This window comes from Ammospiza caudacuta, chromosome 10 (assembly GCF_027887145.1).
Source record: "Ammospiza caudacuta isolate bAmmCau1 chromosome 10, bAmmCau1.pri, whole genome shotgun sequence".
NCBI classification, from domain to species: Eukaryota; Metazoa; Chordata; class Aves; order Passeriformes; family Passerellidae; genus Ammospiza; species Ammospiza caudacuta.
The window spans coordinates 11,086,592-11,214,988 of record NC_080602.1 but is presented as its reverse complement, the minus strand read 5'-3'; the positions used below and the strand labels follow the sequence as shown (position 1 = coordinate 11,214,988).

The 128,397-nt window shown below is 55.9% G+C and overlaps 9 protein-coding genes across 10 annotated transcripts in view; 3 read left to right on the top strand and 6 right to left on the bottom strand.

Annotated features, from left to right (window-relative positions):
- Nucleotides 1-33,541: 33,541 nt before the first annotated feature.
- Nucleotides 33,542-54,571, top strand: STRA6 (signaling receptor and transporter of retinol STRA6). Its single transcript, XM_058811121.1, has 18 exons — nt 33,542-33,719; nt 39,075-39,267; nt 40,071-40,149; nt 40,771-40,856; nt 41,571-41,689; nt 42,875-43,062; nt 43,973-44,095; nt 44,854-44,921; nt 45,031-45,107; nt 45,824-45,885; nt 46,476-46,656; nt 48,514-48,589; nt 49,789-49,922; nt 50,918-51,035; nt 51,638-51,739; nt 52,499-52,662; nt 53,348-53,485; nt 54,393-54,571. Exons 2-18 carry the CDS (start codon nt 39,146-39,148, stop codon nt 54,569-54,571), a joined length of 2,016 nt encoding a protein of 671 aa, XP_058667104.1. The 5' UTR covers nt 33,542-33,719; nt 39,075-39,145.
- A 2,085-nt stretch (nt 54,572-56,656) lies between these two features.
- On the bottom strand, nt 56,657-59,837 carry LOC131561756 (immunoglobulin superfamily containing leucine-rich repeat protein-like). The gene is made up of 2 exons (XM_058811136.1): nt 59,747-59,837; nt 56,657-58,845 (listed from the first exon to the last, which is right to left on the bottom strand). Exon 2 carries the CDS (start codon nt 58,834-58,836, stop codon nt 57,595-57,597), a length of 1,242 nt encoding a protein of 413 aa, XP_058667119.1. The 5' UTR covers nt 58,837-58,845; nt 59,747-59,837; the 3' UTR covers nt 56,657-57,594.
- A 4,326-nt stretch (nt 59,838-64,163) lies between these two features.
- ISLR2 (immunoglobulin superfamily containing leucine rich repeat 2) lies at nt 64,164-67,528 on the bottom strand. Its single transcript, XM_058811117.1, has one exon. It carries the CDS (start codon nt 67,526-67,528, stop codon nt 65,432-65,434), a length of 2,097 nt encoding a protein of 698 aa, XP_058667100.1. The 3' UTR covers nt 64,164-65,431.
- A 5,377-nt stretch (nt 67,529-72,905) lies between these two features.
- Nucleotides 72,906-79,949, bottom strand: PML (PML nuclear body scaffold). The gene is made up of 7 exons (XM_058811077.1): nt 79,435-79,949; nt 78,148-78,918; nt 75,568-76,145; nt 74,866-74,903; nt 74,500-74,592; nt 74,074-74,263; nt 72,906-73,513 (listed from the first exon to the last, which is right to left on the bottom strand). Exons 2-7 carry the CDS (start codon nt 78,750-78,752, stop codon nt 73,335-73,337), a joined length of 1,683 nt encoding a protein of 560 aa, XP_058667060.1. The 5' UTR covers nt 78,753-78,918; nt 79,435-79,949; the 3' UTR covers nt 72,906-73,334.
- Nucleotides 79,950-86,750: 6,801 nt separating this feature from the next.
- ZP3 (zona pellucida glycoprotein 3) lies at nt 86,751-94,163 on the top strand. The gene is made up of 9 exons (XM_058811076.1): nt 86,751-87,110; nt 88,980-89,098; nt 90,444-90,547; nt 91,471-91,648; nt 92,748-92,868; nt 92,971-93,062; nt 93,271-93,386; nt 93,628-93,711; nt 93,867-94,163. Exons 1-9 carry the CDS (start codon nt 86,751-86,753, stop codon nt 93,974-93,976), a joined length of 1,284 nt encoding a protein of 427 aa, XP_058667059.1. The 3' UTR covers nt 93,977-94,163.
- A 1,503-nt stretch (nt 94,164-95,666) lies between these two features.
- On the bottom strand, nt 95,667-106,535 carry LOC131561764 (protein-lysine 6-oxidase-like). Its single transcript, XM_058811148.1, has 7 exons — nt 106,181-106,535; nt 102,232-102,340; nt 99,826-99,963; nt 98,509-98,665; nt 97,363-97,458; nt 96,901-97,016; nt 95,667-95,776 (listed from the first exon to the last, which is right to left on the bottom strand). Exons 1-7 carry the CDS (start codon nt 106,530-106,532, stop codon nt 95,770-95,772), a joined length of 975 nt encoding a protein of 324 aa, XP_058667131.1. The 5' UTR covers nt 106,533-106,535; the 3' UTR covers nt 95,667-95,769.
- A 77-nt stretch (nt 106,536-106,612) lies between these two features.
- LOC131561703 (lysyl oxidase homolog 1-like) lies at nt 106,613-107,283 on the bottom strand. The gene is made up of 2 exons (XM_058811075.1): nt 106,786-107,283; nt 106,613-106,618 (listed from the first exon to the last, which is right to left on the bottom strand). The coding sequence occupies exons 1-2, from the start codon at nt 107,281-107,283 to the stop codon at nt 106,613-106,615; spliced, it is 504 nt and encodes a 167-aa protein (XP_058667058.1).
- Nucleotides 107,284-112,107: 4,824 nt separating this feature from the next.
- On the top strand, nt 112,108-119,700 carry INSYN1 (inhibitory synaptic factor 1). 2 transcript variants are annotated; one of them, XM_058811151.1, is made up of 4 exons: nt 112,108-112,245; nt 113,613-113,783; nt 114,508-114,854; nt 119,065-119,700. In XM_058811151.1, the coding sequence occupies exons 3-4, from the start codon at nt 114,636-114,638 to the stop codon at nt 119,698-119,700; spliced, it is 855 nt and encodes a 284-aa protein (XP_058667134.1). In that variant the 5' UTR covers nt 112,108-112,245; nt 113,613-113,783; nt 114,508-114,635. The 2 variants fall into 2 exon arrangements, with proteins under 2 accessions (XP_058667134.1, XP_058667133.1); XM_058811150.1 differs by having other exon boundaries at nt 114,338-114,854.
- A 2,640-nt stretch (nt 119,701-122,340) lies between these two features.
- CD276 (CD276 molecule) overlaps nt 122,341-128,397 on the bottom strand; it is a 12,695-nt gene continuing 6,638 nt past the window's right edge. The window contains exons 4-8 of the mRNA XM_058811149.1: nt 128,022-128,318; nt 126,177-126,317; nt 125,036-125,077; nt 124,187-124,222; nt 122,341-123,552 (exon numbers count right to left, since the gene is read on the bottom strand). Coding sequence (XP_058667132.1) covers nt 123,530-123,552; nt 124,187-124,222; nt 125,036-125,077; nt 126,177-126,317; nt 128,022-128,318 — 539 coding nt within the window. The 3' untranslated portion in view covers nt 122,341-123,529. The remainder of the gene's footprint in view (nt 123,553-124,186; nt 124,223-125,035; nt 125,078-126,176; nt 126,318-128,021; nt 128,319-128,397) is intronic.

The window sequence follows — 128,397 nt, the reverse complement described above, 5'->3', positions numbered from 1 at the left end:
GTCCCCGGGCTGTGATCACCGGGAGGTGTCCCCGAGCTGTCCCCGCGCTGTGGCCGCGCTGTCGCCGCCCCGGGGGTGGCGTGTCCCCATTAGCAGGGTGTCACTCCCGATTACGGCCGGCGCTGGCAGGAGATGGGCGGCAGCGACAGAGTGACAATAATTCCTGCTCCGGGCGGGAGGGGAGGGAACAGGGAATAAACGGGGAAAAAACAGGGGGGAAAACAGGGAAAAGAGGGGGGAAAACAGGGGGGGGAAACAGGGAATAAACAGGGGAAAAAACAGAGGAAAACCTGGGGAAAAAAACAGGGGGAAAACAGGGAATACACAAGGGGAAAAACAGGGGAGAAATGAGGAAAAACAGGGGGAAAGCAGGGGGAGAACAGGGGGGAAAACCAGAGGAAAACCTGGGAAAAACCAGGGGGAAAACAGGGAATAAACAGGGGAAAAAACAGAGGAAAACCTGGGGAAAAAAAAGGGGGGGAAAACAGGGAATACACAAGGGGAAAATAGGGGGGAAAACAGGGGAGAAATGAGGAAAAACAGGGAATAAACAGGGAATAAACAGGGGGAGAACAAGGGGGAAACAGGGGGAAAACAAGGGGGAAAACCAGAGGAAAGCCAGGGGGAAAAGAGGGGGGGAAAACCAGAGGAAAACCTGGGAAAAACCAGGGGAAAACAGGGAATAAACAGGGGAAAACAGGGAGGAAAACAGGGAGGAAAACAGGGGAAGGAACAGAGGAAGAAACAGGGGAAGAAACAGGAAAAAAACGGAGAAAAAACAGGGGGAAAATAGGGAAAAAACAGGGGGAAACCAGGGGAGGAAAGAGGGGGAAAAACAGAAAAAAACAGAGAAAAAACAGGGAAAAAACAGGGAATAAACAAGGAAAACACAGGGGGAAAACCAGGGGGAAAATGGGAGAGAAACACAGGGAAATACAGGGAAAAAACAGTGGAAAAGCCATTGGAGAAAGGGCAGGAGAAGGAGGAAATGCTCATCCCAACAGTGGCTGGGTTGGAAAAGGGAAAACATCCACGGAAAATATTCCTGGAATCCTATTGGTACATTTGGGCTGGAAAATATCCATGGAAAAATATTTCAGGGTTTGTGTTGCCCCTTTGGGTTGGAAAAGGGAAAATATCCATGGAAATGATTCCCTGGGATCTTGTTGGCACATTTGGGCTGAAAAGGGAAAAATATTGGGGCAAAATATTTTTGGGATCCTGTCAGCACATGTGGGCTGGGAAACATCTGTGGGAAATATTGCTGAGATCGTGCTGGCAAATTTGGGCTGGAAAAGGGAAAATATCCATGGAAATGATTCCCTGGGATCGTGCTCCTCCCTGTCGCTCTGGTGGCATTTTGGAGACCTGGATTTTGGATGAAGGAGACACTAAAAACGAAAAAAAACCCTAAAAATTCCCCTAAAATAAAAAAAATAAAGCCACTGGAATGACAGGGAGGAGCTGTGGGTGGGCACCAGAAAGGTTTTGGGGTTCAGGGTGGGGGACCCCCAAAATCCAGGTCCCCAAAACGCTGCTGGAGTGGCAGGGAGAAGATGCGGGGTTGGAGTTTTGGTGTTTGGGGGTTTTGGGGTGCGAGGTGAGGATGGGGTTGAGCTTGATGTCCCCTTCCCCCCAAAATCCAGGTCCCCAAAATGCTGCTGGGTGTGACAAAGAGGAGCTGTGGGTGGGCACCAGGAAGGTTTTGGGGTCCAGAGTGAGGAGACCCCAAATCCAGGTTCCCAAAATGCCCCACTGGGAGTGGTGGGGAGGAGCTGCGGATTTGGGGTTCGGATAGGGCTGAGCTTGGTGTGCTCTACCCCACAAAATCCAGGTCCCCAAACACCACTGGGAGTGGCAGGGAGGAGCTGGGGGTCAGCACCAGGAAGGTTTTGGGGTCCAGAGTGAGGAAACCCCAAATCCAGGTTCCCAAAATGCCCCACTGGGAGTGGTGGGGAGGAGCTGGGGATTTGGGATTCAGAATGGGGCTGAGCTTGATGTCACCCCCACCCAAAATCCAGGTCCCCAAACACTGGTGGGAATGACGAGGAGGAGCTGGGGGTGAGCACAAGGAAGATTTTGGGGTCCAGAATGAGAGACCCCAAAGTCCAGGTTCCCAAAATGTCCCAGTAGCAACAAGGAGGAGCTGAGGGTTGGCGCCAGGAAGGATTTGGGGGTTCTGCGTTCAGATGGGGCTGAGCTTGAAGTTCCCTTTTCCCCAAAATCCAGCTCCCAAAACACCACTGGAGTGACAGGGAGTAGCTGTGGGTTCGGGGTTTTGGGGTTTGGGGGTTTTGAGGGTCTGAGGTGAGGATGGGGCTGAGATTGATGTCCCCTTTTCCCCGGAATTCAGCTCCTAAAACACCACTGGAGTGACAGGGAGTAGCTGTGGGTTTGGGGTTTTGGGGTTCAGGGGTTTTGTGGGTCCGAGGTGAGGAAGAGAAGGAGGAAGAGGAGGAGGAGGAGCAGCACTTCCCCATCCCCAGGGGTCTCTCCCGGGTGCCGCAGCCCCGTTCCCCCCTCTGTGCCCCCCCGGCCGTGCCAGAGCCGTGCCAGACGCTGCCGGCAGCGCTAACTCGATTTCCCGAGCCCTCATTTCCCTCTCCGGCCCGGCTTTGATGGACTCGGCCTAATCGGGTTAGGCCGGGAAGCGGGAGCGTAATGGGATGAGGGCGGCGCGGAGCCAGCGCTGCTGCCCGCGGGGCGGGCCGGGTGGCACAGGGCGGCCTGGCACGGCACGGCACCCACGGAGCTATCCCGGGACAGCCCCGCCGGAGCCAAGGGGCCTGGAGGGCTTGAGCCGGGCCTGGGCCTGGCTTAGCCTCGAGAGAGAGGCGCTCCCGGACTGATCCCGTCATTCCCGGGGTGGTCCCGGAGCGGCTCCCGACCATTCCCGGGAACGGCTCCGGGAACGGCTGGGAATGGTCGGGAATGGCCCCGGGAAGGGCCTCGGGAATGGCTCCAGGAATGGCTGGGAATGGCTGCGGGAAGGGCGCCGGGAGTGGCCTGGAATGATCGGGAGCCGCTCCGGGATCAGCCCCGGGAATGGCTCCGGGAATGACGGAATCGGTCCGGGAGCGACCGGAACCGCTTCGGCGGCTGCTCCAGGAACGACCGGGGATGGCTTCGGGCACGGCCCCGGGAAATGGCCCCGGGAGTGGCTCCGGGAATTGCTCCGGGAATGACCAGGGATGGTTCCGGGACCAGCCCCGGGAATGGCTACGGGAGCAGCCCTGGGAATGACCAGGAGCAGTCCCGGGAATGGCTCCGGGAGCGGCCCCGGGAATGGCCGAGAATGGCTCCGGGAGCGGCCTCAGGAATGGCTCCGGGAGCAGCCCCGGGAATGACTAGGAATGGCTCCGGGAGCGGCCCTGGAAATGGCTCCGGGAGCATCCCCGGGAATGGCCGGGAATGGCTCCGGGAGCAGCCCCGGGAATGGCTCCGGGGATGACCAGAATGGCTCCGGGAGCGGCCTCAGGAATGGCTCCGGGAATGGCTCCGGGAGCCGCTCGGTGCCCGCCTCATTAACCCCATCATCGGTGCCGGTGCCGCCCCCGCCCCGCCGCCCCCCGGGGCCGCTCGGTGCGGATCGCGGCGCTCCGGGCCCCGCCGCAATTACCGGGCCCGCGCAGCTGCGGCCGGCGGGGCCTTAATTCAATTAGCGCTGCCCCGAGCGCTCCCCCGGGAGCGGCACCGAGCGCTCCTAACAAAGACATCCCCGCTCCAGCAGCCAGGCCGTGATTGGCAGCTGTCAATCAAACCGGGCGCGGTGGAAATGGCGGCGCGGAGGGATTGTTCCGTGCGGGGAAATTCCCTGAGAAACGGGGATGGCCGAGGATGGACAGATGGACAGGGGACCTGTGGCTGTCCCTGGCTGGGCTTGGGGGTCCCTTCCAACCCAAACCAGGGCGGGATTCTGGGATCCCCAGAGCAAACCTGTCCTGGGGACAAAATCCCAGTTCTGGGTTTCCCAAACCAAACCTTTCCTGGGAACAAAACCCAATTCTGGGATCCCCGACCCAAACGTTTCTTGGAGACAAAACCCAATTCTGGGATCCCCAAAACCAAACCTGTCCTGGGGACAAAACCCAATTCTGGGATTCCCAAAACCAAACCTGTCCTGGGGACAAAACCCAATTCTGGGATTCCCAAAACCAAACCTGTCCTGGGGACAAAAACCCCAATTCTGGGATCCCCAAACCAAACCTTTCCCCCCTTTATTTGGGGATAAAAAACCCAATTCTGGGATCCCCAAACCAAACCTGTCCTGGGGACAAAATCCCAGTTCTGGGATCTCCAAACCAAACCTTTCCCCCCTTTATTTGGGGATAAAAAACCCAATTCTGGGATTCCCAAACCAAACCTGTCCTGGGGACAAAATCCCAGTTCTGGGATCTGCAAACCAAACCTCACCTGGGGACAAAACCCCAATTCTGACATTCCCAAAACCAAATATTTCTTGGAGACAAAACCCCAATTCTGGCATTCCTCAAACCAAATCCTTCCTCAGCATGCCCCCCCCCACCCCGTTTTGGGGGACAAACCCCCAATTCTGGGACTCTCCAAACCAAACCTTTCCCCCCTGTGATTTGGGGATAAACCCCCGAATTCTGAGATTCCCAACCCAAACCTTTCCCCGGTGCCTCCCCCTCGATTTGGGGATAAAACCCCCAATTTCAGCGCTCCCACCAGGCTGAAGCACGGGCACCAAAGGCGATCGCGGTGTTTTTGGCCGGCCCGGGCTGGCTCGGTGACAGCTCCAGCCTGGCGCGGTGACAATCAGCGACAATCGGCGCCAACCGTGGCTCCGGCGGGGCTTTCAGCGCGGCGATCCCATAAATTAAAGCTGTTTAAGCGCCATCAGCAGCTTTTCCCTGATTTCCCCGCTTTTCCAGGCTCTGGATGTCCCCAAACCCCCGCTCGGGTGACACCGCCAGCTCGGTGAACCCCAAAGGTCGCAGGTGCCAAATTAAGGGAGCCGAGCGAGGTCGGGCCGGGTTAAAGCGAGCCTAAAACGCGGCTGGTGATTAAATCTGGGATGGAAACAAACCCCTCGGGATTTGTCTTTTCCAGGCTCGGCATTCCCGGGATTCACCCCCTGGGATTTACCTCAGCTTTTTTTTTTTCTTTTTTTTTTTTTCTTTTTTTTTTTTTTTTTTTTTTTGGGGGGGGGGGTGAAACGCCGGATTTGGGTTGAAAAAAGAAAAATAAAGGGAAAAGATGAGGCGGGAGAGGGAGGAGGAATTGAGCCGTTTCCCCTGGGAATAAAAACCTGGAAAAAAAAACCTGGGAAAGGTGGAGTTTCCCGACGTTAATTCGCTCGAACAGCAGCGATTTGCTCAAGACTTTGATTTCTTTGTCTCCCGCAGATGTCAAAGGCTTTTGTTCTCCGGAGGGAGAGCGCGGGGGATGAGGGAAAAGGGGGGAAAAGGATGGAAAAGGGAAAAATTTGGGGTCTCGGTGCCTTTTCCAAGGGGTGCTGGAAAAAAAACTGGGATAAGTTTTCTGGGATTTGCTCGTCCTGGTGCGGGGGATCTGGGATTTTCACAAAGCCCACAGGGGTTGTGGGGTTCATAAATTTGGGGTTGTGGGGTTCCTCAAATCCAGGGATGGGCAGGGATTGTGGGGTTCCTCAAATCCAGGGATTTTGGGGTTCCTCAAATCCAGGGATGGGCAGGGATTGTGGGGTTCCTCAGTTCTGGGATTGTGGGGTCCCCAGATCCAGGGATGGGCAGGGATCGTGGGACTCCTTAGTGCTGGAATTGTGGGATCCTCAAATCCAGGGATTGTGGGATCTCCAGATCCAGGGATGGGCAGGGATTGTGGGGTTCCTCAATTCTGGGATTGTGGGATCCTCAAATCCAGGGGTTGTGGGGTTCCTCAAATGCAGGATGGGCAGGGATTGTGGGATCCTGAGATCCAGGAATTGTGGGGTTCCTCAAATCCAGGGATTGTGGGATCTTCAAATCCAGGGATTTTGGGATTCATCAATTCTGGGACTGTGAGATCCCTAGATCCAGAAATTGTAGGGTTCACCAGTTCTGGGATTGTGGGATTCCTCAAACCCAGGGATTGTGGAACTCCTCAATTCTGGGATTGTGGGGTCCCCAGACCCAGCAATTGTGGGATTCTCAAATCCAGGGATTGTGGGATTCCTCGATTGTGGGATCCCTAGATCCAGGGATGGGCAGAGATTGTGGGATTCCTCATTTCAGGGATTGTGGGATTCCTCAATTCAGGGATTGAGGGATTCCTCAATTCTGGGGTAGTGGGATTCCTTGGATCCAGGGATTGTGTGATTCCTCAAATGCAGGGATTGTAGGATCCTCAATTCTGGGATTGTGGGATTCATCAGATCCAAGAATGGACAGGGATGTGGGATTCCCAGATGCCGGGAAAATCCTGACCTTCCTTGGACAATCCTGACCTTCTCTGTAAAATTGTGGTGTTCCTTGGAAAATCGTGACTTTCCTTGGAAAATCCCGATTTCCCTTGGACAATCCCGAGCCCCAGGTAGAGCGTGGGGAGCCGTGGCCCTGCTCAGCAGGAATTGCTTCCCTCATTTCCATCGCTCCGGATAAATTATCCGGATCTGCTTCCCTGGTTTTCGTCTCCGCTCCCAGCTCTTCCATCCCTTACGGGAAGCCGGAGCGGGGAATTGGAGAGGTTGAGGAAGAAGAGAGGGGAAAAAAAAAAAAAAAAAAAAAAAAAAACCCAACTAAAAAAAAACAGCCCCTGGCAGCTCTCAGATCCAAACAATAATCAGGGAAATGAATTCCAAAGGCGTTTTCCCGCATGACCAGGAGCGATAATTTAGCGCCAGCTGGAAGAGCCGGGATTAATCCCTGCGCCGTGAATAATTCATCGCGCGAATCCCCCCTTTTCCCTCCTCATTCCAGAGCCGCTCCATCCCCAAATTCTGCCGGCGGAGGGGATTTGGGGATGTGGAAATGAGATCGATCGGGGCTGGCGGCGCATCCCGCCCTTCCCCGGGCCGTGATTCCCGGGAAAAGCGCGGCTGTCCCCGGGGATGGGGACAGATGGACATTTGTCACCGGGGTTAAGCAGCCTGGCCTTTCCCCTGCTCCCGGCTCCCGCCGCGGTTTCCTGGGAATACCGGCACGTGCGGAAATTCCCGGAAAAGCCACGGATTTGTGGTGCTGCTTTTTGCAGAGCCTCGGGACCAAATTTCCAAGGGATAAAAGAGGGATCCGACCCCGCTGATCGGACTGGGGAGGGGTGGCATCTCCAGAGTCCCAGCTTTGTCCTTGTTCCCGTGGCTCCCAACTGTGGGATTCGGCATTCCCGGGATCGCACCTGGGATGTCTCAGTTGGGGTCTCGGTGCCCATGGGAGGCAGAGGAAGGGTGGGATGGGGTTTTCTATGGAGTTCTCACTTTGGGATTGTCCCGGTGTCAGCCAGAGGGGCAGGGCTGGGGTTGGAGTGGGGATCACAGATTCCTGTGGGATTGCTTGGGAATTCTGCTCCAGGATGGTCATCCAGGCCTGGAGGGGGGTGTGCATCCCAGAAACCCTGATCCATCCATCCATGGATCCATCCATCCATCCATCATCCATCCATCCATGAATCCATCCCTCCATTCATGGATCCATCCATCATCCATCCATGGATCCATCCATCCATCCATGGATCCATCCATCCATCCATCCATCCATCATCTATCCATCTATCCATCCATGGATCCATCCATCCATGGATCCGTCCATCATCCATCCATCCATCCATCCATCCATCCATCCATCCATCCATCCATCCATCCATTTCTCAGAATAAAACAGGGAATTTGGGAATTGTGAGGGAATTTGGGATCTGTAGGGACTCATTGTCCTTCTGCCACCCTCAAACCACTTCCCAAGCTGGAATTCCAGCTCACACAGAACAGCAGGAATCGCGTCCATCCCCAGATCCACCATCCATCATCGGGAATGACATCGGCTTGTCAGGAATGACACCAGCTCATCGGGAATGCCATGGGCCTGTCCCCAGCAGGGCCTCACCTCGGGAGAGCTTTCCAAAGGTCAGCCCTGCCACCGCCATCCCAGTGCCGGGACTTTATCGGCAGCAGCTCCTTCCTGACGCTGCTTCTCTGGGAATGAGATCCCTTTCCACAGCAGCACATTCCCACTTCCCAAGAGGCTGGAAAAGCGTCAGGGCCTCCCTCTGCTCCGGCTTTGGGATGGGCATGGGGTCACAGAGATCCATGGCCGTGCTGTGTCCAGCCTTGGGAATGAGGCTTGGGATGCTCCACGCCCCAGGATGGGCGGCGTGGGCTCAGCACTGGGAATTTGCCAGCGCTTCCCGAGGGATTTTTGGCAGGGACACAGCATGGGTTGGGCACTGGGAATCCTTGGGAAAACTCTCTGGTTGCTCCCGTCCTTTCCCAGCCCTCGGGAAATCCAATTTTAGGGGGAAACCTCCTTGAATCCCCCGGATTCCGCCGGCTTTTCCCGGCCCCATGGAGACGGCCCTGGAGGTGGCCCCGCTCCAGCCGCAGCGGGGGACACAAAGCCACGCTCGGGGACACGCTCGGCGCGGGTTTGACCCCGCTTGTCGCCCGCCCGGCTCCTGTCACCGGCGGCGACATTGCCCGCGTGCCCCGGGGCCTGGCGGAGCGCCGGGCCTGGGGACAGATGGCGGCTCCGCGGGCGATGTCACCGCCCGTGCTCTGATCCGCCAGGACGTTTGGGCACCGCCACCCGCGGCCACCTGGAGCGGCGCAACAAAGGGACCAGGGAGGAGGAGGAGGAGGAGGATGAGGAGGATGAGGAGGAGGAGGAGGAAGGAGGGGGAAGGAGCCGCCTTCATCCCGCCGGGATCCTTGGCACGGGTGGGGCTGGAGGGGGCAATCCCAAAGGTTGAGAATCCTCAAAGGGAGGACCCCACGAATGAATTTACCCCAGAAATAAATGCATCCCGAATTCCCGGATCTTGGCTGGGCTGCGGCTCTCTGCATCCCCGTGGGTTTGCTCCGTGCCCAGCGCGCCCAAATCCATCCTTTTCGGTGGAAAAGTGGCTCTGGGTGCCACGGGAACACCCCAGAGCACCCAGCGCTGCCACAGGTGGATCCCTGCAGAATCCCCAACTCCCGGCCAGGAATTCCAGCTCTCGGCGATGCCAGGGAAGGGTTAAACCGCCGGGATCCCAAAAAAAACCCACCAAAGGCGGGCAGAGGGGGTGTCCTGTGAAGGTGAAGCCAAGCGCGGACCTGATGGGAAGCGACAGGCGAGAGGACGCGCGGGATCCTGGAATCCCATTATCCCGAGCCCAGGGAAAGCCATTAACCTCTGGAAGCGGAGCGGCCGCGCTCCCCCCTCCCCCTCCTGCCCCTCCTCCTCCTCCTCTCGGCCTTTCCCAACATTTCCCCCCTCCCCAGGCAGGAGGAATCCATCCCGCCGGGAACAAAGCGCGGCCTACAGGTGGGGAAACTGAGGCAGGGCGTGTGGGGGAGAGCCCTGAGGGATGCGGAGGAGGAGGAGGAGGAGGAAAAGCAGGAGGAGGAGGAGGAGGAGGCTGGCGGCCAGGCCAGATGGCCGGGATTAATCATTCCTCGGGCTCCCGGCAGTGCCAGGGATGCGGGATCCGCCAATCCCACAGATTCCCGGCGGCTGTGTTTGTGTTCATCCCTCCAAAGCCCCCAGAAAGGTTTAAATTAGGAAAATATCCCCGAGAAACGGCGGGGACTGGGGAGCCGGCAGGGGTTTCCTTCCCGAAACCTCAAATCCCAAATCTGTGCGGGTGCCGACCCAAACCCGGGGGTCCCTCCCGCGCAGGAACAGCCCAGAATTCCTGGAAAACCGCGCTGATTTTGGTGACAATCCAGCGCCTCACGGCCCACCCGGAATCCTGCCGGCCTCTTTTCCACGATATTTTATTTATGGCCTCCCGGGGCCCTGTTGATCCAGGGAATTCTGCCGCGGAGCGCCATCAAAATTCAGCGCACGGAGCAACCTGTGCTCCACCAGCTGGATCCGTGCTCCGGGGCCGGCCCGAGCTCTGACCCCGGCCCCGGCCTGAGCTCTGCCCCCCAGGGATGGAGCTCTGCCGTTCCCGGGGATGGAGCTCTGCCCCCCAGGGATGGAGCTCTGCCGTTCCCGGGGACGGAGCTCTGCCCTAGCCCGAGCTCTGCCGCTCCCGGGGATGGAGCTCTGCCCCCCAGGGATGGAGCTCTGCCGTTCCCGGTGATGGAGCTCTGCCCCCCAGGGATGGAGCTCTGCCGTTCCCGGGGATGGAGCTCTGCCCTAGCCCGAGCTCTGCCGCTCCCGGGGATGGAGCTCTGCCCCCCAGGGATGGAGCTCTGCCGTTCCCGGGGATGGAGCTCTGCCCCCCAGGGATGGAGCTCTGCCGTTCCCGGGGATGGAGCTCTGCCCTAGCCCGAGCTCTGCCCCATCCCCGCCGCCCCTCCCGGGGAAGGATCGGCCCCAGCGGAGCTCCCGCTGCTCCGGCCCTGCCCCGCTCCCTCCTCCGCGGTTTTGGGAACAAAAGCGAGGCCCCGAGCTCCGGTTGCCGCGGCAACGGCGAGTTTGAAGGTGCCGCGGAGGCACTTGAGGAGCGGGGAGGAGAAGGTCGCTGCTCCTTCCCTCCCTCCTCCTCTGCTTCCCTCCCTCCGGCAGCTCCGGGCCGCGGGAGGGGGAAGAGGCGGGAGGAAGGCTCAGACCGCGGGTTCGGGATGGGGGCGATGCTCAGCGCCCCTAAAGTGTTCCCTGCAGGAACACAGCCGGCGGGAGGCGGGTCCGGATCCCTAAATCCCGAGGGATCCCTAAATCCCGTGGGATCGCCTCCTGCTTGTGGGGTCACACCCAGCCCCACAGCGGGGTCACACCCAGTCCCTGTAGGGTGGGGTGTACAGCCCTACAATGGGGTCACATCCAGTCCCTGCAGGGTGGGGTGTACAGCCCTACAATGGGGTCAATCCCAGTCCCATAATGGGGTCACACACAGTCCCACAATGGGGTCACATCCAGTCCCTGCAGGGTGGAGTGTACAGCCCTACAGTGGGGTCACACCCAGCCCCACGATGGGGTCACATCCAACCCCACAGTGGGGTCACACCCAGCCCCACAGTGGGGTCACACCCAGCCCCATAATAGGGTCACACCCAGCCCCTGTAGGGTGGGGTGTACAGCCCTGCAGTGGGGTCACACCCAGCCCCATAATGGGATCACACCCAGCCCCACAAAAGGGTCACACCCAGCCCCATAATGGGATCACACACAGTCGTGTAGGGTCACACCCATCCTCTGTAGGGTGGAGTGTAGAGCCCTACAATGGGGTCACACTCTGTTCCTCAGTGGGGTCACACCTAGCCCCACGATGGGGTCACACCCAGCCCCATAATGGGGTCACACCCAACCCCACAGTGGGGTCACACCCAGCCCCATAATGGGGTCACACCTAGTCCGTGTAGGGTGGGGTGTACAGCCCTGCAATGGGGTCACACCCAGCCCTACAATGGGGTCACACACAATCCTTGTATGGTCACACCCAGCCCCTGTAGGGTGGGGTGTACAGCCCTACAATGGGGTCGCACCCAGCCCCATAATGGGGTCACACCCAGTCCGTGTAGGGTGGGGTGTACAGCCCCACAGTAGGGTCACACACAGCCCCTCAGTGGGGTCACACCCAGCCCCACAGCGGGGTCACACCCAGCCCTACAATGGGGTCACACCCAGCCCTACAATGGGGTCACATCCAGTCCCATAATGGGGTTACACCCGGCCCATGTAGGGTCACACACAATCCTTGTATGGTCACACCCAGTTCCTCTGTAGGGTCACACCCAGCCCTACAATTGGGTCACACCCAGCCCATGTATGGTCACACCCAACCCTACAATTGGGTCACACCCAGCCCATGTATGGTCACACCCAACCCTACAATTGGGTCACACCCAGTCCCACAATGAGGTCACACCCAGCCCTGTTCCCACCAGGTGGATTTAGGGGGATTCCGGTCCCACCAGGTGGATTTGGGGGATCCCTTCCCCACCAGGTGGATTTTATGGGAACAGAGCGACTTTGCCAGGCCTCAGCAGCGCACAGAGCTCTCTGGGACAGAGAAATCCCAAATGGAAGAGCCCAGGAAGCCGCTCCTCCCTGGGGTTAATTAACACCCAGCTGCTTAATAAGCAGGAGGGGGAACAGCCTGTCCTGAAATCCCAAAAGCTCCAAATCCCAAAATCCTGGCCCAGTACAAGGCCAGCCTTGTTCCCAAAGCCTGGGATCAGGGGTCACACGAGGCTCCCTCGGCCCCACTAAAATCTGGGAAAAATCAAATTAAAACTGGAATCGGGATTGGGATCGGGATTGCTCGGAGCTGCACCGGCAGCAAGAATGTCCCCAAGGCCAGCAGGGCTGGGGTGGCAGCAGGAATGTCCCCAGAACCCCTTAGTGGCTTTGTCCCACAGCCTGAAGGGCAGGGAGGGATGGCAGGAGCCAGGATTGGAGCAGGGATTTGGGGCAGGGAATGAGGGATGGATTTGGGATTTGGGGCACAGAATGGGGAATGGATCTGGGATTGGGGCAGGGAATGGGGGATGGATTTGGGACTTGGGACAAGGAACGGGGGGATGGATTTGGGACTTGGGGCAGGGAATGGGATTGTGAAGGGGCAGGGAATGGGGGATGGAACCAGGATTTGGGGCCAGGAGAGGACTGGGAAGTGGCAGGGAATGAGGGATGGATTTGGGTTTTGGGGCACAGAATGGGAGATGAGCCAGGTTTGGGGCAGGGAATGGGGAATGGATTCGGGATTTGGGGCAGGGAATGGGGGATGGATTCGAGATTGTGGCAGGGAATGTGGGATGGATTTGGATTTGGGGCAGGGAATGGATTCAGGATTTGGAGCAGGGAATGGGGGATGGATCTGGGACTAAGGCAGAGAATGGGGGATGGATCCAATTCCAGCATCTCCTTCCCCTCTCCAGCCCCAAACTGGGACAAAACCCCACGCACATCCCAGGGAAGGGAAAACCCCCAAATTCCCATTTAAATTCCCGTTTATCCCCACCGCTCCATCCCAGCACATCCGGCCACCCCAGAGAAGGCAAAACCCCAAAAATTCCCATTAAAACTCCCACTGTTCCCCGCTGCTCCGTGCCCGCCCCGGCTGTCGCGCGTGTCCCCTGGCGCGGTGACATCGCCACCCCCCTGCAATTAGCGCGGGGCCGCGATTGATGTGACAGGCGGGAGTGGGAGCTTTTAATGGAAACGGGGACAAAAAAAAAAAAAAAAATTAAATAAATAAAAAACCCTAAAGAGCTGACGGGAGGGAAAACCGCCCTCTCTCTTTATGCTGCGCTCGGCCTTCCCTTCCCCCAGCCTAGCTAGGCGCGGCTTAACTCCTGCCTGGCCAAAGCCGGGACTGAGGCTCGCGTGCTGCCCCATGGATGTGGAAATTCCCCTTTTAGCCGGGAAAAGGATTTGTCTTGCGGTCCTGCGGCGTCCCGGCGGGGTTTATGGGATGGTGAGGGCGGGAATGGGGTTTCGCACCTGGAGGGAACATCTGGGAACAGCTGGAGCCCCCGTGGATCAAAATCCACCCCAAATGGCCTCATTTTTGTTGGGATCAGGGATCAGGGATCAGGGATCAGGGATCAGGGGAGGGTTTGTTTTGTAAGGAGCCGCTTTTGTAACCAAATCCCGGCCCTAATTCCGTGGGGTTTGTCCCGGTTCCAGGAAAAGCGGCAGGATGTGGCTGTGAGGTTTTTTGGGGGATTGCTGTGGGATGTTGTGGGATCATCGTGTCTCCTGGTCCCCGCTGCCTGGGGACTGCAAAATCCTAAATAATTGCAAGGAATAACACCCTCAGGAAGGGAAAACCTCAAAATTCCCATTTATTCCCTGTATGAGGTGCCAGGGATGGCCAGGAATCCCACATCCCAATCTTGACCATCCCTGTCCCCACCTGCCCCAAATCCCAAACCCCAGATCCCAAATCCCAAATCTCAAATAACCCCAAATCTCAAATTGCAAACCCCAAATCTCAAATCCCAAACAACCCTAAACCCCAAATCCCAAACCCCAAATCTCAAATCCCAGACAACCCCAAATCCCAACCCCAGCTCCTCCCCAGCCCTTCCAGGGTTTTTCTTTGGGGTCAAGGCAGCGATTTCATGGCGGACTTTTGGGAATGGGGCAGCCCCTGCTGCAGGGGAATCGGGATTTGTTCCCGGATTTTCGATCCCCTTGATCCCAAATCCTGTTCCAGGCTCTGGGGGTTAATTAGCCCGGAATTGATGAGGGGACAGGGAAAGGCCCAAGGCTTGGAATGTTAACGAGGGCCTCATTAGGATGGCAGGGTTAATTATGGGGTTCTTGGGGCTCATTAATTAATTATGGGGAGTTTGGGGCTCATTAATTAGGGGGTGTTTGGGGACCCTTTATCTGTGCTGTCCCGGCCATCTGGATCAATTAATGCCTCGTTAATTGGCTCGGCTCATTAAATGGCTCCCCCACAGTTTAATGGGGCCGGTGGGATGTTTTGGGATCTCCGTTGGCTGCTTGGGGTTGTCCTGGGAACCCCAAAACCGCTGGGGGAGCCCCAAGTCCAGTCACCAATGGGGTGGGGACATCCATGGGGACACAGCCCTGGAATGGGAATGCCCTGGATTTAGGGTCCAAGGAATGGGAATGCTCTGGATTTAGGGTACAAGGAATGGGAACGCTCTGAATTTAGGGTCCAAGGAATGGGAACGTTCTGGATTTAAGGTCCAAGGAATGGGATCGTTCTGGATTTAGGGTACAAGGAATGGGAACACTCTGAATTTAGGGTACAAGGAATGTTCTGGATCTAGGGTCCAAGGAATGGGAACGCTCTGGATTTAGGGTCAATGAATCTCTGGATTTAGGGTCCAAGGAATGGGAACACTCTGGATTTAGGGTACAAGGAATGGGAACGCTCTGGATTTAGAGTCTGAGGAATGGGAAATCTCAGGATTTAGGATCCACAGAATGGTAACATTGCGGATTTAGGGTCCAAGCAATGGGAACACTCTGGATTTTGGGTCCTAGAAAAGGGAATGCTCAGGTTTAGGGCCCAAGGAATGGGGATGCTCTGGATTTAGGATTTGAGGAATGGGAAAATTCTGAGTTTTTTCCTGGGATTCTCTGGGATGGATTCTCCATCCCATTCCACTGATGTTCCAGGATGGATTCTCCATCCCATTCCCATGGGATGTTCCAGGATGGATTCTCCATCCCATTCCCAGGGAATATTCCAGGATGGATTCTTCATCCCATTTCTGTTGGGGAGTTCCAGGATGGATTCTCCATCCCATTCCTGTTGGGATGTTCCAGGATGGATTCTCCATCATTATCATTATGGGATGATAAGGAATGCTAAGGGACAATAAGGGACGATAACGAATGATACGGGATTATAAGGGCTGGTAAGATTTTATAATGGGTGATAAGGGATGATAAGAAATTATAAAAGGTTATAAGGCATGATAAAGGAGGTTATAAGGCATGATAAAGGAAGATAAGTAATGATAAGGGGTGATAAAGGATGGTAAAGGATGATAAGGGTTGATAAGGGGTGATAAGGGATTATAAGAGATGATAGCTGATGGTAAGGGATTATAAAACATGATAAGGGCTGATAAAGGGTGATAAGAGATAAAAGATAAGGATTTATCCCATCCTGATCTATTATCCCTGCAGGCAGATCCATTTCCTGGGCCCTTATCACACTTTTCCCAGCGCTCCCGATATTCCAGCCCTGCGCTGCTCCATCCTCATCCCAGCAGGAGGCTGAGGGGGGGACACAGCTCAGGAGGCATCCGGGAGCCCCGAGTTGTGTTTTGTTTTCTATTTTATTTAATATTTTATTTTATTTTCATTTCCTTTCATTTTGTTGTATTCTATTGTATTTTATATTTTATATTTTATATTTTATATTTTATATTTTATATTTTACTTTTTTATTTTTACTTGATTTTAATGCTTTCTATTTTACATTTTATTTTAGTCTATTAGATTTTCTGTTTTCTATTTTCTATTCTATATTTTATTCTATTCTATTCCCCTGCAGGTCAGGGACAGGGGGACACGGCAGCCACAGGGGACAAGGGGACACCACAGTTGGGGACAGGGGGACAGAGCATCCATGGAGACAGGGGGGCATGGCAGGTGGAGTCAGGGGACAGGGGGGACAAAGGGACACCGCAAGTGGGGACAAGGGACACCACATTTGGGGACAGAGGACACTGCAGCCATAGGGACAAAGGGACACTGCAGGTGGGGACGGGGGACACGGCAGCCATGGGGACAAGGGGACATAGCGGCCATGTGGGGACAGGGCAGCCATGGGGGCAGTGGACCCCACAGTTGAGGACAGGGGGACAGGGCAGTCATGGAGGGACACTGCAGGTGGGGATAAGGGGACATCAGAGCCATGGGGGACAGGGAACACAGCAGCCTTGGGGACAGTGGGACATGGCAGTTGGGGACAAGGGAATGGGGCAGCCATGGGGGGCACTGCAGGTGAGGACAAGGGGACACAAGAGCCATGGAGGACAGGGAACACAGCAGCCATGGGGGGACATGGCAGCCATGGGGACAGGGGACATGGCAGCCATGGGGACAGGGCAGGTGGGGACAGGAGACAGGGCAGCCATGGGGACGGGGGACAGGGCAGGTGGGGACAGAGGCACAGGGCAGCCATGGGGGACACGGCAGCCATGGGGGCAGTGAGACATGGCAGTTGGGGACAGGGGACAGGGCAGCCATGGGGGACAAAGCAGCCACAGGGGCAGTGGACCCCACAGTTGAGGACAGGGGGACAGGGCAGTCATGGGGGGACACTGCAGGTGGGGATAAGGGGACACCAGAGCCATGGGGGACAGGGAGCACAGCAGCCATGGGGGGAAATGGCAGCCATGGGGACAGGGGACTCTATAGCTGGGGACAGGGGACAGGGCAGCCATGGGGAAAAGAGGACAGTGCAGATGGGGACAAGAGGACCCCACAGCTGGGGACGGGGGGACAGGGCAGCCATGGGGACAGGGGACAGGGCAGGTGGGGACAAGAGGATGCCACTGTTGGGGACAGGGGGACAGGGCAGCCATGGGGGGACACAGCAGCCGTGGGGACAGGGGACAGGGTAGCCACGGGGGGACAGGGAGACATTGCAGTGGGGGACAGCGCAGCCAGGGGGACATTGTAGTTGGGGACAGGGGCCAGGGCAGCCCCGCCCCCTCCCGGAGCAGCTGCGGTGCCGCGGCCTTGAGGAGCTTTGTGGGCGCTGAAAGGAGCGGGGAGGGCCCCGAGCCTCTAATTGCGCTAATTACCTTAATTGGGGCCTCGGTCCCGCTCCAAGGTCATCCCTGAGTCCTTGGCAGAGGGGGAGGGAGGGGCTCCAAAACCCCTGGAAACGGGAATGGGGTGGTTGGGAATGGGGGATTTGGAATGTCCTGGAACCCCCTGAAAATGGGAATGGGGGATTTTGGGAATGTCCAGGAATCCCCAGAAATGAGAGTAGGAGATTTGGGGATGTCCTGGAACCCCTGGAAATGGAAATGGGGAATTTGAGAATGTCCTGGAACCCCCTGGCGGTGGGAATGGGGGATTTGGGAATGTCCTGGAACCCCTCAAGGCCCTGGAGGTGGGAATGGGGGATCTGTGGGACACAGGTGTCCCTGGAAGCAGAAATGGGGGATTTGGGAACATCCAGGAACCCCTGGGGGCAAGAATGGGGGATGTTTCGGATATCCAGGAACCTCTGGGGGCAGGAATAGGGGATGTTTGGGATATCCAGGGTGAGAACCAGGGCCAAGACGCTTCCAGGACCCTGGAGCATCCCAAAAAGAAGATCCCAATCCCTGTCCTGTCCTCTCAGGGATCTACCACCACTTTTCCAGGCCCCCTTTCCCTCCTCAAATCTCTGGAATTCCCTGCGACTCTGGGATCGCATCCTTTTGGGATGGGAATGTTTTGGGGGGATCTGCAGCTGCCACTTCCATAAAATCCCGTTTTTCCCTGGAGCGCGCTCCCGGAGTGCCCGGCTCCCTTGCTATGGTGACAGACAGGCCCCTCTCCTGTCCTCATCCCGAAAAAACACCCAGTTGCCATGGCAACCCGGTGATGGAGTGGCAACGATCCCATGGCTTGGGATATGGGTGGATATGGAATGGCTGGAGAGACCTGGCAGGGTCAGGGCAGGGAACAGGAATGGTGCCAGTGCTGGAGCACGGCCCGGGAATGAGGGGACACTGAGGGCAGGGAGTGTGGCCAAAATCCAGCGGCTGGAACTTCTCTGGGCATCCCACATCCATCCATCCATCCATGGATCCATCCATGGGTCCATCCATGGATCCATCCATCCATCCATCCATCCATCCATCCATCCATCCATCATCCATCCATCCATCATCCATCCATCCATCCATCATCCATCCATCCATCATCCATCCATCCATCCATCCATCCATCCATCCATCCATCCATCATCCATCCATCCATCCATCCATCCATCCATCCATCCATCCATCCATCCACGACATTCCCACTTTTCCCAGCCCTGTGTCCCTGTCCCTGCCATGTCTGGAGCTGTTCCAGAATCTTCCCTGGCACAGTGTGGGGAAAGAAGCACAGGGGACTCTTTTTCCCTGGAAAAAGGAAAATCCTGGCTGGGGAAATGTCCTGGAAAATGCGATCCTGAGGGCAGCTGTGGACCCTGGAGCTGCTTTCCTAACTTTGCCATGATAAAGGAGCTGGATTTCCTATTTTTCCATGGAAAAGGAGCTGCTCTTCCCAATTGTCCATTAAAAAGGAGCTGCTTCTCCCACTTTTCCATGGAAAAGAAGGCTCTGACCTGGCTTTTCCAGGGAAAAGGAGCCCCCAAGAGCTGCTTCCTCTCCATTTTTCCATGGAAAAGGAGCTGGTTTGCTCTGTTTTTCCATGCAAAGGGAGTAGCTCTTCTCATTTTTGCATGGAAAAGGAGCTGCTTTCCCCATTTTTCCATGGAAAAGGAGCTGCTCTCCCAATTTTTCAATGGAAAAGGAGCTGCTCTCCCCATTTTTCAATGGAAAAGGAGCTACTTTTCCCATTTTTCCATGGAAAAGAAGGCCCTGACCTCGCTTTTCCATGGAAAAGGAGTTGTTTTCTCCCCATTTTTCCACAGAAAAGGAGCTGCTTTTCCCTTTTTTCCACAGAAAAGGAGCTGGATTTCCCATTTTCCATGGAAAAGGAGCTGTTTTGCCCCGGTTTTCCATGGAAAAGGAGCAGCTTTTGCCATTTTCCATGGAAAGCAGCCCCAGGCCGGAGCTGGGACCGGAGATCGAAGCCCTCACCATTAATTGCCTCCCCCGGCTCCTGCATAATGCACGAGCTGCTCCTCTGCACCCCTGCCTCATTTTATTTTATTTTATTTTATTTTATTTTATTTTATTTTATTTTATTTTATTTTATTTTATTTTATTTTATTTTATTTTATTTTGTTTTCGCACTTTTATTGAATTTACCAACTTCCCTTTTATTGAATTTATCAACTCCTTTTATTTTATTTATAAGCCTCTCTTTTATTTTATTTATCAAATCCCCTTCTATTTATCAAGCCCTTTTTATTTATCAACCCTTTTTTATCTTATTTATCAACTCTCTTTTATTTATCAAGCCTATTTTATTTTATTTTATTGACCCTTTTATTTAATTTACCATCCTCTTTTATTGAATTTATCAACCCTTTTTATTTAATTTATCAGCCTCTTTTATTTAATTTATCAGCCCCTTTAATTTAATTTATCAACTCATTTTATTTAATTTATCAAGCACTTTTATTGATTTATCAACTCCACTTTTCTTTAATTTATCAACCCTTTTATTGAATTCATCAACTCCTTTTATTTATCAGCCCCTCTTTTATTTTATTTATCAAATCCCCTTCCATTTATCAATCCCTCTTTTATTTAAAAACCCTTTTTAATCTTATTTATCAAGTTCTTTTTTATTTATCAAGCCCTTTTTTAACTACCCCATTTTATTTTATTTTATTTTATTTTATTTTATTTTATTTTATTTTATTTTATTTTATTTTATTTTATTTTATTTTATTTTATTTTATTTTATTTTTTTATTTTATTTTATTTCCAACCCCTTTCATCTCAGCCCCGTGGATCCTCGAGCTCCATTTTGCATTTCCAACATTTGGAATTCTGGAATTCCTCCCTCCCTGTCCCTCGTGTCCCCTGGTTGGTGGTGACAGCTGGCAGGGAGGGGACAAGTTGGGGACAATGTCTTCAACACATTGTCACATCCCAAATTTGTCCCCTGTTTGATGGTGAGGGCCTGGAGGGAGGGGACAAATCAGGAATGGTGTCCCCAACATTTCCCCTTGTCCCAAATTTGTCCCCTGGTTGGTGGTGACAGCCTGGAGGGAGGGGACAAATTTGGGACAATGCCTCAGGGACACCTGCATGGCCCCCAAGAGGTTCCCAAGAGTGTCCCCAAGAGGGTCCCCAAGAGCATGACCAAGCCAGAGAAAATGTCCCCAGCATGTCCCCATGTCCCAAACTTGTCCCCTGTTTGATGGTGAGGGCCTGGAGGGAAGAGACAGATCAGGAACGGTGTCCCCAACAGATTGTCACATCCCAAACTTGTCCCCTGGTTTACAGTGAGCGCCTGGGGAGAGGGGACAGAATGGGGACAACGTCTCAGGGACACCTGCATGGCCCCCAAGAGGTTCCCAAGAGTGTGGCTTGGGGACCAGGCCAGGGACAGTGTCCCCAACGTGTCCCCATGTCCCAAACTTGTCCCCTGTTTGATGGTGAGGGCCTGGAGGGAAGGGACAAATCGAGGACAGTGTCCCCAACATTTCCTCTCATCACAAACCTGTCCCCTGGTTAATGGTGACAGCTGGCAGGGAGGGGACAGAGCAGGTACAATGTCTCAGGGACACCTGCATGGTCCCCAAGAGTGTGGCTTGGGGACCAGGCCAGGGACAGTGTCCCCAATGCGTCCTGGTCACCGTGGCCTCTCCCTGAGCCCTGTGACACTGATGGATGTGACAATGTCACCGCGGTGCCACCCTCTCTGGGAGGACAGGACAGCATCCCAGTCCAGCCCAGCACGCCACGCAGTGTCCCTCTGAGCTGCCACCACCCCTGGGCCACCTCCTGTCCCCTCCCACCCATCTGTGGGGACAGGGACTGGGGTCAGAGCCCTTCAGGGGGATCTGTGACTGCCACCACCCCTGGGCCACCTTGTGTCCCTTCTCTGCCACCCTCAGGGTGGGATCAGAGCCTGCTGGGGGATCTGTGACTGCCACCACCCCCTGGGCCACCTCCTGTCCCCTCCCTGCCACCCTCGGGGACAAGGATTGGGGTCAGAGCCCTTCAGGGGAATCTGGCCACTGCCACCACCCCTGGGCCACCTCCTGTCCCCTCCCTGCCACCCTCAGGGTGGGATCAGAGCCTGTTGGGGGATCTGTGACTGCCACCACCCCCTTGGCCACCTCGTGTCCCCTCCCTGCCACCCTCGGGGACAGGGACTGGGCCCGGAGCCACCGGCATTAATTAATGAACTCGTTAATTGCCGGCAGCTGCCGCCCCCCCCCGCTCCGCTCACGGCCCGGCGGGTGCGAGACAGCGCGTCTGGCACGGCAGCGACACCCGGCACGGCACGGCACGGCACGGGTTAAAAACCGGGATTCGGCATGGAAAACCCGGGACTGGGGGCTTGAAAACCTGGGATTCCTGGATAAAAACCGGGACTGGGGACAAAAAACTGGGATTCGGGGAGGAAAAGCTGGAATTCCTGGATGCAAAGCTGGGGTTCAGGGATGAAAAACTGGAATTGGGGGAATAACAAAATGGGATTCAAGGATAAAAAAAAAACGGGACTGGGGGATAAAAACTGGGATTCAGGGATGAAAAGCTGGATTTCAGGGATATAACCCTGAAAATCCCAGATGAAATATTGGAATTTGGGGGTAAAAAGCTGGAAATTAGGGTATAAAAACCTGGGATTCGGGGATGTAAAGCAGGGATTGGAGAATAAAAAACTGGGACTGGGGGGTTGAAAAGCTGGAATTTGGGGGGATAAAAAATTGGAATCTGGGGATAAAAGCTGGAATTCCCAGAAAAAAAGCTGGAATTCAGGGATGAAAAACCATGATTGGGGCCTTGAAAGTCTTTGATTCGAAGATGAGAAACCGGGATTGGGGGATACAAAACTGGGATTCGGGGATGAAAAGCTGGAATTCCTGGATACAAAGCTGGGATTCAGGGATAAAAAACTGGAATTCAGGGATATAACCCTGGAATTCCCAGATGAAAGGTTGGAATCCTGTGATAAAAAACTGCAATTGAGGGATAAAATCTGGGATTCAGGGATAAAGAGCAGGGATTGGGGGATAAAAAAACTGGGACTGGGGGGTTGAAAAGCTGGAATTCAGGATTAAAAAGCTGGAGTTTGGGAGGATAAAAGGTTTGAATCTGGGGATAAAAGCTGGGAGTGGGGGAATAAAAAACTGGAATTCAGGGATGAAAAACCAGGATTGGGGCCTTTCAAAACTCGGATTTGAGGATGAAAAACCGGGATTGGGGGATAAAGAACTGGGATTCAGGGACATAACCCTGGAATTCCCAGATAAAAGGTTGGAATTTGATGATAAAAAAACCTGGGATTGGGGGGTTGAAAAGCCAGAATTCAGGGATAAAAAGCCAGAATTCCTGGATCAAAAACTGGAATTTGAGGGGATAAAGAGCTGGAATTCAGGGATAAAAGCTGGAATTCCCGGGTAAAAAGCTGGGATGGGGGGTTAAAATCTGGAGTTCAGGCATAAAAAATTGGGATTAATGGATTAAAAGCTGATATTTGGGGATAAAAAGCTGGAATTGGGGGGTTAAAAAGCTGAAATTCAGGGATGTAATTTGGAACTGGGGGATAAAACCCTGGAATTCCCGGATAAAAAGCTAGAATTCAGGGATAAATAACCGGGATTCATGGATAAAATCAGGAATTCCTGGACAGAGCCGGGATCGGCGCTCTGTGCGTGCGGCCCCAGCGCCGGCGCAGCCCCGCGGGCTCCTCAGATCCCCGCCCGCCAATCCCGCCCGACAGCGCCGGGCGGCGGCCCCGGCACGACCCCGCTGTCACCCGCTGTCACTCTGTGTCACTCTGTGTCACTCTGTGCCACTCTGTGCCACCCGGTGCCACCCCCGGCACCGCAGGGGGGGCTTTGTCCTGAACCCGCGCCCGTGGCACTCCCGTGTCGCTCTCGTGTCACTCCCAGGGGTGGCTTCGTCCTGAACCCCAGGTCTGTGTCATTCCCATGTCCCTCTTGTGTCACTCTCATGTCCCTCCCATGTCATTCCCATGTCCCTTCTGTGTCACTTTGGTGTCCCTCCCAGGCGTGGCTCTGTCCTGAATCCCAGATCTGTGTCCCTCCCATATCATTCCCACGTCCCTCCCATGTCCCTCCCATGTCATTTCCATGTCCCTTCCGTGTCATTCCCCTGTCCCTCTTTTGTAACTCCCGTGTCCCTCCTGTATCCCTTTGATGTCACTCCCTGGGGTGGCTTTGTCCTGAACCCCAGGTCTGTGTCACTCCCGTGTCCCTCCCATGTCATTCCCAAGTCCCTCGTGTCACTTACGTTTTCCTTCTGAGTCACTTTGGTGTCACTCCCAGGGGTGGCTCCATCCTGAACCCCAGGTCGATGTCCCTCCCGTGTCCCTCCCGTGTCCCTCCCGTGTTCCTCTTGTGTCACTCCCATATCCCTCCTGAGTCATTTCTATGTCCCTCTTGTGTCACTCCCATGTCCCTTCAGTGTCACTTTGGTGTCACTCCCAAGGGTGGCTCCGTCCTGAACCCCAGATCTGTGTCACTCCCTGCACTCCTGCGTCCCTTCCATGTCATTCCCATGTCCCTCCCGTGTCCTCCCGGCACTCAGGGATGGCTCTGTCCTACCCCCCCCCCCCCTCCCATGTCACTCCTATGTCACTCTCATGTCCCTTCCATGTCCCTCCTTGCACTGCAGGGGTGGCTTTGTCTTGAACCTGTCCCGTGTCACTCCCATGTCCCCATGGTGTCACTCTCGTGTCCCTCTGGTGTCCCTCTGGTGTCCTCCGGCACGCAGGGGTGGCTGTTCCCTTCCGTGACCTGCCAGCCTTTGGAATGACGAGCCCGAAGCTCCGGAGCCCCCGGGGATGGAAGTCTGGGAATCTGCCCGGCAACAGCCGGAGAAAGGCGGGAATCAGCGCTTTTCCGGGGATTCTTTCCCGGGGTTTTCCTCGCTGGGGACAGGCGCTGAGACAGGAGGTGACACGGAGGGAGACAAAGCTTCCCCGAGCGGGATGATCCCAATCCATCCTGAGGGATTCCAGCAAAGGGAGCCGGAATTCCGGGCGGGAATCAGACCGGGGCTGCTCTGCCTGGATCCCCGGGTCACTGCATGCTCCGATCCCAAAAATTCTGCAAGGATTTCGGTGGGAAGGGAATCCACAGCTGATCCCATTACATGGCCACCTCCCAGATATCCCAGACTGCTCTAATCTCATATCCATGGGCACTTCCCAAATATCCCAGATGGCTCCAATCCCATTCCATGGACACTTCCCAAATATCCCAGACTGCTCTGATCCCATTCCATGATCCTTCCCAAATATCCCAGACGGCTCCAATCCCATTCCATGAATGCTTCCCAAATGTCCCAGACTGCTCCAATCCCATATCCATTAATGCTTCCCAAATGTCCCAGACTGCTCCAATCCCATATCCATTAATGCTTCCCAAATATCCCAAACTACTCCAATCCCATTCCATGGGCACTTCCCAAATATCCCAAACTACTCCAATCCCATTCCATGGGCACTTCCCAAATATCCCAAACTGCTCCAATCCCATTCCATGGATGCTTCCCACTATCTTATTCATGCTCTCATCCCAAAAATCCTGGAAGGATTTCGGTGGGAAGGGAAACTGGAGCTGATCCCATTCCATGGGCACGTCCCAAATATCCCAAACTGCTCTAATCTCATATCCATGGGCACTTCCTAAATATCCCAGATGGCTCTGATCCCATTCCATGGACACTTCCCAAATATCTCAGATGGCTCCAATCCCATTCCATGGGCACTTCCCAAATATCCCAAACTACTCCAATCCCATTCCATGGGCATTTCCCACTATCTCGTTCATGCTCTCATCCCAAAATTCCTGGAAGGATTTCAGTGGGAAGGGAAACTGGAGCTGATCCCATTCCATGGGCACTTCCCAAATATCCCAGACTGCTCCAATCCCATATCCATGGGCACTCCCCAAATACCCCAGACTGCTCCAGGCCCCAGACAAGCTCAGCTCGGTTGAGCCAAGCTTAACCAAACTCTCCCTATGAATTCCAGCTGGGAATTCCATTGTTCCAACACCTCGGAACATTCCCAGCTCCAGACTCAACGTTGGGACATTTGGTTGTGGATTTTTCCTGATTTTCTTTCACGTTCCTGGTTTTCCAGCTCTCACCCTCACCCCTGCCGTGGTTGTTTCCATCTTCCCAAAAAAACCTGAGCCGCTTTTCTCATTGGGGAAACAAAGCATCCCAAAAACCTCCACCCCTAAAAAAACCCCAAATCCAACAGGACCCCCAGAATTCCCTCTTGGAATTTGTTTCCCTGCTTTGTTTTCCCAATGAGAGGAAAACTCCTCCCAAACCAGGAATTCGCCGCTCGATCCTGGTTTGGGGTCGGAGGGAAAAGACATCCCCGGTGTCCCCGAGGCGGCGGCTCCAAAATCCGGGATTGTTTGGAGCATCCCTGGATCCCGGAGAGCATTCCCAGAGCCTTCATCCCCGGCCGCCCTGAGCACCTCATTAACGAGGGTCATTAATTATTCACGGCGCGCGTTGATTAGCGGCGCCTGCAGCCGGAATAATTTGTTTTTCCATCAACACTTCCCGGTCCCCAGCGGAGCCGCGGGAAGGAATCGCTGCCGGCTGGGAGTGGCCGCGGCTGGATCGGGAATGGCAGCCCGGAATTGCTGGGATATGCGGGAATGGCAGCCTGAAGTTGCTGGGATATCCGGGAATGGCAGCTTGGAATTGCTGGGATATCTGGGGACAGCTCTGAGATATTTGGGAATGGCAGTCCGGAATTGCTGGGACATCCAGGAATGGCAGCTCCACATCCTTGGGATATCCGGGAATGGCAGCCTGGAATTTCTTGAATATCTGGGAATGACTTTGGGATATCCAGGAATGGCATCCCGGAATTGCTGGAATATCCAGGAATGGCAGCTTGGAATTGGTGGGATATCTGGGAATGGCTCTAGGATATCCAGGAATGGCAGCCCCACATCCCTGGGGTATCCAGGAATGGCTCTAGGATATCTGGGAATGACAGTCTGGAATTCCTGAGACATCTGGGAATGGCAGCCCAAAATTCCTTGGATGTCCAGGAATGGCAGCCCCACATATCTGGGATATCCAAGAATGGCAGTCCGGAATTGCTGGGATATCTGAGAATGGCAGCCTGAAATTCTCGGGATATCTGGGAATGGAAAGCTGGAGTTCCTGGGATATCTGGGAATGGCTCTGGGATATCCGGGAATAGCAGCCCAAAATTCCTTGGTTATACAGGTATGGCAGCTCCACATCCCTGGGATATCTGGGAATGGCAGCCTGAAACTCTTGGGATATCTGGGAATGGTAGCCCCACATCTCTGGGATATAAGGGAATAGTTGTGGGATATCCAGGAATGGCAGCCCAAAATTCTTTGGATATCCAGGAATGGCAGCCCCACATCCCTGGGATATCTGGAAATGGCCACCTGGAATTCCTGGGATATCTGGGAATGGCAGCCTCACATCTCTGGGATATGAGGGAATAGTCCTGGGATGTCCAGGAATGGCTGTGAGATATTTGGAATTGGCTCCTCCAGTCCCTGCCCACTCCTGGCTGCGTTTTCCCTGCTGCTTTTTGGGTTCTCCCGGAATTTTTGGGATCAGCGTTCCCCTCATGGCTCCAATTCCAGCTGGGATGTTCCAGGAGGAGCTGCCGGTCCCTGAACCACCCCAGGACCCTTTGGCGGGGACCCACAGACCACAGATAAAGCCGGGAGTGATCCAGGATAAATCCAGGAGCAATCTGGGATAAATCTGGGAACTATCAGGGATAAATCCAGGAGTGATTCTGCATAAATCTGGGAATGATCCAGGAGCAATTAAGGATAAATCCTGCAGCAATTTGGGATAAACCCAAGAGTGATCCAGGATAAATCCAGGACTGATTCTGGATAAATCTGGGAATGATCCAGGGTAAGTCCAGGAACAATCCAGGATAAATCTGGGAGAGATTCCAGATAAATTCAGGAGCAATCCTGGATAAATTCAGGAGTGATTTGGGATAAATCCTGCTGCAATTTGGGATAAACCCTGGAGTGATTTGAGGTAAATCCAGGAGCAATCTGGGATAAATTCTGGAGCAATCTCTAGGATAACTCCAGGAGTGATTTGGGATAAATCCGGGAGTGATCCAGGAGCAGCCGCTGCTCCGTGCCCTCCCTGCTGCCGGTGATTTACGAGCGGCTGTTGGGAACGTGGCAGCTTTATCCCACTCCCGAGACTCCATAAATTCCGGAGGAAGATGGAGAGGCTGGGAAAGCTTTTCCTGCCTGATGGCTCCCCAGGCTCCGTTCATGGCGCTAAACGCCCGGGGCGGAATAACGGGAATAACGGATTAAACAGGCGGCACGGGGACATGGATGGGAGGGGGAAGGGCTGGAGCATCCCAGGGTTGGGCTGGGATATCCTGGAATATGGCCAGGGCATCCCAAATTATGGTCAGGATATCCAGGGATTTGTCCAGGATATCCTGGAATATGGCCAGGGCATCCCCAGTTACGGTCAGGATGTCCTGGGATTGGGCCAGATCCCCTGGAATATGGACAGGGTATCCCAAAGAATTGTAAGGATATCCCAGAGCCTGGGATGCTGAATTCTAATGGATCCTTGGGACATCCCAGCAAATCCTGTGACAGCCCCATCCCTATGGATCAGCTCCATCCCATCCCTATGGATCTGTTGCCATCCCTATGGATCTTCTCCATCCCATCCCTATGGACCTTCCCCATCCCAACCCAATGGATCTCTTCCCATTCCTATGGATCTGTTCCCATCCCATCCTTATGGATCAGCTCCATCCCATCCCTATGGATCTTCTCCATCCCATCCCTATGGATCTGTTCAATTCCATCCCTATGGATCTGTTCCCATCCCAATGGATCTGCTCCATCCCATCCCTATGGATCTTCTCCATTCCGTCCCTATGGATCTGCCCCATCCCATCCCATCCCATCCCATCCCATCCCATCCCATCCCATCCCACTGGATCTGCCCCATTCCCAATTCCATCTCCATTCCCCATCTCCATTAATTGGATCAGATCCTGGAATTCCCATTTTCAACCCCGTTAATTCCAGGAACAGACCCAGCCTGGCTCCAGGGGTGGAAAACTGGGAACAGCATCCAGATGGAAAAAACGCTGCTCCTGGATCTGGCTGGATCCTGGGAAAAAGGAAAAATCCAACCGGATCCATCCCTTTTCCATGGATGCTTTTCCCATTGTCTCCGAGGTTTCCCATCTCAGATTCCTCAGAGCTGCCAGGTGTGGGATGGGAGGAGGACACTGGAATGTTCTGGATCTGCTGGAAAATCCCGAAATTCCTTGGAAAACACCCTCATCACAGCCAGGACTGGCCCAACAACACAAACATCCAAGGATGGGAATTCTGGATTTTTCCTGGGATCCAGCTGGGACTTTTCCTTGGATCTAGCCAGGATTTTTCCTTGATTTTTACTTGGATCCAGCCAGGATTTTTCTTTGATCCAGTCTGGATTTTTCCTTGGATCCAGCCAGGATTTTTCCTTGGATCCAGGCTGAGCTGGATAAATTCCATTTATTTTCCTCATCCTTATGATTTTTAGGGAATTTCCCCCCGGAGCAGAGCTCGTTAACAATCCCAACATTTTTCCAGCAGTTCCCTCCTCCTTCTATCCCATCCCAACTCCCAGAATTTCCCTGGAGATCCATCAGGAATGGCCTCAGGATTCCAAATCTCCAAATTCATTTTCCTTCCCAATTCCGAGGTAGATTCCCAATCCACCTGTTCCGTAATGGAATTCGCTGCCGTTCCCACCCGGAATTCTCTTCCCAGAATTCTCCCTTTCCCTCCCCCTCCTGTCCCACTTTTCCTTTGCTCCCGTGATACTTCCAGGGCTGCAATGCCGGAAAATTGTGGGAATTAAGTCTGGGAATTTGAGCTTTTCTAGGCAAGCCAATGGAAAACCTGGAGATTTTCCAGCTTTTCCATCCAAGGATGTTTTCTCCCCTCATTTTTAGGGGAAAAAATGTGGATTCCTGCTTTGTGCCATTCCATTCCCATCTTGCTCCTGGGAAATTGTTTTCCTCTTTTTCCCTAGGATTTTTGTCCCAGGAAGGTCCCATTTTCCAAACCCCTGGAATCTCCAGGAGTGGGAATTTTACAATGGAAAATCCAGAGGGGCAAACCCTGACATGAACGGGGCCAGGAGCAGCTTTGATCCCATTTTCCAACCCCTGGAAGCTCCATAAATCCCAAATCCACAACTTTCCCCTCTCCTTTTCCCTTTGTTTCCCCCCTCTTTTCCCCCACCATTTTCCCTCTTTTATCCCTCCTTTTTCTCAAGTTTTCCCCACTTTTTTCCCACCATTTTCTTCTTTTTTCTCCCTCTTTTTTCCTCCTTTCCCCTACTTTTCCCCCAATTTTTCCTTCTTTTTTCCTTTTTTTTCCTCTTCCTTGTCCTTTCTCTTTCCCCCCCCCCAATTTCCCCCTCCTTTTCTCCACCTTTATCCATCTTTTTATTCCCTCTTTTTTCCTTCTTTTTCGCCCTCTTTTTCCCTGGTTTTTCTTCCCACTTTTTTCCCTCACCATTTCCCCTCCATTTTCTGCTCCATTTTCCCATTATCTTCCTTTTATTCCCCTTTTTTTCCTTCCTTTTCCCTACTTTTCCCCCTCCTCTTCCTCCACCTTTCCCCCTCTTCATTCCCTCTATTTCCCCCTCATTTTCCCCTCCATTTCCCCTTTTTATTCCCTTTGTTTCCCCTCCTTCTTTTCCCTGCCTTTCCCCTGCCTTTCCCCCTCTTTTTCCTTCCCTGCCACTGGGAATGATCCATGGGATAATCCCAGATCTGTGGCAGCAGCTGCTCCCTGCCTGGGAATTCATCATTCAAAGGCTCGAATTCCTGGGAATTTGTTATCCAAAGGCTCGAATTCCTGGGAATTCATCATCCAAATGCTCTGGAGAAATGAGAGGAAATCGTTATCCCAGTGCTGAGGCCTTTCCCATCCATCAGCCAGAGCGGAATTCCCACCGGGAACGCAGAACCGATGGATGTGGCACCGGAATTCAGAATTCCTGGGATTCAGAGGCTCCAGGACCTTGGAGCTGCCAGAATTCCTGAGGCTGCAATTGAGAATTCCCAAATTCTGGATCCCCCAAGCCCTGCCTGGATTTGGGGAGAGATTCCCAAATTCTGGATCAGCCAGATCCTGGGAATTCAGGGAGAGATTCCTAAATTCTGGATCCTCCAAATTGTGGGAATTCAGGGAGAGATTCCCAAATTCTGGATCAGCCATGTCTGGATTCAGGATCCATCCCATCCTGGGAATTCTGGAGTTTCTCAGCAATGCAAGGCCTCCTCCAGGACCCTTTCCCATATTTTCTGGGATGAAGTTCCCACATTTTTTGGGATGAAAGGCGAGCCAGGCCGCAGGTGGCTCCTGTCCCAGACAGCTCCACATTCCATGAAAATCCCACATTCCAGGCCTGAAACAACAGGATTATCCTGGGGAAAAAGGCTTGGGATCAAATAGCACTGGAGGCCCCGGGGAGGGGAAGTTTTGGGATTTTTTTTGGGGATTCCCAGACACCTGCAAGGAGCCAGAATTCCAACCCCAAAAACCCGGCACCAAAATGCTGGCCCCAAAATTCCAACCCCAAAATTCCTGACCTCAAAATCCCAGCCCCAAAATCCCTGGGCTGAAATTCCCAAATAAATCCCACACCTCCCTGGAAGCCTCTTGGGATGTCCTGGTTCTTTAGGATGAGGAGGAGGTGGGAATTGGGATGAGGTGGGAATTGGGATAAAGCAGAATTTGGGATGAGGATCCCATGGAAATCAGGATAAAGTTGAGGTGGAATTCAGGATGAGGATCCCATGGAAATTGGGATGAGGATTCCATGGAATTGGGATGAGGATGAGGCAAAAATTGGGATGAAGATTCCATGGAAATTTGGATGAGGAAGAATTTGGGATGAAAATGCCACAGAAATTGGGACAAGATGGGAATCAGGATGAGGATTCCATGGAATTTGTGATGAGGAGGGAATTGGGATGAGTTGGAAGTTGTGATAAAACAGAATTTGGGATGAGGATCCTGCAGAAATCAGGATGAGTACTCTATGGAATTTGGGATGACACAGAAATCAGGATGAGGTGGGAATCAGGATAAGGTGGAATTTGGGATGAGGATCCCATGGAAATTGGGATGAGGAAAGAATTGGGATGAGGATGAGGCAAAAATTGGGATGAGGATTCCACAGAAGTTGGGATGAGTTGGGAATCAGGATGAGGATTCCATGGAATTTGGGATAAGGATCCCACAGAAATAGAGATGAGTACTCCATGGAAATTGGGATGAGGATGAAGTGGGAATTAGGATGAAGATTCCATGGAAATCAGGATGAGGATTCCATGGATATCAGGATGAAGGTCCCATGGAGTCCCACAGAACTGGGATGAGGATTCAATGGAATTCAGGATGAGAATCCCATGGAATTGGGATGAGGGTGAGGTGGATGATGCTGGAATTCCCTGGATCCTTGTCCAGCGCTCTGGGATAAACTGGAAAAACAGGAATTCCCCATTGCTGGAAATTCTCAAGGGAATTCCCTGGAATTCTCATCCCTGGAAGTGTCCCTGGATAATCCAGGATGCTTTCCCAACTTTTCCCATTCCTGCTTTTCCAGGCCCACCCTCAACGTCCTGACAGCCCCAAAGCCAAGACCCTTTCCCAGGAAAAAAAACCCCGAATTCCTGGAATTCCAACATTTCCAGGATATCTGGAAGTGTTTGGTGATCCCAGCAGGAATCAGGATGGATTTCCCCAGGAATATTTTTATTTGGGATAAAGGAAAACCCCTGAGGACTCAGAATTCTGCCCATTTCCCAGGATTCTCCTTCCGGATCCTCCAGCAGCGTTTTCCCTTTAAAAACAACCCTGGGAAAAGTGGGAAAAGCAAAACAAATCCCAAAGATCCCTCGGGGTCATGAGGCTCGGGCTAAAAATTCAACGGGATTTTCCACCCAGATGAATTTTGCCGGGATTTGGGGTCACGTGGGGATTTGTCCGCATTCCCGAGGTTTTTCCCCAAGCTCTGGGATTTGTGGGGTGGAGGATGGGCTTGGGGCTGCTCCCACCCTCTTGGCATCCCAAAATCTTTTCTGTCCCTTTCCCACATTCTCTGTGGGATCCCTGGGGGTGATCCCAGGGTTTGGTGTTCCCAAAATCGCAAGAAATCCCAAGAAAATGGTGAGATTTGGGATTCGGGGTTTCGGGAAAAGAGCAGGCTTGGCTTTGTGCATCCCGATCCTTGTGGGATCATCCCAATCATTGTAGGATCATCCCGATCCCTTCAGGATCATCCCAACCCTTGTGGGATCCTCCCAATCCTTGCATGCCTCCCTCCATCCCAGGGATGTTTTTCCCCAAATTCCCTTCCCTGATATGCCAGGAGAGGCGAAATCCCCCCAAAAATGCGTAGGGTTTGATGAATTTGGGGAAAGAATCCCAGAATTCCCAAGAAACCCCAATAAAACCTTGGGATTTTGGGATTTAGGGGAAAGCATCGGGCTCAGCTCCCCCTGCCCTTCCCCCTCCATCCCAGGGAGGTTTTCCCCAAAATTCCCAACAAATCCCAATAAAACCTTGGGATCTGGGGAAAGAATCAAGCTCAGTTTTGATTCCCTGTGGGATCATCCCGATTCCAATACAAATTCTTGTGCTCCCCCCTCCATCCCAGGGGGGTTTGGCCCCAAATTCCAGAAAAAACCCCAAGAAATTTGTGGGATTTAGGGGAAAGGATCAAGACCAGCTTCCCCTGGATTTGATCCCGGTAGGAACGAGGGATGTTCCCATCCCAATCCCTGTGGGATCATCCCAATCCCTGTTCTCCCCCCGCCCATCCTAAGGGGGTTTAGCCTCAAATTCCCGAAAAACCCCAAGAAATTTCTGGGATTTAGGGGCAAGGATCGCGCTCCGTTCCCGCCGCTCCTCATCCCAAAGTTTCCCATCCCATTCCCGACATTCACCGTCCATCCCAGCAACTCCCAAACCCCGGGAAAAGCTCGGAGCCGCCTCCTCCCCCCCGAGCTCAGCCCCAAGCCCCGCTGGGCCGGGTTTAAATCCCCAAAGCCCCGCGCGTGGCCCCCGGCCAAGGCTCCATGGAGGGGATAAAGATCCCAAAGTTTTCCCTAAATCCCAAAGTTCCCGCAGTTCCCGCAGCCTCCGGAGCGTCCCGAGCTGCATGGCCGGGCCGGGCCGGCCTTTAGACCGAGCTTAGCAAAGCCCGGCTCGGCTCGGCTCGGCTCGGCTCGGCTCGGCTCGGCTCGGCTCGCCGGGGGAGTCGCGGCCGCGGCCGGAAGGAGGGGAAAGAAGGAAAGAAGGAAAAGGTAAACCGGGATTTGGGGGGTTTTCCCTCTTTTCCCCTCCCCCTTTTTGTGGTTTTTGGGTTGTTTCGTCTCCCGGCTCCCAGGGTGGGAATTTTGGGATCAAATCCTGTCCGGGAGGTGCGGGAGTTGCCAATAATCCCCAAAAAATTCCCAAATTCCGACCCCCCAGCAGATATTTAACCCCCAGGGGACCCAAATCCAGCCCTGGGGATGCGGGAATTCCCAAAAATCCCCAAATCCCAAATTCCTCCCCCCCCCCGCAGGGATTTAACCTCCAGCGGACCCAAATCCTGCCCTGGGGGTGCAGGAATTCCCAAAAATCCCAAATTCTGCCCTGGGGGTGCGGGACTTGCCAAAAATCCCCCCAAAATCCCAAATTCTGCCCCCCCAGAAACGCTTTCATCCCGGTTTTCTCTTCCCTGGGGGCTGCAGAATCCCAGGATCAGAAAAATCCCAAAAATTCCAAATTCCAGACCCCCAGCAGGGATTTCACCCCTAGCGACCCAAATCCTGCCCTGGGGGTGCGGGAATTCCCAAAAAATCCCAAATTCCGCCCCCTAGCAGGGGTTGAACCCCCGGTTTCCCTTTTCCCGGAGGCTGCAGAATCCCAGGATCAGAGAAATCCCCAAAAAATCCAAGAAAAATCCCAAATTTCCGCCCCCCAGCAGCGCTTTCATCCCGGTTTTCTCTTCCCTGGGGGTTCTGGCACTCCAGGATCAGAGAAATCCCAAAAAAATCCCAAATTCCACCCCCTAGAAGGGATTTCATCCCCCGGGCTTTCCTTTCCCTGGGGGCTGCAGAATCCCAGGATCAGGATTTGGGATTCTGGGAATGGGGGAACTGCAGGGATTTGGGGGGAATTTTGGTATGGGGTCAAGGAGAATCAGGAATGGGGCTGGGAATGGGATCAGGAATGGGGTTGGGAAAAGCTGGAGCAGCTCCCGGGGCTCTGGGAATGGAGGAACTGGAGGAATTTTGGGGGAATTTTGGGATGAGATTGGGGGAAAATGGGAGGATGGGACTGGGAATGGGGTCAGGAATGGGGTTGGGAATGGGGTCGGGAAAAGCCGGAGCAGCTCCCAGGATTTTGGGAATGGGGCAACTGTAGGGATCTTGGTGTGAGTTTTGGGGTGGGATCAAGGAGAACGGGAGTAGGATTGGGAATGGGGATGGGAATGGGATCAGAAATGGGATTGGGAATGCAAATGGGGTTGGGAGTAGGGTGGGGAATGGGTCGGGAAGAGCTGGAGCAGCTCCCAGGATTTTGGGAATGGGGGAACTATGGGGATTTGGGGGGAATTTTGGGGTGGGATCAAGGAGAACAGGAATGGGGTTGGGAGTGGGGTTGGGAATGAGGTTAGGAAAAGCTGGAGCAGCTCCCAGGATTTTGGGAATGGGGGAACTTGTGGGGATTTTGGGGTGGGATTTGGAATGAGGTCAGATATAGGATTGGGAATAGGGTTGGAAATGGGGTTGGGAATAGGATTGGGGATGGGGTTGGGAATGGGGTTAGGAAAAGCTGGAGCAGCTCCAAGGATTCTGGGAATGGGGAACCAGAAGAATTTTGGGGGAATTTTGGGGTGGGATCAAGGACAACAGGAATGGGGTTGAGAATGGGAATGGAACTGGGAATGGGGTCAGGAATGGGGTTGGGAAGAGCTGGAGCAGTTCCCAGCTCTCCTGGGATTTTGGGAATGGGGCAGCCACGGGGATTTTGGGGTGGGCTCAGGGATGGGGTTGGGAAAAAGCTCCACAATCCCTTGGGACGGTCCCGGAATCTCTTGGGAGTCTCTGGGATGTTTGTGGGGTTTGGAGAGCTCTGGGGCTGCTTTTCCAGAGGCTTTTCCCAAAAAAACCCTGGGAGAGGCTTTGGGGGTTCAGGAGCTCTGTCCCTTTGTTCCCATCGTGTTTTTGGGATCGTTTTGGGGTTGGATCGCTGAGTTTGGGGTCTCCTGGGGGGTGCTGGGGTGGGATCTGATCCTAAATCCACTTTTGGGATTTGCAGGGATTGGGAATGGGAATTAAGGGCAATCCTGATGATACCAACACCTGGCCCAAGAATTCCCTGGAAAACCCTGGAATGAAATTTGGATCATTTTGATTAAAAACTGGATTGGGATCAGGGAATTCCCTCATGGATCTTTTCCATTCCTGGTTTTATTCTGGGAATTCCCTCCTGAATCCTTCTCCTCTTCCCAGTTTTATTCCAGGAGTTGGGAATTCCCTCCTGGATCCTCTTTCCCTTCCCAGTTTAATTCTGGATCCCCTTTTCCCTTCCTGGTTTAATTCCAGGAATTGGGAATTCCCTCCTGGATCCCCTTTCCCCTTCCCAGTTTTATTCCAGGAATCCAGGAATTCCCTCAAGGATCCATTTTCCATTCCCACTTTTATTATGGGATTTCCCTCCTGGATCCCATTCCCGGTTTTACTTTGGGATCTGGGAATTCCCTCCTGGATCATTGTCCCATTCCCAGTTTTATTCCAGAATCTGGGAATTCCTTCCAGGACCCCTCTCCCATTCCCAGTTGTATTCCGGATCCCCTTTTCCCCTTCTGGTTTAATTCCAGGATCTGGGAATTCCCTCCTGGATCCTTTTTCCCTTCCTGGTTTTATTCTGGGAATTTCCTCCAGGATCCCACTCCCGGTTTTATTTTGGGATCTGGGAATTCCCTCCTGGATCCTTTTCCCCTTCCTGGTTTCATTCTGGGAATTCTCTCCTGAACCCCTCTCCCATTCCCGGTTTTATTCTGGATCCCCTTTTCCCACTCCCACTTCCATTCTGGGATCTGGGAATTCCCTCCTGGATCCTTTTCCCCTTCCCGGTTTCATTCTGGGCATTCCCTCCCGGATCCCATTCCCGGTTTTCTCCCGGATCCCGAAGTTCCCGGGAGCAGGGGGTGGGGGATGGGCGGGAGTTTCATGGAGGGCTCCAAGGTCGCGGGAGGAGCGGCAGGATCGGATTCCAAGGAAAACGGGACTGGATTCCAAGGAAAACGCGAAAGCTGGGAAGGGCTCAGCCGGGAATGCGGATCCCGCTGGGATCTTGGCCTTCCCGCCTCTTTTTTTGGGATTTTGGGAGTCAAGAAAGAGCTGAGGGACCCAATTCTATGGGGGGACAATTCCTGCGGTGCTCCAGAGGCGGAAAATCAGGGAAATTTTGGAATGAGCCCTTCCATAAAATCGGGAACGAGGCCTTCACTAAAAATCAGGAATGAGCCTTTCCCTGTGTGGGAAAATTGGGAATGAGCTGTTCCCTATGTCCTGGGAGGCTGAAAAAATCGGGAACTCTCAAACCCCATTCCCAAATCCCAAATCCTAAAGCCCATTCCCCAAATCCCAAACTCCATTCCCAAACCCCAAATCCCAAACCCCATTCCCAAAATCTCAAACTCCATTCCCAAATCCCATTTCCAAACCCCATTCCCAAATCCCTAATCCCTAATCCCAAACCCAAATCCCAATTCCCAAACCCATTCCCAAATCCCAAACCCCATTCCCAATTCCCTAACCCTAACCCAGCTCCCAAACCTGGGATGGGATTTGGGATGGGATCTGGGATCACTGCAATCCCAAACTGGGATTTGGGATTTGTGGGATCCCAAATTGGGATTTGGGATGGGTTTGAGGATGGGCCTTGGGGTGGGGTTTGGGGTTTGGGATATGGGATTTGGGAACGGAGTTTGGGATTTTGGGAATGTAGTTTGGGAATGGAGTTTGGGATTGCTGGGATCCCAAACCGGGATTTGGGATTTGGGATGACCTTTGGAGGGGCAGGTTCTGATTCCCAGTAGATTTTTGGGAAGGGAGGCACAAATCCCAAATTTTCCATCCCCATCCTGAGGGAATTGCAGGGCTGGAGCAGAGCCAGCTCCAGCTGTCCCCTCACAGCCCTGGGGACGTCCCCAAGCCATGTCCCCAAATCCCGAGGTGACCCTGGCGCTGCTCCCGCTGTCCCCTCACTGCCTTGGGGACATCAGGGACATCCTGGAGCTTCTCCCGGGGTGTCCCCAAGCCCTGGGGTGTCGTTGCCACTCTCCCTTGGGGACACTGGGGACACCCCTGACCTATCCCTGGGTTGTGTCGGGGTGTCCTCAGGGTTGTCCCTGGGGCTGCTCCTGCGGTCCCTTGGGGACATCGGGGCCATCCCGGAGCTGCTCCCGCGGTGTCCCCAAGTTCTAGAATGGCCCCAATGTCCCCAGAGTCCCTGGGGCTGCTCCCTCTGTCCCTTAGGGACACTGGGGACGTTCCCGAACCGTGTCCCCAAATCCTGGACATTCTCCTGCTGTCCCTTGGGGACACTGGGGAGTGACATGCCCGAGATGCTCCCGGGATGTCCCCAAGTTCTGGAATGTCCCCAATGTCCCCAGTGTCCCTGGGGCTGCTCCCGCTGTCCCTTGGGGACATCGGGGCCATCCAAATCTGCTCCCGGGGTGTCCCCAAGCCCTGGGATGTCCCCAAGCCCTCAGGTGACATTTGGGGACATTTTTGGGGTTGTCCCGGCACCAAACTGATCCGGAATTCCCGGGATGGCGCTGGGGACAGTCCCCGGGCTCGCGATGTCGCCGCTGGTGGCACTTTGGGGACAGCGTCGCGGCCCCTCCCCCCTGCGACCTCCGCGCCGCTTTCCCAGCTCCGAGAATTCCCAAAAAACCCAAACAAAGGCGGGATCGGCTCCGGAGCCTCGGGAGCGGCCCCGCCCCGGCTGCGGGATCTGCTGAGAATTGGGATCAGAGCCGCTTTTCCCGGCTTTTTTCCCACTTTTTCCAGAATTTTCCCCATCTCTTCCCCACTTTTTCAGCCCTCATCCCACTTTTCCAGGCGTTTTCCCCACTTTTCACAGCACTCTTCCTCTTGTCCCAGCGTTTTTCCCACTTCTCCGCTCCCTATCTCACTTTTTCCCACTTTTCCTGGCGTTTTTCCCACTTCTCTCATAATTTTCCAGGAGTTTTCCCCTCTTTTCACCACATTTTCCCCTCTTTCCCCAGCATTTTTCCCCTTTTTTGCAGGGTCTTTCCCACTTTTCCAGCCCCCTCTTTTCCCAGCATTTTTCCCCTCTCTTCCTGGCTTTCCCCCCACTTTTCCTGGTGTTTCCCCCATTTTTCCAGTCTCCTCCCACTTTTCCAGTGCTCATCCTGCTTTTCCAGCCCCCATTCTTCTTTTCCTGTCACTTTTTCCACTTTCCTGGCATTTTCCCACTTTCCTGGTGTTTTCCCACTTTCCCATATTTTTCCCAGTTTCCCTGAGTTTTTCTCAGCTTTTTTCCCCACTTTCCCGGGTTTTTTCCCACTTTCCTGGGCTTTTTCCCATATTCCCTTTATTTTTCCCACTTTCCTGTTATTTTTCCCACTTTCCCAGGGTTTTTCCCACTTTCCCGGGATTTTTCCTGCTTTTCCAGCCGTGAGGACCCCGGTGGGGGAGGGGCGGCCATGGCCCCCAATGGCTCTGTGGGATTTCGGGACTCCCCCTTGGAGCCGGGAATTTTCCTGGATGAGGATTTGGGATCCGACTGGTACATCTACGAATCCACAGAGTCTGCGCCCCATGATGAGTGAGTGGCCCCAAAATGTCCTCAAAATGTCCCTAAGTGTCCCCAAAAGTGTCCCAAATAATGTCCCCAAAATGTCCTCAAAAGGTCTCCAAAATGTCCCCCAAAATGTCCCCAAAAGTGGCCCCAAAAAATTCCCCAAAATTCCCCCAAATGCCCCTAAAATGGCCCCAAAATATCTCCCAAAATGTCCTGAAAACTGTCCTTAAAATGTCCCCCCAAAGTCCCCAAAACATCCCCAAAATTGGCCCCAAAAATGTGCCCAAAATGGCCCCAAAATGGCCCTAAAAGTGACCCCAAAACGTTCCCAAAATTGGCCCCAAAATGTTCCCAGAATATCCCTAAAATATCCCAAAAGTATTCCCAAAATATCCCCAAAAATGCCTCAAAAATGTTTCCAAAATGTCCCCAAAAGGCCTCCAAAATTGGTCCCAAAATATTCCCAAAAATGTCCCCAAAAGGTCCCCAAAATTGTCCCCAAAGTTGTCCCCAGAATATACCCAATGTGTCCCCAAAAAGTCTCCAAAATTGGCCCCAAAATGTCCCTAAAATATCCCCAAAATGTCCCCAAAAATGTCCCCGAGTGTCCCCTTCTCATGGAGCAAATCCCTGAGTTTTGGACCCTCTAAAAATTCTGGAATTTTTGGTCATTCCCAGATTTATTCCTGGATTTTTGGCCCTGGAATTTTCGGGGCCAGCCCTGTCATTCCCAGATTTATTCCCATCAAAATCTGGGATTTTTCCCGTTTTCCCCAGCCCTTTTAGGATTAAACCCACCCAAATCCGGGATTTTTACCTTTTTCCAGCCTTTTTCCTGATGCCATCCCGGAATGCCACCCCACAATCTCCCCCCAGCTGTACCACACCGTCATGGCTCCCCTTTCCGTGAGTATCCGCCCCAAAATCCCCATTCCCACCCTAAAATTCCCGGAAAAACCCCAATCCCACATCCCCACGTTCCATTCCCATTCATTTTGGATGGATTTTCCCACCAAAACCATCCCAGAATTCCTGGATTTGTGGGATTTCGCTTCCCTGTGGGACGAGAACTCCAAAATTCCTCCCAAATCATTCCTGGAACCCTTTTCCATGGATTTATGGGGTCTCCATGGGTTTCCATCATTCCCACCATTCCCAGATCTCTTTCCCATGGATTTGTGGGATTTCCATGGGGTTCCCACCACTCCAGGACCCTTTTCCATGGATTTATGGGGCTTCCATGGGATTCCCATAATTCCCAGAACCCTTTTCCATGGATTTATGGGGTCTCCATGAGGATCCCATCATTCCCACCATTCTCACCATTCCCAGGACTTTTTCCATGGATTTATGGGGTCTCCATGGGGTTCCCATCATTCCCAGGTCTCCTTTCCATAGATTTATGGGGTTTCTATGTGGTTTCCATCACTCCCATCATTGCCAGGACCTTTTCCATGGATTTATGGGGTCTCCATGGGGTTCCCAGCACTCCAGGACCCTTTTCCATGGATTTCCATCCCGTTCCAGCTGGCTGTGCTCCTGGCCTTGTCCTTCCTGGTCAAGCGCCGCCGGCTCCACCTGAGCTGCTGGAACGGCGTCCCGGGATTGCTCAGGTATGGAATTCCAAAAATCCTGCTGTTCCCTCCCTGCAAAGGGCTTGGAATTCCCAAAACCCCTTCCATGGAAATGACTCAGAATTCCAGAATCCCATCCCTGCAAAGGGCTCAGAATTCCCAAAATCCCTTCCTATAGAGGACTTGGAATTACCAAAATTCCATCCTGAAAAGGACTTGGAATTCCCAAACCCTGCTGATCCTTCCTTAGAAAGGGCTCAGAATTCCCAAAATGCCCTCCATGGAAAGGGCTCAGAATTCCCAAATCCAGTTGATCCCTTCCCTAGAGAAGACCCACAATTCCAAAAGTCCCTCCCTGGGAAGGAGCAGGAATTCCCAAAATCCCTCCCTGGGAAGGAGTGGAAATTCCCAAAATCCCTCCCTGGAACAGGGCAGGAATTCCCAAAATCCTGTTCCTGCAAAGGGCTCAGAATTCCCAAAATCCCCTCCCTGGGAATTCTCAAAATCCCTCCCTGGCAAGGAGCGGGAATTCCCAAAGTCTCTTCCTGGGAAGGAGTGAAATTCCTGCAGTCCCTCCCTGAAAAGGGCTCAGAATTCAAAAATCCCCACCCTGGAAAGAACTCGGAAATCTGAAAATCCCATCCTTGGAGAGGACCCGGAATTCCCAAAATCCCCTCCCTGGGAACGAGTGGGAATTCCCGAAATCCCCTCCCTGGAAGGAGCGGAATTCCCGACCGGTGCCGATTCCTGCAGCCCCGGGAATCTGCTGGAGCAGGACGGGCAGCGCGCCGTGGCCGCGGCGGTGCTGGCGCTGCTCTGCTCCGAGCTCTGCCGGCTGCTGCTGGACCCCGACCCGCTGCCACTGCTGCCACCGATGGCGGGGACACCCGCGGGGACACCCACGGGGACAACAACGGGGACACCAACGGCGTCGCCCGCCGCCCGCGGTGAGACACGGAGAGCCCACATCCCAGCCTGGGGAGGGCTCGGAGTCCCCAAATCCCCACCTGGGAAGGGTTTGGAATACCCAACCCCATCTCTGGGAAGGGCTCGGAATGCCCAAAATCCCCACCTGAGGAGGACTTGGAGTTTCCAAATCCCCATCTGGGAAGGGCTCAGAATTCCCAAATCCCCACCCCACAAAGGGCTCGGAGTTCCCAAAATCTCCACTCTGGGAAGGGCTCGGACTTTCCAAATCCCATTCTGGGAAGGGCTCAGAATTCCAAAATGGCACCCCTGGAACACCCCAAATCCCTCCATGGAAAGGGCTCAGAGTTCCCAAATCCCCATCCCTGGGAAGGGCTGGCTGGGCTGGTGGCAGTGACCCCTTGTCCCCAGGGTGGTGGCATTGACCCCAGGGTGGTGCCACTGACCTTGTGTCCCTGGGGCAGTGGCACTGACCCCAGGGTAGTGGCAGTGTCCCAGGGTGGTGGCAGTGACCTCTGGAGTAGTGGCAGTGACCCCAGGGTGGTGGCAGTGACTTGGTATCCCTGGGAGGGTGGCCGTGTCCCCAGGGTAGTGGCAGTGTCCTTGGGGTGTTGGCAGTGACCCCAGGGTGGTGGCATTGACCCCAGGGTGGTGGCAGTGTCCCTGGGGTGATGGCAGTGTCCCCAGGTCGGTGGCCGTGTCCCCAGGGTGGTGGCAGTGATTCAATGTCCCCAGGGTGGTGGCAGTGTCCCCTGGGGGGGTGACATTGACCCCAGGGTGGTGGCAATGACCTCTGGGGTTGTGGGAGTGTCCCTGGGGTGGTGGCAGTGACCTCTGGGGTGGTGGCAGTGTCCCCAGAGTGGTAGCAATGATGCAGTATCTGTGGGGGGGTATCCATGTCCCTGGGGTGGTGGCAGTGACCCTGTGTCCCTGGGGTGGTGGCAGTGTCCCCTGGGAGGGTGGCAGTGTCCCCAGAGCGGTAGCAGTGATGCAGTATCTGTGGGGGGGTATCCATGTCCCTGGGGTGGTGGCAGTGACTTGGTATCCCTGGGGCGGTGGCATTGACCCCAGGGCAGTGACAATGTCCCAGGGTGGTGTGTCCCTTCCTGGTTCCATCGGTGTCACCCCTGACCCGCGGTGTCACCGTGCAGAGTTCTGGAAGGTTCTGGCCCTGCTCTATTTCCCGGCGCTGTACCTGCCCCTGCTGGCCTGCGCCGGCCCCCGGCACCGCCTGGGCTACGCCGCGGGGACCCTGCTGGCCTGGGGACACTGCGGGGCGCAGGTCTGGCACCGCGCGCAGTGTCCCCTGGCACCCAAGGTGGGTGGCACCGAGGTGTCGTGGCTTCCTGGGGTGGCTCTGAGGGGTCTTGGCTCCCTTGTCACCTCCTTGAGTGACCCTGACGTGGCACAGCTTGGTGGGGTGGCCCTGAAGTGCCATGACTTCCTTGTCACCTCCTGGGGTGGCCCCGAGGGGTTGTGGCTCCCTTGTCACCTCCTTGAGTGTCCCTGAGGTGGCACAGCTTGCTGTGGTGGCACTGGGGGGTTGTGGCTCCCTTGTCACCACCCTGAGTGGCCCCAAGGCCGGGAAAAGGACAGAGAGGTGGCCCAGGGCAGAGGTGACTCCCTGGAATGTCCCTGAGGTGCTGTGGCTCTCTGGCCAGCCCCAAGTGTGTCCCTGCAGTGTCCCCTGGCTGGGCTGCTGGCAGTGACCCAGCGTCTGTGTCCCCAGGGTGGTGGCAGTGGTGTAGTGTCCCTGGGGGTGGTGGCAGTATCCCCGGGGTAGCGTCCCCAGGGTGATGGCAGTGATGTGGTGTCCCTAGGGGTAGTGGCAGTGTCCTCAGGGCAGTGGTAGTGTCCCCAGGGTGGTGGCAGTGATGTGGTGTCCCTGGGAGTAGTGGCAGTGTCCCCGGGGGTGGTGGCAGTGTCCCCGGGGGTAGTGGCAGCGTCCTCAGGGCAGTGGTAGTGTCCCCAGGGTGGTGGCAGTGATGTGGTGTCCCTGGGAGTAGTGGCAGTGTCCCCAGGGTGGTGGCAGTGTTCCTGGGGTGGTGGCAGTGACACTGTGTCCCTAGGGACAGTGGCAGTGACCCCGTGTCCGCAGGGGTGGTGGCAGCGACCCCAGGGGATGGTGGCAGTGACCCAGTGTCCCCAAGGGTGGTGGCAGTGGCCCTGGGTGGTGGCAGTGACCCCAGGTCCCCAGGGCGGTGGCAGTGACCCCGTGTCCCACACAGATCCACCAGCTGTACTCGCTGCTGTCCCACGTCCCCGCGCTGCTGTCCCTGTCCCTGCTCAGCCTCTGGTACCCGGCACAGCTCCTGCGCAGCCTCCGGAACGGGGACAGCCCCGAGCCACGGGTACGGACACGGGAACTTGGGATCGGGATCAAGACTGGGATTGGGATCGGGATTGGGATCGGGATCGGGATTGGGATCGGGATCGAGATTGGGATCAGGACCAGAACTGGGACCAGGACCAGGATTAGGATTGGGATTAGGACCAGAACTGGGACCAGGATCAGGATTGGGATCAGGATCAGGATTGAGAGCCTGATTGGGATTGGGGTCGGGATCAGGATCACGATTGGTATTGAACCTGATTGGAATTGGATCGGGACTGGGATCAGGACTGGGATCTCCATGTATTGCCCTCCCAGCTCTGCTGCTGGGGGTTGTCCGTTGCTCTCCTGGGATTGGTTTTGGGATTGAAATTGGGATTGGGATCTCCACATGTTCCCTCGCCCTGCTGGGGGTTCTCCATTACTGTCCCAGCACCGGCAGCGGGGTTGGGAAATTCCTCCAGGATAAATCCCTTACACAAGAGGCTCCTGCCATCAATGGCTCCGTTCAGGCCAGCTCTGGGCTCTCCTCATTTTCCCAGATAATCCTCGGAGCTTTGTTGGGAAGAGAGGAGGGAAAAGCAAGAAAGGCCTGAGGTGACACCTCATGGGGGAATGAGGCATCCCACAGGGGTTTGGGAACAAAATCCCACTTTATTCCCACTTTTATGTACCAACATCACACATTCCGTATGCTGGCCCGGGCTCAGGAATTCCTGTCGGGATACGCCCGGGCCAGGGCAGCTCTGCCACCCCAAATCCATCCGTTATCCCCAGATTTCCGGGAAAAGTTATTACAGGAAGTACCTCAAGGCCCTGCTGTCCAAGCGGGACCGGAAAGGGAGGTAAGGATGGGAATTCCCATTCCTGGCAAATCCCATTCCCGGCAAATCCCATTGCCAGCAATTCCCATTCCCCAACGTGGGGAATGTCACCCTCTCCCACCTCCCGCAGCTCCGTCAAGATTGATGAGAGCCTCGGCTCCCGGATCCGCTCCTACCTGCTCTCCTACATCTACATTCCTGAGGAAGGTGAGCACCTGGAAAATTCCATGGAATCTAGGAACGGTTGGGGTTGGGATTTATGGATCAGCCAGACCATTCCCAAAATCCTGGGTTGCTCAAAGCTCTGTCCAACCTGGCCTGGCTTGGAGCCTGAATCCAGCTGTTCTTGGGGTAGGGATCCAGAAATCCATGGAAAAGGGGTTCTGGGAGTGATGGGAATCCCAAGAAGGCCCCATAAATCCATGGAATTACGGGAAACCCAGGGAGGCCCCATAAATCCATGGAAAAGAGACCTGGAATGATGGGAACCCCATGTAGGCCCCACCTCCATGGAAAAGGGTTCCTGGGAAAGATGGGTTCTTCATGGTGGCGCCCTAAATCCTTGGTAGTGATGGGATTCTCATGGAGAACCCATAAATCCATGGAAAAGTGATCCTGGGTGTGATGGGAACCCCCATAAATCCATGGAAAAGGAATCCTCATGGAAGCCCCATAAATCCACGGAAGGGAATTGTCCTGCATGGAGGAGGTGAAATCCTGGGAATGCAGAGCCATTCCCATCCATGAAGGGGGCAGGGAATATCCCAAGTTTCCATGGAAAAGCAGGATGGACCCATCTGTCCATTCCCGACTCTCCAGCCCAGCAGGAATTCCCTGTAGAAATCCCATTCCAAAGGGTGTTCCCTTTGCTGGGGGCACCCTGATCCTGCTCCACCACCCCAAATTCCCAATTTTTCCTCCAGGATTCCGAATCCCGCTGAAGCTGGTGGTATCTGTCACTGTGGCTGTTATCGCCGTCTACCAGGTGACATTCCCAGAGGATCCTGGGGGATCCCACCCAGGAATGGCATTTAAATTCCTTCTGTAATTCCACACTCATGTAAATCCCAAAATCCTGTAGGATCCCAGCTGTAAATCCCAAAATCCCATGTGATTTGAGCTGTAAATCCTGCGGGATCCCAGCTGTAAATCCTGAAATCCTGTGGGATCTGAGCATTAAATCCCAAAATCCCACAGGATGCGAGCTGTAAATCCCAAAATCCCACATGATTTGAGCCAAATATCCCACAGGATCCAAGCCGTAAATTCCAAAATCCTTTGGGATCCAAGCCTTAAATTCCATGGGATCTGAGCCATAAATCCTGAAATCCTGTGAGATCCGAGCCTTAAATCCCAAAATCCCATGGGAATCGACCTGTAAATCCCACGGAATCCGAGCCATAAATACCAAAACCCTGTGGGATCTGAGCCTTAGATCCCGTGGGAGCTGAGCCATAAATCCTGAAATCCCACGGGATCCGAGTCATAAATCCTGAAATTTAATGGGATCTGAGCCATAAATCCTGAAATCCCGCGGGATCCGGGCCGGAGCTGAGGTGTCCCCATGTTCCGCAGGTGGCCGTGCTGCTGCTGGTGGCCGTGGTGCCCGCGCTGCGCATTATCCGGGCGGGAATGACCAAGGACGTGGTGGTGCTGCTGGTGCAGTTCGGGCTCGTGCCCTCACAGGGCGCGGCCGTGCCCGGGGACCTGGAGCAGGAGCTGCGCACGGCACGGCACTTCCTGTGGGCGCTGGAAGGTGGGGCCGCATCCCAAACCCAATCCTGATCCCGATCACCATCCCAATCATGATCACAATCACAATCCAGATCCCAATCCCAATCACGATCCTCATCACGATCCCAATCATGATCCCAGTCCCAATCCAGATCACGATCCCAATCCCGATCACAACCCTGATCCTGGTCTCGGTCCCAGTCCAGATCCTGATCCCGATCCCAGTCCCAATCCGGATCCCAATTCGGATCCCGATCCCAATCCCGATCACAATCCCAATCCTAGTCCCAATTGAGATCCTGATTCCAATCCTGATCACGATCACGATCCCAGTCCCAATCCAGATCATGATCCCAATCCAGATCCCAATCCAAATTCCAATCCCAATCCTGATCTCAGTCTCAATCCTCATCCGGATCCTAATACCAATCCCGATCACAATCACAATCCCAATCCAGATCATGATCCCAATCCGAATCCCAATCCCAATCCTGATCTCAGTCCCAATCCAGATCCTTATCCCAATCCACATCCCAATCCCAATCCAGATCCAGATCCCGATCCCAATCCAGTCCTGATCCCGATCCCAGTCCCAATCCAGATCCTAATCCCAATCCCAGCCGGGTCAATGCTCCAGAGGGGATTCCAGAGGGATTTCCTGAGGATTCCTTCCCTGGAGGATGGGATGGGGTGGATTCCAGGGGGTGAATTCCAGAGGGATTTAGGAGAATTCCTCACCTGGAGGATGAGATTGAGTGGATTCCAGAGGGATTTCCAGAAGATTCCTTGCCTGGAGAATGGGACTGGGAGGATTCCAGGGGCATTTCCAGAGGATTCCTGGCCCAGAGAATGGGATGGGGCAGATTCCAGAAGGATTTCCAGAAGATTCCCTGCCCAGAGGATGGGACAGGGAGGAGTCCAGAGGGATTGCGGAGGATTCCCTGACTGGAGGATGGGATGGGGCAAATTCCAGGGGATTTTGGGAGGATTCCTCACCTGTAGGATGAGATGAGGTGGATTCCAGGGGGATTTTGGGAGGATGGGATGTGGAGGATTCCAGGGGGATGCAGGGAAGATTCCTGGCCCAGGGGATGGGATGGGGCCAAATCCAGGGGGATTTTGGGAATGGATGACAGAGATTGGGAGGATTTCAGCGGGATTTCGGGAGCAGCTGGCAGGGATGAGGCTGTGCCAGGCTGGCACGTGCCAAGGCGGGAAGAGACTCCGGGAAAAGCCGTTGGGAAGAGCCAGAGGGAAGAGCTGGCGGCAGATGCTCCAGGCTTGGAAATGTGCTGGAAGCGAACAGATGGGCCTGGATCCCTGGAGAGTGGAAATCCTTGGATGGGGGATGAGGGAAGAGCAGGGAAGAAGGAAGAAAAAGGATCAGGGAATTCCAGGGATCAGGGAATAGGGATGAAGGGATAGCAGGGCTGAGGGAATTTCAAGGATGAGAGAATTCCCAGGATAAAGGAATTTCAGGGATCAGGGAATTCCAGGGATAAAGAAAGAGCAGGGATACCCTGCTCCTTCCCTGAGATCCCACCAGCTCCAGGGAGGATTTCTGGGGCTTTTCCTGGATCCCCAAACCTCTCTCATCCCATTTTTTCCCTCTCCCCTGTTTCCCGCAGATCCTCTTTCCCAAGACCCCCATCCCAGCTCACTCCAGGGATTTTTCTGGATTTCCCTTCCCCTTTTCCCTCACTCTGTCCTGTCCATCCCCCCTTGGGAGCTGACAGTGGGAGTGACAAAAGGGGAAAGTGAGGCACAATGCAAATCCCAATGTTTCTGTCCCCATCCCCAAGGCGCAATTCCCAGCAAAATCCTGCTCCCAGAATTATTCCCGATCCCAAATCCGGGATTTTTTCCCATTTTTCCGCAGTGTGCTACATCTGCTCGCTGGTGCTGTGCTGCCTGCTCACCTGCGCCATGCTGCTCCGGAGCCTGGGCATGCACAGGTGGGGCCGGCCCCGCTCCCGGCATTCCCAGGATTCCCATTCCCAATATTCCCATTCCCCATTTCCCTGTTCTTGGTATTCCATTCCCAGCATTTCTATTCCCGATATCCCCAGTCCCATTCCTGATACCCCCAGCCCCATACCCAATATTCCTTTCCCCGATGTTCCCATCCCCATTCCTGATGTCCCATCCCCATTCCCAAAGTCCCTGGCCCCATTCTCAATATTCCCAGCATCATTCCCAATGTTCCCCTTCCTGATATCCCCATCCCCATTCCTGATATTCCCAGGCCCATTCCCAATGTTCCTGTCCCCTTTCCCAATGTTCCCATTCCCAATGTTCCCATTCCTGATTCCCAATGTTCCAATCCCCATTCCCAATGTTCCCAGCCCCATTCCCAATGTCCCCATCCCCATTCCCCATGTCCCCATTTCCCCATTCCCTATGTTCCCAGGCCTGTTCCCGATGTCCCTGTCTCCATTCCTGATGTCTCCATCCTGATTCACGATGTCCCCATTCCAATTCCCAATATTCCCATCCCAATGTCCCCATCTCCATTCCCAATGACTCTGGCTGCATTCTCAATGTTTCCATCTCCATTCCTAATATTCCCAGCCCCATTCCCGGAGTCCCTGCCCCCATTCCTGATGTTCCTATTTCCAATATCCCCATCATAATTCCCAATGTTCCCAGCCCCATTCTCAATGTCCCTGTCCCCTTTCCCAATGTTCCCTTTCCTGATACCCCCATCCCCATTCCCAATGTCCCTGGCCCCATTCCCAGTGTTTCCAACCCCATTCCCAATGTTCCTATTCCCCATATCCCCATTCCCAATGTCCCTGCCCCCATTCCCGATGTTCCTATTTCCAAGATCTCCATCATAGTTCCCAATGTTCTCAGCCCTATTCTCGATGTCCCTGTCCCCATTCTCAGTGTTCCCAACCCCATTCCCAATGTTCCTATTCCCAATATCCCCATCCCAATGTCCCTGCCCCCATTCCCAATGTCCCCACCCCTATTCCCAATGTTCCCATTCCTGATGTCCCTGTCCCCATTCCTGATACCGCCATCCTCATTCCCAATGTCCCTGGCCTCATTCCCAGTGTTCCCAACCCCATTCCCGCTGTCCCTGGCCCCAGTCCCGATGTCCCTGGCCCCATTCCCGGGCTGGGATCAATCGGGATCATTTTCCCTCCAGATCCAACCTGCGGGCGCTGTACCAGGGCGCTGTGCTGGACGTGTTTTCCAAGGCCCACATCCTGCGACCTTCCCGGGAATCCCTCGTCTGCTGGATGGCCTTCTCCAGCTTCCAGGCGGCCTTCGCCTGCCTGGGTAACTGGATTTTGGGATCACGGCATGGAGATCCTGATTGTCCTAAAGATTAAGCAACAATTCCCCATTTTCGCCCCATTTTCAAGAGGGTTTTTAACCCCTTTTCCTTAAATGGAATATGGTGGGTTTTGGGAGCATGGGATGATTGGGAATTGGGAAAAACTGGAAAAATAATGCGAATAATTGGGTTGGGAATTCAAAGAGGAAGAAGGAGTGAAATGATGCCTAGGTAACGGAATTTTGGGATCATGGGATGGGGGATCCCAATTTTCTTTAGGATTAAGTGACAATTCCCTATTTTCGCCCCTTTCCCAAGAGGGTTTTTAGTCTCCTTTCCTCAAATGGAATCTGGAAGGTTTGGGGAGCATCGGTTGGGAATTGGGAGAAACTGGAAAAATAATTGGGAAAGCTGCAAAAAAAAAAATCAGAAAAATTGGGTTGGGAATTCAAAGAGAAGGAAGGAGTGAAGTGATGTCTAGGTAACGGGATTTTGGGATCACGACATGGGGATCCCAATTTTCTTAAGGATTAAGCAGCAGCTCCCAGAAGGATTTTTAGCTCCCTTACCTCAAACGGGATCTGGCGGGTTTTGGGAACACCAGATGACAGGGAATCAGGAAAAACTGGAAAAATAATTGGAAAAATTGAGTTGGGAATTCAAAGAGGAGGAAGGGGTGGGATGATGCCTGGGTTTGGCTCGATCCCAAATATTTGGGTGGGAAAAGCTGTGGAAGCCTCTTGTCCTCGGCGCATACCGGGGGCTCCTCGTCCCCATCCCAGCCTGGATCATCCTGGGAATGGGGAGGGGGACCCCAAAAAGAGGGAAAATCTTCATTCCACCCCCAGGAATTGTAGGGACAACCCCTTGGGAACGCAGACCTGGTTTTTGGGACTGGTGGGCTTTTTATGGGATTATCAGGAAAGCCCCGTGCAGGGATCTGGGGAAAGAGAGCTGTTGTTCCATCCTGGATTCCTGCTCCGTGTTCCCATTTCAGGTCTCCTGATCCAGCAGGTGATTTTCTTCCTCTGCTTCGTGGCCTTCACCTTCCTGGTGGTGATCCCGCTCCAGCTCGGCACCAGCTCCCCGCTCTTTGGGATCATCCGGAACATGTGGTGAGCTGGGGAGGGCTGGGAACCCCAAGGAATGGCCCAGGATGGGTTTGGGATGCTCTGTGTGGGGTTTTTCCAACCCCGCTGGGGGTTTCTGCTGCCTGGGGTGGTGCCTTGGGACATTCCCAGTACCTTGGGACATTCCCGGTGCCTTAGGACATTCCCGGTGTTTTGGGACACTCCTGGTGTCCATCCCGCTCTTTGGGATCATCCGGAACATGTGGTGAGCTGGGAAGGGCTGGAAATCCTAAGGAATGGTCCTGGATGGATTTGGGATACTCCATTTGGGGTTTTCCCAACACCCCTGGAAGCTTCGGCCCGTGGCGGTGTTTTGGGACATTTCTGGTATTTTGGGATTTTCCTGTTGATTTGGGGCATTCCTGGTGTTTTGAGACATTCCCAGTGTCCATCCTCCTCTTCAGGATGATCCAGAACATGTGGTGATCCCTTGGGAAGGGTGGAAAACCCCAAGGAATGGTCCTGGATAGGTTTGGGATGCTCCATGTGGGGTTTTTCCAACACCACTGGGGGTTCCTGCCTGTGGCAGTGTTTTGGGACATTCCCAGTGTTTTGGGGCATTCCCAGTGTCCATCCCGCCCTTCCAGGCCCTTCTGGCTGACCCTGGTGGTGGCTGTGCTCGTGCAGCATCTCCTGGCCCATTTCCAGTTCCTGGAGCAGCATTCCCTGCAGAAGGAGATCACCAACAGGTACAGGGACACCGCCATCGTCCCCAGTTGTCCGTGATTGTCCCCAGGGGGGGTTGGCAGGAATTCCAGGCTCCCACTGAGGTATTTCCAGATGTTCTGGCCTGGATTTTGGTGGGGTGACGCCAGCAAGGGTGGCCCTGCTCCACGGGCCCTGTTTCCATGCCCAGATCCCTCAGGATTGGCCAGGTGGGGTCAGTTACCACTGGCAGATGTCCCCCACTCAGGGGTGGTGTCACCACCCGTGACCAGGGTGACAGAGGGACACAAGTGTCCCGTGCCACCCCCTGACAGGGCAGAGATGTCCTCCTGGTGTCCATCCCAAACCAGCAGGTGTTGTCCCTCACTCCTACATGTTGTCACCACCCAAGACCGGGGTGGCAGAGGGACCCAGGTGTCCTCCTGGCAGGTCATGAGGCTCTCCTGGAGTCCATCCCAGGCTACCAGCAGATGTCCCTCACTCCCATGTGGTGTCACCATCAGAGACTGGGGTGACAGAGGGACCCAGGTGTCCTCCCGGCAGGTCAGCGAGGCTCTCCTGGAGCTGGTGGCCTCCATCCCAAAATCCCATCCCCTCATTTTGGCTGGTTCCTCACTCTCAAGGAGACAAGGAGCTCCTGACGGTTCTCCAGGAGCCTGGGAGGCCATTGGCTTCTCCCAGTGGGATTGAGCCACCTGGGCTGGACACAGGCAGGGCTGGGAGGTTTGGGGTGGCCGGAGTTCTCCTGGAAGGGCCATCCTGGGGGTCTGTGTGTCCTGCAGGCGCGCGCTGTACATCGTCACCTTCCTGCTCTTCCCCACCAATGTCATGGTGGGCTCCATGGCCGCGGTGTGGCGCATGGTCATCTCCGGCCTCTACAACGCCGTCCACTTCTGCCGGCTGGACATCAGCCTGCTGCACCGCGGCGTGGAGACCTTCGACCCAGGTGGGACAGCAAGAGGTCCCCATGCCACCACAGGGGGTTGGGATGGGGGCCTGGAGCTGCTGGGATTGAGGGTGGCCCCAAATGTTGGGAGTGGGACACCTGGAGCTGGTGGCTTCTCCTGATTCCTGCTTTTTATCCCAAAAAAATAAGTGGTGACCTTGGAACTTCACCAGTGGTCACCTCGTGGCCTGGCAAAAAGAAGAGACCTCCACATTTTTCCTGTGGGATTGAGGGTGGCTTGGAAATGGGATGATGGCAGCAGGTGGCTTCTCCTGATTCCTGCTTGGTCCTGCTCTTTGATCCTAAGAAATGGGGGATAACCTTTGGGGTTCCACCAGTGGTTACCTCATGTCTTGGGATAAAGGAGGGGGGACCTAAGGGGACCTTGGGCCTTCCTCTGATTTTCCTGCTGGGATTGAGTGTGGCTTCAGAGCATTGGGAATGGAACACCTGGAGCAGGTGGTGCCAGCTGGGTCCTGCTATTTGTGTCCCAAAAAAATGGGATGAGCTGTGGGGTTTCCCCTCATCTCCTGGGATAAAGGAGAGGAGACCTCAAGGGAGCTCAGGCTGGCCCCTGCTTTTCCTGTTGGGATTGTGGAGCGTGGAGACCAGAGCTGGATCCATCCCTGGGCTCTGGGTGGGAATGGGTAGTACTGTCCCCAGTGAGGGCACGGTGTCCCCACAGGGTACCGCACCTACTGCCACTACCTGCGCGTGGAGGTCAGCCAGTGCCACCCGCTGCTGAAGGCCTTCTGCTTCCTGCTGCTCCAGCCCGGCCGGCCCGAGCCGCCGGCACCGCCCCGGGACACCCAGCTGGAGGAAGGTGGGACCTGGGGACACGGGGGGATTGGGGGAAGGGACAGGAGAGTGACCTGTGGGTGGCACCTCTGGTTGCTGTGGGGACATCCATCCATCCATCATCCATCCATCCATCCATCCATCCATCATCCATCCATCCATCCATCCATCCATCCATCCATCCATCATTCATTCATCCATCCATCCATCCATCCATCCATCCATCATCCATCCATCCATCCATCCATCCATCCATCCATCCATCCATCCTTCCATCCTTCCATCCATCCATCCATCCATCCATCCATCCATCCATCATCCATCCATCATCCATCCATCCATCCATCCATCCATCCATCATCCATCCATCATCCTTCCATCCATCCATCCATCCATCCATCCATCCATCCATCCATCATCCATCCATCATCCATCCATCCATCCATCCATCCATCCATCCATCCATCCATCATCCATCCATCATCCATCCATCCATCCATCCATCCATCCATCCATCATCCATCCATCATCCATCCATCCATCCATCCATCCATCCATCCATCCTCTCCAGGATATGGATGGGGCTCTTTGGGGTGTGGTGGGATCTTGGTGGCTCCAGGAAAATGAAGCTCGGGCTGGAATCTGGGAATCTTGGAACACTTTGGGTTGGAAGGGCCCTTAAAGCCCATCCAGGGACACCTCCCACTATCCCAGGCTGCTCCAAACCCCATCCAACCTTTCCTTGGGCACTTTGCGCATCCAGGGGCAGCCACAGTTCTTCTGGGAATTCCATCCCAGCCAGGAATTCCATCACAATCTCCCCTTTCCCAGTAGGAATCCATCCCTTTGCACCTCATCCCAACCCCTCTCCCGCTCTCCTGGTGCTTTTCCAGGCCCTGAGTCCTCTCCCTGCTGCTCCCGTCTCCTTCCAGGCCTCCAGCTGATGCATCCCAAGCCCCCGGCTCCGGGAAGGGCGCGGAGCCGACGGATCCGGGCGCGCTGGTGGGTGGCCTACACGCTCCTGCACAACCCCTCGCTGACCGCTTCCCGAAAAACCGCGCTGACCGATCCCGCGGCCAACGGCGCCCAGCTCGGCGTTCCCAGGCCCTGAATTCCCGGGAATCCCATCCCATCTTCCATCTCCCATCCCTGAATTTCAGGCACTTCCCACATGCCCTATCCCAGCCTCCAGACTCTCTCCGAGGGTTTATCCCTAAATCTGTGCCAAGCCACTCCCGAGCTCCAGAGGTGACATCTCTGAGCCCGGCCTGGATGGAGATGAGCCAAGGAAAATGCTCCCAGCATCCCAAAAATATTTTGGGATTCAGTCCTGCAGCCATCCCCCTTCTCAGCCGCTTTTCCAGCACAGGACAATTCCCAGGGAACTGGAAGAGGAGCTCGGAGGGATCCCCAGCTAGCCAAAGGAATTCTCAACCACCAGGAATTACCCCGGAACTCCACGAGGGAGAAAATTCCCATTCCTGGCTTCTCCTTTCCCAATCCCGGCTCCATTTGGGCTCCATATCCACTCCTGGAACGTTTTTTTCCCTGATTTTTGAAGGATCAAATCCCACCCTGCTCCCCGCCCTCTTCCATTCCTGGTTTTGTGGCGATCCCAGGGTTTTCCAGGGCTGGGATCCATGGAAAACCTCACTGGGAAGTGCAGGGGAAGGAGAATAAATGGATACCTCGTTCCTACTCCTGGGATGTGCAGTTTTCCTTGGATATTCGCCCGTCCAGCAGGATTTGGGACCACCCCAGCCCCGAATCCAGGGAATGGTTGGGATGACCTCGCTCAGCAGAGATTTCAGGGACCTGCTCCAGCTGGGAATGTCAGGATCTGATCCGTGATCCAACTTTAGGGCGGTTTTATGGGAAAACTGCTCCCTTCACATTCCCAAAGCTTTGGGAAGGGCGGGAATGGGAACAGGGAATTTTGGAGATAAAACCCCATAGGGATGGCAATGAGATGGTGCTGGATCACCTTTTCCTGCTCTTAAATCTGAGAATTCCCAACTTTTTGAGCTGGAATGAGCAGGCCCCCAGTGGATCCCAAACTCTCCAAGATTCCCTTGGGAATTCTCAGCCCACTCCGCATGGAGATGTCAGATCATGCTGAGATTTCCTTGGAAGTGGCCAGAGCTGCTCTCTGAAGGATCCCAGGGACCCCATTCCCTCCCTCTGGAATGTTTCCAGCACCCTCAGGACGGTTTGGGGGCACTGGGGGTGATTCCCATGCTTTGGGATTTCCTTGGAGCATCTCCTCCCTTTTCCCAGGATTCCCTCCCAGCCCATCCCAACCCCTGCAGCTCCAAAGGCAGCCTAAAACCCCATGAGAAAATCCCTTTAAAATTCCCTTTAAAAATTCCTTTAAAAATCCTAAATATCTACAAAATATCTTTTAAAAATCCCAAAAATCTCTAAAATCCATTTTAAAATGCCCTAATATCTGTGGCAGCTCCGTGCTATGGGTGGGGCTGAATTTTGGGATCAGCTTCCACAGCCCCACCCAAGGCTCCCTGGAGATCCATGGAATTTGTTTGGTTTTGGGATAGCAGCAGCGCCCTGGGCGGGATTTGGGAATTTCTTCCCCTTCCTGTTGCTTCCCGGCTCATCTGGAGACTCCAAATCCGCATCCTCACCCCTCTCATCCCAGCTTGAATTTCAGGAATAATCCTGGATCCCACTATTCCCAGGGATAAAACGGAGTTTAAAAGTCGAATGCTGTGAAATGAACCCAAAACTTCCATTGGGGTCACGGTTTTTATCCCACAGTGGGAAAAAATTGTGGGAATCCAGGAGCTCCCCACAGAGACCTTGGCTGCCCTTTCCCTAAAATCCCTCTGGATAAGGAATGTTGGTGCTGGAGAGCTCCAGGCTCTGATTTTGGGGTCAATTCCATTCCCGGGCAGCTGCAAGGGGGGATTTTGGGGTATCCCAGGATTTTGGGGGCTCCTTCCAGGTTTGGGATGGGGGGGAACAGGGAAATTTAGGGGATCTTGGGATACTCCAGAATTGGGAAGGATTTGGGGATTCTCAAGCACTGGGAGGGATTTGGGATAGCTGGGAATGACAGAAGTGTCCTCTGATACAGGAGGGTTGGGGACAATCTGGGGGAGCCCCGGAGCCGCCGTTTTGGGATTTTGGGAAGCACAGACCAAGCCAAGCCCAGCTGGTTTAGATAAAAAAGGGAGTTTATTCAAGGTGTTTATAAAAAAGTAATTATTAATTCAAGGTATTTATTAAAATTGTTTCTTTATTACAGGTGTTTATGATGGGTATTTCTTAATTAAAGGCATTAATTAAAGGCATTAATTAAAGGCATTTATTGCTGTCCCTACAGGGCGTTACAAGGCCAGGGGGCTGCAGGGTGTGCCCAGATCCCACTGGGAATTCTGGTGCTGTTTCCCAGTCTGGGGGCCATGGACATTCTCAAAATCCCCCAAGGGTTTCCTGGGACACCTGGAGAAGGAATATTTGTCCCGCCGGGAATTCTGGAGCACTCGGGGACTGTTTATGGCTTCAAGGCAGCTCAGCTTCTCTGCTGTTCCCAATCTTCCCCCATTCCCACCGGGAACACTTTGGGAATCTTTGGCTCAAGCCTGGTGGGTTCAGCCCAGACGGATTTTTGGGATGGTGGTCAGGGGGTTTTTGGGATTCCTGCGGCATTCCAAGGCCTTGGAGGTGCTCAGAATGCTCCTACAGGGATAAAACCGGTGAATCTCTTCCCAGTCTAAGGCTGTGGGTCCAACCAATCCTCTGTCCTTTCTGTGTCCCCCAGAACCTCATTCCCAGGGATTTTATCCTTGGATCCCTCCCCGTTGGCAGTCGTGGTGGCTCTGGGGCGGGATTGTCACCACTGTCACCTCCTGTGGTCACCTCAGATCTGGGCAGGGAGAAAAGCGGGAAGTGGGGACAGCCGGGATTTGGTGGCAGATCCCAGCTGGATCTGGGCTGGATCCTCCCCACGTTCCCTGAGTTCCTCCATAAACGGGAACGGCAAGGGCTGGACCACCCACCCCTGTGGTGGCCCCGTTGGGCTCCGGAGCGCTCCCGGATGCCAGAAGCTCAGCAAAGGCACTACGAGAGGAAAAACTACAGAAAAATCGGGAATCCCGAGGTGCCGCTCGCCCTTCACCAGAGCAGCAGCCTCAGAGCCAGCAGCAGAATTCCCAGGCGGAATTCCCGGGCTCCCGCCCCGCTCCGGGCCTGGCCGGCCACGCGGTAGACAATGACCAACTTCTCGCCCATGCTGGACGGGTCCAGCTCGTCGCCCTTGATGCAGCTGTGCCCGCCGGGGTGCCCGGCCTGGGGGTCATCACGGGGCAGCTCCTCGGCCGGGTTGGCCGAGCCGGCCAGCGCCACGTTGACAGACACGTCCCTTGTCCCCACGTCGTTGACCGCCACGCAGGTGTAGGTGCCCTCGTCCTCCTTGCCGAAGTCGGGGATGGCCATGGTGCCGTTCTTGAAGGCCAGGAAGCGCTGCCGGCCCGCCTTGGCGCCGCCGTCCCGCGCCACTGTGGGCCCGTGGATGTCCACGCGGTGCTTGGCCGTGCGGATCTGCCAGCGGATCTCCGGCGGCGGGCTGCCGGCCACGCTGCAGTGCAGGGTCAGCGTCAGCCCGTCCCGGGGTCCGGCCGCGGCCGGGCCGGACAGGTAGGTGAGCTGGGCCGAGGGCGGCACGCAGAGCGCGCCGGGGATGTCGGTGACCGGCCGGCCCCGCAGCCTCGCCGGTGCCGCACACAGCGTGGAGCCGGCCCTGGAGAGCACCACCGAGGTGTCGTGCGCCCACTCCTTGAGCCAGAAGAGCTTGCAGGAGCAGTTGAAGGGGTTGTGGAAGAGCTGCAGCTGCGCCAGCGCCGGCAGCCCCTCGAAGGTGCCGCGGGCCAGCGTGGCCAGCTCGTTGTCGTTGAGCCAGAGCGAGCGCAGCTCCCGCAGCCCGGCCAGGGCGCCCTGGGGCACGGTGACCAGCCGGTTGTTGCTGAGCTTGAGGATCTGCAGCGCGCTGAGGTTGCGCAGGTCCTGCCAGGGGAAATCCGCCAGCCGGTTGTGGCTCAGGTCCAGGTTCTTGAGGTGCGGCAGGGCCGCGAAGGTTCCAGGCTCCACCGAGGAGATGTGGTTGTAGCCCAGCCACAGCGACTGCAGCTCGGGCACCTCGGCCAGCGAGGCGCGGCCCAGGCGGCCCAGACGGTTGGCGGAGAGCGTGAGGATGGTGACATTCGGGGACAGGCCCCGCGGGACGTCCCGCAGCTCGCGGTAGGCGCACTCGGCCAGCAGCCGCCCGTTCTTCTTGGTGGAGCAGGAGCATGGCGTGGGACAGGCCAGGCCTGGGGACAGGAGTGTCACCAGCGCCAGGACGCCCAGCAGAGGCCTCATCCTCACGTCCTGCCGGGGACAGAGAGGGTATGAGCCCGGCCGAACAGCCGGGATGGGGAACTATTCCAGCTGGCAAAAGCGGTTTGGGAGATTCCCTAAATCCTGGCCTCTCTCCCCCTTGAGCTCGTCCTTCCCCCTCTGGAAAATCTTTTCCGGGTTTGGGATGAAACGCTGTTTGGGATGAGGAGCAAGAGCCGGGGGGTTCCGGGTTCCTCCCGCTGAGCTGAGGAGGAACAGAGCCACCGCAGCTCTTTCCCAACCAGCCTTCCCATAAATCATGGAATTTTCGGGATTTCCAATGGGCTCGCAGACCGTGTCATGGAAAAAACCCGGCGCCTTCTCTCAGCCAAGGGCTGTGGGGTCCCTGCGGCAGCTGGAATTCTTGGGAAGGGAATTTTTCCCGACTTAACTCCTCATTCCCCTCTCGGTGACTTTTCCAGGGCGCTCCAGAGGTTCGTTCCCGCTTGGAATTCCCAGCAGCTGGCGGCCAGACCCCTTTGTCTGAGCCTCGCAGGCCAATTCCCCTGCCCTCCATTCCCAGCCCTGCCATTCCCGGCGGGAATTTCTCGGGAATAAACCCCATCGGGAGCTAAGGGGTGCCAAAGGCGCCCCGCTGGCTCTGGGGGAGATCCAGGTGACATTTTGGGGTGCCCAGGGAGGGACAGACCCCATCTCCCGGGGATTTGGGAGGGCAATCCCGGGATTTTGTCCCTCCTGGAGCTGCGGGTGTCATCCCACCCCTTTTCCAGAGCCCCCCGGGACTCCCCCGCCGCCTCCCGGCGCATTCCAGAGCCGTGAATAACCGCCCTGCCTCCTTCCTTCCCTCCTCTCCCGGAGTTTGTTCCCGATTTTTTCCCGCTTTTCCCCCGCTCCAGCCCCGCTCCCCGGGCCCGCGCCCCCGCCCCGTCACCGCCGGTGGAGCCCCGGTGTCCCCGCTCCGCTGGACTCGGTCCCGCCGCTCCCGGGCCCTCCTCGGCTTCTCCTCCTCCTCCTCCTGCTGCTCCTCCCGGCCCGTCCCCTCCCCGTCCCCCGGGCCCGGATTGTTTTCCATGGCACCGACCCGCGGGGCCCGTCCTCGGCTCCGCCAAAGTCCCCTAAAACGCGTTAGCACACACCCGTGAGCCCAAAAACCCCTAAAAAACATTGACCCCAAATCCCTGCCCCCCAAAATCCCCTAAAACCCGTTAGCACACACCCCTGAGCCCAAAATTCCCTAAGAAACAGTGACCCCAAATCCCTGGCCCCCAAAATCCCCTAAAACCCATTAGCACACACCTCTGAGCCCAAAAACACCTAAAAAACCATCACCCCGATTCCCTGCCCCCCAAAATCCCCTAAAACCCATTAGCACACATCCCTGAGCCTAAAATCCCTCAAAAAACAGTGACCCCAATTCCCTGCCCCCAAAATCCCCTAAAACCCATTAGCACACACCTCTGAGCCCCAAAATCCTCTGAAAAACCATTATCCCAAATCCCTGTCCCCCAAAATGCTGTAAAACCCTGTCACCCCAGACGCCTGCCCCCCTAAATCCCCTGAAAACCCATTATCCATTCCCTGTACCCCAAAATCACCTAAAACCCATTACTCCAATTTCCTATACCCCAAAATCTCTCCAAACCCCCGTCCTCCCACACCTCTGCTCCCAAAATCCCCTAAAACCCCATCAGCCCAATTTCTTGTCCCACAAAATCTCCTAAAACCTGTCACCCCAATTCCCTGCTCCCCCAAATCCTCTAAAACCCCATTAGCCCAATTCCCTGTACCCCAAAATAACCTGTCACCCCAATTCCCTGCCCCCCAAAATCCCCCCAAACCCCATCACCCCCATCCCTGCCCCCAAAATCTCCTAAAACCCCATCACCCCACACCTCTGCCCCCCAAAATCCCCCAGAATCTCATCCCCCTCCAAGCCCTTGACCCCCAAAATCCCCCCAAACCCCGTTTGGGGACACAGGGTGAGGACAGGCTTTGGGGACAGGCTTTGGGGACAGGGTTTGGGGTCAAGCTTTGGGGACAGGTGGTGAGGACAAGGGTTGGGGTCAGGGTTTGGGGACAGGTGGTGAGGACAAGGGTTGGGGTCAGGCTTTGGGGACAGGATTTTTGGACAGGCTTTGGGGACACAGGGTGGGGACAGGTTTTGGGGTCAGGCTTTGGGGACAGGGTTTGGGGACAGGGAGTGGGGTCAGTCTTTGGGGACAGGAGGTGAGGACAAGGTTTGTGGTCAGGCTTTGGGGTGAGGGGTTTTGGACAGGCTTTGGGGACACAGGGTGGGGACAGTGTTTGGGGACGGGGTTTGGGGATAGTGGGGTCAGTGTTTGGGGACAGGCTTTGGGGACAGGGGTTGGGGACAGAGTTTGGGGACAGGGGTGGGGATGGGGTTTGGGGTCAGGCTTTGGAGTTAGTCTTTGGGGACAGGTGATGAAGACAAGGTTTGGGGTCAGTCTTTGGGGACAGGGTTTTTGGACAGAGTTTGGGGACAGGGTTTGGGACAGGGTTTGGGGTCAGGCTTTGGTAACAGGAGGTGAGGACAAGGTTTGGGGTCAGGCTTTGGGGACAGGGGTTGGGGACAGAGTTTGGGACAGCGGGTGAGGACAGGGTTTGGGGACAGCATTTGGGGACAGGGAGTGGGGACTGGCTTTGGGGACAAGGCTTGTGGACAGGGTTTGGGGACAGGGGTGGGGACAGGCTTGGGGACAGGGGTGGGGACAGGCTTTGGGGACAGGGAGTGGGGAGAGGGTTTGGGGACAGGGATGGGGATAAGGTTTGAGGTCAGGCTTTGGGGACAGGCTTTGGGAACAGGAGGTGAGAACAGGGTTTGGGGACAGTGTTTGGGGACAGGGAGTGGGGACAGGGTTTGGGGACAAGGCTTGTGGACAGGGTTTGGGGACAGGGATTGGGGACAGGGATTGGGGACAGGGATTGGGGACAGGGATTTGGACACAGGGTGGCAGGGTGACCCCACAGAGGGGTTGTGGGGCCAGAGCTGGGTCAGGAGGGAGGAGAAAACTCCTAAATTCAGGAATGGCACGGGGAATGGCACCAGGGGATGGCACCAGGGGATGTCCCCAGTGCCACCTCCTTGTGTCCTTGTGGAGAATTCCCAAGAAAAGGTCAGAAAATTTGGATTGTGGGGATTTCATCCCCCAGACCCCACAAGGGAATGGGAAAGGTTCCTGTCCACCCCAAACTGGTCAAACTGGGAATTCCCGACTGGTCAAACTGGGAATTCCCTGCTGGTGAAACTGGGACATTCCAACTGATGAAACTGCAACATTCCAACTGCTCAAACTAAGAATTCCCTACTGGTCAAACTGGGAATTCCCTACTGGTCATAATGGGACATTCCAACTGGTCAAACTGGGACATTCCCAAATGGTGGAACTGGAACATTCCAACTGCTCAAACTAAGAATTCCTGACTGGTCAAACTGCAACATTCCCTACTGGTCAAACTGGGACATTCCCAACTGCTCAAATTAAGAATTCCCTACTGGTCAAACTGGGAATTCCCGACTGGTGAAACTGGAAATTCCTGACTGGTTAAACTGGGACATTTTCCCAACTGGTCAAACTGGGAATTCCCAAACTGCTCAAACTGGGAATTCTTGACTGGTCAAACTGGAAATTCCCTACTGGTGAAACTGGGACATTTCCAACTGCTCAAACTAAGAATTCCCTACTGGTCAAACTCAGAATTCCCAGCTGGTTAAATTGGGACATTCCTAACTGGTCAGACTGTGACATTCCCAACTGGTCAAACTGGGAAATTCCCTCTGCAGGGCTGGAATTCTCCGCTCATTCCAGCCATGGGGATAAAACCAGAGGATTTTTGGGAATTCTGAGTACTCCATGGATGCTTTAACCACTCCCAGCAGGAAGTTTTTCCAGGAAAATGCAAATCCCCACCCCCATTTATTTGTGGCCTCCTGGAGAGCAGCAAATCCCGGCCTCATCCCGGATTCCCAGGAATCCACAGTTCCCTAATTAAAGGCAGCTGGAATGATTGTTCTTTTCCATTCCCGCCGTGACTCCCGAGCACCACGCTCAATTATGGGAATATCAACAATTATGGGAATATTCGCAATTATGGAAGTATTCACAATTATGGAAATATTCACCATTATGGAAATATCCACAATTATGGGAGTATCCATAATTAATTATGGGAATGGCAACAATTGTGGCAATATCCACAAATAATTATGGAAATAGCAACAATTATGAGAATGTCAACAAAGATGAGAATATCCAGGCTCTGCCAGGCAGACCCGAACACCTGGAGCAGCCTTGGACTCCCAGGATTTGGGGGATTTTGGGGGAATTTGTGGGGGGATTCGGGAGGGATTTGAGGGATTTTTGCCCTGGAGAAAGGAATGTTGGATTGCCGGGGGGATTTCATCGGTGGGATGGGATTGGGAGCAGAAATCCAGTGGGAATTTTGGGATGAGTGCTGGGAGCACTTGGGGATCAAGGTGACACCATCAGGGAGAGGAGTTTGGGGAGAAAAAAAGGCAAAAAAAGGGAGGTTTGGGGTGTGATTTTTAACAAAAAAAAAAAGAGAGATAGGAATTGTAGAAATTCCATCAAAAATTAAATACACTACACATAAAATGATAAATAAAAGGTATCTAAAATGACAGAAATCATATCTAAAATGATAAAAACATATCTAAAATAATTGAAAGCGTATATAAATGATATAAAATGATATAAATTATGATTAAGATAACAGAGAATGATCTGGAAAACGACAGAAAATGATCCATGAAACGATGGAAAACACATCCGTGGGATGTTTCCTTGCTCCAGCGGATTCCGATGCTCACCGGGGGAAAATGGTATTCCTTTTTTTTTCCTCTCCGGGGTGAATTTATAGGGAAGATTTAATGGATTTGGGCGATTCCGTTCGCACACAAACGCGATTTTATGGCCGGAAAAAAAATGAATTGTTGTTTTTACGATATTAAAAAACGTGTCAAACACATAAAAGGAGGCGGCCGTGGCGGTGCCACCTCCTGGCTCTCCCCTCCCCGCCCTGGGGACAAAATCCCGGTTTTTCCCCCCAAGCACGGAGGCGGCTCCACTTTCAATCCCTTTTATTGACTCGTCACGGACAGAAGCGCGCAGAGAAGGCGCCCGCGGCTCTCCGCGGCACCGGGGCCAGCACCGGGGCTGGTTGGCGGCCACCGCGGCGACATCGGCCGCGGCTCCGGGCGCGTCTGCGGCTCACACACTTGGCTACAAGGCTACTCTACCCAAAACACACCGAGGGGAGGGGACGGGGCCGGGAACCGGGGATTGGGGACCGGGGATTGGGGATTGGGGATTGGGGATCGAGGATTGGAGATGGGGGATCGGGGAGCCCCCGGAGCCTCGGGGCGCGGAGCTGTCCCGGCGAGCCCGGTGCTGAATTGGGGAGAGCGGGACCCACCGGGAATGGAAGGGCGGGGACCGGGGAGAACCGGAACCCACCGGGAATGGGAGTGGTGGGAGCGAGGATCACCGAGACCCACCGGGAACGGGAATGGTGGGGACCGGGGAGAACTGGGACCCACGGGGAATGGGAGGGCGGGGACCGGGGATCAGCCCCCGGGAGTGGCGAGGATCGGGGAGAACCGAGACCCACCGGGAACGAGAGTGGCGGGGACCGGGAATCAGCTCCCGGGAATGGGAGGGCGGGGACTGGGGAGAACCGGGACCCACCGGGAACGGGAATGGTGGGGACCGGGAATCAGCTGCCGGGAATGGCGGGACCGGGGAGAACCAGGACCCACCGGGAACGGGAGTGGCGGGGACCGGGAATCAGCTCCCGGGAATGGCGGGACCGGGGAGCACCGGGACCCACCGGGAATGGGAATGGTGGGGACCGGGAATCAGCTGCCGGGAATGGGAGGGCGGGGATTGGGGAGAACCAGGACCCACCGGGAACGGGAGTGGTGGGACCGGAGAGCACCAATATCCATCGGGGGCTGGAGAGAACCGCCCGGGAGCGGCGGGGACCGGGAATGCCGGCACCCAGCGGGGCGCGGGGAGCATCGCCCGGGAGTGGCGGGGACCGAGGAGCCCCGGGATCCGTCGGGAAGCGGGAAAACCGCCCGGGAGTGACGGGGACCGGGAATGTCGGCACCGCGGGGGAAAATCGGGACACACCGGGGAGCGGCGGGGACAGCTCCGGGCTCGACAGGAGAGAACCGGGGAGCAGAGGGGACTCACCGGGCACCGAGGAGCGGCGGGGACTGAACCCATTCTAGCAAAGAGAATTTGAGGCTATCGGGCTTTTCTCGTTTATCCCGTTTTCTCGGGGTTTTTTCGTTTTTTTCCTCGGAGGGGAAAGCGAACCCGGGGCTGGCGGACGGCGGAGGGAGCGGGGGGAGAGGGAATCGTTGCTGCCGCCGAGCCGGCAGCGAGCACCGCCGGTGCCCGAAATGGAAACGAAATCGTGGGAGGCTCATCCCGGGAGCACCGGGCGAGAAGGAGAAGAAGGGGAGGAGGAGAAGGAGGGGGAGGAGAGGCGGGGATGGCTCCGCTCGTTCCCGGAGGTTTTTCCCCGGGCGGAGCGGGGGGTGGGAGCGGGGACAGGGGGTTCGGGGGGCTCAGCGGGGCCGCTGCCGGTAGTTGCCGTTGATCTCCGGGGAGATGGTGACGGCCTCGGCGCCCAGCGGCAGCTTGTCGCTGTACTCGGAGCGCACCTCGAACTCCTCGGCGCCGCCCTTGGACTGCGACTCCGCCATGGAGCTGGCGGCCACGCTCTCCTCCCGCTCCAGCTCGGCCGCGCCTTCCCCCTCCCTCCCGCGCCGCCACCGCGCCCCTTCCTCATCCCCCGCCTCCTCCTCCTCCTCTTCCTCCTCCTCCTCGACCTCGGCCTCGCCGACACCGAAGTTCTTCTCGGACTCCAGGTAGGAGGCGCGGGGGTCGAAGTCGGCGGCCATGCGCTTCTCCATCTGGTCGGGGTTCTGCGCCTTCATGATGAGCTTGTAGGGCTTGGCCTGCAGCTTGGCGAGCAGGTGGCACCACGTGGCGCCCAGCAGCGGCAGCGTGGCCAGCAGCAGCAGGAAGATGCTGACCACCACGATGATGATGAGCGACGGGATCTCCTTCTTGGTGGTGAACACCACCTGCACGCGGCACTCCTCGCCCGGCGAGCTCAGGCACACCGAGTAGTTGGTGCCGGGGCTCAGGCCCTGGAACCAGTACGAGTTCACGCCGGCCTCGATCTGCGACCACTGCAGCAGGGCGTGGCCCTGGCGGCCCTGCTGGCACAGGTACAGCACGCCCAGGTGGCCCCCGCCGGGCTGGGTGGGCGTCAGCTGCACTCGGGCGTCGCGCTCGGCCACGTCCAGGGCGATGACGCCCAGCTCGAAGCTGTGCCGCTTGAAGTCGCCGCTCTGGTTGAAGGCGTGGTTGGAGATGTACTTGGAGCCGCCCGCCGAGGCCCCGCACTTCTTCTCCAGCCCCGGCGGCTCCAGGGGGACCCGGCCCCGGCCCTCAGGCTCCGGCCCCGCCGCCGAGCCGGGCCGGCTCTGCCGGGTGGGGCCCAGCGCTTTGCCCCTCTCCTCCGGGGTCAGCACGCTGTTCTTGGCCGCCTCCGTGCCGGGTTTCTTGTCGCCCGCCTGCCCCTTTCCGCCCAGCGGGTCCGCACCGGGCACCGGCGGGTATTTCTGCGGGCCCGCCACCGCCACGCTGACCGAGGAGTGGTTGCTGCCCACCTCGTTGGTGGCCACGCAGGTGTAGGTGCCCTCCTCGCGCTTGCTCAGCTGCGGGATCACCAAGGTGCCGTTCTTGAAGGCCACGAAGCGCTCGGGCTCGGGCCGCGGCTCCTCCTTGGCCGCGCTCTCCGCGCCGCTCCCGCCCAGCTCCAGGCTCTGGCCGGCCGTGCGGATCTTCCAGCGCAGCTCGGGCGGCGGCGAGCCGCTGGCGGCGCAGTGCAGGCTCAGCGTGAGCCCGTCGGGCAGCCCGGCCGCGTCCAGCTCGGGCGAGGAGCCGATGGTGACGGCGGGCGCGGCGCAGCGCAGCTCGGGCAGCTTGGCCAGCGGCACGCCGCGGAGGCGCTCGGGCAGCGCGCAGGCGATGGAGTCCTTCTCGGGGATGGAGATGAGCGTGCTCTCCATCCAGCGCTTCAGCCACTGCAGCGCGCAGGAGCACTCGAAGGGGTTGTTGTAGATCTGCAGGTGCGACAGCGAGCCCAGCGAGTCGAAGATGCCCTCGGCCAGCGTGGCGAAGCGGTTGTTGTTGATGCGCAGCGAGCGCAGGTCCTTGAGCGTGCGGAAGGCGTCGGGAGGCACCAGCGCCATGCGGTTGTTGTTCATTTTGAGCAGCTGCAGCGCGCTCAGGTTGCGCAGGTCCCGCCACGGGAACTCCACGATCTGGTTGTGGCTGATGTCCAGGTTCTTGAGCTGCGCCAGCACGGCCAGCGCGCCGGGCTCGATGGTGGCGATCTCGTTGTGCGCCAGCCACAGCGAGCTCACCTGGGTCACCTCGGCGAAGGCGCCGCGGGGCAGCGAGCTGATCTTGTTGGCCGACAGGCTTAGCGTGGTCACGTTGGAGGGCAGCCCCGCGGGCACGGCCTGCAGCTCCTTGTAGGCGCAGTCGGCGAACTGGTGCGCGTACTTGTCCACGCAAGCGCAGGGCTCCGGGCACGCCCGGCCCGAGCCCAGCAGGGCCGCCAGCAGCAGCGCCAGCAGCGGGGCCATGTCCCCCTGGCAGGGCACAGCGCGGGGCTCAGCGCCAGCGCGCCCCGGCCCCGCCCGCCGGCGGGAGGTGGAGGCGGCGGGGCCGCGCCCCATTGTCTGTGCCCGGCTCCCCCCGGCTGCCGCCCGCTGCCTCCCGCGCATCCCCTCCTCGCCCTCGCCCCCGCTTTCCTCCCCTTCCCCTGGGCTTTTCCCACTCTTCTCGCTCTCTTTTTCTCGGCTCAGTCAGGTTTTTTCCTTCTCCTCTTTCCTGCCCGGCTCTTCCCACCCTTCTCACTCTCTATTTCCAGGCTGGATGAGGTTTTTCCTTCCCTCTCCCCTGCCCGGTTCTTCCCACCCTTCTCACTCTCTGTTTCTCGGCTCGATCAGGTTTTTCCTTCTCCCTTTCCACCCTTCTCACTCTCTATTCCCCGGCTCAATCAGGTTTTCCTTCTCTCTCCCCTTGCAGGCTCTTCCCACCCTTCTCACTCTCTATTTCCCCGCTCGATCCGGTTTTTCCTTCTCCCTTTCCCAGCCGTCTCTTCCCACCCTTCTCACTTTCTTTTTCCCGGCTCTATCAGGCTTTTCCTCCCCCACTCAACCCCCCCCCCCCCCCTCAATAACCAACTAATTAACCTCCATTTTCTTTATCCTCTGCTTTCATCTCTTCATCCCCAATTATTCCTTTCGCTTCCCTCTCCCCTCCCTCTCCTCCCTCTCTCTCCCTACTTCATCCCCGCCCTATTCCCCCTCTCCTGTCCGCTTGTCCCCCGCCACTCACCCTCTCCTAGGAGCCTCTCCGCCACCCTCAGCCCTTCCCGGCGCTCCTCATCCTCCCGCTGCCAGCCGGCCGAGGGGCGGGGGGACCGGGGGGACCCCGCCCGCTGCCCCCGCGCCTGCCGGGGCTGAGCTGCGAGCGGCGCCGGGGCCGTGCGGGCTCTGGGCTGCCGAGGCACAGCGAGAGGCAGCGATTTGCATTTCTGCCAGCCTCCCCCTCCGCCCGCCCGCCCGCCACCCCCTTCCTTCTCCCAGCCCACCACCCACTCACCCACCCACCCACCCGGCCGGCCGGCGCCGCCCGCGGCCGCTCCCGCACCGCCGGTACCCCCGAAAACACAGAAATATCCCTCAAAAAAAGCCAGGGCGCGGGTGATGCTCGGCCCGCGGGCGTTCTCCGCCGCTCGGCCGCGGTTTAGCGGTTCTCCCGGAGCGGCGGCGATGCCGTCGGGGCGCGGCTCCCCCCGTCCCGCCCGCGCATCCCTCGGAGGATGGAGGAAAAGCAGGTGGGAGCCTCCCGTGCTGCTATTCCCGATCCATGCGGGAATTCCAGCGGCGGTGCCGGCCCGTGCGGGCGCTCAGCGCGCCTGGAGCCCGCAGGGAAGACGGGGACGGGAGCGGGGGGGACGCTGCTCCCGCATCCCGCCCCCGGAGCGTTCCCACCGCGGGAAAGCGGGATCGGGGAGCGCGGGGTGCCCCGAGCCCCGGGCGGGAAACATCGATCCGGGCAGGGATCGATCCCGCCGAGCCCGAGCCCGAGCCCGAGCCCGAGCCCGAGCCCGAGCCCGAGCCCGAGCCCGAGCCCGAGCCCGAGCCCGAGCCCGCCGTGCCCGCCCCGCGGAGAGAGACCAGGGCAGGGCAGGGGGGCTGGGGGGGCGAGCGGCTCCTCCCGGTGTCGCCGACACGGCGGAGTCGCGACAGAGAGCGGCCCCGCCCCGGGCTGTGCCTGCCGGCAACAGCTCCCATTCCCTGGAATGGATGGATGGATGGATGGATGGATGGATGGATGGATGGATGGATGGATGGATGAATGGATGATGGATGGGTGGATGGATGATGGATGGATGGATGGATGGATGGATGGATGGATGGATGATGGATGGGTGGATGGATGATGGATGGATGGATGGATGGATGGATGGATGGATGGATGGATGAATGGATGATGGATGGGTGGATGGATGATGGATGGATGGATGGATGGATCCATGGATGATGGATGGATCCATGGATGATGGATAGATCCATGGATGGATTCATGAATTCATGGATCCATGGATCCATGGAGGGCACAGATCTGTTCCCATTCCCACACCAGATTTATCCCGTTATTTTCCCATCCCCTTTCCAACTCTCCTCACTCCCTTTTCTCAGTGTTCATTTGGGAATTTATTGAAGGGTCCAGGAATTATTGATCACATCCCATCAGGATCATCAATGTCATTCCAGCAGAGCCATTCACAGCCCTAAAAACACCTGGAAAATTGGATTTTCCTCGTATGGAAGGGAAATCTGGGACAGTGGGATTTTTGTGGAATTTTTAGACATATTTTTCCAGGAGTTGGGGTTTTTGGGAGCTGTTCTGCCCTCCTGGAAGTGCCAGCCCCATATTTTGGGATTGATGAGTTTTGGGGCAGGATCGGGGCTGGGAAAAGCTCATCCCGATTCCACAGCCTGGGAGTGTGGGAATAACATCCTGGATCCTTTGGGATCTCTGCTGGATTGGGAATAATGTCCTGATCCTTTGGGATCGCTGCTGTGGGATTGGGAATAACGTCCTGATCCTTTGGGATTGCTGCTGTGGGATTGGGAATATCGTCCTGGTCCTTTGGGATTGTTGCTGTGGGATTGGGAATAACGTCCTGGATCCTTTAGGATTGCTGCTGTGGGATTGGGAATAACGTCCCGGATCCGTTGGGATTGCTGCTGTGGGAATGGGAATCATGCCTTGAATCCTTTGGGATTGCTGCTGTGGGATTGGGAATAACGTCCTGGATCCTTTAGGATTGCTGCTGTGGGATTGGGAATAATGTCCGGGATCCTTTGGATTGCTGCTGTGGGATTGGGAATAATGTCCTTGTTTTGGGATTGCTGCTGTGGGATTGGGAATAATGTCCCAGATCCTTTAGGATTGCTGCTGTGGGATTGGGAATAATGTCCGGGATGCTTTGGGATTGCTGCTGTGGGATTGGGAATAATGTCCCGGATCCGTTGGGATCACTCCCCGTCCCACCCTTCTCCCTCTTTTCCATCCCCTCTCCCGTCCTCTCCCTCCCCTCCCCCTGGCCCTGCAGTGCCACCACCCGCGGGTGGCCGAGTGACATTTGGGGGACACGCAGAGGGGCCGGGTGGGCACGTGCCCAATGGCGGTGTGACAATGGCAGTGACACCGTGTCCGTGTCCCCGGTGTCAATGTGTCACAGTGTCACGGTGTCACAGGGTCACCATGTGAGTGTCACAGTGTCACAGTGTCTCAGTGTCACAGTGTCAGCGTCACAGGGTCAGTGTCACACAAATCAGTGTCACAGGGTCACCATATCTGTGTCACAGGGTCACCATGTCAGTGTCACACATATCAGCGTCCCTAGTGTCACTGTGTCAGTGTCACACATATCAATGTCACAAGGTCACCATATCAGTGTCACAGTGTCACCGTGTCAGTGTCACACATATCAGTGTCACAAGGTCACCATATCAGTGTCACAGTGTTGGTGTCCCTGTGTTGGTGTCCTCAGTGTCACAGAGTCAGTGTTGCCAATGTCACACGTTTCAGTGTCACAGTGTCACAGTTGTCAGTGTCCCCAGTGTCACCAATGTCACAAGGCCAGCATCACAGTGTCAGACGTGTCAGCGTCCCCAGTACCCCCATGTCAGTGTCACCAATGTCACACATTTCAGTATCACAGGGTCAGTGTCCCCGTGTCGGTGTCCCCAGTGTCACAGAGTCAGTGTTGCCAGTGTCACATGTTTCAATGTCACAGTGTCACAGTTGTCAGTGTCACCAATGTCACATGTGTGAGTGTCACACGTGTCAGTGCCACCAGTATCACCATGTCAGTGTCACCAGTGTCACTGTGTCAGTGTCACAGGGTCACAGTGTCAGTGCCACACATGTGAGTGTCACAGCATTAGTGTCACACGTGTCAGTGTCACCAGTATCACCATGTCAGTGTCACCAGTGTCACCGTGTCAGGGTCACAGGGTCACAGTGTCAGTGTCACACATGTGAGTGTCACAGCATTAGTGTCACACGTGTCAGTGTCACCAATGTCACCATGTCAGTGTCCCACTTGTCAGTGTCACAGGGTGTCCCCAGTGTCACACGGTCAGTGTCACAGGCTCAGTGTCACCGATGTCACACGTTTCAGTGTTACAGCGTCGGTGTCCCCGTGTCGGTGTCCCCAGTGTCCCCAGAGCAGCGCCAGCCCTCGAGCCGCTGTGCAAGGGGGACACCTGGTGGTGGCACTGCCTTGTCACAGCCAGCCCCGCTCGGCGACACCGCCCGCGCCGCGACACTGCCATCCAGCGCCACCTGCATGGGGACACGGGGCACAGCAATGACACCTGCATGGGGCCACCCAGTGCCACCTCCATGGGGACACTCAGTGCCACCTGCATGGGGACACCCAGTGCCATCTGCATGGGACACTCAGTGCCACCATCTCCAGCATAACCTGGGAAAAGGGGTTGGGATGGGGATTTTGGGGTGCCTCTGTGTCCCCGCATTCCCCGGACAATGTCACTTTTGGGGACATCCTTGAGGCCAAGGGATTCCGGAATTCCCAGCTCCAACTGGGAACCCCAGGGCCAGGATGGGTACAGGGCTGGGTGCCACCCACAGGCTGGTGTCCCTGTGTCCCCAAGATCCTGGAAAAGGGATCCCAATCCCGGCTGGCGGCTTGGGACTGGGTGGGGACAGCCGTGGGAGCAAGGAATGGGAATTTAATCCATGAAAAACATTCCTGGGGTGGGGAACCCCAAAATTGGGATTGGGGAATCCCAAATCCAGCTGGGATTGAGGCAGGAACACACAAATCCCAGGAATTTTGGGAGCCCTAAAAGTGGGATCTGGGAACCCCAAATCTGGCTGGGATTGAGGAAGGAACACTCAAATCCCAGGAATTTTCTGAGCCCCAAAAATGGGATGTGGGAATCCCAAATCCAGCCAGGACTGAGGCAGGAATGCACAAAGCCCGGGAATTTAATCCATGGAAAACATTCCTGGAGCTGGGGTGTCCCAAATAAAAAATGGGATCTGGCATAAAAGCAGAGCCCTGAATTCATTCCCTGTTTTCCCTTGGGACAATCCCACATCGTTTTCCTGGGAAATGGAAATTCCATTTCCCTCTTTTCCTGGATTTTTGTGGGAACGTGGCTGGAACAGGCTCCTCCACTCATGGAATGTGAGAATTTTATCCCTGGGATCTCTCCTTGTCCTCGGGAATTTCTCCTGTCCCTAAAATGCCAGGATCAGTGCCCAGAGCAGGGAGCTGGGACAGGTTTCACCTCAGAATTCCCAGGTTTTCCCTCTGCTCAGGATTGTTTGGGAAAAGCAGAGTGGGAAGAAGAGGAAGAAGCTGGAATTTTATCCCAAAGCAGATTTATTGAGGGGAGACATAAAAAAACTGGGATTTTAAACCCTCATTACACCAGGAAACTAACCCCAATCCTAATCCCAATCCCAATCCCAAGGAATTCCCAGCTCCAAGTGCTGATGGGGGATCCCAGAGGGGATCCCACCTTTGGGATCATCTCCCCACCTTTGGAGGGGTTCGGGAACGGGATCCGCCAGCACAGATCCCAACTCCCATCCCAAATTTTATTTTGGGATCAATCCAGACAGGATTTAAGAGGAAAACAACATTCCCAGGAAACCTCAAAGCATTGAAGGAGAGACCCCATCAGATCCAGGTGGGATTTGGGGCCGCTCCGGAACACCAGAGCTCAGTCCAGGAATAAATTTGGGATTGGTCAAGAAGAGGAAAGTCCAAGCAGAAATCCGGGTATGGGAGGCCGGGAATTGCGGGATGAGGCCGGAGGATCCCGTGGGATGTCAGCACGGGGGCGGCTCCGGTGTCACCGTCACCACCACGGTGTCCTCGTCGCTGTCGTCAGAGCTGCAGATGATGATGCTGCCGCCCTCTGCAAGGGAAATCCCCAAAATTCCGGATCCCACGGGATCAACGTTCCCCAGCTTTGCACCAGGAACCAACCAGAGCGTGGGGGCAACCCCTGGAATGGTGGTGACCACGTGGATCCTGAATTTCAGGGATCCCTCACCCCGTGGATCCCCCATCCCAATGATCCTTCACCCCATGGATCCTTCACCCCATGGATCCTTCACTCCATGGATATTGAATTCCACAGATCCTTCATCCCATGGATCCTTCACCCCATGGATCCTTCATCCCATGGTTCCCTCATCCCACAGATGCCTCATCCCAATGTTCCCTCACCCCATGGATCCCTCACCCCATTGATCCTTTACTGCATGGATACTGAATTCCACAGATCCCTCATCCCAATGATCCCTCATCCCATGGATCCTTCATCCCATGGATCCTTCATCCCATGGATCCCTCACCCCATGGATCCATCATCCCATGGTTCCCTCATCCCAGTGTTCCCTCAGCCCATGTACTCCTCATCCCATGGATCCCTCACCCTACAGATCTGGATCCTCCCACCCTTGGTCAAGATTCTCATGGAACGAGGGCACAGAAAGGCCGGGAATGATCCCATAGGATAAGGAAAAGCAGGATAGCAGGGACAGTGACATTCCCGGTGCCCACCTGTGTCGCCGGCACGGACGCAGTTGTGCCGCGAGGTGGAGGGGCCGGGCTCCGTCGGGAATTCCCACTGGGATTTGGGATGGCTGGGGCCCGGCTCGTGGTCACATTCCAGCTTCAGGAGTTTGGGAGACACCTGGCTGCCCCTCTCCATGCTGGGCAGCGGCCGCTTCCAGCAGGGCAGCGGGAGAGGCTGGAAAAGCAGGATTGGGATTGGGATTGGGACTGGGGTGGAATTGGGACTGGGGTGGGATTGGGATTGGGATTGGGATTGGGGTGGGATTGGAGTGGGACTGGGATTCGGGTGGGATGGGGGAGGGATTGGGATTGGGGTGGGATTGGGATTGGGGTGGGATTGGGGTTGGGATTGGGATTGGGATCTGGGATGGGATTGGGGGGGGTTGGGATTGGGATCCCAGCGGATCTCACCTGGTTGGGACAGAGGGACCTCACCTCCTCCACGTGGATCTCCTCCAGGCTGGGGGAGATGCTGCGGGGTTTGGGATGGGTTGGATCCTCATCCTGCAGGAAGAGCGGGGAGTTGGAACGTACTTGGGCACCAGTGGAGGGGCGGGAACACCCTCGGGAATGGGGAAACTGAGGCACGGAGGGTTTGGGATGGGTCTGGGGGCTGTTCCCGTGGTCTTGCCATGGTCATGGAATTCCCCAGGGATGGAGCAGTGCCTGGTGGGATGTGGGAACTTGTGGGGGAGGAAGCCCTGGAATTCCCCAGGGATGGGGAGGGAAAGGAGAGGTGCAGGTTTGGGATGGGGCAGGAGCACCCCGATGTCTCACCAGGTTGTTCTCCAGGCCCACCTCGACCTCAAGGACATCTGGGGATGAAGAAAACCGGGATGAGACCCCAAGCTGGAGCCTCCAGCGCCAGGAAAATCCCGTCTGGCAGCTCCAAACCCCTTTCCTCTGGATTGGGGTGGCCCCGGGGAGGCTCCAGGGAGCTGGGAATGAGCATCCCCAGAGCCACCAGGATTGGAGGACACCCAAAGGGCTCCACAAAAACAACTGAGCAAATACCGGCTCTGGGGGGTGAGGAGCTGGAGCAGGGAAATGGGAGAGGAGGAGGAGGGGAAGAAGGAGAAGAAATGAAGAAAAATAAGAAGGAGGACGAGAAGAAGGAAGGAGAACAAGGAGAAGAAGGGGGAGAAGGAGGAGGAGGAAAAGGAGAAGAAGGAGAAGGAGAAGGAGAAGGAGAAGGAGAAGGAGAAGGAGAAGGAGAAGGAGAAGGAGAAGGAGAAGGAGAAGGAGAAGGAGAAGGAGAAGGAGAAGGAGAAGGAGAAGGAGAAGGAGAAGGAGAAGGAGAAGGAGAAGGAGAAGGAGAAGGAGAAGGAGAATCCAGCGCTGTCCCTGCTCACCGAGGGCACTTTGCAGTCCAGCCCAGAGCTCCCTCCCCAGCCCGGCCCAGCCCAGCCCAGCCCAGCCCAGCCCAGCCCAGCCCAGCCCGGCCAGGCCCGGCCCGGCCCAGCCCGGCCCAGCGCTCACCCGGCCGGCCCGTGACGCGCTCCACCAGCGCCCGCAGCCGCGCCCGGCACTCGGCGAAGTCGGGCGGCTCTCGGAGCTCGGGGGGCTCGGGCGGCCGCAGCCGCCGCAGCTCCAGCAGCGCCGCCTTGACGAAGGGCTGCATGTCCATGAGCTCCTGCTCGCCGCCGTAGCGCCCCAGCCTCTCCACCAGCCTCTCGGCCGCCTCCAGCCGCAGCAGCGCTCCCTCGGCCCCGCTCAGCTCCTCCGCCAGCGCGCTCCGGCCGCGCTCCGGCCGCGCCTCCAGCAGCGCCCGCAGCTCCTCGGCCTCGCTGCGCACCAGCTCCTGCAGGCGCTCGGCGCTGGCGCGGACGCGCTCCCGCAGCCGCTCCCGCTGCTCCTCCCGCCGCGCCGCCTCGCCCCGCAGCCGCCCCAGCGCCGCCTCGAAGGAGCGGCGGAGGCGATGCAGGTCCCGGCGCAGCGAGCGCAGCTCGTCCTGGCGGCGGCGGCTCTCGGCGCGCAGGTCGCGGAAGGGAGCGTGGCGAGTGTCCAGCAGCGCGCACGGACAGCACAGAGCCCGCTCGCAGCGCGGACAGTAGATGCTGGCAGGGACACACGAGGGGCGTCAGGGAGCGGTGGCAGCAGGGACACGCGCGGGGGGACAGCGGGGAGATGCTGCGGGGTACCGGGATTGGCTCCCGGGATGGGGGACAGGGACACGGAGCCGGGATGGACAGCGATGGACAGGGGTCAGTTGATGGACAGGGGCCAGGGATAGACAGGGGTCAGCGATGGACAGTAGTCATGGATGGTCAGGGATGGACAGAGGTCAGTGATGGACACAGGTCAGGGAGGGACAGGGGTCAGGGAGGGACAGGGGTCAGGGATGGACAGCGATCAATCATGGACAAGGGGTCAGTGATGGACAGGAGTCTGGGATGGACAGGAGTCAGTGAGGGACAGTGGTCAGGGATGGACAGGGGTCAGTCATGGACACCGGTCAGCAAGGGATAGGGGTCAGGGATGGACAGTGATCAACAATGGACAGGGGTCAGTAACAGACAGGGGTCAGGGATGGACACTTGTCAGGGATGGACAGCGGTCAGTCATGGACACGGGTCAGGGGTCAGGGAGGGACAGTGATGGACAGGGGTCAATGATGGACATGAGTCAGTGATGGACACCAGTCAGCAATGGACATGGGTCAGGGATGAACAGGGGTCAGGGAGGGACTCTGGTCAGGGATGGACAATGATGGTCAGTGATCAGGGATGAACAGGGGTCAGGGATGGGCAGGCGTCAGGGATGGAAAGCAGTCAGCCATGGTCAGTGGTCAGCAATGGTCAGTGATGGTCAGTGAACATCAGAGGGCAGGGATGGACAGGGGTCAGTGATGGTCAGTGGTCAGTGATGGTCAGAGGGCAGGGATGGACAGGGGTCATGGATGGACACTGGTCAGGGATGGTCAGTGGTCAGTTATGGTCAGTGATGGTCAGCGATGGTCAGCGATGGTCAGTGCCCATCCCAGGACATCCCAGGCCATGTCCAGTCCTCTCTGGAGCCTTTCCCCAAATCTCCGCTGGAGCTCCCTGGGCCCCCCGGGGTCTCTGTGGGGTCACTGCCATCAGTCCCCAATGGCAGAGCTTTGGGGACAGGAGATTTGGGGACGGGACGAGGTTTGGGTACAGGATGAGATTTGGGGACAGTGTGAGATTTTGGGACAGGATAGATTTGGGCCCATCCCACTCCGGCACATTCCAGACTGGAGCATCACCCCCAAACCTCCTGGAGCAGGGCAGGATTTGGGGACAGGATGAGATTTGGGGACAGTGTGAAATTCAGGGACGGGATGAGATTTGGAGACAGGACAAGATTTGGGGCCAGGATGATTTGGGGCCAGAATGAATCTGGGGGGCAGAATGAGTTTTGGGAAAAGGCAGGGGGCAAGGTTTGGGGACAGCATAAGATTTGGGTATGGGGGACATTTGGGAGTGCAGTGAGATTTGGGTACAGGATGAAATTTGGGGACAGGAGGAGTTTTGGGGACAGGGTAAGGTTTGGAAACAGGGTGAGATTTGGGAATGGGATGAGATTTGGGGCCATGGCAATGTTTGGGGATAGGCCAAGGTGTGAGGACAGTGTGAGATTTGAGGACAGGACAAGGTTTGGGGATGGGACAAGATTTGGGGACAGTATAAGTTTTGGGGACAGGATGAGATTCGGAGACAGGATGAGATTTGAGGACAGGATGAGGTTTGGGGATGGGATGAGATTTGGGGATGGGCTGAGATTTGAGGACAGGACGAGGTTTGGGGATGGGATGAGATTTGGGGACAGACTGAGGTGCAGGGACAGTGTGAGGTTTGGGGATAGGACGAGGTTTGGGGACAAGATGAGATTTGGGGATGGGATGAGATTTGGAGATGGGACAAGATTGGAAAACAGGACGAGGTTTGGGGATGGGACACGATTTGGGGACAGGACGAGGTTTGGGACCAGGACAAGATTTGGGACCGGGACAAGATTTGGGGCCAGGACAAGATTTGGGGCCGGGATGAGGTTTGGTCCCACGCCCCCATTTGAGGCTGGGCACGGCGCTCCCACCTGCACACGCGGCTCTCCTCGGGGTGGCTGTCGCTGGAGCAGAAGAGGCTGCAGGAGCCGCGCGTGTCCTCCAGGAACTGCCGCGCCGAGCCCGCCCGCAGCTCCTCCACCCTGCGCACCCGGTGCTCCTTCTTCTTGTGCCACCACTGGTGCTCCTCCAGACACCGCCCGCAGAAGAACTCCTCGCAGTCCGAGCACCACACCAGCGCCGCCTCGGCGCGGCAGCGGCTGCAGCCGGGCCCGCCCGAGCTGCGGATCTGCCGCCAGAGCTGCAGGCGGCTCCGCAGGTTGCAGAAGAGCAGGTTATCCACGGCCGCAGCGCCCGTGGCCGCCTGGCAGCGCGGGCACTGCTTGGTGTCGCTCAGGCAGCCCGGGCACAGCGTGTGCAGGCAGCGCAGCAGCCGCGGCTGCGCCGAGTCCTGCCCGCAGCCATCGCACCGCAGGAACTGGAAATCTTCGTCTTCATCCTCATCCTCGCCCTCCGCCGCCGCCGGGCACGGGGGGGAGGCGGGCGCGGCGGGGCCCGGCTCTGGGTGAGGCTCCGGTTCCGCTTCTGGCTCCGGTTCCGTCTCCATCTGCGGAGATGCGGGGTTCTCCCGTGGCATGGAGGAAGCTGGGGCTCGGCCCCGTGATTCCCGCTCGGGGTTCTGCTGTCCCGCCCCTCGCAGGTTCCTCCCCGAGCTCTCGGCCTTCCTGGAATTTGGGATTTCCCAAGCGCCGGTGGAAACGAAAGCAAAACGGTTTCGGTGCCGCCGCGGCCACCGCCCCTTCCTGCTTCGACAGAGGGAAAAGTGGGAACACCCCGGCAACGACCCTAAAACCTCCTTGGCAGCGACCCCAAAATCCCCCCGGCAGTGACCCCAAAACCCCCTAGGCAGTGACCCCAAACCTCCCGGGCAGCGACCAAAAAACATCCCGGCAACTCTGTCCCCAGCACCAGCCCTGTCCCCAGAGGTGTCCCCAGGGGTATCCCCATCCCTGTCCCCATAGATGTCCCCAGTCCTGTCCCAGGAGGTGTCCCCAGAGATGTCCTCCTCGCCACTCGTCACTCCCAGCTCAGCAGCGCGCACAACCCCCCCCCGTCCCCCCAATAAATATTTGGGGGGCCAGAAAAAGGAAAAAGCCGGGACCCCCTTCCCAGCCGGCCCTACAAACGCACCCGCCCCCTCTCCCCGGGCAGGAACCGCCCGCGGGTCCCCCCGTGTCCCCCGGTGTGTCCCCGTGTCCCCCTGGAGGCTCCGGTTTGTTCCCGTGTCCCCCGGTTTGTCGCCGTGTCCCCCCCGGTACCTGCGGGGTCGCGGCGGGGCCGGGAGCGGCGGGAGGAAGAGCGGGGAGAGGGCGGGACAGAGGGACGGACGGACAGAGGGACGGACGGAGGGACGGACGGAGGGGAGACCGGGAGCTGGGGGGCGGTGCCGGGGGAATCCGGGCGTGCGGGCACCGGGGGGATGCGGGATCGGGATTGGGATCCTGGGATGGGGATTTTGGGATTGGGATTGGGATTCTGGGATTGGGATTGGGATTCTGGGATGGGGATCGGGATATAGGACCGGGATGGGGAATGAGGATGGGGATATGGGACCGGGATGGGGAATGAGGATGGGGATATGGGACCGGGATCGGGATGTGGGACCGGGATCAGGATGTGGGACCGGGATGTGGGATCGGGATGGGGTTATGGGATCGGGATGGGCGTTCAGGGACCGGGATGGGGATGTGGGATCGGGATGAGGATGTGGGGTTGGGATCGGGATGTGGGAACTGGATGGGGACGTGGGATCGGGATGTGGGACCGGGACCGGGGTAGGAATGTGAGATATGGGACCGGGATGGGGATGCGGGATCGGGATGTGGGACCGGGACCGGGATGGGGTTGTGGGATCGGGATGGGGATTCAGGGACCGGGATGGGGATGGGGATGTGGGACCGGGATGAAGTTGTGGGATCGCCGTGGGGATGTGGGGTCGGGATGGGGATGTGGGATGGGGATGTGGGATGGGGATGGGGACGTGGGAGGGGGATTCAGGCCCCGGGAAGGGGATGTGGGATCAGGATGGGGATGTGGGAGGGGGATTCAGGCCCCGGGAAGGGGACGATCCCGGCCCCGGGAAGGCGCTGCCGGTTCCGTGGGGGCGGTTCCGGTGTCCGAGCCCCGCCCCCGCCGCTCCGGGCCCGCTCCGTCCCCATTGTCCCCGCGGTGGGGCCGCGCCAGCCCCGCCCCGTCCCGAGGGACATTCCCGGCCCCATTCCCACCCCAATCCCGGCCCCATTCCCACCCCCCGACACGCAGAGGGTGGCACCGCCACAAGGCCGGGGCGGGGATTTTGGGGACAAAACGCCGCCCCTGTTATGGCCGCGGTGCCCCGGTCCCAAATCCCCGCGTTCCCGGATCGGGATGCGCTCACCGGGCCGGGATTTGGGATCGGCTCCGCTCCGGCGCTGTCACATGACGGAGCCACCAGGAAGCGCCGCCGCTCCTCTTTCCTGTCCCCAAACCCGCGCTGGCGACAACGCCACCTCGCCAGTGTCGCCAGTGTCGCCAGAGCGGGGCCGGGACCGCGGGAGGATCCCGGAGCTCCGGGGAATTTGTCACCTGAGGTGGCACCTGGGGTGGCACCGCTCGGGTTTGTCACCTGAGGTGGCACCGCTCGGGTTTGTCACCTGAGGTGGCAGCGAAAAAACCCCAAAAGATTTCATCAGTCCTCAGCCCAGCTGACCCCAAAGCTCATCCTGGTGTCCCTGGAATGTCACCAAGCCCAGATGACCCCAAACTCTGTCCCCAGTGACCCCAAATCGTCCAGTGCCACCACCCCAACTGACCCCAAACCCTTTTGTGGTGTCCCTTAAGTGTCACCAACCCAAGTGACCCCAAATCCTTGAATGTCACCCTGATCCCCGGTGACCCCAAATCCTGCCCTGGTGTCCCTTAAGTGTCACCAAGCCCAGGTGACCCCAAACTCTGTCCCCAAGGTGACCCCAAATCCTCGAGTGCCACCGCCCCAGGTGACCCCAAACCCTCCCACGTTTTTCCTCAGTGTCCCCAACCCAAGTGACCCCAAATCCTCAAGTGTCGTTCTGACCCCGGTGACCCCAAATCCTGCCCTGGTGTCCCCTGAGTGCCACCACCCCAGGGCACCCCAAAACCTCAAATGTCATCACCCCAGGTGACCCCAAACCCTTCTGTGGTGTCCCCTGATTGTCACCGCCCCGGGGGACCCCAAACCCCACCCTGGTGACCCCAAGTCCTGCCCTGGTGTCCCTGGAGCGTCCCCAATCCCGGGGAACCCCAAATCCTCGAGTTTCACCAATCCCAGGTGACCCCAAGCCCTTCTGTGATGTCCCTTAAGTGTCACCAGCCCCAAGTCACCCCAAACCCTGTCCCAGTGACCCCAAATCCTCGAGTGTCCCCCTGACCCCAAACCCTTCTCTGGTGGCTCTGGAGTGTCCCCAGAGCTCATCCTGGTGTCCCTGAAGTGTCACCAGGCCCAGGTGACCCCAAACCCTTCTCTGATGTCCCTTAATTGTCCCCAACCCGAGTGACCCCAAACCCCATAAGGGTCGGGATCGGGATCCTGGAATTCCCTGGGATTTGCCCCTGGGGCAAATTTGGGGTCCCATTCCCAACTCCAAAATTCCCAGTTTGGGAATCCCAGAATTCCTGGCCATCCCATGGGATCCTTCTTGGGAACAGCAGGGTCAGGATTGGGATCCCGGAATTCTGTGGAATTTGCCCCATTTGGGGTCACATTCCCAACCCCAAAACCCCCCAGTGATCTCATGGGATCCTCCTGTTCCCGGCTGGAATTCCCATGGAAACCCCAATCCAGAGCAGGAAATCCTTGCTCTGGGGGGAATTCCCAAATATTCCCAAATATCCCAAAGGGGATTCCTGAAATTCCCAAGAAATCCCAAGAGATCCTGGGAAATCCACCCCAAAGGAATTCCCAAGGATTTGGAGGGGCTGGAGAGGAAAATCTGGGATTGGGAAAACTGGGAATGCTGGAGTCCCAAATCCCACTTTGGGAAAACTGGGAATGCCGGGATCCCAAATCCCACTTTGGGATTGTGAAGAATGGGAATTCTGGGATCCCAAATCCCAGTTTAGGATTGTGAAGAATGGGAATTCTGGGATCCCAAATTCCACTTTGGGATTGCGCAGAATGGGAATTCTGGGATTCCAAATCCCAGTTTGTGACTGGGAAAAATGGGAATGCCGAGATCCCAAATCCCAAAAATCCCGTTTTTCCCAGAAAAATTCCAGGACCCCCAAATCCCAAAAATCCTTTTTTTTTCCTGGAGTTTTGGCCCATGGAAAAGGGGGGAGAGCTCAGAATTTCCACTGGGATTTGGGATCAGCCTTTTTCCAGCAGGAAAAGGAGGAATTTGGGATCCTGGATGGGATTTTTCCCAATTTTTACTGCCTTTGGAGCTTCCTGATCCCAAAAATCCCAGGAATCCCTCTGGAATCAGATCCCCCCTCCTCCAGCTGGGATTTTTTTCCAGGAAAAACCTCTGGGAAAAGGGAAAAGCTCTTCCCAAATTCCCATTTTTCCATGGATTTTTTTACATTCTGGAAAATCCAGGAGTGGGAACAAATCCAGGGTCATTTTTTGGGATAAAATCCCAGTTTGAGATGAGAGAGAGGCAGGAATTGCACCCCCAGGAATTCCAAACCCCATAATTCTGATCCTGCTCCAAGGATTGTTTGGAATTCTTGGATCCCACCAGGATAAACAATCCTTGGAATTCCTGTGCTCGGAATTCCCTCCCCCAATCCCAAAAGCAGCTCTGAAATTCCATTTTCCTGCTTTTTTTCCCTCTTTTTTTAATGGGATTTTAGGGTTTTCCCACTGCCATCCCCGAATCCCGGGATTTTGTGGGGTTGGGAAAGGAAAAGTTTGGGAATTCTGGAGGGAATTTTGGGGTTTTTCATGGATTTGGGGATTTGTGGGAAAGGGAAGAGCTGGGATTTGCTCCCCTTGGATTTGGGATGGAAAACTGGGAATTGTGGGATCACCTCAGCTGGAATTCATTGGGATGAAATTCCGAGGGAGATTTGGGATTTGGGGTGATCCAAATACTTGGATTTGGGAAAGAATTCCCGGCCCCAAATCCTCATGGATTCCTTCCCAATCCAGGTTTTTATGGGATCATCCCTCAGGGTTTTTTTTGGGATCTTCCCTCGGTTTTCCTGGGATCCAGAGAGATTTTGGTCCTAAAAACTCAGGAAGAGCCCAAACCCCAACCCCAGAGCTGGGAATGAGAGAAAACCTCGGGAAAATCTGGGAAAACCCCAAAAAAATCTGGGATGAGGAAAAACCCTTGGAATTCCCAGATCTCCCAAAATTCCTGGGATTAAAACTCAGCTTTTAGGAAAATGGGATGGGGGAAAAAAACACGGAAAACATGGATTTGATGCTTGAGAATTCCCAAAAAATCCTTCTCCCATTTTTCCTCAAGAAATCAGAAATCCCCTTTTCCCTATGGAACCCCCCCTCAACAAAATCCCAGATTTTTTTTTTCCTCTGGCTCCATCCTGAGGGATTTTTCCCCAAATCCCGAAGGGATCCCGGAGTTTCCTGGGGTGAGGAGAGGCCTTGGATCCAAGGATTTTTCCCCCCTCGGGGGAAATTCCCGATATCTCCCTGACGCAGGAGCTCAGCCTCTGGAATTCCGGGAATTTCCGCAGTGTTTTAAACACAGGGAAACAAAAAACCCTAAAAAATCCCCGGGATTGGGGAATTTTGGGATGAGCAGAAAACCCCTGGAAGCAGCTGAGGGGTTGATGCTGATCCAGAAAATTTTTTGGGAATGCTGAGCTGGTTCCAGCTCCAAAACCCCTGGAATTCTTTTGGGATCAATGCCAGGATATCCTTTGGGGTCGATTTTGGGGGAAAAAAAAAAAATCCCAAATATGAGATTTTTTTTTCGAGGAAAAAAGGGGGAGAGGGATTTTGGGATTTGGGGAAAATGGAGCTGATGGAAAACTGGGAAAGGGGAGGGGGGACAGAAATTCCATTAAAATGCCATTTAAAAAAAAATCCATTTAAAAATTCCATTTAGAATTCCATTAAAAGAAATTCCATTAAAAGAAATTCCATTAAAAATTCCATTAAGAAAAAACAAAGAATTCCATAAAAAAATCCATTAAAATCTGGGATTGGAATAACAAAGGGCATGAAATAACCCCACAAAAAAAAAAAAAGAGGAAAATTTGGAATGAGCCTGGAAAATCCATGGGATTTATTCCAGGGAGTTTTCCCTGTTTTTCCCTTCTCCTTGGATGAAATGGAATGGGAAGAGTCCGGAGGGAGGAAAATGAAGGAATTTTTGGGGTCTCGGTGATTGCCCATGATCCAAACTCAAGTCCCATAATTTTGGGGGGGATAGAATGAAGGATTTTCACTGGAATTTGGGATCCTGGAGCCTTGGATGAGGATTTTTTGGGAAAAGGGGGATAAACCAGGCTGTATCCCAAAAAAACCCCAGGATTTGTGCATCCAGATCACCGGGAATGATGGAGACCCCAAAATTCCCAGCCTGGGAACTAAAATTCCTTTGTTTTTTTGGGATAGAACGTGGGATCCTCCCCACATTCCTCATCCAAGGGGAAAGCAGCGCTCCAGGGCTCTGGGATTATCCCTGGAATTGGGGGAAATGTAGGAATTTTTGGGGTGTCCATCATACCCCATGATCCAAACCGAAATCCCATTTTTTTGGGATACAACCCCCCAAAAAAATCCTGATCCAAAGCTCTGGTTTTTCCTGGGATCCTGAATTCCAGGGATAATCCCTGAGTGGTGTTTCCCCTTGTCCTACCCCTCCAAAAATTGGGATTTGGGGGGTCACTGTAACCCCCTAATTCCAGCCAAAATTCCTTCTTTTTTTTTTGGGATGGAACGAGGGGAAAACAGTGCCCCGGGATGATCCCTGGAATTTGGGATTCTGGGGAAAAGCAGAGCTTTGGATGAGGATTTTTGGGGAAAAAGAAGGAATTTTGGCTCCGACCTCACTTCCAGGCTTGGAATTTTGGGGTCTCAGATGATCCAAACCCATCTGGATGCAAAAATCCTTTTTTGTTTTTTTCTGGGATACAACCTGGGATCCCCCGCTTTTCCCAAAAATCTTCACCCAAGACTCCGGGGATCCCGAATTCCAGGGATGATCCTAAAATAGGGGGTTACAGCGACCCCCCCAAATCCCATTTTTTCTTTGGGATGGAACGTTATTCTCTCCCTTCCTCTTCCCAAAAATCCTTATCTGAGGGGAAAGCAGCGCTCTGGGGGCTCTGGGGTTATCCCTGGAATTCGGGATCCAGGGGAAAGCGAACCTTGGATGAGGATTTTTGGGATAAGGTGGGAGGATCCCAGGTTTTATCCCAAAAAACTCTGGATTTGCGCATCCAGAGGGGTTTGGATCACCGGACACCCCAAAATTCCAGCCCCGAGAGTGAAGTGGGAGTCAAACTTCCTTCTTTTTTTGGGATAACTTCCCCTTAAATTCCTCATTGGAGGGGAGCACAGCAGTCCGGGAGTTCTGGGGTTATCCCTGGAATTCGGGATCCAGGGGAAAAGCGGAGCCTTGGGTGAGGATTTTTGGGAAAGGGGGGAGGATCCCGGGTTGCATCCCAAAACCCCCCTAGGATTTTCACATCCAGAGGGGTTTGGATCACTGGACACCCCCAAAATTCCAGCCCCGGGAGCGAGGTGGGAGCCAAAATTCCATCGTTTTTTGGGGGTTAACTTCCCCCTAAATTCCTCATCCGAGGGGACAGCAGCGCTCTGGGAGTTCTGGGGTTATCCCTGGAATTGGGGATTCCGGGAAAAGCGGAGCCTTGGATGAGGATTTTTGGGAAGAGGGGGAGGGGAAGCCACGCTCTATCCCAAAAAAACCCGGTGGAATTTTGGCTCCCGAGGCTGAAATTCGGGGGGGTCTCTGTCATTCCCGACGATCCAAACCCAAATCCCATTTTTTCTTTGGGATAGAACCTTCTCCCCCTCCCCTCCTCTTCCCAAAAATCCCCATGCGAGGGGAGAGCAGCACTCTGGGGGTTCTGGGGTTATCCTTGGAATTTGGGATCCTGGGGAAAGCGGTGCCTTGGATGAGGATTTTTGGGAAAGGATCCCGGGTTGCATCCCAAAAAACACGGGATTTTCGCATCCAGAGGGGTTTGGATCACCATCACCGGACACCCCAAAACTCCAGCCCCGGGAGCGAGGTGGGAGCCAAAATTCCATCGTTTTTTTTGGGATAACCCCCCTCCCCCCACCCCAAATTCCTCGTCGGAGGGGAGAGCAGCGCTCCGGGAGTTCTGGGGTTATCCCTGGAATTCGGGATCCCGGGAAAAGCGGAGCCTCCGCCCGCTCCTTATCAGCACCGAGCCCAAACAATTCCCTCTGCCCGCGGCTCCGCGGCTCCTGCCGGGATAAACAATTCCCAAAAATCCGCCGGGAACGCTCATCCCGACCCCTCGCACCCCGGAAATGACGGGGGCGCGCTCGGGGGCGCCCTTGGAATTCCAGAGGGGGGGATCTGGGCTGGTTCCCATCGGGATATAAACGCGGGCCGATGCTCCGCGCTGGGAATCGCGGGGATTTTCCGGGATGCGCTCCCAAATCCGCCTCCTCCTGGCGCTGCTCTGCGCGGCCCCCGCGGCCGCGGCGCCTCCGCCCTGGGAGCCGGCATGGAGCGATCCCAATCCCAATTCCTGGGGCTGGGGGGACACGGAGCAGCCGCATTCCCACTCGCGGTGGCATTCCCGGGCGCAGATCCCGGTGGAAGTGCAGTGCCAGGAGGCGCAGCTGGTGGTGACCGTGCACCGCGACCTGTTCGGCACCGGCCGCTTGGTCAGCGCCGCCGAGCTCAGCCTGGGCCCCGCCGCCTGCAAACATTCCCGCATGGATCCGTCCCAAAAAACCGTCACCTTCAGCGCCGGCCTGCACGAGTGCGGCAGCACCGTCCAGGTGAGTCCCGCCCCTCATCCCGGCATTCCCAACGGGATTCTCGACCGGGATTCCCACCCGGAGCGGCTCCCGGGGTCGTGGGGATTCCCGGGTTTGAGTCCTGTCCCGATCCCGGGATTCCCACCGGGAGCGGCTCCTGGGGTTGTCCGGATCCCAGGTTTTGAGGGAGATCCAGGTGAGTCCCGTTCCCATCCCGGGATTTCGCTCCTATCCCGGGATTCCCACCGGGAGCGGCTCCCGCGGTTGTCCGGATTCCAGATTTAAGGCAAATTCAGGTGGGCTCTGTCCTGATCCCGGAATTCCAACCGGGAGTGGCTCCCGGGCTCGTGCAAATCCCAGATTTAGGGGACATTAAGGTGAGTCCCTGTTTCCATCCCAGAATTTCCACCTGGAGCGGCTCCCGCAGTGTCCGGGAAGATCCAGGTGAGTTCCGTTCCCATCCCGGGATTCCGCTCCTACCCCGGAATTCCCAACCGGGATTCCCACCGGGAGCGGCTCCCGGGTCCGTGAAAATCCCTGGTTTAGAGGGAGGTCCAGATAAGTCCCGTCCTGATCCGGGATTTCGCTCCTATGCCGGGATTCCCACCGGGAGCGGCTCCGGGGGTTGTCCGGATCCCAGATTTAGGGGAGATCCAGGTGAGTCCTGTGCCGATCCCGGAATTCCCACCTGGAGCGGCTCCCGGGTCCGTGCAAATCCCAGGCTTTGAGGAAGATCCAGGTGAGTCCCGTTCCCATTCCGGGATTCCACTCCTATCCCAGGATTCCCACCGGGAGCGGCTCCAGCGGTGTCCGGGAAGATCCAGGTGAGTCCTGCCGGGATCCCGGAATTCCCACCGGGAGCGGCTCCCGGGATCGTGGGGATTCCCGAGTCCTTGTCCCGATCCCGGGATCCCGCCCCGATCCTGGGATTCCACCCGGGAGAGGCTCCAGGAGATCCGGAGGGGTCGGGGGAGATCCAGGTGAGTCCCGTTGCGATCCCGGGATTCCCACCAGAATTCCCACCGGGAGTGGCTCCCGGGCTCGTGCAAATCCCAGATTTAGGGGAGATCCAGGTGAGTCCCGTTCCCATCCCGGGATGTGGGAGAATCCCGGTGAGTCCTGTCCGGATCCCGGAATTCCCACCGGGAGCGGCTCCGGGGCCGCGCCCGTTCCCGGTTTCACGGAGATCCAGGGGCTGGATCCGGGATCATTCCAGGAAAAGGAGGAGCCGCGGTTTCCTCGGGATTTGACCGGTTTCCCCGCAGCTTTTCCCATTCCTGTGGGAAAAGCGTCTTTTCCCTCGGGTTTAATTGAACTCCATGAAAACTGTGATTTTCCATCCCTTTCCCCCTTTTCCAACCTTTTCCCCCCATTTCCACGAATTCCCCCAGCATTCCCAGTCAGCCCAGTGGTGCTGCTGGGATAAGGAGTGGCCTCTCCCACGGAATTCCCCACTTTTATTCTCAAATCACCCTGAATTCCCCAATTTCTTGGAATTCTCACTCACCCTCCTGACACCCCTGATTGGACACCCATGGAATTCCTGATTTTTATTCCCAGATTCCCTCATTTGTTTCAATTCCCTCATTTTTGGGTTCCCTTCTCCCACAGAATTCCTGGTTTTCATTCCTGGATCACCCCAGATTCCTGATTTCTTCCACTTCCCACTCACTCACTCAGCATTGAGGAACATCTTTTTCCCCAAATTCCCAGTTTTCATTGCCAGATCATTCTGGATTCCCTCATTTCTTTCAATTCCTGCATTTTCTGGATTCCCTTTTCCCACGGAATTGCCAGTTTTTATTCCCAGATTCTCTCATTCCTTCCCCTTCCCGCTCACTCAGGATTGAGGAACCCTTTCCCCCCGGAATTCCCGGGTTTCATTCCCAGGTCACTCCGGATTCCCTGATTTACCGGACGCTCCTGAGCTACGATCCCAGCCCCGGCAGCAATCCCGCCATCGTGCGCAGCGACCCGGCCGTCATTCCCATCGAGTGCCACTACCCCAGGTTCTCCTGGATCCCATCCCGCATTCCCAGAATTCCCAGGAATCCCATTCCCATCCTGGATCTCATCACAGATTCCCAGCATTCCCAGGAATCCCATCCCCATCCTGGGATCCCATCCCAGCATTCCCAGGGATCCCATTCCTATCCTGTATCCCATCCTGCCTTCCCAGCATTCCTGGGAATCCCATTTCCATCCTGGGATTCCATCCCTCCTTCCTGGCATTCCCACGAATCCCATTCCCATCCCAGATCCCATTACAGGTTCCCGGCATTCCCAGGAATCCCATTCCCACCCTGCCTTCCCAACATTCCCAGGAATCCCATTCCTGTCCCCAGATCCCATCCTGCCTTCCCAGAATTCCTGGGAATCCCATTCTCATCCTGGAATCTCTTCCTGGCATTCCTGGGAATCACATTCCCATGCAGGGATCCCATCCCAGATTCCCAGTGTTCCATTCCCAGTGTCCCCATTCCCATTTCCAATTCCCTTTTCCAGGTGGGATAACATCACCAGTGGCTCCCCATTCCCACTGTCCCCATTCCTGTCCCAGTGTCCCATTCCCATTCCCATTGTTCCCATTCCCATCCTGGTGTCCAAGCTCCATTCCCAGTGTCCCCAACATCCCATCCCACATTCCTGGGATTCCCAGATTCCATCCTGCATTCCTGGAATTCCCATTCCCATTCTGGGGTCCACATTCCCACCCACTGTCCCCATTCCCACTGTCCCATTCCCATATCACAATCCCAATTCCCTTTTCCAGGTGGGATAATGTCACCAGCGCCTCCCCCTTCCCAGTGTCCCCATTCCCAGCATCCCCATTCCCATTGCCAGTGCTTCATTCCCATCCCAGTGTCCCCATCCTGATCCCATTCCCTTTTCCATGTGGGATAACGTCACCAGTGGCTCCCCATTCCCAGTGTCCCCATTCCCAATTTCCCCATTTCCATCCCGATGTCCCCATTCTTGTCCCAGTGTCCTATTCCCAGTTTCCCAATTCCCAGTGTCCCCATTCCATCCCAGTGTCCCCATTCCTGACCCCATTCCCCTTTCCAAGCAGGATAATGCCTCCAGTGGCTCCTCATTCCAAGTGTCCCCATTCCCATCTCAGCGTCCCCATTCCATCCAATGCCCCACTCCCAGTGTCCCATTCCCGATCCCATTGCTTTTTCCAGGTGGGACATGATCTCCAGTGTCCCCATTCCCAATGGCCCCATTCCATCCCAGTGTCCCCATCCTGATCCCGTTCCCAATCCCATTTCCTTTTCTGGGTGGGATAACTTCTCCAGTGTCCCATTCCTGATCCCATTCCTGATCCCATTCCAACCCCGTTCCCTTTTCCAGGCGGGATAACGTCTCCAGCGGCTCCATCCGTCCCACCTGGTCTCCCTTCAACTCGGCTCTGGCCTCCCAGGAGAAGCTCCTGTTCTCCCTGCGCCTCATGAACGGTGCGGGATCAGGGCTTTCCCACACTTTTCCCCCTTTCCCATCCCTTTTCCATCCCTTTCCCATCTCTTTTCTCCCTTTTCCATCCCCACTTTCCCATCCCTTTTCCCCTTTTTCCCCCTTTTCCCCATTTCTCCATCTCCCTTTCCCCCCTTTCCCATCCCTTTCCCATCCCTTTTCCCCTTTTGGGATGGGTTTGGGGTTGACCCCATTGGGTTTTCCAGAGGACTGGAGCTCTGAGAGGGTCTTTTCAGGATTCCCCCTTTTCCATCCCTTTTCCCCCTTTCCCCCTTTTCTCTATCCCCTTTCCCCCCTTTTCTATCCCTTTCCCGCCCCTTTTCCCCTTTTGGGATGGCTTTGGCGTTGACTCCATTGGGTTTTCCAGAGGACTGGAGTTCAGAGCAGGATTTCTGGGGATTCCCCCTTCCCATCCCTCTTCCCATTTTGGGGTTAGTTTGGGGTTGATCCTGTTGGGATTTTCCATAGGACTGGAGCTCCAAGTGTCAATTTTTCAGCTTCTCCCTTTCCCATCCCTTTTCCCCTTTTGGGGTCGCTTTGGGGTTGATCCCATGGGGTTTTGCAGAGGACTGGAGCTCCGGGCAGGATTTCCTGGGATTCTCCCTTTCCCATCCCTTTTTCCCTTTTGGGATGAGTTTGGGATTGGTCCCATGGGGTTTCCCAGAGGACTGGAGTTCAGAGTGGGATTTTTTGGGATTCCACCTTTCCCATCCCTTTTCCTGTGGGGTTTTCCAGAGGATTGGAACTCCGACTGGGATCTCTCATGATTCCCCCTTTCCCATCCCATTTCTCATTTTGGGCTCAGTTTGGGGTTGATCCCGTGGGGTTTTCCAGAGGACTGGAGCTCCGAGTGGGATTTTTTTTGGGATTCCCCCTTTCCCATCCCTTTTCCTGTGGGGTTTTCCAGAGGACTGGAGCTCGGAGCGGGATCTCTCGGCGTTCCGCCTGGGGGACGTGCTGAACATCCAGGCCGAGGTGGGCACCCACAGCCACGTCCCGCTGCGGCTCTTCGTCGACTCCTGCGTGGCCACGCTGGGCCCCGGCGCGGGCACCGAGCCCCACTACGCCATCATCGACTTCAACGGGTGCGACGGGGCTGCCGGGGACAGCTGGGGACAGCTGGGGATATTTGGGGACACCCAGGGGATGATGAGCTCTCCTTGTCCCACTACGCCATCATCAACTTCAACGGGTGTGCTGGGGACGTCTGTGGATGTCTGGGGACATTTGGGGATGGTTTGGGGACATCTGGGGGCTTCTGGGGACATTTTGGGATGGTTTGGGGACATCTGGGGACGCTTAGGGGTTATGGGGAAGGGGCAGCTCATCCTGCCCCATTACGCCATCATTGACTTCAATGGGTGCGCCGGGGACATCTGGGGACTACTGGGGACATATGGTGACATCTGGGGACATTTGGGGGTGTTTGGGGATAATCTGGGGACATTTGGGGACAATTTGGGGTGAGGGACACGGTCAGGGGGTGGTGGCACCTCGCTCCTCCCCACTGCTCCGTCATCTACTTCAGCGAGTGAGTTTGGGGACCTTTGGGGACAGTTTGGGGATGATTTGGGGTCAGGGGGAGGGTGGCTCCTCATCCTCCCCCGCTACACCCTCATCAACTTCAACAGGTGAGTTTGGGGACATTTGGGGACAATTTGGGGTCTGAGGAACACACACAGGGTGGTGACTTCAATGAGAGAGCTGGGGACATTTTGGAGACATTTTGAGGTCTAGGAGGTGCTGAGCACTTGTCACTTCCCCAGCTGATCTGGGGACACTTTGGGGACACTCGGAATGCCAGCCAGGGCTGTGACCCTTCTGTCCCCATGATGGTGACCCCACTGTCCCCATGGCTATGACCCTGCTGTCTCCGTGGTGTGGCCCCGCTGTCCCTGTGGCTGTGGCCCCGCTGTCCCCAGGCTGTGACCCTGCTGTCCCTGTGGCTGTGGCCCCGCTGTCCCCATGGCTGTGACCCTGTCCCCGTGGTGTAACCCTGTCCCCAGGGCTATGTCCCCACTGTCCCCATGACTGTGACCCTGCTGTCCCTGGGGCTATGTCCTCATTGTCCCCATGACTGTGACCCTGCTGTCCCCATGGCTGTGACCCTGCTGTCCCTGGGATGACTCCGCTGTCCCTGTGGTGTGACCCTGTCCCCGGGGCGTGTCCCTGCTGTCCCCACAGCTGCCTGGTGGACGGGCGCTCTGATGCCACCAGCTCGGCCTTTGTCACCCCCCGGCCGCGGCAGGACGTGCTGCGCTTCCAGATCGACGCCTTCCGCTTCGCCGGCGACCCCCGCAGCCTGGTAAGGCCCTGGGGACACCCCGGGGACACCCTGGGGACACCCCCCTGTCCCCAGAGCCACCCCGTGTCCCTGCGGTGTCCCCAGCAGTGTCTCCTGGTGCAGATCTACATCACGTGTCACCTGAAGGTGACACCGGCCGAGCAGAGCCCGGACGCGCAGAACAAGGCCTGCTCCTTCAGCAAGGCGCGCAACACGTGAGTGTCACCTCCCCCATGCCACCTCCCCAGTGTCACCTCCCCGGTGCCACCTCTGTAGTGTCACCTCCCTGGTGGCATCTCTGTGGTGTCACCTCCATGGTGGCATCTCCCCACTGGTGCCTCCATGGTGGAACCTCTGTGGTGGCACCTCGCTGGTGTCACCTGCATTGTGGCATTGGCTGACGGTGTCACCTCCCTGCCACAGCTGGGCGCCCGTGGAGGGGACAAGGGACATCTGCAGCTGCTGCGAGCTGGGCAACTGTGGCCGGAGGCCAGCGGAGACCTGGAACGGCCACCGCTACCGGAGACACGATGGGGACGGTGAGGGGACAGCAGGGGGACAGTCTGGGGGACACTGGGGATACCAGGGACATGGGGGCATGGGGACACTGGGACAGGGGACATGGGGACAGCAGGACATGGATGCGGGGGACAGGGGGACATGGGGACACAGGGACAGTGGAACAGGAGAACAGGGGACTGTGGACATGGGGTGATCCCTCCCCACTGTCCCCACTGTCCCCACTGTCCCCTCTCTCCCCTCACTGTCCCTTGTCTCCAGGTGCCACCTCTGAAGCTGATGTTGTCATCGGTCCCGTGCTGCTCTCAAGTGCCCAGCGTGGCCAGCGCCCCGAGGGCCACCAGGGTGAGTCCCTGAGGTGACACCGGTGACACTGTGTGACACCAGGTTACACTGGATGCACTGGGTGACACCAATGACACTGGGTGACACTGGTAACACCAGGTGGCACCCGGTGACAATCCTCGCTCCCCTCCGTGTCACTTGGTGTCCCTTCGCAGGCGCGGTGGCACCGCTGGCCGTGGGGACAGCGCTGGCCTGTGCGGTGGCCGGCGTGGCCGTGGCCGGAGCCGCGCTGGCCATTGGCCTCAGGCGCCGGAATTCCCCGTGAACCCCGGAATGAGCGACGGAAATCCCGACAAATCCCACAAGGACCAATGGATATCCTGATAAATCCCACAAGGACCAACAGAATTCCCAATAAATCCCACAAGGATCGATGGAAATCCCGATAAATCCCACAGGGACCAACAGAATTCCCAATAAATCCCACAAGGACTGATGGAAATCCTGATAAATCCCACGATCCACGGTGTCCAGGGGGTCACTCGGGGAGGGAATCCCGGGAATAGGGCAGGGAGGGTGACTAGTCCTGTCTGAGTGTCCCCATTCCCATCCCAGTTGTCCCTATTCCAGTGTCACCATTTCCAGTGTCTCCATTCCCATCCCAGTGTATCCAATCCCATATCCCCAATCCCACTGTCCGCATTCATTCCCACTCTCCCCATTTCCATGCCAATGTCCCCATTCCCGTCCCAGTGTCCCCATTCCCATCCCGATGTCCCCAATCTCAGTGTCCCCATTTCCACTGTCCCCATTCCATCCCACTGTCTCCATTCCATCCCACTGTCCCCATTCCTGTCCCAGTGTTCCCAATTCCAGTGTCCCCAATCCCAGTGTCCCTCTTTCCAATGTCTCCATTCAATCCCACTGTCCCCATTCCCAATGTCCCCATCCCCACTCCCAGTGTCCCCATTCCCGTCCCAATGTCGCTATTCCCAATCCAGTGTCCCCATTCCCATTCCCAATGTCCCCATTCCCATTCCAAATGTCCCCATCCCATTCCCACTGTCCCCAATTCCAATGTCTCCATTCCATTCCCAGTGTCCCCATTCCCAATCCCACTGTCCCCATTCCCAGTGTCCCCATTCCCTATCCCAATGTCCCCAATCCCACTGTCCCCATTCCTATTCCCAATGTCCCCATTCCCATCCCAGAGTCCTCATTACCAGTGTTCCCAATTCAGCTGTCCCCAATCCCATCCTGGTTGTCCTCAATCCCAGTGTCCCTCTTTCCAATGTCCCCATTTAATCCCACTGTCCCCATTCCCAATGTCCTCATTCCCATCCCAATGTCCCCATTCCCGTCCCAGTGTCCCCATTCCCAATCCAACATCCCCATTCCCAATGTCCCCATTCCCAATCCCACTGTCCCCAATCCCAATATCCCCATACCATTCCCAATGTCCCCATTCCTGTCCCAGTGTCCCCATTCCCAATGTCCCCAATCCAAGTGTCCCCATTCCCAATTCCACTGTCCCCATTCCCAATGTCCCCATCCCATTCCCAGTGTCCCCAATCCCAATATCCCCATTCCATTCCCAATGTTTCCAATCCAGTACCCCCAATCCCAATGTCCCCATTCCCATTCCCAATGTCCTCAATCCAATGTCCCCATTCCCAATGTCCCCAATTCCATTCCCAATGTCCCCATTCCCACTGTCCCCATTCCCGACCCCATTCCCAGCCCAAAATTCCCAAATCCCAGCTTCCGCTCTCTCCAGTGGGAAAACAGAAAAAAAAAATCCCTAAAAAAATTTATGGGATTTCCCTCCCCAAAATTCCCAGAACTGTTTCTTCCCCCCACTTGGGGGCATTGCCAGAAATTCCCAAGGATTTGTAGGATCACGAGGATTTTATGGAGCATTTTGGGGTCCCTGCTTTGATTCCAGCCTTGGATTCCCCTGGGAATGCTGGGAAAATTCAGGATAAAAACGATTCCCAAGAGTCCTTGTGGCTTCCCCACTTTTTATTGGGAAAAGGGGAAACTTTGGGAACGCAGCAGAGCCACCTCGGGAACTTCCCGGGAAAGGGGACGGGTGACACTTCTGGGGTTCTGCTGCCATCAGGATCTGCAGGGAAAATGGAAAATCCCAGAAAATTCCATGGGGAAGGAGGAAAAACCCTGACCCCAAATGGGCAAATCCTATAAAATTCCATGGGAAAGGAGGAGAATCCCAATTCCTACCCCAAATCCCAGAAAACTCCATGGAAGAGGAACAAAATCCCAATTACCACCCCAAATCCCATAAAATTCCATGGGAAAGGAGGAAATTCCCAATTGCCACCCCAAATTCCAAGGAAAAGGAGCAAAATCCCAATTAAAAAAAAATCCCAAAAAATCTCCAATTCAAAAAAAATCCCTATTCCAAAAATCTACATCCCCCAAAAATGGGGATTTTTGGGGGGGATTGGGATTTTTTGGGATGGGGTTTTTTGGGGGATTTGAGTTTTTTGGGATGGAGGATTTTTGAGATCAGGGTTTTCTGGGGTCGGGTTTTTTTTGGGATAGGTGTTTTTTTGGGATGGATTTTTTGGGGGGGGATTGGGGTTTTTTTGGGATTGAGGTTTTTTGGGATGGGGTTTTATTTGGCTCAGAGTTTTTTGGGATGGTTTTTTGTTTTGCGATGGGTTTTTGTTTTTTTTGGAATTGAGATTTTTTTCAGGATTTTTTTGGGATGGGGATTTTTTGGGATGGGGTTTTTGGGATGAGGGTTTTTTGGGATGAGGGTTTTTTGGGTGAGGGTTGTTTTTGAAACTGGGTTTTTTTTCAGGATGGGGTTTTTTTGAATTGGGTTTTTAATGGAATTGAGGCTTTTTGGGATGGGGATTTTTTGGGATTGGGTTTTTTGGGGGATGGTTTTTATTTGGGAATTTTTTTTTGAGATCGGGGTTTTTTTAATTGGGGTTTTATTTGGGGTGGGGGATTTTTAGGATAGGGTTTTTTTGGGATGGGGGATTTTTAGGATAGGGTTTATTTGGCATGGGGGATTTTTAGGATAGGGTTTTTGTGGGATTGGGATTTTTTGGGATCAGGGGTTTTTTAAATAGGGTTTTTTTAATAGGGTTTTTTTTAAATGGGGTTTTCTGGGGATCGGGGTTTTTTGGGATCAGGGTTTTTTGGTTGGATTTTTTTTTTTTTTTTGGGACGGGTTTTTTTTGGGATGGATTTTATTTGGGGTCAGGAATTCCTTACTGGGCGATGCGGCAGTTGGAGGCGGACACGAAGCGCCCGGTGTAGTGGATGTGGCAGCGCACAACGTTGTTGGTGAAATCCGACTCCAGCACCAAATATTTGGGATTGACCTGGACCTGGGATGGGGAAAAATTCCCAGAAAAGGATCCCAGAAATCAGCAGGGAAAAAAAAAAACAGGGAAAAACAGACGGGAATGGGGGAAAGGGAAAGAAATCCCAAATGGGAAAAAGTGAATTAGGGGATATCCCAAAATAGGGAAAGGGAAGGGGAAAAAAATCCCAAAAATTAACAGGGAAAAGGAAACTAAAAAAAATCCCAAAACAGGAGAAAGGAAAGGAAAAAATGCCCACAATAACCTGGGAAAGCCCACAATAACCTGGGAAAGGGGAAAATCCCAATCTGGGTAGGAATTGGGATTTTCTACCCCAAAATGTCCCCAAATGTCCCCAGATGTCCCCAACCTTGAGGATGTAGTTCCCTGGGGGGACGTCGGTGATGTCGATCCACTGGCAGTCGATGTCGGCGTTGTAGGTGTCATAACAGCCTGGGCTGAGCCCCTGCAGGGGGAAAATGGGGTGAGAAATGGGGGAAATGGGCAAAATGGGGGGGAAATGTGAAAAAAATGAAGAAAAAAGGGAGAAAAAAGGTTTAAAAATGGGTGAAAAAGGACAAAAAAAGAAGGATCAAAAGGGATGCCTCGGGTGTTGTAACAGCCCAGGGAGAGATCCTGCAGGGGAGAAATGGGGTGAGAAATGGGGAAATTGGGCAAAAATGAGGGGAAAATGGAAAAATTGTGGAAAAAAGGGATAGAAAGAAAAAAAAAAGGGAGAAAAAATGTTAAAGAATGGGGGAGGAAATGGGGAAAAAATGTGGGAAAATTGGACCAAGAGGGTTTCATAGGTGGTGGTGTCATAACAGCCCAGGTTGAGACCCTGGGGAGGAAATGGGGTTAGAAATGGGGAAATAGGGTAAAAATGGGACTAATGAAAAAAATTGAAAAAAGGGAAGGAAATGGGGAGGAAAGGGGGAAAAATGGGGAAAATGGACAAAAAAAAAAGGCACCAAAAAGGATCCCTCGGGTGTCATAACAGCCTGGGCTGAGACCGTGCACAGGGGGAAATGGAGTGAGAAATGGGGAAATTGGGCAAAAATGGGGATAAGGGAAAAAATGAGAAAAAAAGGGGGTAGAAAAGGGAAAAAAAAGGAGAAAAAAGGTTTAAAAATGGAGAAATGGGGGAGGAAAGGGAACCTCTTTGTCCTCTCAGTGTCACCTGGGTGTGGGCAGTGCAGACATAGTGTCACAAATGGGGACAAAAGGGACCAAAAGGGACAAAAAAGGGACAAAAAATGGAGAAAAGGGGACAAAAAAGGGACAAAAAATGGAGAAAAGGGGACAAAAAAGGGACAAAAGGGACAAAAAGTGACAGAAGTGACAAAGGGTGCTGTCCCTGCGGTGTCACCTGGGTGTGGGCAGTGCAGACATAGTGCCACAAATGGGGACAAAAGGGGGCAAAAGGGACAAAAAAGGGAGGAGAACAGGAGATGAAAGGGACTCAAAGGGACCGAAAGTGACAGAAGTGCCAAAGGCCACTGTCCCCAGGTGTCACCTGTGTGTGGGCGGTGCAGGCGTAGCGCTTGAGGTGGCCGAAGTCGCAGGTGGTGTCCTCCAGGCAGAAGCTGGCCTTGTGTCCCTCGGCCACCCGGCGGCCTGAGGTGACGTCCAGCAGGTCATAGTGGCTGAACTCTGCCATGCTGTGGTAGTGCCTGGGGACACCGTGGGGACATGCAGGGGACACTCAGGGGACAGTGGGGACACTTAGGGGGACAATCAGGGGACAATCATGGGGACAGTCAGGGGACAAGGTGTGGGATAAATCAGGGGACATTCAGGGGACATTCAAGGGGACACTCAAGGGAGCATCCAGGGGACATTCAGAGGAATAGTCAGGGGACAATCAAGGCACACTCTGGGGACACTCAGGTGACATCCAGCAGGGCATAGTGGCTGAACTCCGCCATGCTGTGGTAGTGCCTGGGGACACCAGGGGGACACTTTGGGGACATTCAGAGGACAATCAGGGCAGTGGGGCAATCATGGGGACAGTGAGGGGACACTCAGGAGACACTCAGGTGACATCCAGCAGGGCATAGTGGCTGAACGCTGCCATGCTGTGGTAGTACCTGGGGACATGGGGACACCGTGGGGACACCATGGGGACAGGCTGGGGACATTCAGGGGACATTCAGAGGAACACTCAGGGGACAGTCAGAGGACATCGGGGGACAGTCAAGAGACAGTGGGCACAATCAGGGGACATTGAGGGGACTCCGCCATGCTGTGGTAGTACCTGGGGATGGGCTGGGGAGCCCTGGGGACACTCAGTGGTGGCAGCTGTGCCACTGCCACCATCATGAATGGCGACTTTGGGGACAAAGAGGTGAAGGAAGACCCCTAAACGAAGCCACCAAATGGGGCAACACCACCAAAGTGCCACCAAAGTGCCACCAAATCCCTTGGACCTACTAGCAGGGGGCGGGCAGAGGCTGGGGACAGCTGGGGACATTCACTGGTGGCAGTTGTGTCACTCCCACTAACATGTTGGCTTTGGGACAAAGAGATGAAGGAAGACCCCTAACCAAAGCCACCAAATGGGGAAACGCCACCAAAGTGCCACCAAAGCCCCTAGACCTGCCACCCAGGCATGGGCTGAGGTTGGGGACATCTGGGAACACTCAGTGGTGGCAGCTGTGCCACTGCCACCATCACGGTGGCTTTGGGGATGAAGAACTCACGGAAGGTGACACCTCACTGCAACATCCCAAAACAAAGCCACCAAACGGGGAAATGCCACCAAAGCGCCACCAAAGCCCTTGGAGCAGCCCCTGGGCTGGGTGCAGTGTAGGGGACAGCTGGGGACACTCACTGGTGGCAGCTGTGCCACTGCCAGCGGTGGCGGGGCTGGCTGGGCAGGAAGTCGGCCGTGCCCTGGTTCTTGACGCGCTGCGGGAAGCGCAGCAGCACCCGCACGTCGTAGTCGGTGGCCTCGGCCGCGTACGCCGTGCTGGGGACGGGACGGGGACAGTGGTGGCACTGCTGGCACCGCCCTGGCCCCTCCCTTCAGGGGGAATTCCTGTTTTTGCATGGAATTCCCTCCCGTGGGAAAGGAAGGGATAGAGGGGGGAAATTCTGGGCTTGTTCCTGGTGCCTTTTCCTTTTCCATTTTTTCCTTTCCTTTGCCTTCACTTCCCTTCCTTTCTCCCTTTTCCCTTTTCCCTTTTCTCATTCCCTTTTCCCTTCCTCTTTTTCCCCCTTTTTTTTCCCTTTCCCCCCTTTTTTCTTACCCCCTTTTTTCCCTTTTTCCCTTCCCTTTCCCTCCTCTCCACCCTTCACTTTCCTCTTCCCTTCCCCTTTTTCCCCTTTTTCCCCTTTTTCCCCTTTTTTCCCTTTTTTCCCTTTTTTCCCTTTTCCCCTTCCCTTTTCCCTTTCTCCCATCCTTCCCTCCCCTTTTCCCCTTTCCTCCTCCTCCCTCTCCCCCATCAGCACCTCCCCCTTCTCCACCCCCCAGCCCGACCGTCTCTCCCCCGGGGTATCCCCACCTCCCCCTCATCCCAGAATTCCCCCCTCCATCTCCCTCTCCCCTCATCCCAGAATTCCATCTGTCCCTCTCTCCCCTCCCTTCACCCCCATCTCCCCCCCATTCCCTCCTTCCCAAAATTTCCCCATTTCCCACTCACCCCAGCCCCCCTTCCTCCCCCCTTTCTGCTTTTCTCCCCACATCCCCCCAACCCCAGAGCGCTCCCATTCCTGGGAATCCTCTCTCTTCCAGTCTCGGGAATTCTCTCCCATTCCCAGAATCCTTTCTGGCATTCCCAGGAATCTTTTCTCTCCCTTTCTCAGAATCCCATCCCGCATTCCCAGGATCCCATCTCTCCCATGTCCCATATCCCATGTCCCATTCCTGGATCTCATTTCCCATTCCCATATCCCATATCCCGTGTCCCATTCCTGGATCTCATTTCCCATTCCCATATCCCATGTCCCACTCCCATATCCCGTTTCCCATTCCTGGATCCCGTGTCCTGTTCTTGGATCCCACATCCCATTCCCATATCCCATGTCCTGTTCCCAGATCCCATTTCCCATTCTTGGATCCTGTGTCCTATTCCCAGGATCCCATCTCTCCCATTCCCAGATCCTGTGTCCCATTCCTGTATCCTGTGTCCCATTCCCATATCCCATTTCTCATTCCCATGTCCTATTGCCATATCCCGTGTCCCATTCCCAGATTCCGTGACCCATATCCCATGTCCCATTCCTGTATCCCATGTCTCTCCCATACCCCATGTCCCATTCCCATTGCCCCATTCCCATGTCCCATGTCTTGTATCCTGTATCCCATATCCGTATCCCGTGTCCCATATCCCGCCATGTCCCATGTCCCATATCCCATTCCTGTATTCCATGTCCCATATCCCATGTTCAGTACCCCGTGTCCCACCTCTCCTGTCTCCACTGTGTCCGGTATCCCATATCCCATACCCCATATCCTGTATCCCATATCCCATGTCCCCCATGTCCCCCGTATCCCATCTCCCGTGTGTCCCATATCCCGTATCCCCTCTATCCTGTGTCCCATATCCCCTGTCCCATGTCCCGTGTCCTGTATCCTGTCTCCCAGGTCCCATGTCCCGTTCCCATATCCCATATCCCATTGTCTCATTCCTGTATCCCGTATCCCGTGTCTCCTGTGTCCTGTGTCCCATATCCCCTTGTCCCATGTCCCGTGTCTATGTCCCATATTCCATATCCCATATCCCGTGTCCCATGTCCCGTTCCCATATCCCATATCCCATTGTCCCATTCCTGTATCCCATATCCCGTGTCCCGTGTCCCTTATCCCATATCCCATATCCCATATCCCATTGTCCTATTCCTGTATCCCATATCCCGTGTCCCATGTCCCATATCCCATATCCCATATCCCATATCCCATCGTCCCATTCCTGTATCCCATATCCCGTGTCCCATGTCCCTTATCCCATATCCCATATCCCATATCCCATATCCCATATCCCATATCCCATATCCCATCGTCCCATTCCTGTATCCCATATCCCATGTCCCGTGTCCCGTATCTCATGTCCCATCTCCCCTGTGTCCCATGTCCCGTGTCCAAGTGTTGGTGTGCCCCTGGTGTCCCCAGTGTCCCTGTGTGTCCGTGTGTCCGTCTGTCCCTGGTGTGTCCGTCTGTCCGTCGGCGTGTCTGTCAGTGTCCCCAGTGTCCCCAGTGTGTCCGTGTGTCCCCGGTGTCCCCGTCGGTGAGTGGCACCTGGCCAGGCAGCGCTCCTCGGCGGCGCAGCGCAGTGAGTACAGGTGAGCTCTCTGCACGTACGTGGAGGCCTGGACGTAGTTGGGGTCCGGGACCAGGTCCGGGAGCCCTGCGGGAAACGGGATCGGGATTGGGAACAGGGATTGGGGAAAACCGGGATGAGATCTGAGACCTGCCGGGAAATGGGATTGGGATTGGGGAAATCCGGGATTGGGGAAATCTGGGATTGGGGAAATCCAGGATCAGGTCCAGGAGACCTGCCAAGAAATGGGAATGGGATTGGGAACAGGGATTGGGGAAATCCGGGATCAGATCTGAGACCTGCTGGGAAATGGGATTTTTCCCCATTTCCCCCTATTTTTTTCCACCTTTTTCCCCATTCCCCCCCATTTCCCCCCCCCACTTTCCCCCATTTTTCCCTGGTTTTCCCCAGTTTTCCCCAATTTTTCCCCATTTCCCCCATTTTTTCCCCCATTTCCCCCCGTTTTTCCCTGGAAAGGAGAACAATGCCTCCTTGTTTCTGGGCCTGCCTTCCCAGGAGGGATCACGTCATTCCTTTGGAGCTCATTTCCTGCCCCATTCCCGCTGATGTAATTCCCGGGGGGACCCAAAAAAAATGGGGTGAGCTCAGAAAAAACTTCTCCCCCATCCCTTAAAAAAATTCCTAACAAAAAAAAAACCATGGAAAACCACCCCGGGCCGGCCAAGGAAAAGTTTTCCATCCTTTCAGAATTTTTTTCCCTTCCTGCTGTTGTTTATTCCAAGGAATTCTTGGAAGCCCCGGAGCGAAATCCGACTCCGGGACCAACGGGGAGTTTTATGGGATTTGGATTTTCCCCTTTCCCGCTGGATTCTGCCCTGGGATGGCCCTGTTGTTTTTACAGGATCTCACTCTTCCTTTTTGGGGTCAAACCTTTGGAATTCATGGGATATCAAGATTCCCACCTCCAGAATTGTCCCCATCCCACCCCAAATTCCAGGAGGGTTTTGCTGAGGCTTCCCAAAAATCCAGAGAAAATCGGCCCTGGATCGGGACAATCCCATTGGGAAAAGGTTTTTGGTTTTCCCACCCGGCCCCTCGGCTGCCCTGGGAGCTGCCAGAGGAGATTTCCGTCCATTCCTGGGGAAAATCGGGATCATGGCCCCTGTTTGTGCAGGTGTATGGGATCAGTGGGAAAATCCCACAGGGAGAATCCCATGGAAAAGTGGGAGTGGGAGAGGCTGGGAATGGAGGGATTAGAAATGGGGACAGCCAGAGGGACCAAGGGCATTCCAGCTTCCCATCCCATCAATCCCATCCCAGTCCCATTCCCAATCCTAATTCCAATTCCATTCACAACCCCAATCCCATCCCATCCCATTCCATCAATCCCATCCCATCAATCCCAATTCCATCCCATCCCAGCCCATCACCCCAATCCCATCCCAATCTCAATTCCAATTCCAATCTCATCCCATCCCATCCCATCAATCCCATCCCAATCCCATTCCCAATCCTAATTCCAATTCCATTCACAATCCCAATCCCATCCCATCAATCCTAATCCCATCCCAAACTCAATTCCAATCTCATCCCATCCCATCCCATTCCATCAATCCCATCCCATCAATCCCAATCCCATCCCAATCCTATCAACCCAAATCCCTCCTCCATCCCCACGGAATCCCAGGATTCCAGGCCCCCAGAACGACCCCAATTCCAAATCTGACCCCACCACAGGTAGACTTCCCTGGGAATTCTGGCACCTCCCGGCCCATCCGGGGGTGACACCAAACACCCCCTTGGTGGGACCCAAATCCCCAGCACCCCATGGAATTCCCAAATCCCTCTTTCCTTCCAAACCCAACCCCGGGAACCCAATCCATGGGGGCAGGGGGAAAAGCCCTCCTGGAGATGGGTTGGGAAAGCACTGGTGATGGGATCAGGGTTGGGATTGGGATGTGGAACCCCTCCAGGAGATGGGATCGGGGTCAGCATTGGGGTGTGGAACGCCAGGAAGTGGGATCCGGGCAGGGATTGGGGCCAGGAAGTTTTGGAGATGGAATCTGGGTTGGGATCAGGGTGAGGAACACCTGGAGATGGGATCGGAGATCAGAAAGCCCCCGGAGATGGGATCCAGGTGGGGACTGGGGTGAGGAAACCCCTGGAGATGGAATCTGGGTTGGGATCAGGGTGAGGAACACCTGGAGATGGGATCTGGGTTGGAATCGGGATGAGGGAACCCCTGGAGATGGGATCAGAGATCAGGAAGTTCCCAGAGAAGGGATCCAGGTGGGGACACAGATGAGGGAAATGAGGGAATCCCTGGAGATGAGATCTGGGTTGGGATTGGGGTCAGGAAGATTTTGGAGATGGGGTCAGGATGAGGAAACCCCTGGAGATGGGATCAGGACGAAGAAACTCCCTGGAAATGGAATCAGGTTTGGGATCTGGGTAGGGAAAACTTCTGGAGTCTGGATCCCGTTCCCTTCCCCACCCCCCGGAGCTGCTCCCGTCCCTCCCACCTCTGGATCAGGCCTGGAATTTTCCCAGCCCCTGTTCCCAGATTTCCTCAGGCCTCCATTCCCCCAGAAACCCTGAGAATTCCCTGCTGGAAGCAGCAGGATCGGATTCCTTCCCTCATTAACCCCGGCCGGGGGCCGGCAATGCCGAACATTCCTGGCGGATCCGGCTGGGATTAGGAGGCTCCCGAGGAGCTTTGGCCGTGGAATTAATCATTAATAATTAATAATTAACAATTAACACCGGATACGGCGCCAGCCATCGTTTGCTCCAATTAGGATCCCCCGGAGGTGACAGGGAGGTGACAACATTCCCAAAACACCACGAGTGACCCGGGATTTGAGGGGATCAGCTGGATTCCCGTGAAATTTCTCCAGGAAAAGGGGGAAGCTCCGGGAATTTGGGTGTCCAGAATTCCCTGCTGGAGCCACCGGCACCTTGCAGGATCCTGGAAGGACACGGACGCTGCCAACGGGGAATTTGGCTGGAATCTTTCCCAGGGAATTGGCCGGAATTTTTGCCGGGTCATCGGCAGGACAGCTGTCCTTGAGTGTCCCTCCAGAGCCTTGGGAATTCTGGCATTCCCTGAATGTGTTCCCAAATCCCTCCCATCCTTCAACCCCCGTGCCCCATTCCTGGCTTCTCTGCGATCCCAAAAATCCCCATTCCTGGGTTTTTTCCTGCAGCATTCCCCCCCTGTTTGTGTAGGGCAGGGTTGGGCCCTTCCCACCACCCCAAATCCTCTGGGATGGCTTTTCCCAGAAAACTGGGATGGGGCTGGGCAGGGCACGGGGTCAGGCTGGGATGGGATTCCCGAGGGATGGGCTGGGAGTGGCTCCGAGGGCTTGGAAACTCTTGGAAAGTTCAGCCCAGATCCATGGGATTTTATCGGGATGGGGAGGGAGCGACCCCTGAGTGACCCCAGAGTGACAGGAACATGGATCCATCTGTCATCCCCAAAAATCTGGGAATGGAGTGTGTCCCAGCTGGGATAACTGGGATCCAGCCCTGTCCCATCCCAAATACCCCATGGAAAAATGGGATAAACATCCCACGGATAACTGGGATCCAGCCCTGTCCCATCCCAAATATCCCATGGATAACCATGGGATCCACAGGATCCAGCCCTGTCCCATCCCATGGAAAATGCAATGGGATAAACACCCCATGGATAACCAGGATCCAGCCCTGTCCCATCCCAAATATCCCATGGAAAAATGGGCTCCAGCATGGAGGTACCTGGGACAGACCCCAGGAATGCTCTGGAACACAGGACAGCCCCATCCCATAAATTTGGGGTGCCCTGGGACATGGCACAGCCTTATCCCAAAATTATGGGATGACCAGGAAAATGGCACAGCCCCATCCCAATCCCAGCCCCGTTCCCACCATTCCCAAACTCCAATCCCGGGAATTCCGCCCGTCCCAAGGAAGCCCCAAACTCACCTCTGGCCCCAAAGCTGGGCCTGTAGACGCTGCCCACGCTGAGCCGCGCTTGGCTGTCGGGCACGGCCTGAGGAATTTCGGGAATGAAGGGCTCGGGATGAGCGACCCCAAAGGATTCGGGCGCCCGGAACGGCGGCTGCGCCTCGTGGGGCGGGAACTGCGCCCCAAATCCCAGATTTTCCATGGATCCCGTCCCGGTTTGCGCCTCGGCGCCGCCGTCGTGGTACAGGCTGTGCGAGTAGCGGCGATCCAGCGGCACTCCCGCCGCTCCGAACGGCGGCGGCTCCTCCCCGAAACCCTCGGGAAGCACGCGGGGCTGCAGCGGGAACGCCGCCCCGGTCCCTGTCCCCATCGGTGTCCCCATCCCTGTCCCCATCGGTGTCCCCATCCCTGTCCCCATAGGTGTCCCTACTCCTGTCCCCATAGGTGTCCCTACTCCTGTCCCCATCGGTGTCCCCATCCCCGCCCCCATCCCCGTCCCCATAGGTGTCCCCATTCCTGTCCCCATCCCCGTCCCCATCCCTGCCCCCATCCCCGTCCCCATCCCTGTCCCCGCCGCCACCGCGCTCCGCGACGCTGGGACACTCTCGGGGCGCTCCCCGTGCGGTGCCACCCCCGCGGCGACAAAGGGCGGCTGTCCCGCCACCCCCGCGGCGACGAAGGGCGGCTGTCCCGCCGAGGCGAAGGCGAACGACGACACGGCCACCCCCGAGGCTGTCGCCTGCCGCCCGCGCGCCGCTTGTCGCCGCTGTCCCCCCCGCGCCGCCGTCGCCCAGCGCTCCGTCCCGCCAGTTGGGCGGCACCTGGCCGAACCCGAAGGGATGTCGCGCTTGTCCCCGCACTGTCCCCGAGGCGGGCGCCTGGCGGCGGACGCTACCCGCTGTCCCCGCTGTCCCCGCTGTCCCCGCTGTCCCCGCCAGCCACAGGCGGCTGCCCGGGGGCCGCTCCTGCCCGGCGGGCACGAACTCGGCGCCGCTGTTGAGCAGGCTGTAGAGCCGCCCGTTGTTCTCCCACTGGATCAGCTGCCGCCACGGCTCCTGCCCCGCCGCCAGCAGCAGCAGCGCGGCCCAGAGCGCCCCGCGCCGCCACAGCCCCGCCGCCATCGCCGCCCCACGGCCCCGAGTGGCTGCGCCGCTGCTGCTGCTGGCACCGCTGCTGGCACCGCTGCTGGCACCGCTGCTGGCACCGCTGCTGCTGGCACCCCCGGCCGGGGCAGCGCCGCTCGGGCCCGTCCCGCTCAGAGCGCGCCGGGAGCGCCTCCGCCTCCTCCTCCTCCTTTCCTTTTCCTCCTCCTCTTTTTCCTTCTCCTCCTCCTCTTTTTCCTTTTTTTTTTTTTTTTCCCTCTTTTTCTTCCTTCTCCTTCTCTTTTTCCTTCTCCTTTTTCAAGCCTTGGTCCCTCCGCTTCCTTCTCCTCTCCTCCTCCTCCTCCTTTTCCTTCTCCTCCTCCTCCTTTTCCTCCTCCTCTTTTTCCTCCTCCTCTTTTTCCTTCTCCTCCTTTTCCAAGCCTTCCTCCCTTCTCCTCCTCCTCCGACCCCGCCTCCTCCTCTTCTTTTCCCCCCTCCTCCTCCTCCTCCTTTTCCAAACTTTCCTCCCTCTCCCTCCTCTTTTTCTTTCTCCTCCTTCTCCTCCTTTCCCAAACCTTCCTCGTCCTCCTCCTCTTCTCCCTTTTCCTCTTCTCTCTTTTCCTCCTCTTTTTCCTTCTCTCCCTTTTCCGAGCCTTCCTCCCTCTCCCTCTCCCGCCTCCTCCTCCGGGAGGAATTCTGCTGGAATTCGCGGGATTCGCTCCAAGGCTCCGCTCCCAGAGCGGTTCCCGCACTCCGGAAGTGCATCCAGGCGGGGAAAAAAACTTGGAATTTTCACTTTCCCCCACTTTTCGTGACTCCCGGAGTGAATTTTGGGTGGAATTCCTCGGGATTCAGTCCCGGGAAGCGCCTCCAGAGCGGGTCCTACCCTCCGGGAGAAGGCGGGAATTACATCCAGCCGGGATAAAAAAAGTGGAATTTCCCTTTTCCCCGCTTTTTGAACCCTTCAAGGATCCCTTTTCCCGCCCGATTCCCACCATTTCCCGATTTTCCCGGGAAAAGCCCCTTCCCAAAGGAAAACCCTGCCCAAAAATGGGATTTTCTCCCAGCTTTTGTCTCTTCGGGGCCATTTGGAGTTTTCCCCCTGGATATTAAATCCTGAATTATGGCAGAGAATAATAACCTGAATTATGGCCTGGAATTAATCGGGAATTTGTCTGGGAACTCCTTCTTATTTTTTTGGGATGTTGAATAAAAAATGGGATTGGAGGAGGGAATCCCCAAATCCCAAATCCCGTTGCTGGTGGGACCTCAAACCCCTCTGGATCCCCCAAAAATTCCAGGGGTTTTCCCCTCTGGGAATGCCGGATTTGATGGAGCAGGGCAGGATGGAACTCCGGGACAATTCCCAAATCCCAAACCCAAAATCCTGGATCCCAAATACCCAATTCTCAAATCCCAATCCCCAAAACCCAGATCCCAAATACCCAATCCCAAACTCCAAATCCCCAAACCCAAATCCCAAATCCCAAACTCCAAACCCCAAATCCAAGATCCCAAATCCTGGATTCCAGATCATAAATCCCAAATTCCCAAACCCTTGATCCCAAACCACAGCTCTCAAATGCCGGATCCCAAATGCTAAACCCTGGATCCCAAATCCCAGATCCCAAATACCTGGATTCCAGACCCCGGATGCCAAATCCCAAACCCTGAATCCTGGATCCCAAATCTCAAACTCCAAACCCTGGATCCCAAATCCCTGGATTCCAAACCCCGGATCCCAAATCCCAAACCCCAAACCCCGGATCCCATATGCCAAACCCCAAATCCTGGATCCCAAATCCCGGATCTCAAATCCCAGACCTCGACTCCTGGATCCCAAATCCCGGATGCCAAACCCCAAATACCGAACTCCGAACCCTGGATCCCAAATCCCGAACCCCGCCGGTGTCACGGCGGTGTCGCCGCCGCCAGGGAGCGCCATCAGCCCGCTCTGGAGCGGCCAATCGCGGGAAAACTCGGGAATTTTTGGGATCGGGATTTCTTGGGATAGCGGGACCGGGGAATCCCAAACTCCCGTCTGGAATTGGGGAATCGCCTCCTTCCCGACGTTCCAGCAGGAATTCCTCACTTTCCAGAAGGTTCTGGGGATCCGGAAGGGTCTGATCCCAACAGAGGGGCAGGAGAAGTTCCCAGATCCAGGGGGTGGAGAGGATTCCCAAATCCCCAGTCTCAAATCTCTAAACCCCAAATCCCCAATCCAAATCTGAAATCCCAAATCCTCAAATCCTTAAATCCCCAATCTGAAATCCCAAACCTCAAACCCCAAATCCCCAATTCCCGGATCCCCAAATCCCCAATCCCAGATCCCCAGTCCGAAATCCCAAATCCAAATCTCAAATACCCAAATCCCAAATCCTCAAATCCCCAGTTCCAGATCTCCAATTCCGCATGTCCAAATCCTCAATCCCCCATCCACAGTCACAAATTTGAAATCCCAAATCCCCAATCTGAAATCCCAAATCTCAAACCCCAAATCCCCAAATCCCCAAGTCCAGCCCAACATTTGCACCAAATAAATCCCATTGTCCCGGGGCTCCAGAAGATCCCAATCCCATGGGAATTCCCATCCTTTCCCCCCACAGGTAATGGGAATGAACTCCTGGGACATTCCCAAACATGGATATTCCAAGAAGACTGGAATTCCCTCCTGCTGGAATCAAGGCTGAGGGGATTCCAAATCCATGAAATTTCCCCCCAGAATTGGGAATTTTGGCAGGAAAATGGTCCAGGATGGGATTTTTTGGTTTTTTGGAGCTCCATCCCAAAGCTCCCAAATCCTGAATTCCAGAGCATCCCCGAATTCCCAACCCCAGCCAGAGGAAATCTGGTGCAGCTCCGGATTTTCTGAAGCTGCGGATTCGGGTCCAGGTAATTCCAGATTTTAAATCCCAGGAAAAGCAGGAATGGGGAAAAGGTGGGGAACTGAACTGACCTTCCTATCAAAATAGCAAAGGGAACGGGAAAAAATGAGAAAAATCAGGATTGGTTTGGGAATTAGAGCTGGGGGGGATCCCAGTAAATCCTGGATGAGCCTGGGAAAATGTGGGGGAAAATTCCCTGCAGGAATTTATTCTGGGGATGAAATTTCCAGTTTTTCCTTGGAAAATTCCAGGAAATTCCAATAAAAATTGAGGTGGGGGGGTGAGGGAGGGAATTCAGGGAATGGGAATAGAATCATCCCCATCTTTCCATTGTCTTCCATGGAATTTCCATGGGAAAAGCTCCACCCGGATGGGAATCCTTGGATTCCGCAAGGATCAGCTTTTCCCAGATTTTCTGCCTGGATCCTGGAAGGACTTTTTGGGAAGTGCTCCCAGTCCAACCATTTTTGAGGGATTTTTATCCACCTGAGGCCGAACTGAAATTCCCTGGATTCGCCTTGGGATGGGAGATGGGAAAAGCAGGATCTGGTAGCAGCCAGAATTCCTCTGGATCCTCCGCTGAGGTTTCTCTTCTTTCCAAAACCATTCAATGGATTTTATCCCTGGATCTGGATTTCCTTCTTCCCATAAATCCTTGTCCTGATATTCCCCCATAATCCTGTCATGGTATCCCTGTGGATTTTCGGGATGAGAACATGGAATTCACTTCCCGGGATGTCCCCATTGTCAGAAGGTGGGAATTACAGAAGGATATTCCCGCTGGGAATTCCAACCCTTCCCAGGCCTGACATCCCCTTGGGAAAGGCCATTCCTACAAATCCCTGCAGTCCGGGGACAGAGCCCTGTTGTGATCTGGATGGAGATTCCCAGATGGATTCTGGGGTTGGAGTGAATCCCTCCCATGCTGGGATCCTGCTCCATCCATCCATGGATTTCATTCATCCCTCAATCCAGGGACCCATCCATCCATCCATCCTTCCATCCATCCATCCATCATCCATCCATCCATCCATCCATCCATCCATCCATGGATTCCATCCATCCATGGATTCATCCATCCATCATCCATTCCATCCATCCATCCATCCATCCATTGATCATCCATCCATCATCCATCCATCCCTCCATGGATGTTTCTCTTTCTTAGGATTGCTCACCCTCATCCCAGCTGGGTTTTTCCTAAATCCCACAAAAACCATCCCCAAATTCCCGTAGAGAGGAGGCAGGGGGAGCATCTTTGAAGAAAGGAGGAAAAAGCAGGAAAAGGGAGACACATCCCAAGGGAACGTCCCCAGTGCTGCCTCAGTTTCCCAAGATCCTGTTCCCAGTCCCTCCCCTCTCCATCCCTTCTCCATCCCTGCTCCATCCCCACTCCATTCCAGCTCCATCTCCTCTCCATTCCCTCTCCATCCCTGCTCTGTTCCTGCTCCGTTCCCGCTCCATCCCGGCTCCATCTCCTCTCCATCCCCGCTCCATCCCCGCTCCATTCCAGCTCCATCCCCTCTCCATCCCCTCTCCATCCCCTCTCCATCCCTGCTCCATCCCCTCTCCATTCCCGCTCCATCCCCGCTCCATTCCCTCTCCATCCTCACTCCATTCCCGCTCCATCCCCGCTCCATCCCTGCTCCACCCCCGCTCCATCCCTGCTCCATTCCCGCTCCATCCCCGCTCCATCCCGTTCCATCCCTGCTCCATCCCCGCTCCATCCCTGCTCCATTCCAGCTCCATTCCCGCTCCATCCCCTCTCCATCCCGTTCCATCCCTGCTCCATCCCCGCTCCATTCCTGCTCCATTCCGTCTCCATCCCCTCTCCATCCCTGCTCCATTCTCTCTCCATTCTCACTCTTTCCCCTCTCCATCCCCTCTCCCTCCCCGCTCCGTTCCCGCTCCCGGTGCCTTTAATTCCCGGTTTCCCGGCGCAGGCCCGGCCCCTCCGGTGACACAGCAGCGCCGGCGCGGGGCCGGGCGGAGCGCGGCGAGGCTGCGGCCGGAGCGGGGCCGGGCCGGGCCCTCCGCCGCTCATGGCCCTGCCCGGGGCCCGCTCCGCCCGCCCGGAGCCCGGGGACAGCCCGGCCCTGAGCCCGCAGCGCCGCCGGTGCGTCCGGGGGGGCCCCGGGACAGGGCTCGGGGGGTGCGGGCGGGCGGCACCGCGGGGAGGCTCCGGGGCGTCCCGGGGGAGCGGGAGCGGGGATCGGAGCACCGGGGGAGGCTCCGCCCGCCCCGAGCGCGGGGACAGCCCGGCCCTGGCGAGCCCGCAGCGCCGCCGGAGCGTCCCGGGGGTCCCGGAGAGGGGAACCGGGGATGGAGAGGGGATGCGGGAATAGGGGAATGGGATGCGGGGATGGAGGATGCAGGGAGCGGGAAGCGGGAATGGAGGAAGCGGGGATGGAGGATTCGGGAACGGGGGATCGAGGAACCACGAACGGAGGATTCAGGAATAGGGGATGGAGGATGTGGGAACAGGGTATGGGGGATCCGGGGACGGAAGAACCGGGCATGGAGAATTCGGGAATAGGGAATGAAGGCTCCGGGGATGGAGGAAGCGGGGATGGAGGACGCGGGAATAGGGAATGGAGGAACCGTGAATGGAGGAACCGGGGATGGAGGATGCGGGAACCGGGGATGGAGGCTCGGGGAATGGAGGATGAGAGCGGCGGGGACAGACGCAGGGGGATGCGGGGAGCGGGAATGGGGAATCCGGGAAGACGGGATGGAGGATGAAAACGTCGGGGCTGGAGGATTCGGAGAGCGGGGCTGGCAGCTGCGGATACCGGCACCCTCCATTCCCGGAGCGCCGGAGGACGCGGGGATCGGGGCTGGGGAATGCCGGTATCGGGAATGGAGGTTGTACCGGGGATGTACCGGTACCGGGGAAGGGGAATGCCTCTATCGGGGCTGGGGGATGCCGGTATCGGGAATAGGGGATGCCGATACCGGGGCTGGGGGGTGCCGGTACTGGGGACGGGGGATGGCGGTACCGGGGACGGGGGATACCGAATGGAGGATGTACCGGGAATGTACCGGTACCGGAGCTGGGGAATGGCGCTGCCGGGGCTGGGAGATGCCGGTACAGAGGATGGGAGATGCCAATACGGGGAAAGGCGATACCGGTACCGGGGATGGGGATGCCGATACCGGGGATGGGTGATGTACCGGGGATGGGGGATGCCGGTACCGGGGATGGGGGATGCTGGTACCGGCGAGGGAAACGCGGCCCTAGCGGCTCCCCCTCTCCGTGCGCGCTCCCGAACCGGCTCCCCCGCCCCGCCCCGCTCCCCCCGCGCCGTTCCCGGTTCCCGGGGGGCACTCGGGGGCACGGCGCGTTCTCCCCCCGCCGCGGCCGGGGCGGGGCCGGGATCCGGAGGGGGGATGGCGGCGGGAAGGGCTCCGGGAGGGGCCCCGGGGCCGCTGCCACCCCCCCGTGGGGCTGTCCCCGCCGGTAACGTGTTCCCCCCGCGACAGCGAGCGGAGCAGAGCGGCCCCGGCCCCCGCGGAAAAGCCCTGAGGGAGGCGGGAGCCGGCGGCGAGGAGGAGGAGGAGGAGGAGGAGGGGGAGGAAGAGAGGGAAGGAGCCAGGGGAAAACAGGAGCGGGAAGAGCTCGGAGCGGAGCCCGGGAGCGGCCGGAGCGCGCCGGTGAGTGCGGAGTGTCCCCGCGTCCCCCGGGGTGTCCTGTCCGTGTCCCTCTGTCCCTGCGGGTCCCTCTGTCCCTGTGGGTGTCCCTATGTGTCCCTCTGTCCCTGCGTGTCCCTCTCCCTGTGTATGTCCCTCTGTCCCCCTGGGTGTCCCTCTGTCCCCCTGGATGTCCCTCTGTCCTTGCGTGTGTCCCTCTGTCCCCCTGGATGTCCCTCTGTCCCTGTGCGTGTCCCTCTGTCCCCCTGTGTGTGTCCCTGTCTCTCTGTCCCCCTGTCCCTGTGCGTGTCCCTCTGGGTGTCCCCCTGTCCCTGTGGGTGTCCCCCGTCCCTGTGCGTGTCCCTCTGTCCCTGTGCGTGTCCCGCTGTCCCTCTGGGTGTCCATCTCCCAGAGGCCCCACTGCCTGGGCGACACTGAGGGAGGCCACAGGGGGGGAGACATTCCAGCGACATTCCAGCGACATTCCCAGGCCCCATCCTGCCCCCCATAAACTGAGGGAAGGAGCGGCCAGAGCCCTTCCCAAGCATCTTCCCGGCCCTTGTCCCTCTGTCCCGCAGGAGGACAGCCGGACACCCCCGCAGCCAACACCGGACCCGCCGCCCTTCCTCGCCGACACCGCGCCTCCCTTTCCCGCTGGGATCCCGACAAACCCCCTCCTCTCCTCCTCCTCCTCCTCCTCCTCCTCCTGCTGCTCCTGCTCCGGCTGCCAGCAGCGGTGTCACCGCAGGGCCACCGGCGGAGCGTCCCCGCATGGTGCGGCCGTGAGCGGCGGCGTTAAGATGGTGAGAGCTGCCCGGGCCGGGCCGGGCGGGGAGCAGCGGCATGGACACCGGCCCGGCCGCCGCCTAGGGCACGATGGACTCGCGGAGCCGCCGGGATGCGCAGCGCACGGAGCGGCCCGGCCCCGGCACCGCCGGCACCGGCAGCACCGGCAGCACCGGCACCGGCACCGGCAGCGGCCCTAGCGAGGGCGAGGGAGAGCGGGAGCGCATCCGCGGCCGCATGAGGATGGTGATCGGGCAGCTCGAGGGCATCCTGAGGGAGCTCAAGGAGGTGGCCAAGGAGCTCCGCGAGGTGGGGAAACCCCGGGAGAACGCTGGGCACGAAAAGGGAAGGGGTTGGAGCGGGTTTGGCCGTTCCTGGCTCGGGATGGGGCAGCGGAGGGGCGGATTTCCCCGAGGGGGATTCCCTAAAGAGAGAAGGAAATTTGGAAGTCCCTGAGGTGGATTTGCAAAAGACAGGAAGAAATGTGGTTGTCCCTTTCCAAAAGAGAGGAGGAAATTCAGGTGTCTCTAGGCTGGCTTTCCAAAAGAAGAGGAGGAAATTTTGATCTCCCTGGGCTGGATTTCCAAAAGAGATGAGGAAATTCGGGTGTTCCTAGGCTGGATTTCCAAAAGAGAGAGGGAAATTTGGAAGTCCTTGAGGTGGTTTTCCAAAAGAGAGAAGGAAATTTGGGCGTCCCTGGACTGGATTTCCAAAAGAGAGGAGGAAATTTGAGTGTCAGAGAAGAGGAAATTTGGATGTCTCTGGGCTAGATTTCCAGAAGAGAGGAGGAAATTTGTGTCAGAGAGGAGGAAATATGGATGTCCCTTAGGTGGGTTTCCAAAAGGGAGGAGGAAATTTTGGTGTCCCTTTGGTGGATTTTCAAAAGAGAGAAGGAAATTCGGGAGTTCCTGAAGTGAATTTCCAAAAACAAGGAGGAAATTCGGACCTCCCTGGGCTGGATTTCCAAAAGAGAGGAGGAAATTTGGACATCCCCAAGATGGGTCTCCAAAAGAGAGGAGGAAATTTGGAAGTCGCTGGGCTGGATTTCCAAAAGAGAGGAGGAAATTCAGGCGTCTCTAGGCTGGCTTTCCAAAAAAGACGACGAAATTTGGGCATCTGGATTTCCAAAAGAGAGAAGGAAATTTGGAAGTCACTGAGGTGGATTTCCAAAATAAGAGAGGAAATTCAGGAGCTTCTGAAATGGATTTCCACAAAAAGGAAGAAATTAATATCTCCCTGGGCTGAATTTCCAGAAGAGAGGAGGAAATTTGAGTGTCAGAGAGGAGGAAATATGGATGTCCCTTAGGTGGATTTCCAAAAGAGAGAAGGAAATTTGGATCTCTCTGAGCTGGATTTCTAAAAAAGAGGAGGAAATTTGGGCATACCTGAGGTGGATTTCCAAAAAAAGGACGAAATTTGAGAGCTCCTGAGGTGGATTTCCAAAAGAGAGGAGGAAATTCACATCTCCTTGGGCTGGATTTCCAGAGGAGAGAAGAAAATTTTGGTGTCCCTGAGCTGGGTTTCCAAAAGTGAGGAGCAATTTCAGGCGTTCCTCATTGGTGGCTCCAAGCTGAGGTGGACTGAGGTTCCCTCAGGGCCACCAAAGTGTCCTGGATTTGTGACATTGGGGTGTCCCCATGGAGGATTTGGGAACGTCCATCCCAGCGTCCATCTCTGCTCAGGGCCACCAAAGTGTCTTGGCAGTTGTGACATTGCGGTGTCCCCATGGAGCCACCATGAAATCTTTGGAATGTCCCTGGCTGGTGGCTCCGAGCCGAAGTGGGATCATGGATTGAGGTCCCTCAGGGCCACCAAAGTGTCCTGAACTTGTGACATCCTGATTTTCCCGGTCTCCCTCCTTCCTTCCCATCCCTTTGTGTCCAGAATCATTCCCGGGCGTTCTGTGCTGGGGAAAATGATGATTAAAGCCCTTGGATGGAAAAGTCCTGTTCAAATCCCCCAAAAATTCCCATGGGAAGGGCCCATCCTGTCTGGAATTTCTGGAATGGGATCAAAGGTGTTCCCTCCCAGCCTTTTCCTTGGAAAAATCCTGTAGATGATTCTCCATGGGAATAAATCCCCTAATAATGCTGAGATCAATAGGAGACTAACTGGGAATGCTTGGGAAGGTACAGGGATTGTTATCCCAAAAATAACAGCTTTGGGAGAGAGTTGGGAATTATTTAGGAGCAGGTTTTGGGGAATTTTGGGAGCTGGATTTGGGCGATTTTGGTAATGGGTTTGGGGATTCTGGGGAGCTGTGATTTGGGGGATTTGGGAGCTGGGTTTGTGGGATGTTTGGAGCAGTTTTGGGGGGATTTTGGGAGCAGTTTTGGGGGGATTTTGGGAGCAGTTTTGGTGGGATTCAGGCCTGGATCTCTCCATCCCAGGCTCGGATTCACTTCCCAATTCTCTTCCCAATTCCCTGTGGGGATGGAGGGACCATCAGATCCCAACCTTTGATCCCATTGGATTTCAAACCCTTGATCCCATCAGATTCTACCCCTTTGATCCCATTGGATCCCATCCCTTGGATCCCACCAAATCCCATTGTTTGATGTCATTGGATCTCAAGCCCTTGATCCCATCAGACCCCATCCTTTGATCCATTGGATCTCAAACCATTAATCCTATCTGATCCCATCCCTAGAATCCCATCAGATTCCTTCTTTTGATCCCATTGGATCCCATCCCTTGGATCCCATCAGATCCCAACTCTTTGGATCCCAACATCCCAACCCTCTGACCCCATCAGATCCCACCCTTGGATCACACCAGATACCACCCCTCTGATCCCAGCCCAAAATCCAGGATCTGGAGCCACCAATCCCAACCCCCAGCTTGGCCTACAGCCAAAATTCCCCAAATCCCATAAAAACAAGGATGGGGCTCCAGCTGTCCCACATCTGCCTGAGCTGGGTGGGAACATTTCAGATGGGATTTTATTTGGAATCTCCTGGGAATTCCCCCCAGTTCTTTGGGAACATCCCCAGGGATTCATCCCAAACCTCCTCCCTTTTTATATGGGGAAAACTCCCCTGCAATTCCCTGGGAGACAAATCCCACCAATTCCCTGGGAATATCTCCAGGGATTCATCCCAAACACCCTCATGTGCTTGGAGGGAATAATTTCCCCCAAATTCCCTCATCCTGAACCTCCTCCCCTGCTTGTGGGGGACAAATCCTTCCCAGTTTCCTGGGAATTTGTCCCATACAAGTAGGAAAGTGGGTTTGGGATGAATCCATGATGATGTTCCCAGGGAACTGGGAGAGGATTTTCCCCCCTACAAACAGGGGAGGACATTTGGGGTGAATCCCTGGGGATATTCCCAGAGAATTGGGGGGATTTTTTCCCCTATAAGCACATGACGAAGTTTGGGGTGAATCCATGGGGATGTTCCTGGAAAATCGCGGGGAATTTTCCCCCTCCAAGCTGGAAAAGCTCTGCCAGCCTTGGTGAGGGAGGAAAAGGGGGGGAGCAAATCCCAAATCCTTCTTTCCGTGTTAATCCCCCACGGGAGCCGAGTGTCACCGGGGGATTTAACCCCCGGCTTAAAATAGGGAATGATCCTAAAAATAGCCCGGAGTGACACTAATCCTGCGATGGGGACAGCCACAAGTGACACCAATCCCAGGAGGGGGACGGGATTGGGATTGGGATGGGGACAGGTGTGAATGGCATCAATCCCATGATGGGGACAGGATTGGGATGTGTCTGGAATGGGGACAGCCGTGATAGCAGTCCTGGGATGGGGCTGGTATTGGGATGGGGATGAGGACAGCATTGGGATGGGGACAGGATTGGGATGGGGACAGGACTGGGATGGCAATGGCCATGAGTGGCACCAATAATGGCTGATTTGGATTGGGATTGGGATTGGGATTGGGATTCACTTCCTGCTGTCCCTGCTCGATCCCAGTCCCTTCGGTGAGGCTGGGAAGGGACCTCAGGTGACAGAGACATGCTGGCCCTGTCCCACAGCTGAAATTCCCCTTGGGAACAGAGGGGATCCCATTCCAGCAGAACCATTTGGTAACGGGGTATTCCCAAAGATTCCCAGCCTCCTTCCCAAATTTTCCTTGTCCCAAAAATGAAGTGGTCAGAAGATACCTTTTTTTTTTACTCTCTTTCTCAAGTTTAGCCCTTCCTTTCCCAGAAAAGAAGAAAAAATAAAAGGAAAAGGGATCTGGAAAGGGAAAAAGGAGTTTTCCTGATTTCCAGGTTTCCCTGGAGATATTCCCAACAAGCTTCAAAGCCAAAGCTTGAGGGGGGGAGGGATCCCTCCATCCCTCAATTCCTGGAAGTTTTGGGGTGGGAAAACAACACAGAAACCCAAGGGGAGGAGTTGGGACCCACCATCCATCCATCCATCCATCCATCCATCCATCCATCATCCATCCATCCATCCATCCATCGATCCATCATCCATCCATCCATCCATCCATCCATCCATCATCCATCCATCCATCCATCCATCCATCCATCCATCCATCCCTGTGTCCATCTCTCTCTCCACAGGTTGTGTCCCAGATTGACCGCCTGACGTCGGACTTCGCTCTGGACCTGGAGCCGGACGCTTGGACTCCGGCCACAGCCAGCAGCACATCCAGCAGTGACCGGGGCGGCGCCAGCCTCGAGCTGGGCCCGCTGGATTTCGCCGCCTCCGACATCCTCTCGGACAGCTGGGAATTCTGCTCCTTCCTGGACGCCTCCACACCCTCGGACCCCGGCGACTGCCCGGAGCCTCCGCGGCCGCCGCCGGCCCGGCTGATGAACGGGGGGGTCCCCATGGCCAACGGCCCCCGCGGGGGCGGCGGGACCCCGGATTCCTCCAGCGAGGAATGTTTTGGGAGCGCCGCCGTTCCCAAGATCCCGGCCCAGCGGCCGGCGGGGACGCGGGAGCGCGTCCGCTTCAGTGACAAGGTGCTCTATCACGCCCTGTGCTGCGATGACGATGGTGACGCCGATGACAGTGCCGACATTCAGGACGATCCTGCCAGGAAGGGGCCTCGGGAGCAGCTCCCGAGGAACCCGGGCGTGATCCCAATCCGCAGGGCCACGAGGAACAGCAGCACCCAGACCGTGGCTGATAAGAGCACGCAGACGTTGCTGCCGTACGTCCCGGCCAGGCAGAGAATTCCCAACAAAAACTGAGCCCGGATCTGGGTTTGGAAAGGGTTTGGGGGAGGGGGAAAATCCCTGGGAAAGGGGCTGGAAAAGATCTATATATAAATATAAATATATATTTCAATAAATCCGTACTCCTCATAAACGCCGAGTGAGAAGGTGGCAACAAATATCCCGATATCGCCATATCCCGGTATCTCAATATCCTGATATTCCAATATCCTGACGGTTTTCCAGGCTCAGGGAATTTTAATTTTTTTTTTTCACTGGATCGAAGGAGCTCAGTAAATCATCCAGCATAGAGAAATCCCAACCATGACACAGATGTGCCAGGAGGTGCTGGCCTCCATTCTGGAGGGCAGGAATAGGACACAGATTGGAATGTGGGAATGCTGGAGGGGGTGGCAGGATCAGGGAGGGGGGAAATTCCCTTCTCTGGGATGTGTTATCCCTGTTTGGTTTAGGGAAAATCAGTGGGGTTGGACATTTCTGGCTGAGGGAAATTGGGAGGGCTCCAGGATGTCACTGGAATGTCAGTGGAATATCATTCCGAAATCCAAGAGGAACAACAAGGGGGGCACCAAAAACCCCAGGAATGAGGACCTGTCCTTGTGAACTCCTTCCCCCTGAATTCCGAACTTTTCCGGCAGAAATATCCCTGATCCCAAGTCCTGCATCCATCTGAAAAAAGTCCTGCTTTTCCTGAGCTCCCCAATCCTGCTTTTCCACATCCAAACACTGATTTTTCAGGGAAAGAAATCAGGTCCTGCTTGGAGACGAAGGAATCTGGAGCTCCAAATCCACCCTGGGCGTTTTTCCGAGGTATCCAAAGGGGTCGGAGCAGCAGCTGCTCCCAGGACAATGTTCCCGTGTCCTTCCCGCCGGCGCCTCATCCCACAGGGACACATTTCCATCCCAGAGCATTCCTGGCATGAGGCTTTTCCAAGGTTTTTCCGAGCCAAAAACGCCACCTCGGCTCCTGATGGTCAATCCGGGTGGAAAGAGCTGCATTCCCGAGCAGCTTTGGGGTGGGAAAGCAATGCAGAAATCCAAGGGGAGGAGCTGGGACTGACCATTCATCCATCCATCCATGGATTCATTCATGGATCCATCCATCCATCCATTCATCTATCAATTGATCCATCCATCCATGGATCTATTCATGGATCCATCCTTCCATTCATCACCCATCCATGGATCCATCCATCCATCATCCATCCCACCATCCCTCCATCCATCATCTATCCATCCATCCATCCGTGGATCCATCCATCCATCCATCCATCCATCCATCCATCCATCCATCCATCCATCCAGGTGTCCTCCCAGAGCCGGGACTGTGGGATATGTGGAATTCCTCTTGATCCGAGCAGGGTGAAACGAGCTTTTACCCCAAATGGTGCTGGATCTGACATTTTATTTTTTGGGACTGCTAGGGAGGTCCAGCATGGGAGCATCCTGGGGTCCCACAGGAATATCCCACACTCTGTCCCAAAGCCAGGGACGGACGCGGCGCTCCCAGGGAGCTCTATTGTCCCGGCTGCCTCCAGGACACCAGGCATGGGTGGGCAGAGCCTGGAGCGCTGTCCTGGCACAGACCGGGCTTGGCACATCCCCAGCTCCCGACAGGATCTGAGGGACAGGGACAATGACGAGGACATGGCTGGGAGAGCCTCACGGGCCGCGGTTGGCTATGGGAGGGGGAGGGGGGCCTGGCTGGCCTTGATGGCCCCACAGCTGGCCAAGATGGCCCCACAGCTGGCCCTGATGAACTGCAGTTGGCCCCAATGGCCCTGTGGCCAGCCAAGGTGGCCCCATTGCTGGCCCCAATGTCCCTAAGGCTGGCCCAGATGGCCCCACGGCCAGCCCTGAAGGCCCCACAGCTGGACAAGATGGCCCCACAGATGGCCACGATGGCCCTGCATTTGGCCAAGATGGCCCCACAGCCGGCCCCAATGTCCCCAAGGCCAGCCACTGATGGCCCCACAGCTGGCCACGATGGCCCTGTGGTGTCTTCCCACATGCCTTGGAAGCTCCTGGGCTCCAGGGATCACCAGGAATGGGCTAAGAGGGGATCCAAGGGCGTGGCCGTATGGGTGTGGCTGTAATGGGTGGAGTTGTTCATTCAGGCTGGAGATCAAATCCCAGGATGAAGCCACCATCCATCCCTCTCCATCCCAGCCTGAGGCCAGCAGGCTTCTCCTGGGCTGGATTTTGGGAATGTTCTCCCATTGGGATGCTGAGCTTGGGGAAGGACAACCAAAAACATTCCCCAGAGGGGATTCAGGAACGGGCTTAGGAAGGATCCCCTGGGAATTCCCACCCCATGAGGAAGGATCCCCTGGGAATTCCCATCCCATCAGGAAGAATCCCTGGGAATTCCCACCCCACAGGGAGGGATTCTCCAGGAATTCCCACCCCATCAGGAAGGATCCCCCAGGAATTCCCACCCCATGGGAAGGATCCCCTGGGAATTCCCGCCCCATCTTGGAAACGGGACTTAATTTAGGAGCCAGCTTGGTCATTCCTTTGGGATTTTCCTCCTTGTGCTGGAGCTCCAACAGGCCCTGGAAATCTTTTCCCCTGGGAATCCCAACCCTTACACTGTTCCCGGCCAAACCCTGTAGAGGACACGGAGCCAGGAGGGATTGACCAACACAGTCCCAGATTTATTTGTCAAGGCACGAGGAACCTTCCAGATCCCGGATTTTAAAGGATTCAACCCAAGGAGCCCTTGGGGACTTCCCGCGCTCCAGGACAGCAGCACTCGGGGTGTCCCCACTTCCCCAACAGCGCTGAGGGGACCCTGGATGCACCCAGAGCCCCCAGTCCCATGGGAATGATGAGCTGGGGATGTCCCCAGAGGTGTCCTCACAGCAGGACCTCACCCGGCCAGCGGGTGCCCCCTTACCAAAAACGCCCCGGGATCGTTCCCGGCGGGACAAACCCCTCCGGGATCCAGCGGATAAGGCCAGGATGAGTCCGGAGGGACTCAGGGAGCGGGAAAAGGAGCGTGGGCAAGGGGCTCCCGGAGCCCCCCGTGCCCCAGCCGCCATTCCCGAGGCTCCGAGCTCAGGAAGGGAGGGAAAAGGAGTGTGGGGAAAGGGCTCCCCGAGCCCCCCGTGATCCAGCCGCCATTCCCAAGGCTCCGGACTTGGGAAGAGCAGGAAAGGCGCCCGGGGCAGCACCAGAGCAGGGAAAGGGGAATGTCCCCTTGGGATGGACACACAGAGGGACACAGGGACACCAGGCAGATCCTCACCCGCCTTTCCCAGGAAGGACGGGAGGCGGGAACGGGAATGGCGTGGGGCAGGCGGCAGCTCTGGGTCCTCGCGGCTGGGGCACCCCGAGGGTGTCACTGCCCGGGGGTGTCACCACCCAGATGTGTCACCAGCTTGGAGGTGTCACTGCCCCACAGTTGTCACCAACCCAGGGGTGTCACTGCCTTGGGGATGTCACCGCTCCAGAGGTGTCACTGACCGGGGGGTGTCGCAGCCCCAGGGTTGTCACCATCCCAGGGGTGTCACTGCCCAGAGGGGGTGTCACTGGCCTGGAGGTGTCACCACTCCAGGGGTGTCACCGCCCCGGGGATGTGGCTGCCCGGGGGTGTCACCGGCTTGGAGGTGTCACCGCTCCGGGGGTGTGGCCGCCCCGGAGTTGTCGCCGGCCTGGAGGTGTCACCATGCCAGGGGTGTCACCACCAAGAGGTGCCACTGCCCCGGGATGTCACCACTCCAGGGGTGCCACCGGCCTGGAAGTGTCACCACCCCGAGGTTGTCACCGCCCCGGGGGTGTCGCCGTCCCGGGGGTGTCGCCGCTGGCTCGGGGACAGGCGGGCGGGGCTCCGGGGCTGCCGTCAATCGATCTCCTGCTCCCGACCTGGGCGGGGGAAAGGGAATTGAGGGGGAAAACATGGAACTGCCGGCACGGGGAAGGGAATTGATAAATCAACAGGTTAATGAACTAATGAATTCATAAATCAGTAATGAATTAATGGATTAACTGATTAGTGGATTAATGGATTAATAAATTATTAAATTAATAAATCAACGAATCAATGAATTGTTAAATTAATAAATTGATAAATTGATGCATTAACACATTAATGGATTAATGGGACCACAGCTTGGAAAACTCTGAATCCTTTTCCAGGCTGGGAAACTCTGGATCCTTTTCCAACACCAGCAATTCCCATCATCCCAGAAAATCCATGGAAACCCCAAAAAAACCCCAAATTCCTTCCAGGGTTGGGTGTGGGGAGGCTTTTCACCGCCCAGAGTGGCCAGGAAAAGGAGGGATGAGGGATGCAGGAGCCACCGGATGACAGGAAAACTGGAAAAAACTGGGAAAAGGGGAAATGGAAAACCATGATCTGGGAAAAGCTGATGGAAAACCCATGTGAAAATGAAAATAGGGAGGGGAAAATACCCCTTGAAACCTGACAAATGTTTCCTATGCAAATTTTAGGGAGAAAATGGGAATTATCCCGGATTTGCCAGAAATATCCACTCACCCTCTTGGCTCTCTGTGTTTTCCAGCAGCTGCAGAGCTGAGAAAAGAGAAAAACATCTTGTGGTCAATCCCATCCCATTCCCAAAGGAAACAGCCCCAAAATCCCATTTTTTGGGGGATAAACCCCAAAAGTGACCCCAATTCCCAATTTCCCTGCAGAATTCCCAGGGTTTGGTTCTGTGCCAGTGGATAAAGGGAATCCCCAGGAACACCACAGAGCTGCTGGATGATGGAAAATTATGGGATTGGGAGGTTTAATTTGGGAATTCTGACATTTTATTAAGGAATTGGGAGGTTTTATTAAGGAATTTCATCAATTTATTAAGGAATGGGGAGGTTTGATTTGGGAATTGGGAGATTTTATTAAGGAATTGGGAGGTTTTATTACAGAATTCTGTCATTTCATTAAGGAGATGGGAGATTTTATTAAGGAATGGGGAGATTTTATTAAGGAATTTGGAGGTTTTATTCAGGAATTAGGAGGTTTTATTAAGGAATTCTGTCATTTTATTAAGGAATTGGGAAGTTTTATTTGGGAATTTGGAGGCTTTATTCGGGAATTTGAAGGTTTTATTAAAGAATGGGGAGGCTTTATTTGGGAATTGGGAGATTTTATTAAGAAGTTGGGAGGTTTATTAAGGAACTGGGAGATTTTATTATGGAATTCTGTCATTTTATTAAGGAATTGGGAGGTTTGATTTGGGAATAGGGAGGTTTTATTATTGAATGGGGAGGTTTATTAAAGAATAGGGAGGTTTTATTTGGGAATGGGGAGGTTTATCCAGAATCAGGGGTGTCAGAAAATTGGGAATAGGGAAGGGGCCACCCCGAACCAGGATGGGGCACCCACCTGTCTTGGGCTCCTCCCCCTCCTCATCCCGCTCCTCTGGGCCTGGAAAACAAGGATCCCGAGGTGGGAACCCCATTCCTGGGATTCTGGGGGTGCCCCTTGGAGCATCCTGGCCTTTTCAGGGCACCGCATTCCCAAAAATCCCAACGGGAAAAGCCCCAGCTCTGAGGGACAGCGGTGGGTTTGGCACGGCTAAAAACCACCTGGAGAGAAATCCCTGGATCCCCCAAAATCTGGGATACCCCAAACTGGGAGGATCTTCCCTCCCTCCAGCACCCACCAGGACCCCAGGAAGTTCCCATCCCGTGCTGCTGTTCCTGGGAGCAAAATCCATGGGAAAATCCATGGAAAAAAGGTCATTCCCAAGGGAAACTGGGAGAAAAATCCAGGGAAAAAAGGTAATTCCAAAGGGAAACTGGGAGCAAATCCATTGAAAAAAGACATGGAAAAAAGGTCATTCCCAATAGAAACTGGGAGCAAAATCCATGGAAAAAAAACATGGAAAAAGGCAATTCCTGAGGGAAACTGGGAGCAAAATCCATGGAAAAAAAACATGGAAAAAAGATCATTCCCAAGGGAAACTGGGAGCAAAATCCATGAAAAAAAGGCATTCCCAAGGGAAACTGGGAGCAAAATTAATGGGAAAAATCCATGATAAAAAGGTCATTTCCAAGAGAAACTGGGAGCAAATCTATGGAAAAAAGGTCATTCTTGAGGGAAACTGGGGGCAAATCCATGGGAAAATGGTGATTCCCAATAGAAACTGGGAGTGAATCCATGAAAAAACCCATGGAAAAAAGGTCATTCCCAAGAGAAATGGGGAGCAAAATCCATGGAAAAAAAACATGGAAAAAGGCAATTCCCAAGGGAAACTGGAAACAAAATCCATGGACAAAACCCATGGTAAAAAGGTCATTCCTAAGGGTGGCAGAGCCATTCTGGGAGCTTTTTTGGGAACAAATCCCCTTTGGTGCAAACACCACCCCACAAAAACATGGAATACGACCCAAAAGGGGAGAAGGCATCAGAGATGTCATGGCCATGGGAAAAGGGGACACACGTGGCAGTGCCACCCCCTCTGGTGTCCCTCTGGTGTCCCTCTGGTGCCATCTGTCCCCTTGCGGCCTTTCCCGGGATTCACCTGTGCGCTCCTCATCCTCCTGGCAGCTCTCCCGGATCTTCTGGTGGCACACGAAGGCCAGGACGCCCAGCAGGGCCACCACGCACACGGCCAGGGCCACTGTCACCCACAGGGCCACCGCCGGGAATGCCAGGGGCTGGCCTTGCGGGGAGGGACGGAAAAGGGCCTGGATCAGCACCTGGGAATGCCGGAGTCACCCCATAGCCAGGGTGACCCTATATCCAGGGTGATCCCATAATTAGGGCAACCCCACATCTGGAGTGATCCCATTTCCAGAGTGATCCCATAATTGGGGTGATCCCATACCCAGGGTGATCCCACATCCAGGGTAATCCCACATCCACGGTGACCCCATATCCAGGGTAATCCCACATCCAGGATGATCCCATATCCAGGATGATCCCACATCCAGGATGATCCCACATCCAGGGTGATCCTACATCCAGAGTGATCCCACATCCAGGGTGACCCCACATTCAGGATGATTCAGGGTGACCCTACATCCAGAGTGATCCCATATCCAGGATGGTTCAATATCCAGGATGACCCCATATCTGGGGTGATCCAACACCCAGGATACCCCAAAACCCAGGATGATCCAACATTTAGGGTGATCCCACATCCAGGATGGCCCAGGGTAACCCCACATCCAAGGTGATTCCACACCCAGGGTGACCCCACACCCACAATGATCCCACACCCAGGATGACCCAACACTGAGGGTGACCCCACATCCAGGCTGGATCACAATCCAGCCCCAGGAGCTGCTTCCTGGGGGCATGGAATGTCCCCATGGAAGACTTAAATGTCACCTGCTGCCACCCCCTGCCATGGCAGTGCCACTTCCCACTGTCCCAGGCTGCTCCAAGCCCTGTCCCACCTGGCCTGGGATGGGGATAGGGATCCAAGGACAGCCACAGCACTCTGGGAATGCCAGCCCAGCCAGGAATCCCTTCCCAACACCCATGCTCTGGGTGGCTTTGGGTGCCAGTGTCACCTCACCCAGCCCTCCTGGCTGGACTGGGTGACACTGCCATTCCTCCAGCAGCTCTGGGTGCCAGTGCCACCTCACCCGGCCCTCCTCGGTGCCACCCAGTCACCTTCCCCAGCCCGGCTGGGTGGCTTTGGGTGACAGTGTCACCACGGCCACCTCCCCCAATGTCTCCTGGGTGGCTCTGGATGCCAGTGTCACCTCCCCCAGCCCCTCTGGGTGGCTTTGGCTGCCACTGTCACCTCCCCCAGCCCCTCCTAGCTGACTCTGGGTGCCAGTGTCACCTCCCCAGCCTCTCCTACCTGGCTGTGCATGGCACTGTCATCTCCCTGAGCCCCTCCTGGCTGGCTCTGTGTGGCAGTGCCACCTCCCCCAGACCTCTTGGCAGACTCTGGGTGGCAGCGCCACATCTCCCAGCCCTCCTGGCTGGCTTTGGCTGCCACTACCACCTCCCCCAGCCCCTCCTGGCTGGCTTTGCATGACACTGCCACCTCCCCAGCCCTCCTGGCAGGCTCTGGGTGGCAGTGCCATATCCCACAGCCCCTTCTGACTAGCTTTGAGTGCCAGTGACACCATGGCCACCTCCCCCAGCCCCTCCTGGCTGGTTCTGTGTGGCAGTGCCACCTCCCCAGCCTCTCCTAGCTAGTGGCCAGCTAGTGGCTGGTGCGTGGCCAGGAGCCACCCACTCCTTGCAGGCTCTGTGTGGCAGTGTCCCCTCCCCAGCCCTCCTGGCTGTCTCTGTGTGCCACTATCCCCTCCCCAGCCCCTCTGGCTGTCTCTGTGTGGCAGTGCCCCATCCCCAGCCCCTCGTGGCAGTCTCTGTGTGGCACTGTCCCCCCCCAGCCCTGGCTCACCCGTGATGGTGACCGAGGCGTGGCCGTGCTGGCGCAGAGCGGCGTTGAGCACCAGGCACGAGTAGGTGACGTTGGGCTCCACCAGCACGCGCAGGACGCTGCGCACCTCGAAGAGCCCCTCCTCGTTGGCCACCTGCCACGTGGTGACGTTGGCAGTCAGGTTGGCACCCCGGCTGTCCTGCCACAGCACGCTGGCCTCGGGGTAGCCGCGGGACGCGTGGCACGTCACCTCGGCCACGTCGCCCGGCTTCAGGTCCTTGCTGGGCTCCAGGTGCACGCTGGGCTTGGAGTAGGGAGCTGTGGGGACAGGGGGGACAGCAGTGAGGATTGGGAACAGGAGCGGGGCCAGCTAGGATTGGGATGGGATCTTGCAGCT

What these genes read in the sequence shown, in the direction of transcription:
- STRA6 (XM_058811121.1), top strand. Translation starts at nt 39,146, where the DNA reads ATGGCCCCCAATGGCTCTGTGGGATTTCGGGACTCCCCCTTGGAGCCG. An exon ending in GGCGTCCCGGGATTGCTCAG is followed by an intron (nt 40,857 to 41,570) that starts GTATGGAATTCC and finishes CGATTCCTGCAG; the next exon opens with CCCCGGGAATCTGCTGGAGC. An exon ending in GGGATCATCCGGAACATGTG is followed by an intron (nt 51,036 to 51,637) that starts GTGAGCTGGGGA and finishes CCGCCCTTCCAG; the next exon opens with GCCCTTCTGGCTGACCCTGG.
- LOC131561756 (XM_058811136.1), bottom strand. Translation starts at nt 58,836, where the DNA reads ATGAGGCCTCTGCTGGGCGTCCTGGCGCTGGTGACACTCCTGTCCCCA.
- ISLR2 (XM_058811117.1), bottom strand. Translation starts at nt 67,528, where the DNA reads ATGGCCCCGCTGCTGGCGCTGCTGCTGGCGGCCCTGCTGGGCTCGGGC.
- PML (XM_058811077.1), bottom strand. Translation starts at nt 78,752, where the DNA reads ATGCCACGGGAGAACCCCGCATCTCCGCAGATGGAGACGGAACCGGAG. An exon ending in GCGCGTCACGGGCCGGCCGG is followed by an intron (nt 74,904 to 75,567) that starts GTGAGCGCTGGG and finishes CTTCATCCCCAG; the next exon opens with ATGTCCTTGAGGTCGAGGTG. An exon ending in TGGGCCTGGAGAACAACCTG is followed by an intron (nt 74,593 to 74,865) that starts GTGAGACATCGG and finishes CTCTTCCTGCAG; the next exon opens with GATGAGGATCCAACCCATCC.
- ZP3 (XM_058811076.1), top strand. Translation starts at nt 86,751, where the DNA reads ATGCGCTCCCAAATCCGCCTCCTCCTGGCGCTGCTCTGCGCGGCCCCC. An exon ending in CCGGAGACACGATGGGGACG is followed by an intron (nt 93,387 to 93,627) that starts GTGAGGGGACAG and finishes CCTTGTCTCCAG; the next exon opens with GTGCCACCTCTGAAGCTGAT. An exon ending in GCGCCCCGAGGGCCACCAGG is followed by an intron (nt 93,712 to 93,866) that starts GTGAGTCCCTGA and finishes GTCCCTTCGCAG; the next exon opens with GCGCGGTGGCACCGCTGGCC.
- LOC131561764 (XM_058811148.1), bottom strand. Translation starts at nt 106,532, where the DNA reads ATGGGGACAGGGACCGGGGCGGCGTTCCCGCTGCAGCCCCGCGTGCTT. An exon ending in CAGTGGCACAGCTGCCACCA is followed by an intron (nt 98,666 to 99,825) that starts GTGAGTGTCCCC and finishes CGGTGTCCCCAG; the next exon opens with GCACTACCACAGCATGGCAG. An exon ending in CAGGGAACTACATCCTCAAG is followed by an intron (nt 97,017 to 97,362) that starts GTTGGGGACATC and finishes TCCCCATCCCAG; the next exon opens with GTCCAGGTCAATCCCAAATA.
- LOC131561703 (XM_058811075.1), bottom strand. Translation starts at nt 107,283, where the DNA reads ATGGCGGCGGGGCTGTGGCGGCGCGGGGCGCTCTGGGCCGCGCTGCTG.
- INSYN1 (XM_058811151.1), top strand. Translation starts at nt 114,636, where the DNA reads ATGGACTCGCGGAGCCGCCGGGATGCGCAGCGCACGGAGCGGCCCGGC. An exon ending in TGGCCAAGGAGCTCCGCGAG is followed by an intron (nt 114,855 to 119,064) that starts GTGGGGAAACCC and finishes CTCTCTCCACAG; the next exon opens with GTTGTGTCCCAGATTGACCG.